The sequence below is a fragment of the Amphiura filiformis genome, chromosome 2 (assembly GCF_039555335.1).
Source record: "Amphiura filiformis chromosome 2, Afil_fr2py, whole genome shotgun sequence".
In the NCBI taxonomy this organism is placed as follows: domain Eukaryota; kingdom Metazoa; phylum Echinodermata; class Ophiuroidea; order Amphilepidida; family Amphiuridae; genus Amphiura; species Amphiura filiformis.
Window position 1 is genome coordinate 4,272,770 of NC_092629.1, and position 122,041 is coordinate 4,394,810.

At 36.8% G+C, this 122,041-nt stretch overlaps 3 protein-coding genes across 4 annotated transcripts; all 3 read right to left on the reverse strand.

Moving 5' to 3' along the window:
* Positions 1-25,839: 25,839 nt before the first annotated feature.
* LOC140137802 (retinol dehydrogenase 11-like) lies at positions 25,840-54,975 on the reverse strand. Its single transcript, XM_072159588.1, has 11 exons — positions 54,781-54,975; positions 48,228-48,311; positions 47,190-47,324; positions 46,680-46,871; positions 44,462-44,746; positions 42,762-42,975; positions 41,610-41,712; positions 39,520-39,577; positions 33,895-34,179; positions 29,593-29,806; positions 25,840-26,738 (listed from the first exon to the last, which is right to left on the reverse strand). The coding sequence occupies exons 2-11, from the start codon at positions 48,268-48,270 to the stop codon at positions 26,639-26,641; spliced, it is 1,629 nt and encodes a 542-aa protein (XP_072015689.1). The 5' UTR covers positions 48,271-48,311; positions 54,781-54,975; the 3' UTR covers positions 25,840-26,638.
* Positions 54,976-59,482: 4,507 nt separating this feature from the next.
* LOC140145790 (cholesterol 24-hydroxylase-like) lies at positions 59,483-84,139 on the reverse strand. The gene is made up of 13 exons (XM_072167469.1): positions 83,819-84,139; positions 82,683-82,766; positions 81,111-81,198; positions 79,932-80,092; positions 79,443-79,581; positions 78,625-78,735; positions 76,549-76,783; positions 69,121-69,193; positions 68,035-68,119; positions 67,043-67,153; positions 66,082-66,170; positions 64,556-64,622; positions 59,483-62,689 (listed from the first exon to the last, which is right to left on the reverse strand). Exons 1-13 carry the CDS (start codon positions 83,959-83,961, stop codon positions 62,549-62,551), a joined length of 1,527 nt encoding a protein of 508 aa, XP_072023570.1. The 5' UTR covers positions 83,962-84,139; the 3' UTR covers positions 59,483-62,548.
* A 22,900-nt stretch (positions 84,140-107,039) lies between these two features.
* On the reverse strand, positions 107,040-117,899 carry LOC140145789 (cholesterol 24-hydroxylase-like). Of its 2 annotated transcripts, none has more exons than XM_072167467.1 (14): positions 117,652-117,899; positions 117,273-117,427; positions 115,723-115,806; positions 115,479-115,566; positions 114,448-114,608; positions 113,294-113,432; positions 112,714-112,824; positions 112,099-112,333; positions 111,739-111,811; positions 109,330-109,414; positions 108,223-108,333; positions 107,720-107,808; positions 107,547-107,613; positions 107,040-107,321 (listed from the first exon to the last, which is right to left on the reverse strand). In XM_072167467.1, the coding sequence occupies exons 2-14, from the start codon at positions 117,413-117,415 to the stop codon at positions 107,181-107,183; spliced, it is 1,527 nt and encodes a 508-aa protein (XP_072023568.1). In that variant the 5' UTR covers positions 117,416-117,427; positions 117,652-117,899; the 3' UTR covers positions 107,040-107,180. The 2 variants fall into 2 exon arrangements, with proteins under 2 accessions (XP_072023568.1, XP_072023569.1); XM_072167468.1 differs by having other exon boundaries at positions 114,448-114,604; positions 115,475-115,566.
* Between the last annotated feature and the right edge of the window lie 4,142 nt (positions 117,900-122,041).

The following is a 122,041-nucleotide window of genomic DNA, read 5'->3' on the forward strand; positions in this document are numbered from 1 at the left end:
GCCGAATCTGATACTACCACTTGCCGTGTGAATATACTACCTGATCAATCACAGGAAGATCCTGAAGTCTTTGAGATTTCAATTAGCAGTCCAAGTACCGGCGAGCTTGGAGACATTATCAAAGCAACAGTGACTCTTTACGATTCTTCTTCTTCCCGTGAGTATTTTTGACAGAAAAGTCGACTGAAAAGTCTACAGTGAAAAGTTCAGTGAATAGATTCATCAGGTTTGTACTACTTGATGTCTACAAAGTTGTTTTAATTATTGCCATGAGTATTCCAAGTAAATAACAGAAGGTTAAAAATACTGGCAAACATGATTTTTCTGGTTCAAACATGTTTGCTTGACAACTCCATTAAATGAGTACTCACGACTTTAGCTTTCGCCATGTTTGAATTTATTACACATGCATCTATTTAATGACATTTTTAGCATATGTATTTTGAAATATCGTGTAACATTCATGACATTTGTCATACGAGTATTAAAAGTGTTTGTGACGTCGACGAGGAGTCATTCATCCCAACAATTTTTCATAATAAATTAACTTTGGATGCCTATCCCATTTGGTATAGTCTACCTGGACCTATATACAGTTACCATGGGGTACTAAAACACTTTAATTTCGCGGCAACTTTATTTCGCGAATCGCCAATAAGCCACATTTTCGCGGCAATTTAATTCGCGAATCAAAAAAAAAAAATTAGAAGCTTAAAATGCACTGTATTCCTTGTCAAAGTTTTCGAATTCATAACCTGAATTTTCTCTTGTTTTCGGGTAGAATTTTCATCTTACCTTTCCCAACAGAATGTTGCAATTTATTTAGAAACTAAATATGTCGGTTTTATTCTCGGAACTTAAATGCAAACTATGAAGAAAATTATTTTAATTTGCGAACTTTGACCAACACGTTTTACAATGCATTAATGGACTCAATGGAGGCTGCCATTTTGGATATATCCCACCATGCCCTTTGGAAACAAATTTTTTTTTAAACTTTATTTTTTCATCCTACAACACTAAACAATAATATATTTTTTTTTTTTTTTCTAGCCCGTGAGGGTCTTTATTAAAGTGACACAAAAAACAACAATATACAAACATGTATATTAACAAAAACACACACAAAAATTACATCAGCCAGCAATGATTTTTACATAATATATGACAAAAACTTTTCTAAAATGGTATTATCAATACATTGGTTCCCATTTCTTGACATGAACACCATATTTATCTTTACTGAAGGCAATATTTTTCTCAACTTTTTCCATAAAGTATAACCACACCTTGAAATCAGAGAAATTCAATTTTAATTCTTGAACTCTACACTTGTAAATGTATCTTTTTGCATAATGTATAATCATATTTATGAAAACCATATTTATATCATCTTTATAGCATCCAAGACAAATGTCAAAATATGTTAGCTGCACATTGATATTTACATCTTTCAGCCATTTCATAATATTGTCCCAAAACCTTGATACACTGTGACAATCCCACATTAAATGTCTCATTGTTTCCTTAGCTTTCTTACAAAATGAGCATCTGTCACTTTCAATTTTTCCAATTTTAAACAAGAATTCATTTGTTGGAAGAATCCTATGGATGAACCTAAATTGAAAATAGTGATCTTTAGTTTCAATTGTACACCTGTATGGCATTGAAAACACCTGCTTCCAATCAACATCCATCATGCCCCTCTCACAATTAAATTCAATCTCCCATTTATGCTTAGCTGTTGGGATGATTGTGCTTTGCTGACACAGCAATTGATATGCAAATGAGCAAACCTTTTTGGCAGCTCTGAGTTGGTTAATCAACTGTATCTCACGGTCTAGCATGCTAGTAGGGGTCAACTGATGTTTATAATGTTTGGAGACTGCATTAATTACACTGAAATACTTTAAAAAGTTACACTTAATATTGTACTTTGCTTGAAATTCTTCATATGTCATAAAATGATTTTCAAAAATTAAGTCTCCAACAAAGTTCACACCTATTTCACACCATGATTTATAATAAATTGTTTCTCTGTTTATCTTAACATGAGAATTATGCCATAAAATATCATCATTATTTTCAACACAAATATTTCTCAAATTAAACCATGACTTCATAACCTCACACAAAAAGGAGTTATGAATATTCTTATACTTAAAATCATTGACTGACCTTGGTTTACAATACCAAACCCATTCACCACCAACTTTGGAAAGTTCCTTGTAGAAAAGGCTTTTCCATTTTCCTTTATTATCATCATCTAAATATCTCTTTACCCATGTCACTTTTAAGGCATTACAAAAATGAGAAATATTTGTCATTTTTAAACCTCCATTTTCTTTGTTACAGTACATTACATCTCTCTTAACCTTATCTGGTTTACTATTCCAAATAAATTTGAAAATAATTTGCTCCACTTGTTTCATGTATTTTGAGGAGGGGGTAGGTAAAACAGAAAATAAATAAGTTAATTGTGAAAGAGCCAGTGATTTAACAATTGTAATTCTGCCTATTGGGGTCAGGTCCCTCTGCGACCAGATGTCTAAAACAGTTTTTAACTTCTTTAATTGAGGATCAAAATTTAGCTCAAACAGCTTAGTCTTATCCAAAGAGACATTTATCCCAAGAAATTTAACCGGGCCCTTTGACCACTGATAATTTTCCTCTGGAATTGGATTATCAACATTATCTTTTAAAGAGCCAATTTTGAGAAAAGTGGATTTATCGATATTTAACTTCAAACCAGAAACTGTACCAAAATTTTGTATGATATCAACTGCATTCAAAATTGATTCTCTGGATCCATCTAAAATAAGTGTGGTATCATCTGCAAATTGAGTGATTTTAACATGGTTATCATTAATTACAATACCTTTCACCTTTTTATTTTTACGAATAGAGATACCCATAAGTTCTGCACATAATATGAAAATATAACAACTTAAAGGGCAGCCTTGACGCACGCCGCGAGATAATTTTAAAAATTTGACATATAACCATTATTTACAACACAACTACTTATTTCTGTATAAAATACTTTGACCCATTTTTTCAGATCTCTTCCAAAACCAAATAATTCTAGACTCTTTTGCACAAAATTCCATTCAAGTTTGTCATATGCTTTTTCAAAGTCAATAAAGAAAAGGATACCCGGTACATTATACTCTTCTGTATACTCAATGATATCAAGTACTAGCCTAGCATTTTCACCAATATATCTATTTGGCAAAAAACCTGTTTGATCACATGATATAATAGAATGCAAATTCTTTTTCATTCGATTGGCAATCACTTTGGCAGCTATTTTGTAGTCAACATTCAAAAGGGAGATCGGCCTCCAGTTTTTTAAAAATTCTTCATCTTGCCCTTCTTTGGGAATCAATGTAATAACACCTCTACGTTGACTCACTGACAAACAACCTTGATTGAAGATTTAAAGATTTCACCAAAATAGGCCCAATTTGGTTCCAGAAAATTTTGAAGAATTCTACAGGATAGCCATCAGACCCTGGACTTTTGCCATTTGGCATAGATTTTACAACATTGAGACACTCACCAATTGTCATAATTCCCTCACATGAGTTGGCCTGTTCATTTGACACCTTGGGAATATCATTTAAAGTAATGCCTAGTTTATTGAGAATACTTTTACTATCCTGATTATCAATTGTACTTGTATAAAGTGCAGAGTAGAAATCAACTTCTTCATCCAGAATTGCAGCACTACCAGTAATAACATTACCATGCTTATCTTTTAACTTACAAACACTCTTCTTTGTGAAGTGCCGTTTTTCTAAATTTAAGAAGTATTTGAAATTCTTTTCACCTTCTTCGACCCACCTGGCTCTACTGCGTATCATGGCCCCTTTGGCCCTATAATTATACATAGATTCCAATTCCCTTTGTTTAACTTCAATAGATGCCAGTACATCTGGGTTAGAATTTTGTGCATACAACATTTCCAAATTTGTAATTTCATTCTCAAGAGATTTTTGCAAGTTATTTCGCTCTTTAGCTTTTTTAACAGAATATCTTATAGTATTACCTCTTACAACACATTTTATAGTCTCCCATAAAATACTAGGATCGGCTTCACTATTCTCCTTTACAATATTGTCAATGTCTGCTTTTACCATGTTTACATAATTAATATCATTCAATAACGAAACATTTAATTTCCAGTACCCTTTACCTGGCTTTTCATAATTGTCATTAAACACAGTAGAAATTAATGAGTGATCTGTTCGATAACCATGGGATATAGTACAATTCTCAACACATGCTTTTAGTGTCTTTGTAATTATGAAATAATCCAAACGACAAAGTATTGGTGGGTCACCATTAGATTTCCATGTAAAACATTTTGTATTTGGATTCATATCACGCCAAATATCAATAAGGCATCTTTTCTCCATAAATTTCAATACCTCCGATCTTGCCTTAAAATTTGTTTGCTTTCTACCACCTTTTTTGACAATAATATTTTTATCATTTCTAAGGTGTGAAAAAAATATTTAAAAACATTCAGAAGTTATTTTGACACAAATGATGCGAGGGAAAGGGAACTTAAGCAAATCAATTCTCCAGCAAAATACGTGAAAATTAAAGTTTCTTGGAATTTATATGATCCTTCATTGTCATGATAAACGAAGTTATGTTAATGATGTTACAAGGTAAATGACTAACAAATAATAATTTATGTTATACCATTACGATTTTATGGTTAAAAATAGTAATATTCAAGTTAAGGCTGCCAAATTCGGCACCAGTTTCAAGTGTATTTGTGACCCATCACATCGATACAGACCACTTCGCGGCTTGCTTCATTGGCAGATAACAATGAAAGAAGATGAAAAAATATAAATAAAATAAAAAGAATTCTGAGCTTGTTTTGCCTCATGAAACATTTTTACTGTATCTGATTTCAACAAGTAAGGTGTCATTTTCAAGCTAAAAAGCAGCAGTTTCTCCTAGTGTTTAAATCTCCATTTTCATTTCTGCCGCAAGGTGGTCTGTTTCGATGTGATGGGTCACATTTTCACAAATGTAATTTCGCGGCAATTTAATTTCGCGAATTGGAGGTGCTCGCGAAATTCGCGAAATTAAATTGCTCGCGAAATTAACTTGTTTTACAGAGATTAAATAAAAGGCACTAAATTTAATGCCCACGTGACCCATGGGCGCCGCCATACCAAGACAACCAAGTGATCAGTAGATGTGCTACAATGAGATCAAATATAATCAAAATTGCTGAAAATTTAATAGGCAACTTAATGATACATACGGGGATTCTGTATTTTTAGTATGTTTTCAAGAACTAAATTTTGAAAGTTTTGATCGACGGAAAAAAGTTACCGACGGAAACTCTTACAATAATACTACAAAGTTGCAAAAAAATTACAAATTTGCTAGAAAATTTGGACATGCGTTTCCAAAGGTCACTTTTCCAGACATCCTGTCTAGACGCTGTAATGTCAGCGCCCGGCATTAAATCACGTGGGCATTAAATTAAGTGCCTTATTTAAATGCATTAGACAACTGATATACGCCTTGGCACATTTTGAGTTTGTATTATTGTATTTTAATTTACAGCGTACAGACCTGGCGACATCGCTTATCTTACGCGAGAAGTTTCTTTTGTGTACGCTCACGCTGTTTGCGCTATTTTTGAGTTTGCTCACGCGGTACCTGACTTAGCGTCGATCCCCTGAGGCAACATGCCATGTTTCCGCGGTATGGGATAGTGCAACAAGAATATAACGTTTTACCAAGATGAACCACGTGTTTCCACGTTTTACCGAGATGGTGACGTGCGGGCTACGAACTCGTGTGGTGTTCTTTTTTCACATTTAGTCCATTATAAGCAAAATTCAAAATGGCTTTACGGAAATAGTTGTTATTGTTTTAATTTATAGAGAGCGAGTACTGTCTTGCTAGTGCATTGTACCCAGTCATGGAGTCAAGTTCTGCTGTAAACATAAAGATTTGCAGGAAAGGTGACGTCAGTCAGGAAGGAACTGTTGGTATGTATACGTATGCGACACATCTATGATATCCCTTTTTCTAACACATTCTCCTTTACTTTGACATCTCAAACATATAAAGAAAAACGACATCATCTAGAATTAAAAAAATCATCTACATTTAAAATATCCTTCCAGACGAGGCTTGCGTTTTACAATTATATTTGAAGACAATTAAAAAAATTGACGTTTTGTCCTCAGTTTTAACGACAACCAATGTAGATGCTAAAGCCCCGAATGATTATAGTATCGTCAATCAGCTTGTCAGCTTCGCACCTAATGAGCTCTGTAAGACTCAGGAAGTGGCAATTGTGGATGACAAGCTGCTAGAACCAGCAGAATGTTTCCAAGTATCGCTTTCTCAGCCATCAGGCGGCTTGCTATGCATACACAACAGTGCTACTGTCAATATCAAAGATGACGACTGTAAGTTTCATGTTTCTATGTTTATTTTCAATCATCATACTATTGTATCCGATCATACGCCATCATCAAATATTTTGATTGGTCAACTGCAATCCCATATGTTAATTAGTGGTTCTCTCATTAATCATGTTAAGGGCTCTGGTAACAACGTCTGCACAGTATTTTTTGTGGGATATGGGAGAGTACATCAGACATATCGATTTGTATTCTGAATACGAGGAATGTCCTTCTGATATCAAATAGTTTTGATTTTTTGAAATTGGCGATATAATACAAACTTTATGGCAAATTATTAAAAATTGGTAATTTGTTTAGATTTTCATATTTAACAGTCCTCGAAGTAAAATTTATAAATCTAATGATATGTACTTACAATGTATGTAGCTGGAAGGAAAAGTTGACGATCATTTGAACATTTTGAAATTTTGTATTGAAGACATTTCTTCCCCAAAAGACCTCAATTTTTTAGATGTTTTTGGAAAAAAATCTTCCCACCTAAATACACTTTAAGTAAATATCATTAGATTTATAAATTTTACTTTGAGGTCTGTTTTAACAAAAATATCAATTTTAATAATCCCAGTGGCGTGTTCAAAACCGGGAGTGGGCAACTTAGCTCCAAACTTTTGTCCACCAGTCTGGTGAATTTGTGAGTTTTGCGTCATTTTCCCCGGGTCATGTTCTGTCCATATTGGCAACGGTTAGTAGGCATATTGGTTACATGCTCACTTATGTATCTATAGTTAGCACACAAGGAATAGGTTACAAATTGCACAGTTAATATCATGAAATATTATCACTTTCAGATTGCTTCTCCCTCGACAACTGGTATTACAGTGCCCCAGAATCTGATGAGCCGTTTATCATCGGCGTTGTTAAGCGAGGCTTTTATGGAGATCCGTCAACCGTTGTTAGTAAGTGCTTTTTGTCATACTTGTAAACCTTAAATCAATCAAGATAATTTGGTTCGCTGTAATCCATTGTAGGCCTATAATATCCGTGTCTGTGCCATTATCTGACAACAGTGATTTATAGGGATGTTAGAGCGCGTACATGTAGCACGAGGCCAACGACGTGTTCACTGGAAAGACATTTCATTGGAAAAAAATGGCTAGTGGAATGTCACAAATAAAAGTCCTTTTTTCGTAAAAAGGTTAAGCATAAATGGAGGGCATAATTACCCTCTATTTTGGACATATGTTTTCATTGATCTTTAACAGTAAACGTTTGTCAATATGGGGGTTTCCCCCTATTGAGACAACTATTAACCCTTGTATTTTATCCGCAATATTAAGGAATTGGATAGCGACGTTTGCACAGTATTTTTCGTAGGACCTGAGAGCACATCACACATATCGAATTGCATTTTGAAATTTGCGATATGATACAAATTTTATGGTAAATTCTTAAAAATTGATATTTTTGATTTTAGTATTTAGTAAAAATAATATAGGTCAAAATCTTTAATTGATGGTCGGCTTTTAATCCCAGCTACATACACATACACTTTAAGTACATAATTTTATCATTAGATTACACAATTTACTTCGATGACTTTTATATTTCAAAAATATCCTTAAATTTTTAATCATTTGCAATAAAATGTGTATGATATCGTAAATTTTAAAGAATCATCATTATTTGATATCAAAAGGACATTGCATTCAAAAAATTCTAATTGCAATTCGGTCTGTCTGATGTGCTCTCAGGTCCCACAAAAAATACGTTATCCACAGTTGAACCGCATTCAATTATTTAGAATAATAGAAACCGGCTCCAGCCGGACGGAACCGCCAGTCGAGATTTGTTTTTATCCCAAACATGTAATCGTTCAAAAAAAGTCCAAACTCAATTTGCCTATACTTTTGTATATTTAGTGGCGGCACTACGGGAGGGGGGAATTCTTGCCTGCCCACACTTTTAAGGCAAAAACGGCAAAATTTCTAAACTTTGACCCCCCCCAAAAAATCATTTTGACCTCCTCAATTCCCCCTCCCCCTGAATAAATTCATGGTGCTGCCAGTGTGTACGCTATGACATAACAACGACATTACGTTGGGAATGCTTGTACTTGTTTGGGTATCAGTGGATAGTACTATATATTTGTACCAAACATTAAAACAATATAGAATATAGGTGGGGTTGCTCCCCTTCCCCTTCGTATATATTGTGTGTTACATAAATGGCTCCGTAGGTCGAGGTAACCACACTGAGGTGCAGTGGCGTAGCCAACTTGCACAGGTACCGACGACTTTTTGAAAGGGTATCCTAAAACATTTTCGTGAATCCGCCCCGCAGACCTGACTGCATTGAGCCGACTGCAATAAACAATATATAGTTTGCAATGTCCATGCTAAAGTGAGCCAAATTTTAGTAAATTCGAAATTAAACAGATCATCGATCAGATATTTTTCAATGGCACGTGGTGAAATGTACCGACGGGTCGCGATATACCAACAACCTACCAACGTGATGTAGATACTGGGCATGGGGCTGGGGGATTTAAGGAGCAAGGCTCACCTTTTGGCTACGCCACGGTTGAGGTAAGTAACGTTAAGGGCAAAAATATCATCATTAATTGTCCCATATTTTGGAAATTTGTTTTTGTATAATATCTTTAACCTTCTCCAAAGTCCAATTGAAATATAAATTAGCCATTGTAGAATATAATGGGAAACGTAATGGAGCGATTCCTACTTTTAATTTGATCTTTGATATATATCTGCTATGCGATCCTATAATTGCAGCTTTTCAGACCAATGAAGGTTCGGCAAAAGAGAATGAAGATTTCACTAGCGTAATGGTGTCTCTAGAGTTCCAAGCGGATAACAGAGTAATGTACGTGTCGTTAGATGTTAATCTGGACGGGGAGTATGAAACGCAGGAGCAGTTTACCGTGCGCATCAGTGCTGCAGATCCAAGCCGCATTTGCGAGCCATCAACCGCCACTGTAGTCATCGTGAGTTCTGACTGTAAGTTTGCCAACATTTGCTTTGTACGGGTATAGTTTATAACATGGTTAACGATGAATTATCAAATGAGTTTTAGCTCATCACTTATGTAACCTTAACAAATCATAAACCTAAATTTGATCATGTTGTGACAAATATTAACTGTCATGTGCAAAACCTAATTGTTATAAGTCGATGCCACATTTGCTACCAAAATCTCTACATTTATACCGGTAAAATTTGCCACTCCTTCTCTTTAGTCTTTGACAAAGACTAATGGCGTGTCTTTGGGCGGGCATACAATATCAGTGCACATAACATGGCACAATACATTCAGCTGAAAATAAGAATCATAATTTATGGTTTATGTTCAAACACATTACTACTCTGCACAAGCAGTTCTATATATATTTAGTTCCTACAAACGATACCAATAATTTGAAGGACTCAAAGAAACCGACAAGACGACTAGGGCTGCAGAAGCCATCTGGATACGCCAAAAAAACCATCTAAACAAGTTCGAGGGGCCTATTCGCCCAGTAATATCTTTGAGTAACAAACCACGCCCAAATGTGAGTTTAACTTCTTTTTGGAATTGTACAAAATTATGTTAACAGTTGAATCTAGCATTTCAAAAGAACTTATTGAAATATCTGAATGATAGTATTATCTTTTGATGTTTTGCCATCGTTTTGTTGATGCATGCTATCAGTAGTTTTGTTTTCGTGTTATTGTTATTTTCAGCGTTGCAGACAACGTGTGAAGGAGGTAGGTATGGGCATTATAATCATTTACCATAACCGACACAATTCAGTTGTCTTGAGCGTTACTCAACACTTAAACTCCACCTCGAACTCCACCTCGTGGGTGTAAGATAAGTACTAGCCCAGCAAACACAAAACGTTTCCGACATCATTCGCAAAAGGTTATAAAAGTTTGTCAGAAAACGTTTAAATGTCGGGTTATATAAAGGGTACATTAATGGTATAAAACGTTTTCTTAACATTAAAAAACATTTGTTGGTAATTTACTGCACAGCAAATACAAATGTTTTACATGTCGGGTTATATAGGGTATAAAAACGTTTTAATAACATTCCAAAAACATTTGTGAAAACTTGGTACAAATCATTCTAAACAGAATGTTACTTTGGGGTTGAAAAAATATTTCGCAAAAAATGTTTGCCCAAAATATTTACAATATCGTTTTTAAACTGTTTTCACGACCTTTATATAACCCGACATTTAAATGTTATTAAAACGTTTTGTAAAATACATTTTAAGAACATTTCTGTATTTGCTGGGTGCAAATATTTTAACATAATGTTTTTTAATGTTAAGAAAACATTTGGCCAAAAATGTTTGCAAAAATAGCTTACAATGACATTTCGAAAACATTCTTAAATATTGTTGTATTATATTTTCATACAAAACGTTTTAAAACGATTTCATGACCTTTAAACCCGACATTTTAATGTTATTAAAACGTTTTTGCCTAAACCAAAACCCAAAATATAACTTATTTAAAACGTTTTAAAAACGTTTTTGTGTTAGCTGGGAGATCATTAAAAGTTGATTTTTAGATGCGAATGGAGTTAATGTGTAAAGCTGTAATATTGTAATAAACTGTTATATAAACTGCAATAATTTGTAAAGAATTATCGAGGTAATATTTAGTTGTATATTAACTCCGTGAATTATTGTATTTATAGGAACATGTCCCAATAGCTACTGCTTGAACGGAGGATCATGTATAAATAGAGACAACTATTGTGAATGCCAGTAAGTACTACTATGGTATACAGGGTGTCCCAGAAAAAAATTACCGGGCGAATAAATTTGGACGTAAGTCGAGAAATAGCCATTAAAATCCAAAAATCTAAACATCATCATGTAGCCCATCTTATTCTGCATCCTATATGTCAATTTTACTGGAATCGGTTGACTGATTGCGAAGAAATGAGCGATTACATAACGCATGCGTCAATTCACTTCATTCCAAGTTTGAAAGAAAGACCATTCAACACAACGCGCACTATAGTGGTTAACTCAGTGGGCTTCATGTTTTGTTGAAATCCCTTTCGTTCTTTTTAAACAATATCATTTTCTTGCAAAACATTTAATTAGGTTTTGATCAAATTTGAAAACCTGCACGATACTGAAAATGAAAGCTTGCATGTAAGATGATGCTCGGTACTTGTAAATATCTTTTTTCGTTAATGTTGATATAAATGTTGCATAGAAAAGTATTGCATGAAAGAATTCCAGCTGGCTTAAAACATTTCTCACACACATTAAAGTTTTTGGAATATTTCGTAGAAATTGTAATGCAAAGTTTAAATCTTTTAAAACTTAATGTTGCATGGTAACAAAAATCACACGTAAACTGTAAGTGTAAGCACTTGATCATTGTCATTCGTGTCTCAAAATGTTCTTTGGAAAGTTAAAACATAACATATTTGCACAAGCTAAAGAATTAAAGTTGGAAAGCTTCCATATACAGGAAAAAGTTTTCTCGGACAAACTGTTATTCATCGGCAGTGAAAGTATGAATAACATAACACCGTCGGATTATAAAATAGATAATGTGGACTAAATTTAATGAGATACTCAAACTTTAGGAAGTGGTGAGCGAGTACGAAAAAAGCGCCTGTGATCAAACTTGGAATGAACTGCATTGATGCGCGCATTATGTAATCGTTAATTTCTTCGCAACCAGTCAACCGAATCAAACAACATGAAAATAGGCTATGCACTACATTTTAAATTGTTTGATTCTGATGTTTAATTCTCGACTTACGCTCAATTTTATTTACTCGGTAATTTTTTCTGGGACACCCTGTATGTACTTATTATACCCATGTAGCAAACCTTTCAATGAGACGGGCATACGTGAATGATGCTTGTTTCGTCTGTTGCAGATGAGTTTAGGAATCAACTCTGCGTAACCATATGGTCTATGGTGCAAATCGGCGCTGTGTGTGCTGCCATATAAATTTACATTACAGTCTTGAGGTTTAATGTTCGTTTTATCATATGCAACTTATGCACATATCAAATGCAACCGGCCCCTGGGTACCCGCGGACGGCCGGGTCATGTGCCGGGGATTTGGAGTTTAAAAGATCATGCCCCGGGTAAACACCTGGCCCGTCCCGGACCCTCCCGGACATAATATTTAGCCACTACCCGGCTCCCCGGGATAAATATCCGATACAAACTGATTCTTACCCTAGGTATTCCACGGCCCAAGTTCCCGGCCATGGGCATCAGATATAGGCCTAGGACCAGTTTTAATATCGCGGCGATCTTTTCATGCGGGTTTAAAATTCGGCAGGTATGTCTTCAATGGAGTGAGGTTTTTCGTCACCAAAAGCATAACCTATGACAGATCTCGTAGATACTGTAGTTCATCCGGTCGTTAAATTCTATGATGTGGGACACGAACACCTCAGCATAGCTGGATTTAGATGGTTTCGCTGACTTGGAACTTTTGCCAATACTTAATTTGTCTGATACGGCGTTTATTTTATAGGCTTAATGGTCTAACAGCATGCGCGTATTTTGGGGTGGCTTTAGGGGCGCGAGCCCTCCCCCCCGGGGGGGGGTAGTAGGGGGCTGCAAAAAGAACGGGCGGCAAAAAGAATTATTAAAGAAAAAAGGTCGTAAAAATTATGAAAAAGGATTAAAAAATTTGAATTAGAGGCTTTATCCTCTAAAATAACTGCGCATCGGTTATTTGCAGGACATTGTGAAAAATCTAAACATTTTGCCTTTTGAACCAAGGGATATTCCGAGGTCCAAAGCAAAATGTTTAGATTTTTCACAATGCCCGGTATTACCGATGCAAAGTTATTAACCTCATTCATAAACGTCACTTTCATCTCTTCACTTAACAAAATAACACACAACTTTCCTAAAAAATAAACAGTTTTTACGTTTTGCTTTTCCAAATATCGATCAGGCTAAAACAGGACTCGCAATAAAGAGAAGTGCGAATCACAATCTGTGCAAATATGGTAGCGCGCAATCCAAATACGGCTGCAAGCGCTCTCGCAATTTGTTCGACACACAATACGGCGGGCGCGGAGGTTAGTAATATTTACGCTGACGGTGCGGATCGCGTATATTAATGAGGTTATGAATTATACATAAATTCTTTCAGCTTTTGTGTCGCCAACGCCTATAATCATGCATTGTTCATGCTTTGTACAGTGGCAAGGGGATGGGACAAGAGGGTGTCCCTCTAATTTTGTTGTGCCACTACTATTATGCATGCTTGTTTGTTTGTTTTGAATATTTTCACTAGGCATGAATGGTCGAAAAATGCTGGGAATAAACCGAGAATATCGTATATTGAAAGGGGGCTACATGTATATCCCGATATGATTAAAAAACATAGATAGAAAAGAAACAAATCCATCTGTTCAGGATACGGGAGTGGCGAATGTTCGATCTTTGCATGTAGGCCTAATCATTTTAAGCACATAAAATTATAGGTTTATTTTTTATGTCAAACCAAAATGCAACTTCAATTATGAGGCTATTCATGAACGGTCCATACCATCCAACTTACCTTGTAACTTGTTTTTAAAATGAAATGTCCAACTATTGTGTGACAAAATTGATCAAACTTTTGGTGCACAAGTTATTAATTTCACGGTCAAGTGCATAGCATCCACCGGCCCATAATTGGGGGCATCCTTTCAGCAAATCAAGGCAATATTCACGGGCCATTTTACTGGTTGGAAATCTCCGGGTAAGTTACGACCCAATCCCGGCTCTCACCCGGGTAAAGTCCCGCCCAAATTCCCGGGCCGACGTCAATTCTTATACCAGTCCCGGCCAACACACGGCTCCCCGGGGCGAATTTTGAATCAAATCCCGGCTCACATGATGTCATGTCCCGGACCATCCCTGGGTACCCAGGGGCCGGGGTTGCAATTGACAGGTGCATTACTCTATGACAAAATTATTTGATCACGATGGAACTTTGCTAATCTATCCCTTTTCCTATATTTAAACGTGATTATGCGAAGAGAAACAAAAACGTTGAGTTCTTACCTGGGGCTCATTCCCACATTATACTGCATATTTATATTCTTAAGCAAAAACCATACTTAAAAAATCCGAGTAATGTAAATCGAATTCTAAAGTATATTGTTATTATTATTTTTTTATTATTATTATTATTATTATTATTATTATTATTATTATTATTATTATTATTATTAATATTGAACAAATCTGTTCTTGTTTTATTATCTAGATGTTTAGAAGGATTTGAAGGCCTTCGATGTGAGACACGAGTTACTACAGGTATGTTGACATCGTTTGCTAAAATGTTGAGGCGTCTAAGTGTGAGACTTTTAACAGAATATTTTATCACATGGCTTTCATTATCATTGAGGTATAGGACTTCTTTTTTATTTACATTTTAAAGAATTAATATATTACTAACAAGGAGGTTATAACGCCCTTGGCGGACACAATATCCAAACACCAGTAATATATAATAAAAAATCCCTTTAAAAGGGAAAGCCAGCCTCAATATAGAAGAGGTCTTGTAATTAGTTTGGGTCACCGTGAAAGACATTTTTAGGATCACGCTGAAATCCATGTTACATGACAGTCCACCAAACCATCAATGATGAGAACACACACACTGAAACAGCAAAAAACATTAACTCTATCCTATAACTCCTGTCAACTCTTTAATTCATTACTCCAAATTGTTCTGTCTTTTTGTATATTAATCCGCAATGTATAATTTATTATATAGTAGATAGTGGCAAGCACATTATAAAGGACCGATTGGCCCAGCATTTCTGAATTTGTTGATTGTTTGTCCGAAACTCCTGCAAAGCTATGGACATGGACTCTTACCTACTCCATTCTATAATAGACTGCATTGTATGTTTTCTCAGTCTTCAATCATTTTGTTTGATGTGATTTTATGAATCAAATAAATTTTCTATCATTTCATTTATAATTAATAACTAAATTAGTAAAATAGTAAATTATATGCGTATAACGACAACAGCAATCGCCTATTAGTGTATTGAATTTCCATTAAGTGTATTGAAAACAAAACCTGGGGTTTTAGCTGACAACAAATCGAATTTTCTTGTAATGGCAAGATTTGATAAAACACGGATCTATTTCTAAGGATTTGCTGTAATAAAGAAAAATAAAGAAAAACTAAAATAAAAAAAGGAAAAAAAGAAAGAAAAAAAGACGGAAAACAAAGAAAACAAACAATAAAGGGAAAAAAATTAAACTAAATATAAAAAGAGAGAACACGAAGAGAGTCTTAATAGAAGAATGTAAGAAAATATAAATGCAACACCAAAATATAAATGGAAAGTTTGTAAAATTAATGTGGCCATGATGAGGCTCGAACTCACCATCTTTCGATCTATATTCTATAGCGCTCGGGTACCAAAGTCCGATGCCTTACCAAGTGAGCTATGCTCGTGAGATTCGTAAAGCAGATAAAATAATACATTGTATCGGTAATTGATTTGCTCAAATTCGATAATGGTATGATATTGTGGAGGGCGTCTACATGAATTTCGCTTTTATCACAGTCACTTCTATATGCTTGTAGACAGGGTTTTACGGTAATTGCTTTGACTTCAATGTGGTCCAGTGCACATAAACGTTGAAAAAAAAACCCAGTGCACCCGGTCGAATTCGAACCGGCGACCTTCGTATTATTAGCACGACGCTCTAACCAACTGACCTAAAGAGGCACGTTGGAGAAGAACGGAAGATATAAATCTATAGGTATTAGGTTCGAATGATGTTCGTCGCATTCCTAGCGGAAGGCATCAGAACTGCATATTATTTATAACAAATACACGAAGTCACATAAGTATGAAAATTATTATACTTAGTTATCTGGGTTAATAAGATGAACAAATTTTAATCTTTCCCCCAGACGATGGTGGACTACATTATTCAATGTGGCAACAGCCAAAAGCGTAAACAAAACAGACCATATGACGGCAACACTGCCTGCACGATGGACGCAATTATTTTTCCCGGAGCCAAGATCCGTTCTTAGCTCTATTGGCCGGGTGGCCCCATTACAGAAAAAAAATGCACAAAATATATTTCCCAGTGCAATATACACATTTTCACATGAAAATAAATAATTTTAAATTCAAAGAAAAAGAAGAAGAACACATTTTTAATCATCGCCGGGGATGGGAATCGATCTCGGGACCCTTTGCGTGGGCGGCGAGATCCGCAACCACTACACCACGTAAACTCCTTGATACACGTAGGTGAAATTTTCAGTATATATCGTAACATATCGTGCGTTATTCATAAAAAAAATTTAAAAAAACAGTACTTACAATGAGGTTCACTGGCGAACCTCAACGGATTAAGACTGATAAAATAGTGCTTAATAACATACGTACAGTTTTGGAATAATTTGAGAAATTTTTGTGTTTACGTGTAAAACCAATGACAACGTCAAAATTGAGCCAATCTTGGTCGTCCCCCCCCCTGCTTTCCCCAGAGTAGGCCAGTGCACATAAACGTTGAAAAAAAAACCCAGTTCCGGCGACCTTCGTATTACTAGCACGACGCTCTAACCAACTGAGCTAAAGAGGCACGTTGGAGAAGAGCGGAAAATATAAATCTATTATAGGTATTAGGTTCGAATGACGTTCGTCGCATTCCTAGCGGCAGGCATCAGAACTGCATATTTATAAAAAATACACGAAGTCGCGTAAGTATGAAAATTATTATACTTAGTTCTCTCGGTTAATAGGATGAACAAATTTTAATCTTTTCCCAGAGTAGACCAGAGTATAAAATTGCTAATTAATATAGTTTTAGTACTATAAATAGAAAGGGGCATACGATGGGTCTTTTTATCTTTTCAGTTTCCGTAAGATACGAAAACGCAAGTGATTCAGTAAGTTTACTGTAATCTGACTTCATTGTTAACTTTGAAGTACCAATCAGCTTATTTCAATAGAGGCAGATGAGTCAGATGCCTATGTCAATAAAAGCACGAGAGACAAGACCGATGTTTTTAATGGTCTATCGCCCTCTCGTCTTTGCATTGCTAAATTGATCTATATTAATTTGACAAAATGCATGCCAATCCGAATGATAATGTGCACTTTTCTTCTGTAAAAACGTTGAAAATAAGCCCTTCACAATCACAAAAGGTCCGCTTATGAGCCTGTCGCGCCCCATTGCACTTGTGCAGGGCCACAGTGTCGCCCTTCCCTCGTATCAATGTCTATCTCCCTATTTTGCTTCCTCCTGCCACCCCCCCCATGATCAGGCTCCCCACTCCTCCCCGGTCCCTACTCTCTCCTCTCGATCTTTCTCTTTCTAGCCTTTCCGTCTCTCCCTCTCCTCTCTTTCTTCCTCACCTCCTCCCACTCTCACTTGTTCAGTCTCAAGTATCTCCCTCCCTCCCTCCCCCTCCCTTGCGAAATTTATCAGTATGATCCATGACTAAAAATAAGCTCTGCAAAATTCAACATTTAAAATAAACCCGAGTCATGCATATAGGCCAAACCAATTATCAGATTAGCTTGCCATTGGTACGACTGAATAGAATACATTATCTTTGCTCCAATGCAATTCTTTTGTATTGCATTTCAATATAAAACATGATTACCAAATCACCACTTGTACGCGCCTCATTGGGAGGTATTTGACTATTTTAGACGCTCGTTTCATCGCCAATATGAAAGACTTCTGCTTATAACTTGGCAAATGGTTAGTATATATTTCAATGCAAGACTATTTTTACGATCCACTTACGTCTTAGGCGTAAGTGCATATACACCAAATACAAGTCAATTGAAGCCGTATAATTTACCGCGAATTTAGGACCGTAAAATTTAGACTCTTCTTTTGTCTAGATTAGCACCCAACCGCACATCTCAAGGTTTTATGTAAAAATCAATATAACTTACCAAAACGAAAACTGAAATTCACGAGCTTCAAATTTTCAGTAACTAACAAAAGGCTAGAATAAAAGATTGGTCACACCTGGGGAACTACCACTTCAGAATAACAATTACTTACAAAAACTATTACGGATACGGAAACAGAAACTGAAATGATAAAACGACGGAATGTATGTTAACTTATTGATCTACTAATCTGAAGATAATAGGTTGATGCATCTGGGAGCTATTGTCATATCATTTAAACGAAGATCGATGTAATCATGGTTTTACTTACACACCACAAGATGAATAGGTATACTGGTTGAACTATTTATTCCATACATGCTCTTAATCAAAATCTCACTTCAGTCTACATAACATAAAATTTCTTTACACATACTTTTAGAAAATGATAGTTCCCCAAGTATCTGCATTACGACTCTGGCAGTGTGAGGTGAAGCCTCTTGAATATGAACTTAACATTGGTCCATTCTGTAACTGCCTATATCAAATTTGGAAACATTGTTAGTTGCAGCCTGTTTGCATGGGATCCTCCTTGCTCTTGGAAACTGTCTTCTAAATCTTCACTGCACTTCGCCATAGCTTCGTGAAAGCACGCTGAAGTGTCGAATACTGTGGAGCCATAATAATATCAGGTCTAACCTAACAGACACTGTCCACAGTCTATAACCATTCTACCACACCATCTACTTAGTAATCTTAATGCATCTCATTCTACTATTTAAATTACCGCTCTAGGTGTAAATACGCAGACTTCTTTCACCCCACCTAAATTATTCAAGTTAATAAGATATTACTTTCAACCAATAAATATTGATCAGAACATATACATCATGAATGAAGGCAAGGAAAAAAAATCGAGTTTTTCAACATATCATTCTCACAAGGTATTTGTAGTAAAATAGAGCTTTGAAAATGGTGCGATACGGATCCAGCGTTACGATGAAAAGTGTGAAAACACCTACTTTCCTTTAGAATCATGTAACTTCTGAACGGAATGCGCTATCTTTATGATCGAAAATTCTTTGAGAAGATTAAACTACTATAATCTGAAATATTTAAACAATTAACCCCAAACTGGTACAAAAAATAGTAAACAAATTCTGCAAAAATGAGAAGTCGTCGGTACAAATCATTTTGACACACCCTGTAAGTCTTCATTTGCATTTTAAACGCACATTTTTGGGAAAAAATGTCAACGAATTACATTTAGGCGGGAAAGCTTTCCGCATATAAATTCACTTTTATATTAATATACTTATTAAGATAAGTTTAACCAAACAAAAAAACATTTTGATCCAGAGTTCCGTGTTATAGCAATTTTGGTGAAAGTAAAGTAAACCATTATTTTATTAGAGTGACCTTTCTTTTGTCCAATGACAGGTCTGTCTGGTGGTGCCATTGCCGGTATTGTTGTTGGCGCCATTGTGGGGTTGACCGCTCTCGGTATCGTACTCTGTATCATCTGCCTTCTTCTACGACCTAGGCCAAGCTTCCCCCCTACACCTGTTGGTCTTCAGCCTGGTCTGCCTGCAACTGATTTTGGCAATAACTTCATGCTGACAGACGGCGTAACGGTGGGTGAAATTATTTTTTCGCCGTATAGGCAGTAATAGCTGGCTACGGCTAGAAACATGCTCATTATTACATGCACAACTATTCAACGTATTAAATATTAACAGTCTATTATAGTGTGTAATAGCTTGAATCCGTCTTAAATAACACCCAAATACGGACCCGAATGTTTCACGAAAAGAGATACACCAGAAAGCCTGAAGATGCAACCCTAACATGCGGCCTCATTCCACTAATACCTCCCCGGAGGTTTTAATTGTTAGTATTTTATTTTGTTGCCGGGATTTGTTCTTAAATAAGAGTATAGCGATACATTTATGAATGCCTTAGCATTTAGCCTCATGTACGTAGGCCAACAGTATGGCTACATGGAAGCACCCGAATTTGCACGCCACTATGATGCACTCATTGCACACCCGGGTTGCACACTCTAGCCATTACTAACTTGTGGGTATACATGAAGTCTTGAAAACGATTTTCATCATTCTTTTCTTTCAGAACCAATACGTCAACCAATCCCCCGACTTCCAGAATAATATCTTCTAGACTAATACAATCCGATGTGTGCAACGTCTTCGCAATTGGTCTATTCTAGCTAAAATACGTACACCCCCTATTTGGGAGTGGCATAAGTCCCCCTTAAAATCGTGAAAGCAATACTTGCCCTGTGAATCTTATTTATTAGCCTGAAATTACCGTGTTTAAGACAAAAAAGGTAAAATACCAAACTTGGAAGTACCAGTACCAACCTTAAATATCCTAGTTAAACCGGCACAAAATATGCAAGACCCTCTCCCCTCAATCTCCCGCACAGGGGGTGCAGATTTCAAACTGAAGTAACCACATTTGAAATAAACATTCCTTGAGTGGATAATTAAGCTCATATCTTCCATGGGGTGTATGTATTTTAAAAGGAATTCCCCATTGTCACCGTCGGGAATGTCAACGGTTTCGGCAGTTAGTTTAAAGATAAAAGTTGGAAAGAAATCGTCTGTACTCAATGGGCATCACATATTTAGTAATAGGTTATATAGTCTAGTACCCAGCTATAGTTTCAGATAATATACTTTTCTAACCTATTTTTAGTAATCCTTGAAGGCCCTAGTTAACCTAAAATTACTAAAGATGTGATGTACATTAGGTAATATTAACATTTTCTAAGGTTTTGATTTAAAACATCAACATACAATAATGTAATAATTGACAAGTTCATTGATCCGAGCTGCAAAAGTGCTCAAATCTAAAAAATCAACACTTGATTTATAAATAATCAATAATCATCAGGAACAATATCTGCATGCCAAATTGTATTCCCTTATTCTATTATTTTGTTACATTTATCTCAAAATGCTTATATATTAATATGCCATCCTTGTATCAAGTATAATAGAATAAAACCTAAGCCTAATCTGGTCATTGAAGGAACATAATACTACATAATTCGTCGTGAAGACCGACGCATCGAAGATTACTATAAACCATTCCTATATGAACTTGCTTAGTGCCTTTAGCGATTCTTTGAGTCAAATCGGCTGGTATTGTTATACTTCGATGTAGCATCGTCCTTTTTCAGAATTGTTAAAAGGACTGCGGGCTCGGAAAGTGTATAACTGATTTATTTTGTTAATATGCGGTATTCATAACGATATGAAGCATTTGTGAATGATTTTTGTGGCCAGTTTGTTTTGACGTTATTAGTTAGTGTTAGTGTCATTAAGGTTGTGCTGGGTGTATGTATGGGTGAGGTGTCTGTCTGTGTGTGAGTTTGCTAATATGGGTGATGTTTAAAGTAATGTAATTTTTAAGAAATAAAACCAGGGCTCTGGTGTGAACGTTTCGACAGTATATTTTGTGGGACATGAGAGAACATCAGACATATCGAAATGAAATCTGAATATGAATGAATACCAGATGTTCTCTCAAATACGCTGGCGAAGTTACGTAATAATCGGATTAACTACGATAGGTACAAACAATGTTTGATTATGTCGCGCTGCACTACTACGTTCATGTGGTACCTCTGCATTGAACCATAGATGTCAAAGAAATGCTAATCACTTGCACCTGTAAGATTAGTCTCTTTGAAAGGAGCGGTATTGTATTCAATCTATTATATGATTGACGACAGGTGACGAGTGAAACCTGCTTGTAGTGCAGCGCGGTATATTCAAAATTGTTTGTACCTATTGCTATGGTAGTTAATCCGATTAATTACGTAACTTCGCCAGCGTATACTGTCCAAACGTCCATTCTCCAGCCCTTAAGGGGAGACATTAGTTTCAAAAGTGATTTTCTAAAAGAAACACATCATTAGGTTTGAATTGTGATACCTAAATTAACGCAAATGTGTCATTTCTAAAAAGTGAACTAAAATTTTTGAAGTTTCTCTTCGTAGATTTTCAGATAAATATTCAACCTTCATGCAAAATGTTGTACTTTGAAATGCAATAACATATAAATGAAATATAACACACACGTTAATATAGGAGACAAATTATTTCGTGCAACTTATTTCGGTTGAAACAGATCTAAACGACCGATATAAAAAGCAAAATGAGGCAAAAATTAATCACATTTTGAAATTTCTCTTCGTAGATTTTCAGATAAATATTCAACCTTTATGCAAAATGTTGCATTTTGAATTAAAATATAGGAGAAGAATTATTTCGCGTAACTTATTTTGGTTGAACAGCTTTTGACCTAAATGTCCAATCAATTTAAGTCAAATGAAAAGAAAAACGAGGCTGGGCTATATGATTCCCATTTGAATTTAAAAAAGAAAACAAAATGGTCAAAATGGCAATTCTTTACTAAATGAAATTAATGCCACCCCTTAACATAACAAGACATATATGTAGTCATTTAAATGATGGGAAAATTAGTTTGTCTCAAAGCTTCCCATAAAACTACGTATTAGATATCTTTATATACTTATTTATCTATTATTTATTTAAAAAATCCCTTACAATGTTACCATTTGCCAGATATTTATGATGTAGTTAAAGGCCAGTGTACCAGATTTGATCAGAAACCCGTGTAAACACTAACAGTTACTTCTAATTTTGTGACAAATAATTTTAACAATGATAAAAAAACTTTCAACCACTCAGGAGCTTTGAGACAAACTGACTCGTATCTTAGCTTATTAAAGAGCTTGTAGAAAATACTTATGCTTGTTTGAGATAATAAACTGGGCACAGAAGGTATACGTGATATTGTTTGTCGTCTATTTATTTGTGTGAATCTGCGTATTTTTTTTGAAGGAAACTTTTGCCTCTTTCCAAAATTGCATTTATATAATTATTATTAACATGACCGATGTTTGTGCGATTGCACGAACAAGTATACGTATTCTTGGCAACACTGATTACTATTGATTAATTTATATTAATCATGTTAATGTATATTTCTACGCTGGGCTATTTTCACGAGCCTACTCCCGCTTAGGCTGGAGTACCTATACACCCAACGCAAGTCAATTGAAGCCGTACAATTTATCGCGAATTTACGACCGTAAAATTTAGACACTTTGTCTAGATTAGCATCAACCCTCTCATCTCACGTTTTTCATGTCAGAAATTAACATAACTCCCGAAACCGAAACAGAAGTTATCTTCGTTCAACTTTTCTGTAGTCAACAAAAGACTAGAATAAAAGGATTGTTCACACGTACCATGCTAACACTTCAAAATAACAATGAGATCCGAAACCGAAACCGGAAACCGAAACAGAAACAGAAAGTTTAAAGGACCCTAGGAACGACGAGCGTTAGGACCGACACAAACTGGCTGTGTAGGAGGCTAGTTTGGATGTGAACGGCATTATCACGTTCTACCGCATAATGCCGTAATCCGTATCCCGTATGGCGTGTGCAGTGAACGCCTCTTCGCAAGCTCTCTATTGGCTCTGAAAGAAAACGATGATAACAATCGTTTTTAAGACTTCATTATACACCAACAAGTTAGTAATGGCTAGAGTGTGCAAAGAGTGGCGTTCAAATTAATAAATAGATAATAATTTTCGGCAAAATACTTCGAGTTTGGCGGTTTGTCATAATCAACAGCTTCACGTAGCAATATTTTCCCCTGGTCAAAATTTACATACTAGAGAGATTCCCCACGTAATTTCGCTATAACGTCATTATATGAGGGCCCATTGCAAATTTGAGAAATTCTGCTAACCCTGACGGCTCAATGGATTTTGGCGACTTGAAGGGAAGGAAGGAAAGAATTCACCAGCGAAGTGGTTACATAACTCTTTGGTAACTGGATCACGCACCTTTTGGAATCGGTAGTGCATGCCATAGACTATAAGTTGCGATCATTTCGATCGTGGTGCAGAACTCAAAAGCGTGATCCATTTGACAAAGTGATCATCGGATTACTCGTAACACTTCGCTGGCGAATAAAGAGAGAAAACAAAGAAAGAAAATGTTTGCTCTGGGTGGGATTTGAACCCGAGACCCCTCGCATTCCAAGCACTATGTCGGCAACACATAGCCACCTGTCTTCCGCTAGCCTGGCCAACGAAAGCGTGCCTATATATCACTTAGGGTGATATGCTTCATCACATCACGTGGGATTCACGCACGCCCAGTAGTAGTTAGGGTGATTAATTTAGCCTATAATTGAGTTTAGATCGTGGTCAAGTAAAAAATTCTCCGAACATCTGGTTGTCACCGATATTTCTCCTAAATATAAAAGGAAATAACTATTTAAGGGGACGCGATCTTTTGTGCGTAATTATAGAGGGCCAGGAAATTCACTCTATCATTATAATAAAATATTTGAAGAAGTCAAAGAGCCCTAGGAATAAAAACTTTGGTGTAATTCACGCCAGACACAATTTCTTTTTATGACAAAAATTAATTGTTGTAATCGATCAAAAAACAAACGTTTTATACCAATTTTAAATTTAGCCTGAATCCGTAAATATGCCGGCCACCTCTCGCCCTTTTTTAGGTCAAGGCTGTTTTTACCATTATGCAGCAAACCATTCTTGAAGCTATTTCATATACATGTACAAAACACTCTAGAGAAAGAATGAATCGCTGGTTCGAGTCCCATCGAAGCCTGTGGAAACCTTTTTTTTCTTAAAAATTCATGATCGCATTCCGAAATGAGTCACTTGTCGGTCAATCGTGTATCGTATCCTTAAACATGACTACAACAAGTAAAAAATAGATATTTCTTGGAAAAACTTAACAAGAGCGAATGGAAATTATGGATTTTACTGTAGAAATAGTGAGCTTTACAATTAACTCCCCGGTCATTTTTTCTTACCCCCGGATGAACAATCTTAGGGGTGGTGGTACACCCTCGTAGTCCAGCTATATTTCAGTGTGATGATTCGGAATATAGAAATGCGGACATATTGCCAGGCTATGCGTGTGTGTGTTGTATTTAGAGAATAAATGTATTGTTTTTAGCCGCTGGATATAAATTTGACAGTACATATCCGCTGTTATTTAGTACCGTTTAATGCGTTAATTTAGGATCATGTTGCCTCAAATGTGCACGTATGATTCATAGCTTCGTCATGATAGTCATGTCGTCATAATAACTCAGCAATTTTCCCTGCACCATTTATTTAGGGGCTGTGCAATAATTATGACAGTTATGAGCCGGGGCGAGGGAGGGGATTTCAATCGGGGGTTAATGTTGTGTGATATTTATTGTTTATTTTTCTTTAGCGCTTGCGAATTACGAGAAATAGTCTTTTCTACAGAGGCTTTTGCCGCGATTAATTATTATTATCTTATACAATACTTTGATGCCATGAAAAAGAGTCTGTTCATGTAAATGACGTCACTTTCTCGAGCAAGCGAACTGGACTGTATAGCAGTAAGCGCTTTTCATTATAAATATATACATAGCAAAAACAAGATTATACAAGCGTACAAGAATTATATACTGGCTTAAAAAGTATAAATAACCAAAATGCCATACACTTAGTTTGTCACAAATTATTTGACTTTTTACTCATCCAATCCAACCAGCTTGACACTGATATCCCATAGTTGTTCGGCTGCTGCTGCATCCTTTGCAAGATATACAAGCATACAAGAATTATATACTGGCTTAAAAAGTATAAATAACCAAAGTGTGATCAAATGTATCGCATTTATATAAACCAAAAACAAAGTTAAAGGAAAAGCCATCGAATTGAACATAAAGGCATAGACATTATAGATTCCAAAATCAAGCATAGGCGTAGATCCCACAAATTTCCGTTTCAAGTATTTTGGTTTCTGACCAAATTAACCTCATATTTGACCATCTTAGCCCCAAAAGTCCCCATTTGTGCGTTCTTCTTTCACCATTTTAGCTTCAATATTGAAATATTATCTAGAGCTTCGCGCGCATTGTTACCATAAAGTTACCCTGTCGCCAAAAGGTGCTGGATTCATTATACTTCAAGATTTTTTGCAACCTCATCCCCCATGTCAAGAAGTAATCTCTGCCACTAAACACCAGTCAAATTTGGCAGACCTGGATACCAAAAAATTGTATCAATGTGAATGGTCTGTGATCAGTCACAAATAACAGATAAGCCTTTTTGACACTGAAGTCTTGTTTCAGATTAGAGGCAAAAATAATAGTAGCACAATCCTGCTATGTTGAGTTAATAACAGTATAGAGCTAAGGAATACAAATGTGAAGGAACACATTCCACCATAGAGTTGGTTTGTCACAAATTAGTTGAGTTTTTACTCATCCAATCCAACCATCTTGACACTGATATCCCATAGTTGTTCGGCTGCTGCTGCATCCTTTGCTTCTTCACTTGTTGTGGTTTCTCTGCAATCACTGCAATAAATAACAACATAACCAAATTTACATTGACCATGACGATATTCAAAAATAAATTATTGTCTAAATAGATCATCCATATAAATACTGGGACGTCATTGCACTTGACAATTTCGTCACCCGGGAATTTTGAATATCGCGTGTTTAGACACGGCTGCTTTTTTCCTTTTTATATCAATATGAGTTTGGTTAAAATAAAACCATGTGATTCGTGCTCGATTATAATTTTCCAAACATATAATGCATAATGTTGTAATTGCCGGAGACTTCCTTTAAGAAGCGCACATAATATAGGATCCCCAACTTATAAGTTCCCCCCTAAATACTTTTTAAAGTAAATCGAAAACTATTTGATAAATGCAAACGTGTAAAAAGTATGGATAGCCTTATTTGTTTTACACATTATGGACCAAATTATAGCGTCACACGTCATTGCGTTTAATAGTGTTAAAAGTTGCATCTGAGTCCATAGGAGTCAACTCTCAAACAATACTGTAGGCCAGGGATATTCATGTGTCGGTTAAAGAAAACTTAATATTTGGTATTCTTATTTTTTTAAAGAAAGCACGTGTTTAAAAACTTTTCTTTTTTAACGATATATGGCTGATTTGGCCGGGATATTTACTGCAACAAGAATAGACCACACAATGCCATCGCCATTGTGAAAAGACACATTTTGCCGCGTTTGCCCAATTTCCTTCGCGATCGAGCAATATGTTTACTAAATGAAAATATACCCGTGAAAGAAATTGCTCGTCGCATGAAAATTCAAGTGACAGGAGAATTGAAAAATCAACGTGTCACGTCTGTTCGTCAGGAGATGTCAATAGTAAATCTGGCTGAAACCAGCAACGGATCCGGACTTACATATGCGCCGACTTTGTAATGCACTTGTTAACAGTGTAGGGTGACATATTTCCTGCTGAATATCTTAGACGTTAAGACGTTAAGTTTTATTTTCATTACAAACTCATGAACATGCCGGACATACTGTATTGTTTGAAATTTGACTCCAGTGGACTCAGATGCAAATTTTACAACGGCCTCTTTTTTACATAAGGAACCATCGTGATCGAACGAATGATATGTGACACTACAAATTGGTCCAGATTTGTAAAATAAATTCATATATTAGGTTATTACAACTTTTTACAATTTTTACATTTCGTTAAATAATTTTCGATTTCTTTCAAAAGCATTAGGGGGGTTTATAAGCTGTGGACCCTATACAATCATCACAATACACGATCATTTCGTGGCTTAGCTCCCCAAGTTCACGTACGGGGAATTTCACGTTAGCTCGGTTATTTCACGAGAACAAACCGGGACTGCCCGGGCCTTCGAATTACATCGCCACACACTATTGCTAAAGAGTCGAATGCCTCATCGAATGCCTCACCAATTTGTGTTACTTTTTGTAAATCTGCCCCCCCTTTAAAATCAGTGGAACTTGCTGTACAAGAAATGTGATAAATTGATTGACTGGTTTTGTTCATTGATCAACTATCTTAGCGATCGACCAGCATATTGCATTTGTCCGCGTGAGAAAATTGCAATGACTCAAAGAATCACATGCTCTATGAGCAGTCCGTGAGAAAAGGCAGATTGATAAATGTAACCAATCTAAATTTTGCAACACATTTCCTGATCAGGAAATATCGAAGCATTGCGCATAGGCTTACTCAATTCACATATTCATAGCATAAAATCAATCAAGTATGATTTTTTAATAATTTTTTACAGATTAAAACTAAAATGCTAGAACAGTAATTTTATAGTAAAAACAATTAGTGATGACATTCATTAACGAAATTGTAAAATATCTGAGGAATTTATTGTTTTGATTGACAGATATACCCCACAGCAAATAATCAGCACCTCACAGCAGATATAATATAACATTATATGTGACACCATCAAGGGAAATGAGTCACATGTCGCTAATATTGATTTTGAGATATTGGCAAAGAAAGTGTTAAAATGCTTTTGTTTTATATTGTTTTCAGTGACTGATAAATTGATGCAACTTCGCAAAGAAAAGTCGTATCAATCATGGGGTTTTCAACTTCTGAAAGCTCAAATGTCCTCTTTAGAAATGTATGTAAAACTCATTTTTCGACCAGGGTCGACATTTGACTCATTCCCCTTGATCATGTCACATATGTTAAACAAATATCAACAAGATTCATGAAAATAAAAGAAAATAAAGTGTCCATCAAAGAAAATTACGTAAGGTTGCCGAATTCAACAGACATGCATTAGGGCCCAATTACAGATCAAGAAATGTATTACCAGATTTGCCACATTTCCTAATCTGTCAATTTGTCCGGACTGATAGCTGCCAGGTGACACATTTCATTATGTGTGTAATATACACCTAGGTTTCATTATCATTGAGGTATAGGACTTTTTATTTTTTTGGAGGAGAGCAGATAGGGCAACTACTTGATTATATTTCTACATGTTCATACTACATACTCTGAAAATTTTAGAAAATTCGCACGAGTCCGTTTTTTTAAAATCACATTTTGTTCCTAAAATGGGGGTTATAGCGCCCTCAACGGACACTCTCTCCATAGGGCTACATGTAAAGACCAGTTATAGACAAATGGCCCTAAAATAAAACGGACTCGTGCGAATTTCCTCAAATTTTGCATATGATGTAGACTTAACATCTGGAATGTAATGCAAGTGATGCCGTTGCTGCTCTCCTAAATTCATTTTTAAAATGTCCGCCCCAGACCAAGGTGTATACCATGTTGAAATGGACAAATACCTACAGAGCAGCTATTGCAGATAAGGCCTTCTTACACGTAGGCCTATATCATAATAAAGGCCTTCGCTTGCTCACCTATAGTACTGGCCAGATACCTCACTAAGACTCTCATCCACAGCACAGTATATACTCGTCTGTGCTCCCTGCACTGGAGTCTTCTCCCATATCCACAATGTTCGTTGGACTAGAGGCATCAGGAATGAAAAGATTGGGTATGCTGAAGACATGTTACGCCCTAGTTCTGTTTCCACTGCTCCTGGGTGGACTGCATATGATGTCACACCAGTACCTGAAAAAAAAACATGTGATAATCATTGAGCAAGTTTATACAAACGCGAATCTATTGCTGTTCTACATTTTGGTATATCACTATACGTACTCTAAAGACTTCACAAAAAGTAACGCATCTGTTTTTAATACGTTTATAGCATCAGAACTAATAATCGTACTCACAATATATATATGGTCGAATCCAACCAAAAGTGTCCACGGGCCAAAAATAAAAGTCCGAAATAAAAATGTCTCCACAATTTTTTCCTTTTGCCCATTGATTGATGACATAATTGGCCTTATAGGAACCAAAAGTGCCATTACTAATCTTGAAAAATAAATCCAGGACGTGTGATAGTAAATGTGATATCAAAACCCAATGTTACCTACGAATACCACTAGGATGCTTTCACTATCGCAATACTAATCAGCCTAAAACAATGGAATATTCCCATTAACGCTTATTTTCGTGTAATGTAGACCACAGGGTGTCAGGAAAATGCTAGCTCAACCAGGAAGTATTTGTTTTATTTTTATAACGCGATCAATATGATCTTAGTCAATTTATGCTAGTTTATTTTTGAAAATGAAGTTTAGGTCAGTTTCTGTATTTTATTTATCAAATGAGTATGAATCAATTTACACATTGTATAAGAACGAGTATGATATATGTTTTCAAGAATATTAGGAATTATACGCATACACCTAACGCTTTATACAATGAAAAGGTGAAGAAACCCGGGTATTCGTAGGTAACATGAGCGATTTAACAATATCTATATTGAGTTTATAGGTTGAAATTTTGCTATTATGGTAATGAATTAATAAAATGGTAGTTTTTAGATCTCTTTCAGATGGCACGTCCAAATGAATAAATGCTATTACCTTAGATCAAAAAATTTTTGATGCTTTTAGCAAGATTTTGACCACTTCATTTTGATATACAAGTAGTTAATCAGCAATTTTACATAATAAATAATTGTTGAATGAATCCGTATATGGGTAATAATAGTGTCCTGGGGTACCGCTTAAAGTTTTTGGCAATTAATTTCCATTGGTAGGGACACTTCATTACACATGTCATGTATTATGCTGTATTCGTAAGTAACATTTCAGTATTTGTAGGTAAGAATTAGACTTTTGGTGGATATCGCAATCAAAACTTCATTTTATAAAGCACTTTGAATGTATTATTTTCTTTATGTGCGTTTATTGATACTTTAGACCCTATCATGTATTAATAATGTCGGTTCACAGCGGTTGAAAGAGGATTGAAGTAAGAAACAAAGGCACTAAAGTGACTTTAATTTTGCTTAATTGCACACAAATCGCTTAAAACCGTTATTGCAGACTTGTGAAGTCCATCTTGGAGTCAGTTACGTCTTGTGGCCTTTTGTTTGAGGGCAACTACAATTAGCTTTATACCAGGGTCCATCAATGTGTTGTCTAGATCATGAGACAATGAGAACAGTCGTTTTTTCCATGGTATTCGTAGGTAACCTTAGCAAAAACGTCAAAAGTTACCTTCGAATAAATCAATTTGGACACAAATTACTCAGAAACCAGAAGGTCGGTAAACATTTAAAATGAAGCACACATGACAGTTGACAAATCCAAGTATTTATCCCCTTCCAATCTTCTTTGAATCTGATTTTTCTTTCAAATGAGCAGACCGTCGTCTATTTCACTACATATATTTCACCAATTAAGCCGTATTCAGTTTTGCATGGTGGGCATGTATGTGAATTCGCAACTTTCATTGACATATGACTTGATAGCAAACATACAGGCCTTCGTTATGTACCAATATGGGCATTGGCATGAATGGCGGTGTTTCACAATACTGTCATGATGTCAAAGTGTATTCGTAGGTAACATTCGGTTACCGAAATTTACCTACGAATACTTGCTTTTATTGTTGACATCTCAGAAATATTTAAACGCAGGTTATTGAAACTTGGTAGAAATAAAGAGTGTATTACCCTGCACCTATTGCTTAACTATTGTTTACTATTCTCTCACTTTGTGGAAATGGCACAGCTTTTAACATGTATTCGGAGGTAATGCATATTTTTTACCAAACCTACCTTTGTGCCATTTAGAATTTCTGGCAGCTGAACACAATAATAAAGATGTCCGAATGCAATGCATTTCAGTATTGGACATATCAAAGCTTGTATCAATTGCGCATTTATTAGTGATTTCCATTTTTAAAGATATATCTAGTGCTATGAAAAATTGTATTCGTAGGTAATGTAAAAATATACCACTCAAAAAAATTATCACAAAAAATTCATAATTATGTACAAATATGTGAAAAATTGAACAGGCAATCTTTGAATACACACCTTTCAGGAAATCAATTTAGATTCAATCCAATGACTTCTTTTCATAACTGATTTAGATGTTTTTAAAAATACTTAAGAAATATTTTGAAAAAATGAGTAAAAAAAGCTGGTTTTGGGGTCTCTGTGTCTAAGTTTTTCACAGAAGGGGGTCTTATTATATATGGCGCGAAGCGTATGATCAAGGCGAATAAACACAATACAAAAACGAATGCCAATTGATTAATACTTTTATGTTATGGCCCTGAACATGCCGTGTACACTTTTCGTTGGATTCGACCATATATTAACATAGAAGAAGGGTAGCTTATTTGTGATTTATACACTCCTATATCAAAGCTGCCAATGAGAAAAGAAAGCGGTTAGAAAAATATGCGGAGTGCATTGATTGTGTAAAATGGCACTTGATGATGCATTTATATTTGGTTCTATTTTCCAACATTTTAAGTGATAATTTTGTTATAAAGACAGCAAAAATCGCGTTTTCCCCTCATGTATGAAATAAGTTAATAATAAATGCGTACATCATTAGTTGCTCTAGAAAGTGTACAAAATAATGCACTTAAGATTGCAGGCTGTGTATTTGGGTTAGGACCAGTGTGCAAAAGTCAGCAAAAAGCAAATAGACCACAAGTCAGCATTACGTTTCACTACCTGAAAAGAATTAATCAAAAATTGAATTCTCTCCTGAGGTTGGTATCTGTCAATGAGTTGACCATATCACCAGGCTGTCATTATAGCTAGAGGCAGTTTATGGCACACATGGGTCAATGAGTTATATAAAAATGACCTTGTGTGGTATTGGGTTCCCAGGATGTGAGTTTTGCTTGGGGCAATTTGTGGTTAAATGTTGATCCCTCAATACAGGATTACCGTCGATTTGGTTGAAAAAGGAGGTGAGACATGATCAAATCTCTCCAGGTAAGAAAATGTAATGATCTCCTCATCAAATAACCTATCCGGCCTGAAAGTAACCTGTAGATATATGTTATGTCTTCATGTAACATTGGATTTGATGTATCGCTGTTCGGGTGCAGTGGTGTACCGGACAAAAATGTCAAAGGTGGGCAAAATGCAACCGAAATTACTTTACCGGGACAAATTTCGTAAATTTTGTGCTAGTATTTTTGGCGGGCTGAACAATCCTATTAGTTGTAGTAGAAATAGTTCATGGCATCCGCTGGGTGTGAAAATGACACGTCCAGTGGCAATGTGGTCCGTCTCGGGCGTGTGGACGGGTGTTATTTTACACACTACTCAGGGCAATGATTAGGGTAAATGATTTGCTATTGTATTTTTGGGCTATAAATGACCCTTCTGCTCGCCTGAATTCAACTTTGCCAACATTATTACCAATTAGGTGAAGCGGAGGTATGGTACGGGAAATAATCATGCGCGAAGTGTCATACTGGGTGAAGCCGAAGGCTGAAACCAGAGTGACACTGAGCGACGATATTTTCCGACTCTGAAATAATAACGAATTTATCATACCACTAAGTCACTCTAAATATTGAAATAATTAAGTTTTTGTATATTTTAATTATTGCAAAATTTGGAAAACATTACAAAATTAGATGACTATTCCGCGATTTACTCGTACTGCCTTTATAGGCGTACCTCGCCGTATACACATATCGTGCTTGCGAATTACGCTCTCACTGACTAGATATAAAGCGTAAATACGCACTCACTGATTAGATAAAAATATATCCGGTTAGCGGTGTTCTTTGAGGTTTCCCTTAGTGGCATGATAAAGGCCTACCTTTGAGTCTTTTGGCCAGCTCCTTAGTAAAATATATATTAGCAAGTTTACTTCTGCCATATGCTGATGCTGGCGAATATGACTTCTTGAAATGTACGTCTTCAAAATCAATACCACCTGCAGTCGAGGCATGGGCCGAGGATGATAGGTTGATGATGCGACTAGGAGCCGACTTTTTAATCAAGTCTAGGAGGAGCATAGTGAGGAGAAAGTGTCCGAAGTGATTGGTGCCCATCTGCATCTCAAACCCATCCTCCGTCTCCCATTGAGGACACATCATAATACCTAAGTAGATAGGGAAGAACAACAAAACAAAGATTTAGATTATACAATAATGATAAAGGGATATTTGACATACTCGATAACAATCAAGTAACTATGTACTTCAGCAATTCATTATCTATTCAGACATACTGCGTTTTTATTCATGTCCTGATGAAATCCCTTCAAGAGCCCTGAAGGACTACCGCAAGACCACTCAGGCTGCTGCTTAAACTTTGCTTCTCCAAGGGAGTTTCCCCCAAGCCAATGGAAGACTGCATCTGTCATCCCTATTCACAATAGAGATTCGAAGTCTAATACTGCCCAATCTCTCTACTATGCATCAGTAGCAAGGTCATGGAGACTGTTGTACAGAACTAACTGCAGAAGTACCTCATTGGAAAACAACTGATATCAGGTAGACAGTTTGGATTTAGGCCACACCACAGCACAGCTGACATCCTCACCATACTGCCCCAAGAGTGGTCCAACTCCTGCATAGAAGAAACGAAGTATGCCTGATTGTCCTGGACATCAAAGGATCATCAAGGCACACTGCTCACCTGGATTACAAGTTACCTGACAGATCGTTCCAATAGACTTGTCTTATCTGACCAGTCATCAAGCACTTCCTCCATCAATGCATTAGTTATACAGGGGTCAATATTGGGCCCACTTTTGTTCTGTCCTCATTGATGACCTGGGTGATGAGTGTGAAAGCCAACTCTATCTCTACGCAGATGATTCCACCTAGTTTTGTGAGATTATATCTAGAGACAACCATGAAGCTGTTACTGCTAGCCTGGACATTGACCTGAAGAAAAGAAGGATCTGGACAGACAGATGGAAGTTGACCTTCGAGACATCCAAATATAAGGCAATGACAATATCAAGAGAGAGGATTCCAACCATGCTAGATCTATCTTCTGTTTGGTACCAACAAACTGGCTGAGAAGGAGGAGCTGGAGATCTCGGGAGTCATAGTTGACAGCAAGCTGACCTGGATAAAGGTCTAAAGAATAAAGGTCTAACGTCTCTTCCAGAGCAGGACAGAAGCTGGGCGCTCTGAGGAGGGTTCCAAAATAACTTGATGTCAGAAGCAGAGCAACCGTTTGCAAGGCTCAAGTTCGTGATGGAATACGCTTTGGATGAGTGCCAATGGCCCCAGTTATTATACTCTATCCATATTCTTTAGGTTGTGCAAATATGTTATATTTTAACATTCCAAAGAACATTTGAGCCGAGAATGACAATGATCAAGTGCTTACAGTTTTACGTGTGATATTTGATACCATGCAAAAATTAATGTTTTGCATTACAATTTCTTCGAAATATTACAAAAAATTGATGTGTTTGAGAAATTTTTAAGGCAGCTGGAATTCTTTATACAATGATATTTATGAAACATTTATATCAACATTAACGAAAAAAAAAAAGATTACAAGTACCGAGCATCGTCTTACATATGTACATGCAAAGGTTTCATTTTCAATATCGTGCAGGTTTTCAAATTTGAACAAAACCTTATTAGATGTTTTGAAAGGAACAGATTGTTTAAAAAGAACGAAAAGGATTCCACCGAACAAAATATGAAGCCCATTGACAGTGTTAGCCACTAGTGCGCATTGTGTTGAATGATTTTTCTTTCAAACTTGGAATGAAGTGAATTGAGGCATGCGTTATGTAATCGCTCATTAAATCAGTGCCTCATTTCAAATATTAAGTTTTAGTTTTGGTTTTGGTTTTGGTCACGTGGTTTCCTATTGTCCTGCCTAACCACTTGAATCATAAGATATCGAACTCATTGTTTCTACCTTTTGTTTAAAACCGAACATTTGTGCCAGTCAGTTTCGGTTTTGGTTTCAGTTTCTTATAAGTGGTGTGAGTTATTATTTGATTTGAAGTTACCTACTCTAAGTATACAAAAGAAATGTTTAAATTTCGCAGTGCAATATTCACGAGGAGAGAAATCGAGCATGGTAATCTCCATTGAAAGACGTGGTTTACAAAACCGAATAAGCCTTGGCTAATTCACCTGTGAAAAATATAGACCATCGAAATATTTGCATTCGACATTACAAAAGGGCCACTATTGTAATTGTATAGGTGCTATAAACAAAATCGATTCATGTCCTTAATCCCATGTACCAGAATCGATGGAAGGCCATTATATGACCTCTAATAACCTAATGACTTTTACTGAAGCAATTTTTACTGCAAAAAGTAGAAGATAGAGGGGAAAAGAGATTGTGTGGTGTGTGTGTGTGTGTGGTGGTGGTGGGGGGTGGTTGGAGGGCAAGAGGGGTATGGGCCGGGAGAGAGAGAGAGAAGCAGATGAGAGAGAGCATTGGAAGTGAAAGAGAAGGGGGAGGAGAGCTCGAGATGAACATATCGAATGTAGGGGAGGAGGAGGGGGAAAGAGGTAATTTAGGGAAGAGGTGGTTATATAGGGAGGGGAGCCCCCTCTTAAAGAGGTATGGGTTGTGCTTCCCGTGGATAATAAACTTATTTATAATCAAATCATCTCCATGCATCGTTTATGTTTCATACAAACAAACAAATCCCCCCCACCCCGCCCCATCCTTCAATATACGCGCATGTATATGATTTCTAGGCCTACAACTCGTGAGTGTAATATGCCACTTACCTTCGACAGAGAGCATCAACTGTTGTCCGCGGGATAGATTTCCGATATCAATCATGATAATCATTATGTTAGCACAATAGGCTATTGTATACTTCTGGTTAATATACCCTATACTGTGTCCTCGCAGCATAATAGTGTTTAGACTACCCCGTAGTCCACTTGCCCATTGTGCATACTCTGGATATTGTATTTAAGCTTAAAACTCTGATTTAATTAATGTGTGCACAATTGATAAATTTTCACATCTGTTCTTTTCAGTCACCCTACCCCTCTGTTTGTTAGTTTCCCAAGTGGACTACTGACATTGGATTGCGGTCAGAGATGCTTAACACGGCTGTCTATGAGCTTCTATGGATGAGATTGTCGGAAATCTGGCCTACTAAAATTGGCCATGATGTAATGCATCTTTAAATGGATCTGGCTTGTGATTGGTCGCCCCGATCTCGTTATGGTTTAAATCCTCCGTGTACCTGTCATTACCATTAATAACTACATGGTACACAAGTATGTGGCCTACCACGCCTTTGTGTCGTGTAATTGCATGAACGCGTCAATAAGTGCATGAACGCGTCTTGTATTTGCTTGCGGTTAAATTTGATTGATAAACAAGTATGATTGACAGTGTGAGTGTTAGGGACTTTGCCCGTTCAAAATCCCGTTTAAAATTGAAAGTCCATAGTCTATTTTTAACATGGAATTTCGCCATTAATAAACTGGCAGATTCTAAAATCAGAATTGTTCAGTATTGAAGTGCCAATACAATTATGACATTATGATATGTTGCATTCAATAATATAAGCCTACGTACACTTTACTTTTACTGTCACAATAATTATAATTATATAAACTTTTTCATAACAATTTTATACTAGTATTTTGATGTAATTAATATCAGTATAATTTCGAGTTCAACTGAATGCTTTCATCTTGATTAACATTAAAAATAGACTATGGCATAGTCTAAATAGTGTTATGAATGCAGACCAGATCAGCTCTACTTTTTAATCCCTTGATTTTTGGTTTCTGAACAAAAGAGAAACCAAAACTAAATATTTGAAATGAGGGAGTGTATAAAATGCAAAATAAGATGGGCTACACGCTGATTTTTAGATTGTTGGATTCCTATGTCCATTTCTTGACTTACGTCCTAATGCATTCGCCCGGTATTTTTTCTGGGACACCCTGTATAAATGCAATGTTATGCTTTGGTGGCATTGATCGAACTATCTGGTATCGTAAGTATTGTTTGCGCGCACTCGTCTGGCTGAACATAAAGCTAATTTATTGTTCACTTTACCTAGTGTTAACCATAGAACTAAGTATTGATCCCGGGGGAGGGGGCACATCTAAACATGTTCCCCCGGAATTTTGACTTGATGGGTCTTTGGGAGCTGATGGCGTACCGGTAAAAGGGGGTCTTTTTGAGCTGCGAGCAAGTAAAATTGGGACTTTTGGAGCTGCAAACAATCAAAATCAAGGGTCTTTCTTGGCTTTCTGGTTGAAAAACGGAACTCTATTTTGATCAAATATAGGGGGTCTTTTTGAGCTGCGAAATCCATAAAGGGGGGTCTTTCCGGGGGAACATACCCGTATGTTCATTTGTGTTAAGTGCCACCCGGGCTACTGAACCACATTTTGTAGCACGAACTACGAAGAAGGGGAAGGTTGCGACCACCTTAATTTTCAATTATAAACGTCATACCATTATATTTGCTACTGATGTATAGCTATGAGTATTTTCTATCCAGTGATACCAAAATAAGTACAAACATTCTCCACATAATGCCGTGAGGGCGCCCATGGACATTTGGGAAATTTTGGCTATGTAAAAAATATCGGCTAAAAATTCTACAAAAATGCGATTTTTACAGAATTTTCTCCTAAATATAAAAGAAAATTATTATTTTCACCTATCTAACAAGTAAAAAGTCAGTAGGTCTTGAAATAATTTCACAAGAGTGAAATGAAAGTCACTGGGCCTCATCCCCCCCCATGGTAATATTTGTTGGCCGGTCACGTCCTCCCCCGGGTAAGGTGCTGGAGTAAAAATTGTATCACTAAAATGAGCGCAAAAAATGAATTAGCTTAGATCGTTTGGGCGTAAACACAAGCGTTTGTTTACGACGGATAAAAAATCTTAGGGGGTGCAACCCCCTCTTCGTAGTTCTAGGGTTAAAAGCGGACTGTAATACTTTTTACGACATTTTTCAGCGAAAACAGTACTAGGCCTAAGGCGATATCTACAACAAATCTGATTCCGATTTTGCGTTAGAGAGTAATGCATGATTTACTGTATTACACTGATCCATATGCCACTGAGTTGTTATTTCGTTCTGTTAACCACAACATAATACAAATTTGACGATATTTTTACTAATCGAATTAATCTGAAAGATTCAGTTTTGTAAGTAAAAGTAATGCAAGTTATACGTCCAGACAATTTGCTTTGGTTATGTGATGATGTCATTGAGGCATGCATGGAGTACTCACGTGAACAGGCTAGTAGAATTTGACATCATCCTTTAAAAGAGATATACATATTTACCTATGGCCTTTAATATTCATAACACGGACTACGAAGGGAGGGGGTGCGCCCCATTAGTTTCAATTTAACCGTTATATGTTATATTTAACCATTATACAGATGTGAAGTTATGGGTTTCTTCTATTCAGTCATACCAAAATAAGTCCCAAAAGTAAGTACAAGCATTCCTCACGTAATGTCGCTATGACATCATAATGTGAAGGCGCCATTGCAAATTTGGGAAATTCTGGCTATATAAAAAATATGGGCAAAAAAAAATTAAGAAGTTGTTTGGTCTGGGTGGAATTCGAACCCGAGACTCTTTTAATGCCAATTCAGCACTAGGTCGGCGACACATTGGCACTGGTCTTCCGATGGCCGGGCTATAACGAAAGCGTGCCAACGTATCACTTTGGGTCATTGCGTCATCACACCACATGCACCGCCCAGTACATATATCAAGTAGTATTTCGGAATGTTAGGGTAAATTCAGTCAAAGTTGAGTTTTGATAGTGGCCAAAATGATGAAAAACCTTAGGGGTGGTGGCATACCCCTCGTAGTTCGAGGGCTAAATAGCGAGCTATATTCAAGTGTGAGGATTCATAATATAGACAGATGCGGGTGACACACATCAGGTTATGTGTATGTGTGTTTTATGACTGTTTTGGTCGATAAGCTGCACATATTTTGTCAGTGATTTTATCGATATTGCGCCTTGCCATGGGCATGTTCCATTTCAGTGGTCGTTTTTGGCATAGGGCTGCTCTACTGTGGGGCTGCTATATATTCTTGTGACGCAACCCAGGGTTTCGCTGCCAAGAAATCATGGCGACTAAAGATACACCGATGATTCCCAAACAACGAAACTCCAAGTTACCCGTGGAAAAACTCATGATACACATCAACGAGAGACGAGTAAATCACACGAAGAATCAGATAAATACTTTGCATGAATATTTAATACACATAATAATAAAACTCGCGAGTGAACAAAACTGATACAGACATAATATTGCATACGTGTTGAGTTGGTAACACATGGGCGAGGACTACGACCTAATTACTGAACAAAGGCCTTATAGTGATACCAAATTAGGAAAGATAAAATAGTACCTAAAATAAAGAAATCGCCATAACAATATTGCGGAGTTGTGAACTTCCCTTCATGATAAATAAGAGGTAGAGACTCCAAGGAACAAAATAATAATATACACAAAGAGAATAATGTCTTTTACTCGAACAACTTTATTTTCCGAAGTTAAAAAGTTATTTTCCGAAATTATCTTCCCATTTTCTCATTATTACGGCCGTCCCATCTTACTTTCCTCAACTTCATGACCTTTGACACTCGGATAAACTCGATTCAGGCTACGTGCGCACATCACCATCATCGTCACAATATTTTGAATTTGACAGTACATCTACGTTGATAATAACATTACCGTTTAATTCTTTATTTAGGAGCATGTTGCCTGAAATGTGCATGTATGATTCATAGCTGCGTCATGATAGTCATGTCGTCTTTAATTTACATTTTTTCTTTGGCGCTTGTAAATTTCTACAGACTCCTTTGACGCAATCAGCGAATTATTATTATCTGATACAATACTTTGATGCCTTGTTCATGTAAATGACGTCATTCTCCCGAGCAAGCGTACTACTTTATAGTAGTAAGCGCTCTCCGTTATAAATACATAGCTAAAACAAGATATAGAAGCATACAAGAATTATATACAGGCTTAAAAAGTATAAATAACCTAAATAACCTACAGCAACCAAAAACAAAGTTAAGTTAAAGGAAAAGCCACCGAATTGAACATAAAGGCACATTATAGATTCCAAAACCAAGCATAGGCGTAGATCCCACAAATATTTAGGTTTCATGTATTTCGGTTTCTGACCAAATTCACCTCATTTTTCACCACTTTAGCCCCAAAGGTACCCATTTTGCGTTCTTCTTTCACCATTAAGCTTCAATATTGAAATATAATCTGGCGCTTCGCGCGCATTAGTACTATAAACTTATACTGTCTTATACATCATCCCCCATGTCAAAAAGAAATCTATGCCACTGAAAACAAATAAAATTTGGCAGACCTGGATACCAAAACATTTTATCAATGCGAATGGTCTGTCACAAATAACAGATAAGCCTTTTTTTATCACTGAAACAATAGAAGCACAATCCTGCTATGTTTAGTTAACATCAATATAGAGCTATGGAATACAAATGTGAAGGAGCACAATCCGCCCTGTTGCTGGCTTGTCACAAATTAATTGACTTTCTTATCATCTAATCCAACCATCTTGACACTGACGTCCCACAGTCTTTCGGCTGCTGCATCATCCTGTGCTGCTTTACTTGTTGCGGCTTCAGCACAATCACTGTAATAAATAAAATTACCAAATTTATGATGTTCTTTCGCCAATTAATTAACCCTAACACGCCCAGTTTTCCTAATCTGGCAATTTCCCCGGTCTAATAAGCAATAGCTGCCTGGTGCCAAATTTCGTGGAGCGATTACAAGACTTCCCTACCCCAACCCTAAACCCTAACCTAAGTCTAAACTTCGTAAAACAGGACTGACCTCAAATCTAGCAAGTTGTACCATATTCGGTAATTGTACATATGTGATGCGATCAAGCAAAATCAGTCGGAACTCGGCCATAATAATTTTTCAGTTTCCTATAGGATAGTAAACAGCATTTACAAAGCTGGATTTTGCAGAAAACCCCATTGAAATTGAACAAGCAGTTCCAAAGATATGAGCAATTTAAGAGTTTCAAAAACAATAGGAAACAAAAGGAAAACCTTTCTTTGTTTGGCTATATCTCAAAATCAATATTTCCGAGTTCCGACTGATTTGGCTTGATCGCATCACATATATCTGATTATGTGTGTTATATAGAATGAGATGGTCAAATACCTATATTAGAGCAATTTTAACTTTCAAGTTCCAAAAATCAAAACAGCAGATTCTGCTTCCTTTTTTTTTAAATGCAATCCATGATTGGAACAAACTTCCCGAAAATGTCAAATTGTGCAATATAAAATCAAGGTTTAAAAAAGATGCTAAAATTATCCTCTTAGACCACATGGGTATACAGTTTTTAATATTGTAATTTAGGTGTTTCATGTTTTAAATAGTTGTAATATATATATTTTCATTGTTATTTATAAGGACCCCTTTGGAAATAAGTCACGGACTTTAAGGGATATCCTTGGCATATTATCGTGTCAATTTTTATGTTTTAATTTGTATTTTATAATAATTATGTTTTTGTATATATGTTCTGTGCAATATGTTATTTGACTCTTACGATGATATGCTTAATAAACTCAAATCAAATCATGTAGAGCAGATACTACAGACATAGCCTTCTTGTAGGCCTACGTAGGCCTATAATCATAATGAAGGCCTTAGCTTGCTTACCTATAGTACTGGCCAGATACCTCCTTTAGATTCTCATCCACAGCACAGTATATACTCGTCTGCGCTCCCTGAAGTGGCGTCTTTTCCCATATCCACAATGTTCGTTGGACTAGAGGCATCAGGAATGAAAAGATTGGGTATGCTGAAGACACGTTACGCCCTAGTTCTGTTTCCACTGCTCCTGGGTGGACTGCGTATGATGTCACACCAGTACCTGAAAAAAAAAAGAATTCTTCAATTAGTAGATGGGCCAAATATTTGAGTGATTTATCATGAGCTATCATGAAAGGGCACATAGTGCTGTTACGTATCAGGAATATACCTCACATCATTGGCTATTCCTATTAAAAGCCACACATCCGCTTTGGAAGACATGGCATTGATCGTATACACAGGGAGTGTTAATTTTGAATGGAGCTGCTCATCCAGGTAACCCCATTTGAAATGCATTATATCAACGTGTGATAATCATTGAGCAAGTTTATACAAACGAGAATTTATTGCTGTTAAAGACTTCACAAATGTAACTCAACCGTTATACGTTTATACGATAGGTAGTTTATTTATGATTTATACACTCCTGTATCAAAGCAGCCAATCAGAAAAGCGGTCAGAAAAGTACGCATTGATTGTGCATAATGGCACTCCGTGTATCATACGCGCAGTGCTTTCATACGCGTTCGCGTCACTTAAGTTTGATTATTTTCAGTGGGAGCCCAGACTAACAAGTACCTAGACAATCGACATTGCTCCGCGTAGTGAAGTCAACACGGCAACAATTTTGGCAATGACGCAACCCGGACGCAAACAAGCAGACATGTTCGCGTCTACGGAACATGTTGCATTTGACGCGAGCGATAAATGGCACAGCAATCACACAAACTAGCGCGTCTTTCTCTCCAGACATTAACGCGTTATTTCTCGCGTCTAGTAACTCCGACCACCCGGCCAAAGTCACCTTGGATACGTGGCTTCACCTACTGCCATGGATAGTTTGTGGTCTAGGTGGTATGTCTATGGGTGGGGAGGGGTTGATGCATTTATATTTGGTTCTATTTTCCAACATTTTTAGTGATAATTTTTATATAAAAACAGCAAAAATGACGTTTTTTTCCTCATGTACGAAATAAGTAATAATGCGTATATCACTTGTTGCTTGAGAAACTGTACAAAAATGCACTCAGGATTGCAGGCTGTATTAGGTATAGGGAAGTGTGTAAAAGTCAGCAAAAAGCAAATATCCAGCAGGTCAGGCTCCTCATCAAACAACTTATCCTGTCTGAAAGTAACATGGTGATATATTTTATGTCTTCATGTTACTTTGGCTTTTATGAATCGGTGTTTGGGTGCTTGCTTTCAGTGGTGTACCGGACAAAAATTTCCAAGGTGGGCAAAATGCAACCGAAATTACTTTACCGAGACAATTTTATAAATTCTTTGCGAGTATTTTGGCAGTATGCACAATCCTATTAGTTGTAGTGGAAATATTTCATGACGTCCGCTGGTTATGAAAATAACACGTCTCGGGCGTGTGGACGGGTGTTATTTTAAACACTACTCAGGACAAAAATTAGGGTAAATGATAGGGTGAGGATTATAGTAATGTTTAGAGTTGCTGTTATATATATTTTTGGGCTACTGATAAATGATCAATTTTGTGTCATTCGGCGTGACCCTCAACTTTGCCAATATAGTCCTACCTTTAAGTCTTTTGGCCAGCTCCTTAGTAAAATATATATTAGCAAGTTTACTTCTGGCATATGCTATTGTTGGCTCATATGACTTCTTGTAATGTATGTCTTCAAAATCAATACCATCTTTAGCAAAGTTATGACCCAAGGATGATAGGTTGATGATGCGACTAGGAGCCGACTTCTTAATCAGGTCTAGGAGGAGCATAGTGAGGAGAAAGTGTCCGAAGTGATTGGTGCCCATCTGCATCTCAAAACCATCCTCTGTCTCCCATTGAGGACACATCATAATACCTAAGTAGATAGGGAAGAACAACAAAACAAAGATTTAGATTATACAATAACGATAAAGGGATATTTGACATACTTGATTGTCATGAATGCGATAAAAATCAAGTAATGCATTCAGACATACTGAATTTCGATTTATGACATGATGAAATCCCTGTAAGAGTCCTGAAGGACTGCAGGACAGATCTTGCAAGACCACTCAGCCTGCTGCTTGATTCTCCAAGGGAGTTTCCCCAAGCCAATGGAAGACTGCATCTGTCAATCTGTCATTCGCAAGAGATATTCGATGTCTAATACCGCCCATCTCTCTGCACTGTATCATCAGCAAGGTCATGGAGGCTGTTGTACAGAACCAACTTCAAAGTACCTCATTACCTCATTGGAAACCAACTGATTGCAGGTAGACAGAAGCAACGAAGTTTGATTGCCCTGGACATCATTGGAGCATTTGACAATGGCTGGCTTTTAATCGAAGCCCATGGCAAAAAGAGCATCCGGCACACTGCTCACCTGGATTAGAAGCTACCTGACAGATCGTTCCATTAAACTTGTCTTATCTGATCAGTCATCAAGTACTTCCTCCATCAATGCATCAGTTCCCCAGGGATCATTATTGGGACCAATTTTTGTTCTGTCTTCATTAATGACCTGGGTGATGTGTGTGAAACCCAACTCTACCTCTACGCAGATGATTCCACCTTGTTTTGTAAGATTATCTAGAGACAACCTGAACATTGACCTGAACAGTCACAGTCGGCAGCAAGCTGACCTGGACAAAGCACATTTCTAACGACACATACAGAGCAGGCCAGAAGCCTAAGGAGAGTTGCAAATAAATTTGATGTCAGAGGCAGAGCAACCGTTGACAAGGCTCAAGCTCGCAGTGTATGATAGAATACGCCTTGCATGAGTGTCAGTGCCACCACTTTAGACTCTATCAAGATGAAGGCTATTTGAATCATAGGCGTGAGTGAACTGGAAGGAAGCAATGCTGAACATTACATCTCTCCATCAAAGACGTCAAGTGGCTGCAGCAACCGTCCTCTACAACAGGCACTGCTACCAAAGCCATGTGTAGTCAGAAGAACTACATGCTCCAGCTTGTCCATGCCTTGCCATGCTCTCAGAGTACCAGTTTCTAGAACAATATCTACCGGCAGGACCTTAATCCACATTGCAGTTCACGTTGTGATAAGCCTACCAGATGGAGTAGCCGCAGACATCTGATAACGGCGTACCATTCTTCAAGAGCTGAGTACATTAGTATCTTATTTCTCGTGTGTGATGCTTTACTGTACCCCTTCACCCTTGATGTCCCTTAGCTGCTGCGAATAACTGATTGGCCCATGTGGTTGTCTTTTATAGAGCCTATGTGCCTATAGTTCTTGACCTGTGTCACGACCTGTGTCACTCTAGCATGGTATATTAAAGAAATTCACATTGCGCTATGACAAGAGATCGCATCCCGGGTCACTGTAGCCTAAAACGCCAATTTTAAAGAATTTTGAAAAGACTATGGCAGTGAAGCAGTTTTCAGTGCTATATAGCACTACTGCATGTGCAATAATTATCAGAAACATGGCATCTTAACCGGTGAATCGATATCATTCCTTTTTGTAGTTGTTGTTGTAGTCGTTGTTGTTGTTGGGGGATCACCACTTGGGGATCACCACTTGGTGAATCGATATCATTCCTTTTTGTAGTTGTTGTTGTAGTCGTTGTTGTTGTTGGGGGATCACCACTTCGGGGTAATATACATTATGTGCATGCACTCTCCCACGCTGTGGCGGGATGTGCCCCTCCAGCAACTGATGACCACTCCCAAACAATTGACTTCTATATACCAAGTACAAGGGTGGACAGATGTCTGACTCATCATTTACCTAGGCAAATTCATCTATTTTCAAACTTTATGATTACAAAAAAATTCATTTACCTGCATTATTGATTAAGATATCAAGTCTACTCTCTTCTTCCAAGATCTCTTTAGCAAACTGTCGTACCGACGCTAACGATGCAAGATCAAGTTTACGTATTATTATGTTCTCATTGCCAGTGCTCTCTTTCACATAATCAGCAGCTTTCTGAGCTTTGCCAACATCACGACAGGCAAGGATTACACGGGCACCTGAAAATAAATAAATACATCGGTTTATTCACGGCACACGCACTTGTAACAGTATTATATTTGCACCAGTTACGATAACCACCTAATACACTGCAACATAGTTACCTATAGCTGCATAGATGCAATGCACCATGCTAATCTCTAGCACCTAGTTCAACAGCAGTTCCTTTTCCTATTCCTGTTTTGCACCAGCAACGATAACCACTTAATGTAATGCTCCATGCTAACCTCTAGTAGCTGGTTCAATATAGCAGTTTCTTTTCGCTTCCTGTTTTTGCACCAGCAATGATAACCACCTATACAGTACATAATACTAACCTCTAGCAGCTAGGTCCCTTGCAGTTTCTTTTCCTATTCCTGTGTTAGCACCAGTAATGATAACCGTCTTTCCATCTAGCCTTGCCTGACTGGTGCACACTCCTCTTGCCAAATACAAACGTAGTAAAACATAACCTGTTATAAAGAATCAGGAATCATTTGCGAATGTGTTGACCAATCAGACGTTTGGACCTGTTAGCGTTAATAAGTACAACACTATCTTTAATGTTTTTAACATTTTCCAGTTTTATATTAGATAAAACTACTTTAAAAAGCAAAAAAAAAACATGGTGTACCCTTACCCTTATCTTAACCCTTAATTGGCTGGGGTGATAATCCAATTAGTCATTATACAGTAAGCCAAAGGTACCAATTATGTTCACCCCCTGTATATCCTAAACAAAGACATATATGTCATAATTGGAACCATCAGCCAATAGCTAGCTGCATCTTTTAGCTCGAATTTAAGACCTAATTTGTTGAAATTGTTCAAGAAATAAAGACACGACGATCCAAACACCCAACGTAGATGCCAATTCAAAAGTTGCAGTTTGCTCCATATTTGCACTATTGATTTGTACACAACGCGATCTCGAACAAGAGAACTAGCGCCGTGCTTCAATTGCTTAGCACATTAAATAAGGCGTCGTGCTGTCATTGATTAGAATACAAAAGTGCAACTGATTTCGTTTCTTTTTCAGATTACTGTTTCTTTAATTCTCAACCAATTTCCAATATCCCTGCTTGTTTTAATTTTGACATATTTGTCGTTGTTTAGGATGTACAGTGGTGAACATAACAGTACCTTAATTATTTGGCTTACTGTATATTGTTACATTTTGCCCGTCTCTCTTCAAAGCTACTCATTTTTGGATTATATTAAGCGCAAAATACAATTTTCAAACCTAATCCTGATTTGGCATTAATACTCTCAAAATATAGTTTTGATCATTTTGTAACCCAGCATCAGTAAATGAGGCGCATTGATGGAAATGTCAAAAGTAATATCACCTGTCAGCAAAACTGTTACATACTCACCCCCAATACAAATTGCCGATAGCGTAAAAAGGAAAGTAATCATTTTGTTATCAGCTGGATATAATGTCCCCTCGATAATGTTTCCTATGAATAAATAATAACGTTTGGGTGAGGATGACAAAAGAAATTGACTGCTTCTGCGAATTTATGCCTCAATGTTAGGCACGATGCATGTATTATAACACTCTGTTAGTGCAAATCGATGGAAACTAAGGCTTATTCACACGCCAATGTACCACATTATATGAAACCAAAACTTTTCTGTTCAAATGGAAGTCATTCCTTTGCGCACAATTTGAAAACGCAAGTAGCCGTATGTTTCAGAAAATGCAAACATTATCTTTTGTTATTCCCGATTCTCAATTGATACATTAAAAAGGACACACTTTCATCACGATAGGTAGGACAAAAATCAAAATTGTAGAAATTGGACTACACAAGACATGCGGATTTTCCTTTATTGTAGTACGCGGGGATTATCGTCTGTTAAAGGAGGATTTCGTGATCCTAGGATCCTCTTTTGATGACATTTTTCAGTAGATATCCACGAAAAAAGCTTATTTCCAAAATATCAGTTGATTCCGATTTTGCGTTTGCGAGTTATGCATGATTATGTGTATTACACTGCTCCATAGACAATGTGTTGTAATTTCGTTCTGGTATACCAGAACGAAATTCACATTTCACGATATCTTTGCTAAACGAATTAATCTGCAAGAAATTTTCTGTACATTAACATTATGTAGCCAGAGGTTTCCAGTGATATAAAAATCTCAACTTTTTTTGAGAAAAGTGGGGATGGTGCCGTGGATCACGAAATGCCCTTTTAAGGGAGGTCAAATATAAATGTTTATTTAAAGGGCTTGGGCGAGTTGATGGGATGTCATTTTCTTCGGCAGGGGGGAGGCCCTGATTTGGTAAAACGATCTAACTTGAAATTTGGACATTTTGAGATAAATCCATATCTTGGATAATGTGAGGGCGCTCTTTCCATTGGTGACATCCTCAAATCACCACCATGCTTCATTTTGAAGATAGCAGAACCTATCTTGACACTTTTTTGTCACTTTCCGTGTATTTAATATGGTAAAATGACCTATCTCAAAGTTAGATCATTTTCCCGCATTAGCTAAGACCCTCTAGAGAGCGCCAGAACACATAATGATAATACGGCAAAACAACCTATCTCAAGATAGATCATTTTACCAAATAAATGAGTCTCGCTATGTTTATTTTTGTTGCAAGGTAAAACAATGTAAAAGAATCTAACTCCCTAAAAATGGTTGTTATTTCAAAATTACTCAACCAAATTAGCCAAACTTTTGCAAAAAATAAGATTTTTATATTTTCTAAGATGTTAGATGCGTTTAATAATTTATTTTAGACAAAAAGAAAAACGTCAAGTGTTCAAACTTAAAAGCTCTTTTTCTCAAAACAGCGATTTTCAAGTTAGATCATTTTACCAAATCAGGGCCGGGGGGGTCATGAATATGTCGGTGACCAGAGTAAATTTTTTATGACCCCCCTCCCTATCGCAGGCAATTTTTGGGTCGAAAAAATGTACGACCCCAACACCCTTCCGCCTACACAGACTCGAGACAGATTATTCATTGCCGGAACAAAGGCGTTAAAAATTGATCGTTCTTTTAAAGAATGTGAGAAAAAAATTGCATTATATACCGAAAATTGTGCGCACATTTCGATTGTTACATTAAAAGATATGACTCAGAAAGAACTGGAACATTACATTAACTCAGGGCTAGTGTGGCGCAAGACTCTGGCTTCATTTGAACTTTAACCTCATATCAAGGATGCTTTGCACCAAGTTTAAGCCCAATTCAAACATGTGACACCATTATTCTGTCCTTTGCTCTTGAGTAACCACGGGTTGAATTTTCATGCTCCCCCAATATCAAGGATAATTGCACCAAGTTAGAGCCCATTAGGGACCATTATAACATTTAACCTCTTTTGACCTTTGACCTCGGGTAGACTCAGGTTGACTTTTTCATGTTCAACCCATATCAAGAATTATTTGCACCAAGTTTAAGGCCATTTTACATTTACCTTGACTTCGGATGATCTGAGGTTGACCATTTCATGTTCTTCTCATATCAAGGATGCTTTGCATTAAGTTTAGGCCCATTCATGCAAATGTTAGCATGTGACCTCATTTGAACTTTGACCTCGAGTATCCTCAGGACTTTTTCATACTCCCCTCATATCAAGGATGATTTGCACCAAATTTAACCTAATCAGGTCCATTTAAACATTTGACCTTTGACTACGGATGACATCAGGTTGATTTGATCAGGTTTACCTCAGGATTATTTGCACTAAGTTTAAGCCCAATCGGGCACATTTTCCTGTTTGGTCTAATACACACATAGTATAATGATAATTGAAAATTCTTAAGGGGGTACTACACCCATTGATTTTTTTTTTTTTTTTTTTTTGCATTTGTGAAGAAATTACAAAAAAAATTGGACAAAGTGGTATGCAAAATGAAGGGGCAAATCTTCTCGTTTTATTGGTGGCATCGGTATCAACGTAGCTTACATGCTTTTAAAAGTAGAAGCCAAAAGGTGGTACATCACTGATGATTTTAATTCACTTCATTTTGGAAAGCTTACTATCAACAGATTTCGTTAAAATTTTGGATATGTGCTAACACATTAGGGAAATAAAGTTGATATGTAAAATGGGAATAAGTGGTTCCTGATTTCTTTTATGACTTCATGAACTTGGTGCTCCACAACTATCAAAAAAGGAACTGGTTAAAATGCTTCTATTTTCAATGTTGAGCTATATTTTGTATTTTTAACTTGCGACATTATTTCACTACAACCATACTACAGCAATGTTGAAAAATTGTATTTCTTGTCACCTATACCACCATATTGGGTAGTTTTACGTAAGCTTAACTTTTGTGATTTTGGTAACTATTTTATATTTATTTGTGAAATCCATCTCAACTAGGCATTCTAAATTGTACTCACCATTTACATCCCAAGGAATATTAGTATATCCACCTTGCACTTCTCGATATATATCCAGATAAAGACAGAATATCAAAATTATGCCTCATTATGATATCACAGACTCAAAATTGATGCTTAAATTTGACCTGAACCAATTGACCTATAACCTGACATACGGTGACCTAATAGCCTTTTCTTCTCCTAACAACACATCATAGTATTAAATTGATTAATGACTATGCATCCATTGCGTAAGTGTTTATTTAATTTATTCAGTGTTATATATTTTGCATGCACCACTAGATTTTCTATAGAGAGTATAACAAAGGATTTAATGTATTCTATTCATGTACCCTACTTGAACATGTTGAATAGAATAAATTATGGTTTGTTATGAAACACGCATCTGAGTTACTAGGATAGAGTAAACAAAAATACATAGGGCTAAAATGACTTACTAAAATGGTTAAAAAGCACTTTGTATGTAGATATATTTTATAAGTTCAGGACATGAGGTGATGAACATATTTATGTACTTCATAAATTTGCAAGAAAAAAAAAGAAGAGGGGTACTGATGCAAATCAGGGTATTATTCCCCCTTAAGAACAATACATAACATTTGATGCAATATATTTAGGCCTACGTTTGTTTATACGTTAGGCTACAGAGGCTATGTCTCAAGCCCCCGCGCGCGTTGGTTTTTCTTAGCGTGTCCATGTCAGCTGTTACGGCAAATTTATTCTTTACCTAGTGTCTTTTTGCTATTTTTTTGCCGTATGAAGAAATTCCGAGTCATATTTTGAAAATCGTTTAGGCATCTACCTATACTGTCTGCCTGTCTGTCCGGCAATGCTTCGACGCATCGTTCCGATATTTCAGCCATAGATGGGTACCGGGCGTGCACTGTTTATCGGGTAGTTTTAAAGGTCATCGGAGTTCAAAGGTCAAAGGTCACAATTTAAACTTTGTCCGATGGGGCCCAAACGTGGTGTGTAGAATCCTTGATAAGAGGGGAATATACGCGCGAAATAAAATCGAGGTCAACCGAGGTCAAAGGTCATCTAGAGGCTAAATTAAAACTTTGCCCTGTTGGGCTTAAAGTTGATGGTTGGAATCCTTCGTATGAGGGAGCATGAAAAAAATACATTGAGGTCATTCGAGGTCAAAGGTCATTTCAAACTTCGCTCAATTTGGCTAAAAGTATTTTACATATCACGGGAGCATGGACAAAATCAAACCAATGTCACTCGAGGTCAAAGGTCATATGGGGTCAAATGTTAAAGTATGTACATTGGGCTTAAACATGGTAAACATAGTAAAAAGAATCATTGATAACAATGATCAGATGATCAAATAACGATGATGAACAATGTCATAAAGTCAAAAAGGGTCATCAGAGGTCAGGCAGTATCTCTATCATGCAGCTGGTGTCCTAATAGCTATAGGGACATTACAGCTACAGACGCACTACAGGCTCAGTCAAAAAGAAGTAAACTCATGTTGGAGGGACTGTAACTAGAGATCTGTAAGCAATCGGCACGTCGAAATATAAAAAAAATTGTTGCAATTGCTCACAGCAAACTAAAGTTATACTTATTTGAATACAACCACCCATTTTGGTAGCTGCACACGGCTGATTGTTTTCATCAATTTCAATTTCGACGAATCAGTGCGCTAACAGGATTTATTGTTGAAATGATATTTTTTGTTTTTTGTTAATATTCAACAAACATGATGAAGTCCATGACGGTACTATAGTTTGTAGGGATACCAATTCAAGTCTTTTGGCAGAAGCTTGATTTGGGAATGTTGGGTAAAGGGTCTTGAGCTGATCTTTGGGTCTTGCTGTAACGCATATATAACTCTAGCAATGTTCACTTGTGATCTAGCAGTTCGTGGTCTGTCTGAAGCTTCCGTTTGTCTGTTCCTTATAGTGTTCCCTGCACATTGAGCTTGATCACATTCTTATATACTGCTCCCTTACATGGAATCCGATTAACTGTGGGAAATTGAGACGAAAATGACGCCGAACTTCAGTGGGACTCTTAGTTTCATGATACTTCGTCGACAGAAACATGTGGTGCCATGTTGCCATCTGGCCCGTTTCATTATGATGTAGTGTAATGAGGTAAAATTCATATTGAAAAGAACCCTTTAACATAAGGGAATAATTGATGGGAACCTCACCTGCCACGTAACCTTATTTGCATTTGAATATCGCGCCTTAACAATCAATATAATAGGTACTTTGGAAGTGAAACCGTGTGCAGCTACAAAAATGGGTGGTTGTATTCAAATGAGTATAACTTGACTTTTCTGTAAGCAATTGCAACAGTTCTTTTTTATGTAGACGTGTCGAATTTGCTCTTTCCAATGATAATTTCATTTTTCGCAGATTCCTTACAGATCTCTAGTTACAGCCCCTCAAACATGAGTTTACTTCTTTTTGACTCAGCCTGTAGTACTAATAAAATATAAGCTTTGCGTGTCTGTCTGTCCGGCTATGCGTTTTACAGCGCTTCGACGCATCAATCCAATATTTCGGATATAGGTCGGTACCGGACGTTCCATTTTTATGGGGTAGTTTTGAAGGTCATCGGAGGTCAAAGGTCGTTGAGGGTTCTAATTTTAAACTTTGTCACATCGGGCTCAAACTTGGTGGATGGAATTCTTGATATGAGATAAGATAAGACTGAAATATAAAGCAGCAAGTGGATAAAATGATGTGTACTGGACAACTCTGGACAGCTTATAACATGTTTGTTTTATCAAGATCTTGGCTACTTGCTCATTTGAAATGCACTGTAATGTTTAACCAGAATTCTACCCAAATTATTTCAAAACTTTCTGATTGGGCTTAAACTTGATGGGTGGATAGATGAAATGAACTTGAGGTCATCTAGGGGCTAAATTAAAACTTCCCCGATTGGGCTTAAACTTGATGGAAGAAATTATTCGTTTGAGGGGACCATTAAACGTTAAAGTACGCCCAATTGGGCTTAAACATGGTATAATGAATTCTCAATATGACGGGAACAGGAAGATTTCACAACTCCTGTGACCACCGCAATTTCTTCCCAGCATTCATAGCTGAAAATGATTTCTGAATTTCAAATGGATGTATCAAATAAAACTGAGATCATCAAAGTCCAAAGGTCATGATTATACGTATTTACAGCCCATAACCAGAAGTAGACGAATGGCAATTTAAATGGCAAATAGCTGGGATGGTACTAGCCCATACGATTTTTATACCTAACAGTTTTTAACGATTATTATACCAAATTGTCATAAGATTCATATAGTTAGTAGACGTACTGGTTTTTTGGACCAAACAATATTAGAATGTTTTAGACTACATGAAGTTTTGATAATTAGCCCTTTTGGAAAGACCAACTGGGAATTAAACCAAATGGTATTAGACCAAATAGCAATAAACCACGTATTTGTGGTAGGTGGCATTTTTTCTATTACAGCGTGTATACCTGCATGCTATCTAGAGCCATTTGGTAATGTGGTTGCTCACATAGACATACTATATTATTATTAATCTTACGTATAAAACACTTACCTTAGCGCAAAATCGGCACAGGCGCGATAAAGTGCTTTTTTGCAGTAGAATAAATATAACAACAATGTCGCGTCAGGCTTTCAAATGATTCGCATGTAATAATGCCATGTCATGGTTAAGATAAACTTGGCAACGACTGACAATGTCGTACCGTAAGCTGCTGTTTGCTCGTACTCGCCTGGGTGAATATACATGTATAACGCTGATTCATTGTTTACTTAAGGGGTACTACACCCCTGGCCAATTTTGTGCCTAGTTTTGCATTTTTCTCAAATATTATACTGCATTGGTGACAAGTAAGATATGTATATTATAGGGGCAAGGACTACAATTACTGCACTGAAAATTCAGCAACTCAAGGCAAGTAGTTATTGATTTATTGATCAAATATTGGTTTTCCCTCATTTTAGACTGTAACTCCACAACTGTTGTCTGTGCTGAAATACAATTTCCAGTACAGTAGTTGTAGTCCTTGCCCCTATAATATACATATCTTACTTGTCACCAATGCGCTATAGTTTTTGAGAAAAACCCAAAAATAAGCTCAAAATTGGGCAGGGGTGTAGTACCCCCTTAACTAGTATTAAAAGCGGACTGTATGAAATGAATTGGTAGAAGTTACTTAATATCAATCGTGTTAGAAGTAATATCAATCGTGTTAAGATAACAGTTATATATTGATGTAAATTGCCAAGACTAACTGCATAATTATAAAACATTCAGATTGTCAATACTTGTTGCTTAACATTCCAATATAATTTTATTGATGCCTTGCCTGTTTACAAAATATTCTATAAAAGCGTTTGCTAAAAATATTTTACCATTACATTTTGTAGGAATATTAAGAAGATACATCATGTCCATTACTTCAAGATACATCAATATTACAATCAAATATTAAACAATAACGTACAATATTATGATACACTTTTCAAAAGAATCGTTACACTTGAAAAGGTCACCATGATTTAAAAACCAAAAACTATAAACTCGCTGAATGCAGCATTTCATCATTTTAATACGAATTTGTTGCCCTGCGATCTTGTTGAAAAGTAAACTGCATTTGACATGACTGAGAGTAGAGAATAAATGCATAAAAAAGCAAGAGCAGCACGTGATTGAAATAAATAGGTTCAATAAAAGTTATCACTGAGGGACGAAAATATATTTATAGCGTAATTATTAGTCTTAAGCTTTTATTTAGGGGCTACTGCAACTTTTGAAATCCGACCCTTATTTACCAATACAATTCTCGCTCATAACCTTTCTTAACGAGATCGCATAACAATATATGAGGTGTCAAAAGCAGCAACTTTTTTCATTTCCAAAGTACCTAATGACAGTGACGACTTATCCTGAACTTTATTACTCAAATTTATGCACAATTCGTCGGCTGTATTCCATAGTGGCGTATAGTGATTTTTGGTCATTTTTTAGAAATTTGGCACATATGTTATTAATGTTCTCTTTCAGTCTAATCAGTCATAATTAGCTAATTAATTCGTAATTAATTAATTAAATGTGGCGTATAGTTACAAAGTGACATTTTGTGTTTTCCATAGTGACGTATCGACCATACGCCACTTTGTATACACATTTTATAATTAAGAAATATCGGCAAAAATGAAAAACATTGTATGTCATAGTGGCGTACACCTCGCTACATGTCATAGTGACGTATCGTGACCTATATGCCACTATGGAATGAAGCCGACGAAAAGTAACGCCATAGGGATTACACGGCGATCGAGGTGGCGCAAGGTTAACATTAGGTTAGGGTATTGCGTTTTGCGTGTTTTCCATAGTCAGTCCAAGAGAACGCCAAATATGGATCAGGAGTATTATATAATAATACCCTGCTATGACAATAGCTGCACTAGGTTAATCGTATAATCTCCTTATGTGGTTAGCATGGCTGGGCAGGAAATCCACAAGGTCAGCCAATGTATGTACATGTATTCGGTACATGTGCCATATCTTTTACAATGGGTGATAAATTTCTGGTTTGTTTTATTTCAAAACGCAACAGTCGATATTCTAAAGCTTGGTCCAAATCCAAGAGAAGAACCAACTCTAGTAATTTATGTGGTTTCAAATTATATCGGGTGTTGCCTTTTTGATAGAAATGGTGTTTGTGGATGTGCACAGTTTCCCATTAGATCATAACATGCTGTTGTATATCCAAGGTCAAAGGTCTTTTAATCCATATTTGGCGTTGTTCTGGGACTGATAGTGACGTATAGTTTTGTACTTATTGTTTTCAGTTTGCCAACAATATTATGTATTTATTTACTTTGAAAAATATATAAAAAATAAAATCTAAATCCGAAATTTCACATCATTTACAAAATATGATGAATGTCTGATTTACACAACTCGATTTTAAATTGGTATTTCTTCAAACCCGATTTTCTCGAAAAGTTGTTTATTTACGGTGCCTCACTATACGCCACTATGGAATACAGCCGACGAATTTAAATTCCCATAGAATTTCTTTCACTGCGATCACATACTGATAATACCAATTTATAAGTACTTAAAGCCATAATATAACATTTTCAAACAAAATAGATCAGCATTTCTTTGCCATAAAATGTTAGCTTTTACTGTCAGATATATCCCCTTTTATATTTGAGCCGAACAACTACGGCAAAGCAAAGAAAAATGGAATTTACTACCAGCGCACATGTCGCCAATACATACCACTCCTTCGGTCGTGTTGTGGTACGACCCTTTGTTGTGTATATCACCGTCCCGCACGCCGTGTACGTACTGTGTGTTATGAACATCGTGTATGCGTTCGACTAAAAATTCCATCGTAATAATAAAGCGCCGGAAATTCAAAATCTACAGCACCTAGAGTCTTGATTTTTGCAGGGTATATTGGTTTAATAAAGTACAATTTAATCGTGTAAAAAAAGGAATTTTAAAATTCAGTGATGGCGTCGTCCTCAGCAAATGTTATAATATGGCTTTAAGTATTAAAAAGTATATTTAATTCCACGTGATCATTTTATTGAGTCAGACTCTTGTTAAAATATTTATAGTCTAAGAAAATTGACGTTTAACCTAGAACTAATTGCAACCAAAGGTTTTTAGCACAATGCATTTTGTTAATGTGCCCAAAATTACATACTAAAAGTCCAAAAATATCCGAGCTGCGGAAATATGTCTAATTTGCATAAACTCAATATGGCCGCCATTGTGACTGATTTTGACCATATCTCGAGATCTAAGGCTCGTAGAAGAAAAATTGTGGTCTCGACACCCATGTTTTCAAGGGCTACAAGTCCAAATATGACAATTAGAGTAACAAGGGATGTATGGTTTAGAACTAATTTGCATAAATTCAAAATGGCCGCCATTTTGAGGGATTTTTGCTATATCTTGTGATCTGGAGCTCGTTAAAGAAAAATTATCTGTCTAGTATCAATGTTTGTTAGGGCTGTGAATGCAAATATGACAGTATCAATCATTTGGGACATTAGGATACGGTCTTACTGGCAAAACCCAAAATGGCCGCAACATGGAAAAATGGAATTCCTAATAATTTTCCTCATTGAAGGGCGTGTAATTTAATCCTCACAGCAAATGGATTGACTTCGTGCAAAAATATCCTGTACCAGTCCTAAGAATTGGAATCTTTTTCTGCTTCAAGTTCAACTTCCGGCCGTGTGGAATTGTCACATGATATACCATGGCATATAAGACATGCTCTAGTGCACTCAGTGCCAGAGTTCTTGAAGCTGCATTGACGTGTTGAACAGTCTGTCTTGCATCCACATTTGACGACCTCCAACAGTTCTTGTGGTGCAAGTTTTTGGTCAGTGAGTTTTCCCATTTTGTACATTACAACCCCAGTCTTCTGGCGAAAAACCTGTTGACTGTTCCTTCCACTGAAGAAGCTGGTAGTACACACGAAGACAGTGGTGTTTTGCTGCTGACGATGTTGGTGGCAATGATTTAGCCTCTACTGGGATGGGCCTGGATGCAACCTGAGCACCAAATTCTCTGTATCTAAGTTCATCCAGAAGATCTATCAGAAGATCAGCATCCCCTTTGCATGGATTATCAAGCAACCAGCGTTCTCCAGTTTCTCACTGAGAAGGTTTATAAATTATTGCTTGTTAATTGCATTTGAAAGGAACTCTTCTTTCCTAGACTTTATTCCTAGAGCGCCTCCGTACCGTCGGAGATGTGTGGCATCCTTGATGGTAGGTTTGTCAGAGCATCTATCAAAAACAATTGTGGAGCTAGCATATCTCTTTGAGACATATATAGTCGACATACATCTGACATGCCTTGCTGTAAGTAAGTCCACGTGGCCGGTGCGTAAGTGCCCCACCATAGTATGTAGTGCACATTGTTACTCCTAGAAAGAGGCTCTTCGTGTTTGACCTCTTTCCAACGCGTGTCTTCTAAGTCTGCTTTCTTGGCTTCTAATGGAAGGCATGAAGACTCAAACAGGGCAGAAGGGAAGCTACATAGCTCATATTTGAAGATTTTCTGTTGTTCATCATCCGAGCGTCCCCTGCCAATATACCAGTCTCTGAAACATCAAATGTGGGTCAACTTGGAATAAATCATCCTGTACCTTGTGTTCTCATACCCTGGGTGACAGACTGGTTAGATTTCCTGAAAGTGAATTCTTCTACATCTTTGCCAACCATATAGTCTAGTATCTTTTGACCGATGACTCTACATTAACATTTTGAGTCTGCTGTATGACCACTTGCGATTCTCCGAAGAGAAGGTTCTTGACTGAATGGACTACGATTCCTTCGTCTTGTATTGCTGCTGTCTATGTATTGTTCACTAGTCTCAAATTTGATGCCGGTAAAAGACTGCATTGAACCTGCTCTATTATCAAGTCAGTAGACAATCCTGCCCAAAAGCGCAAGTGTCTAACTGCAGACTGATTCGTCATGTCTGCAGCTACTTCAGCTTGGGAGTGGCTTTCTTCATTAGCCATACTTCGGGCTTCGGCTTCAGCTGACAACTGATTATGAACTATGTTCATTAGTAAACTGTGGAACTTGTAGCTCTGGGACAGTTGAAGATTGGTGCTCTTCACTTGACAAATGTGTTGGATCTGGTTCTGATGGATGTTGATTTACTTCATTCAATTTTGTCATCACCTGGACATCATACATATCGTCAATAAGCATTGTGTTCAAAGCAGCACCAACAAGCAAATGTCCACTCACAGCACGTGATATTGCCTCGTAACATGTGGCCCACAGCATTAGCGGCATACACCAGTTCCAGAAGCTCATGAAGACCTGAACTATTCATCAGATGCCCTATAGATCCCAGATAGCTCATCTCTGTGTGAAAGCCACCAAGTCTGACAACTAGTTTGTGCAAACCGCTGTAACATGGCTCTCTTCTAATGATTGAAAGAGCTTTCCACCATAATGGCTGATCAAAGGTTACAACGGGAGTGACATTATAACGTTTGGCATGTGCACACACAAACACATGATGGGTCACTAGGATTTAAGTCAATCATTGATAAGAACGTCACAGAAGATTCTCCACGGTGGTTTCCTTCATTTACCATCTGCATCATTCCAGACCAGGAAGGATATGGGGATCGAAGGAGTAATGACGCCTTCCAAAGCACATCAAGATTAGGTATTGGGTCCAATATCCCCAGATTCTGAATATGCTGATAGGTAAGTGACATTAATGGAAGAGATGGTTTCCAATACCTAATGTTGATTCTTTCAGCATTTGCAATATCATCAGAAGTTACTGTTGTCCTTGGCACTGCCCTATAAATCCTGGAACCTGAGGGTTTGCAGCTATCATACCCATGCCATGAAAAGTGCCCGATCCATCAATGATGCAGATGTTGAGATCCACATTATCTGCAGCGTACTGAATAAACTGTCCAGATATGAAATATAATATATCGGTCCCCTGTGACACAGCTTCACTCCTCTCATATTTCTTCGCCTCGGCATATGAGCAGCAGTAGCCATGTGCATGAAGACTATCAATCAAAACCCGTGATGCAAAATGATGGTGAAGCTGGATTCCAAGACCAAGTTGAAGAGGCGCTATCATGACACTGGTCGTACTGCTTGTATTATAGCTTGTCCAATAGAACTATCAGGTCTATGTGCTTGCCAACAAACCCCAGATCTCGAGATTTGATGAAAAATGCATTAAAATGGCGGTTATTTTTAATTTATGCAAATTAAGGTTGAACCCAAAACTCTATGTTAATTATAATATGTGTATTCATAGCCCTTGAAAACATATGTGTAGACAGCAAAATTGTTCTTTTATGAGCCTCAGATCTCGAGATATGGTCAAAATTTCATCAATTGTCGGCCATTTTGAATTTATGCAAATTAGACATATTTCCGCAACTTGGATTTTTTGGACTTTAAGTATGTCATAAAGGGTACTTCAAAGAAATGCATCGTGAAGAAAAACCTTTGGTTGCAATTAGTTCTAGGTTAAGCCAAAAAATCCATTATCTTTCTTAGACTATTTAATCTTTTATGTGTGTTATGTACCATAATAAACGCACTCCAAATATGTTTGTACATATCGTTATGAATTCGGCAGACGGCCGAATCCAGATTCAGCTTTTGGTAAATTCATTTTACGCATGTATTATTTTTGAATTAGAGAACAAGGGAGCTATGCTTTACCTATAGAGGGCAGCATATCGATTTTTAACGGTTAATTTCGGTGACCGCACTGCGATGCACCGTTAGCTAACCCTGTATGTCGCCGTCTTTTGATTACTTATTATACAGTTATCATCTGATCTCCGTTAAAATATTGATATGCTGCCCTCTATTATGTACATCATTGATCCCTTGTTCTCTAATTTAAATGTTATGCATGCGTAAAATTAATTTACCAAAAGCCGAATCCGGATTCGGCCGTCTGCCGAATTCATAACGATATTAATATACGCTCACACGATATTTTCAGTGAATATGCTCAACTCAGTTGCAATCAACACAGAGAAAATGCATACAGGGTAGACTTCAAGAGCAACAAAGTAAATGTCGTATGAATATGGGGTTCATACGTTACAACTTGGGGAAAGGCGTAAATATGCAAATGGGTATTAAAATATAGAAGTTTTTTTAAAACTAGGCGCCGTGGGCTACAAAATTATTATTAGACATTATAGGCTGCCTTTTGGAAAATGTGTGATGGATTCTATAGCCAATGACACCCAACATTTAACATCCCCCGCTTAAGGATGGTAAACTTCTGTGCAGGAACCACAGAGAAGTCGAAAGTCGACATGAATCGAGTCAGAATAACACATGCCTGAAATGAAAGGTTTTGTATAATACTTTCCTAAAGAACTAGTTTGTGCATTTGAAACATGCTACTGTACGTAGCATATCTTGTTTGGCAGCGAGACAAAATGAAAGGTTTGGTATATAGTCCTTTCCTAAAGAGCTGTACTAGTTTTTGCATTTGAAACACGCTACTGTAGCATATATTGTTTGACAGCGAGACAATTGACACGATTCGAGGGAGAATAACGAATGCCTAAAATGAAAGAATTGGTATAATAGTCCTTTCCTAAAGAGCAGTCACTGTATTAGTTTGTGCATTTGAAACACGCCGCTATAATATTATGTTGTTTTATCTTGGCAGCAAGATCAATTTGCAGTTTTCTCTAAGTGTATATTCATTCGGCTTCTGTCCGGGGACGTCACCGTCGTTTGATGCAACCTTTCCCTTACTAGCTGCAGTTGTGTGTATTTGAACCATATCACTGTATCTATTGTTTGGCAGTGAGATATACTTTGCATTTTTCCTTAGGTTTCATCGTGATTTCACTGTGCAGGGTGAACTTCTGTCCAGGTACTAGGACGAAATCAAAAGTTGACACGAATCGAGCAAGAATTACACGGGCTTCGATCTGAAAATTGAAAAGGGTCATGTAGATTTATAATTAATAATCATTTTTACAACAAGAACGTAGTTATCTTTATACTTAGATTTCGTTGTAGTTGTATTCGTGTTAATCCCTCATACACAATACTTTTATTATCTTAATTAATTTTAATATAAATGGTGATACTATGTTCATACTTTTTCATACAAATCATTGGTAATAACTCATTGAATCAAAGAATGCCCTTTAGAATGCCCCATTTGGTGGAACATTTTGACAGCTGCACGCCCCAACGAAAGCCACTTTCTACTGGAACAACACATGGGCTACACAATATGATCAGGTGATCCGCTGATAGTACATGAAGGGGCTATATATCTAGGGCTTCGAACTATGGGTCGCGACCCTTTTGGGGTCACGGCTCCTTCCAATAGGTGTCGCGACTCAGTCTCAGCATCATCTTTGCACAGAGGAGGATAAAAACGTAACATATAAGCAGGGCTGTCAACCTTTTGGAATTGTGTTGCCGACTACTATTCAGTCGGAGGGCCATCATGCGCGTTAAAGGTCAAATTATTAACGTGCGCGACCTTTGCAAAAATGACCGTCGCACTCTTGGGTATGCTTTTTACCTTTCCCGCGAAAAAATTCAATTTGAAATGTATTGTATATGTGTAGCCAATCATCAATTTACAAATAAATTGGACTGAAAATATCTTCACATTTCTCTACTTTGTTTCCATTTTGTCTACTCTTGTCGTTAGAATTTATAATATTTGCGTTTTCTTTACCTTCAAAATTTGTTTTCGTTGCTAAGGACTTCTAACCCGGATATTTTCTGTCTTAACGCTTTAATCATTCTAATTTTTAGCCAGACAAGTAATTTCAACCTTTAGCTATCGAATATTGAACTTACAATTCAAAGCTTTAATAATGGTTAAAATTGGTTATCCAAATTCGGCCCATCGACGAAAATTAAGTAAACAACTTCATAACAATACCGCGTGAACTATGAACGAGTACACGCGCGCGACTTTCTTGCGCCCAAGCGCGCCATTCATCTGCGTTCAGTGAAATACGCGCGCGCAGTTTCACACTGGGTCGCATGAACCTTCTCAATGTTATTGTCGCAGGGCATACTGTTTACTGGTATTTTTCCGTCTTGTAAAATACCCTTTTCATCCCAGCAGGTTTTTGTCTTAACCAACCAAAAATCTTGATTTTTTTAATATGAGGATAATAACTTAATAAGCCATGTTTCTAATCATATGCAAATTCCTGATTTATGAACTCTCACCAGTTTTAAAATAAAGTAGTGTTTGTTACTTTTTTATCTGCCCATATCATATTCCTTGCAAAGTTACGGTAAGTTTATGTGAACATGTGTGGAATGTTGAAAGCCTTTCTTGTAGTTATTTATAAAATATATAGCTCTTAGGAGTTGTAGAGAGAAATTGGGAAGCGTTTAAAACTGCAACCCAAACCAAGCAAATTTGAAATTTCGTTGTGTGCGTATTCATAGCATACAGTTTAATAATAGCACGTCAAAGTTGAATGGCACTCCGACTGTATTGTTCATTATGACCCATGATCATTCAAGTCAGGACGCTTTAGAATCTAGAAGGGGGGTGGGGGCAGTTTATTTTGACGATGCGTGAGAGTTTGTGCGATTTGAAGTGACACTTATTACTTTGGCGTGACGTTTTACTACCTTGGCGTGAGAGCCCTGATATAAGTGACAAACAATGGCAGCCTTAGAGAATGGGATTAGAGTTCTAACACTACCACGTCGCATACTGATTTCATAGCATCAATGGAGACAATGTCATCATTGTCACACCTTTTTTGACCATAGCCTATATGACTCATGCATATCTACGGGGTACTCACCAGAGCGAATTGTTGTCCTATACAAGATCTCGGCCCCAAAGCAAATGGAAAGTATGTGTACTGCATTCTATAACACAAAATTATAGATTCGACATAAAAAAATATGGCAAACCAAAACTGTTGCAAAAAAACAAAAACGCGCGCTTAAATGTACCCGTGCATTTAACATATCAATCATGAAACACACTTTTTATACTAGGTAAGTAGTTCAGTAGTTCGTACAGATTGGTGGAACACATGTAATATATATGGATTGTGTGCTGTGCAATAGGTTTTTTGTAATATTTATAATGTATTTTAGTGAATATTGCCTGACATGCAATGTCAAAAGATAAAATAATAATAATAATTGCATCTGTAGGCAGGGTGATGTGTGTAAGTATGCGTAAAGGTTGCACTTTCAGTTATGCTGTCCTGAGGCAGGTATGCAAGCAGGAACGGAAATGAATTTTCTAATACGCATGCAAGAACCAACTTCCGGTTGTGGTGTTCATTTTTTAAAGGATATGGTACCAATATGATGAGGAATAGAGGTAAGACTGCACCAGAAAAGAAATGAATATGAGTAATTGAGCTCAGAATGCGGGGTCATGGCATAAACAATGTAGTCGGAATCCTAAAACGTAGTCAAAGATTTTTTATCGATAATGACAGGGCAAACGACTCTTGGTCAATTCAGAAAACGAAAACAAGTTCTACCATATCTTCTTGTTGGCAATGAGGATGGATGAACGTTTCTGGAAGATCGTACAAAAAAGGGGGAAATGAATTAAAAACATATACTGTTGAACTTTCAAACTTTGAATAAATCGACATATTACTTGAATTCTGTTGTTCAATTTTTATGTGATTTATATGTTTAAAACTTTTACATTTTTTTACTCTTTACCACATAATTTCCCTCATTCATCAGGCGCTGCCCTTTATCTGGGGCTAATTTATAGTTTAAGCTTGTTTCTCATTGGAGCAACATTGTTTCTTTATAAGCCTGCGGCGCAACCTTAAACAATATTGTCTTTGAGCAATATTGTCTTTGAGATAACGCCCCGTATAATATCCGCCCCCAGCCAGCCCATACCTCATTTCGATTTTTAACATACCAATATTCTGCTTTTTTAATATGGGGTCGCATATTACCTCAAATATTTATTCACTACGTTGACAATACGTACTTAAGTGAATTATGAGCAACAGAGGGCGCTATAACTGTACTTAAGTACGTGGTATTTTGACAACGGGGTATACCGTGCCCATACGTATGCTGTAATACAGAATACCCATATCAGCACGGCATTTACCGTGCCCATAACGTGTACATAATTATGTGTATATCTGGTGCATAGTTAGGGGCAGTGTTAGCAATATTATGTTAGGGTTGGAGTTAGAGTTAGGGATAGGGTTATGTTTAGGAATAGGGTTATTGTAATGTTTAGGGATAAGGTTAGGATTAGGGCTTAGGTTAGAGGTTCAGGGTGTAGTTCAGGTAAGGATTGATATTGAACATAACTAGAGTTAGGTTTACTTACGTGTCTTCATCAGACTTGAATCGACCAGGGTCAAAGTCATGCGCATTGTGGTAGTATTTCTCCATACGGGCCATTAAGAAACTGTTGAACTATAAATGGAGAAAAAAATAAACAAAGAATGGTGCTACCCAATACTACTATGGACTGTTAGCAAGTGAGAGCTCATACTTTTTTAATTAACATATTGAAATTAGGCTTTCCAAATCGATATATTTTCAAATAATCAAAAAACTGTCGAAATACACCGATTTGGAACTCCTAGTTTCAATATGTTAATGAGAAAAATATGATATTGTTCACTTTATTGATATCAATTTATTACAAGTTATCATTAATAAAATGCTGTAGAGTACCAGGATAGCGATTTATATGTTAGTAATTCCATAAGGAATGAATGAATGAATGCTTGAAAGGGACAACATCTTATGTTACGGCCCCCTATACGTAAGTTGTAAATAATTCCATTTTCCAAATATATCGGATGACCTTCCTTACTTTTAAAGCCATATTGTAACATTTTCTGAGGATGACGCCCTCAATATCACCACAGAAGATTTGGGACATTCTGATACTTGCCAATGAAGACCAGATTTTCAGGTTCTTATCCTGCATGTTTCTATTTTGGTGATGTTTAATTTTTTTTATTTAAAAAAAACTCATTCCTCAGACCCACCTAGCACAATTGATTCCTAGATTCCTCTTGTGTGGATTTTCCATTTTACTATTACATCCAGGTCATAACCTCAATGGCAGAGTTGTAACGAGTAACCAAACCTTCCGATCGAGTCGCTATGGGGGAAGGCTAGTATTATTTTCTCAACAGGAAAATTTCTCGGACAAATCAGTGGAGCATGGAAAAATATTTTCTGTACAAACTAGCTTTTAGCGGCGGCAGCTACGTAGAGAAAAACTAATGTAATATTATATCTTTTTAACTCCTAAAAGTCCCATAAAAGCTTACATTAACACTAGATCCAGCCTGCACCGTATAGCCTTCTACATCAATGTCACAGACGAGCTGCCGACTCATACCAACAACTGGAGGCCAAAGACGAAGAGTTTCTTTTAGAACCTGCCATGAAAAAATAAAACGTATTCAATATTACATCTATAGTTGAGGTTTTGTCCCATCCCAGCAAACACAAAAATGTTTTAAAACGTTTTAAACATGTTATATTTTATTTTGGGTTTTGGTTTTGATAAAAACGTTTTAATAATATTAAATGTCGGGTTATATAAAGGTCATGGGACGTTTTAAAATATTTTGTATGAAAACACACTACAACAAATATTTTTTAAATGTTCTCAAAATGTTATTGTAAAATATTTTTTGTCAACACTTAAATAACATTATGTTAGAATATTTGCAGTAGGTTATAAATGTTTTTGAATGATATGTATCATCGCTTAATCATAAAATCTTTCTCCTTCTTTTATCACCATTTAATCGCAAGATAATTTACTTGCCAGGGCACTCTGGAGGCAGTGAATGTGATATTTAATAGTCTCGCGCATAATGTGAGAAAAGCTTGGGTAATGGGTACATCAATATAGCTGTGCTGTCAGTAACAAAGAATAAGCATTATTGGCCACTCCTACCGATGGAGTACTATCTTTTGCCAAATTCAAAATGTACCATCGAGAATATATGTCGACAATATCTATTTAATGTATAGATATTGCAGATTACACTTGGTACATTGGGCAAGAAATGGTAACATAAAACTAACATTACAATAAGCTATTCCAGATGAAATACATAGAAGACATGCAAGACGTGACCTTACACATTCAGTGTGAATTTTAACTATGGTTAGTTAATACCCGAATGGGTAACTACATTTGAAATATGTACCCCCTGTTTCGGACATTAATGTCATGTATTCCATAGGATGCGTACGGATTTCAACTGGAATAGCTTAACGTACACTACATATTACCCGGGCATATTACCTGCATTGTGTACTCCAGCTTGTTGATGTCTTCATATGATATATATGTTTTATCTCCTATCACTGCGTCTATCTCAATCTGTAACCTTCAAATATGACAAATAACAGTATACATTTGAAAATTATTACTGAGACTGAAAATCACAGAGAAACACTGAAAATTATACAATAGATAATACCACTAAAAATAACACTGATAAGATGAGGTTCTTTATTCAATTAACTGTCCAATCACACTAAAATGGACTGAAGGAGTGGCCATTCCTTAATCGCACTATAATGACGCACATTATGCTCCTTTACAATGACACCACTTTTAAAACAATCCCTTTTTTCACGGCCAAGTTGTCTTGTGAATGTAGTGGGTCTCAAACAGAATGTGCTAAATTGACCATTATTCTGTGTGCTCAATCAACACTAGTCACTAACCTCAATAGCGGTTGGAAAAACCATACAAAGCCAGAACAGCCATCACCTCTTCCTCATGTTTCGCACCAGCCTGGATTCATCGTAGGACATTCAATGTGGCTGCCTGAATTGGCTACTCTGGCACGCACAACACGATCAAGCTGGTCCCACAAGTGTTCAATCGGGTTGAGGTCTGGGCTGATGGCAGCCCATTCAAGTCTCTCTACTCCCATATTCTGTAGGTAGTCGTTGACTACCCTGGCTCTGTGGGGGCGACCTCGTCATCTGGGAGGATTGCATTAGGATCCAGATTGTGAAGATAGGGAATTGCAGCTTAGTGCACAGAATAATGGTCAATTTGGCACATTCTGTTTGAGACTCCACTATAATCACAAACGTGTATTCAGCCGTGATAGTTTCAAATGTGGTGTCATTATAAAAGGGATGTAGCTATACATTGATATGCAACATGATATAAACATGTCACATATAATCTGAGATATAGATGCTTGAAAAATCTTTCCAAACTTTTGTTGAGAAGTTTATTATATTATTAACTAGTGCTTCAACACTGTCCCTATGACCTCTGACCCTTCAATACGGCGTCCATAGTTTAAACGAAAGAAACACTCAACCGTCAGGGGATTAAACATTAAATTCCTTGTGTTTACCCATTTACCTGTGTAATACTTCCGGGTGTCTTCCAAGAGCAATGACAGCAAATGACAAGGTGTTTGCTGTGGTTTCCATGCCTAAATAATTATAAATGGGGGAATCATTATAATTAAAGAAGAGGGAAAGGTCTAAAGCAGACATATACAGACTTGACATTTAATATGGAATATTTTTTGTAAAATTCCAAGACTGGTCTGGACGGAGCCTGCATAAACCGCACGGGGAAAATAGTAATTGGGGTGTGTCGGGAGATGGTGTAAAATTATTGTTTGATAGAAAATGTGCTTTCCATAAGTTTATATAAAGTGCTCATAATGTAGCAAATTTGCCTAAAATTTGAGCTTTGTGGGGGATACCATTTCGGACTTTATGCAACATTGTTATGTTATTATCAAATTTATAGTTCAAGTTCATGTTCAAGTTCAAGTTCAAGTTCAAGTTTTTTTTTAATATGAGAGGAGCTCAAATGTTATAAATCTATATATTATTTTCGATTAAAATACCGCCCAAGCCTGCTTTTATAAGCATCAAACAGATACGCGTGCATGGAACGAGGTAAGCTTTCTCTCAATCTTCCTACACAGGCCTATGCATGAAACGCCAGGTTTCATCATAGCTTGCAATTGAATTCAGTGACATTCGATTACATTGAATTTCATTGCATTCTATTGTGTTTAAATCGATTGTTATAGGAGACTGAATACAATTATATTTCGATCATATTGAATGCATTTTGTATTCGGAATGCATTTGACAACAAAAGTTAAGCATGGCGGCCTTCTGGTTATGGTTATAAAGGTTGGAGTTGTTAGCATTCATAATGCATTCTACTCATCATCATCAGTCGGCTGCGGACTACAAGCTTTCTCCAACTATTGCGATCTTGGGCAAGCAAAACAATTTTATTTGGCTGCAATAGCCCTTCAGTATCTCCCAGGAGGTGCTGGACATACTGTAAGTACAGTGTGCGCGGTCGTTCCGGTTTCCTCTTCCCATGTGGTGGAATATAAAGGGCATATTCTTTCACAGGCTCGTCGTCTTCAAGACGCACTCAGTATATGGCCGAGAAATTTGAGTTGATGAATCTTGACTCTGGCAACCAGTGGAGTAGTGTTGGTCAGATTGTAGATGGTTTCATTTGGAATCCGATCCACACGCTTGATGTTTAACATGACTCTGTAGCAAGATGTTGCAAAGGCATTGATTTTGTTTTCCATGTCCTTGGTGATTACCCATGACTCACACCCGTACAGAAAGACAGTAACACAAGTTGTCTCAAACAGCTTGATTTTTGTTTCGATTGGCAGGGAAGGGCTTCTCCAAAGGCGTTCCAGTTTCCAGAAAGCTGCCCAGGCTAGTGCTTTTCTTCTTTTTAGGTCTCCAGCACTAGAGCCCATCTTGGAACCCAAGTACTTAAAGTCTGTGACATGGTTGATGGTACTACCATAGACTTCAAGTACAGATTGGGCGTTACAGTTTGCAGTCATATATTCTGTCTTAGGTGCGCTGATGACAAGGCCTAGATCTGCTGCTGCAGTTGCAGTCCTAGTAAGCTGCGACTAAGCCCGGGCTGTGGAAGATTCCAACAGGGCAATATCATCAGCAAAATCCAGGTCATTCAGCATCCTAGCAGGATACCTGCTTTACCGACGTGGGTAGGTAACAATTCCAACGTCAATTCCAGAAGTTGATTTCTTCAGAAGGTAATCTACCAGGATAATGAACAGGAATGGTGCTAACACATCACCCTGAGGCACTCCAGTTGTTACTTGGAAAGGCTCCGAGATACTTCCATCTACCATAACGGCACTATTGGAGTCCTTGTAGAGCACCTGGATGGCATTTACCACAACCTTTGGTATTCCATAATGCCGCAGCACTGAAAATATGACGGACCTGTTGATGGAGTCGAAGGCTTTTTTGAAGTCCACAAAAGTGACTGTTAAGGGAAGTTGGTACTCCTTGAAGCCTTCCATGATCCTCCTCAAAATGTGTATTTTGCTGAGCACAGCTGCGACCTGATCTAAAGCCAGCCTGGTTGCTTCTCAGTAGAGGATCAATGTGAGGTCGGATCCTGTTCAAAAGGATCTTGTTGTACACTTTTGCGGCAATGGACATAAGCGAAATACCACGGTAGTTTGTCATGAGAGAGAGGTCGCCTTTCTTTGGTAGAGGAATGATGACATTTGTGACCCATTGACATGGCGGTGTCAGCGTTGAGAATACTTTCAAGCAGAATTTGATAATCATATCAATCATGCTATCCCCTCCTCCCTGAAGTGCTTCAGCAGTTATAGCAGAGTCCAATGCTGCTGCCTTGTTGGTCCTCATGGCTGCTATTGCTTTGACTACTTCTTCGCGAGTTGGGGGCTCAGTGATGATAGGAAGATCTTCAACAGCTGGTGCAGGAAGTTCTGAAGCTGCGGGGCCACTGTCGTTGTTAAGGAGTGAGCTAAAATATTCCTTCCATTCCTCAAGCAGTTCATGGTCACTGGTTGGGGCTGTGCCATCCCTCTTTTTGACTTTCACCCCTTTCCTTGAGTTCTTCCCAGAAAGCGAGTGTATGATTTTCCAGGTGGTGGTGTAATTCCCCATCTCGTCGGCCAGCTTCAGGTCTTCCATCTGCTTATTGAGGGTAGCAAGCTCGTCAGCTTTATAAGAGTTGTTAAGGCTGGTGTTCAAGTTCCTCCATCTTTCTCTAGCTTGACGAGACTTTGAAATGGAGTACCGCTTTTTGGCTGCATCCCTTTCAAGTTTAAGTCTGATGGTTGAATCTGATACCCAACTTGGCAGTCCGCATGGCTCTTGCTTTCCAATAACTTTCTCAGCAACTTCACGAACCGCTGTTTCAAAGGTCTCATATCTATCAGAGATGGGTGTGGCATCATCCATGCTCAAGACCTGGAATCTGTTTGATAGCTCCAGCTGAAATTCCTCCTTTGTATCAGGATCTTGCAACTTCTTCCAGTTGAATTTTGGTCTCTTGCAAGGTTTTCCTTTGCTTGTTCGCAGACTGGCAGCTAGACGGACGCTCACAATACGATGATCAGAGTCCACTTCTACTGAGTTGTATGCTCGACAGTTGCGGAGAGAATTTACCCACTTGCTGTTTATTAGAATGTGATCTAACTGTGCAGGGGTTGATCCAGCTGGATGGGTCCAAGTCCAGAGACGGTTCCTGGGTTGGGAGAATCTCATCTGGGCTGGTCTGAGATTGTACTCCTGGCAAGTGTTGACCAGGCGCTCACCATTGTCATTTGTTGAATCATGGTAGCAGTATGGACCAATGACCCAAGGATGGGAAAGATGACTATCTGCTCCTATTCTGGCATTAAAATCGCCGAGGATGAGATGGATGTTGTGCTTTTTCATACCATCCAGGTGGTCAGATAGTGATGAATAGAATTCCTCCTTGTCAGAAGATGTTGAGCACTCAGTGGGTGCATATACAACAGTGATGCTAAGCTGTGGGTTACCATGGAATGTTACCAATAGTATCCTCTCAGAAACAGCTTCAACACTCTTAAGACATCTGTGAATGTGCTTGGACATGACCAGACCCACTCCTTCATGTCTTTGCTTGGTAGCAGAACTGAATATTAAAACCCAGTTCCTATCGTCTGACCAAAGTTCATCAGTTGGGCTTGGAGTAATGAGACGATGTTCTTGAATTCCGGCAATGTCAATACCTGCATCAGCACAGCCCATAAATAGCTGATGGATTTTCCCTTGTTGATTAACAGTACGGACATTATAAGTAGATATTACAAGAGGTTTGAAGGAAGACAGGCGACAATAATCAGGGCCAACAGTTCGTGATGGTGTGCCGAGTTCCCGCTGGTCCGTCATGGAGTCAACAGAGATTGCCGCTCCTCTACCCTCGGTATTTTTGCTAAGATTTGCTTGTAGTTTTCGTAATCGCGGGTTTTACTGGGAATTATTTTAGTCCAGTCCCAGCAGCTTTACGGGTGATCAGCCCTGTTTCAGCTTCTTTTCTGGACACACAGCAGCCGAGATCTACCAATATGCAGTAGTTCGCCCCTGACCTGGAACATGTTGGCCAGTGTTGGAAGGTTGACCAATGATGACATGTTCAACACCAGCCTAATGACCGTTGAGAAGTAAATCTTCCTCTTCCGCTCTTTGGCCCATGATGAAAATGTGAAGCCATTGAGATAGGCTACTCCAATATGAAGAGAATCACTACCGTCCTTGACCCCTTAGAATACTCAGAAAAATGAAGATGGAGCTTGATGCTCATGGCATGAGACCTTGGAAATAAACTAGCCCTACCAGAAAAACAGCACCTGATCTTACCGCACTGTTCTCCAGCAGTTTAAGGACAAAGTCCGGCCGGAACATAACTCACAAGTGCTCTTGAAAGACCTGGTATTAAACCTAACCTAACAAATGCCATGAACACCAAGATATGAGTAACTAGAAGGAGAAAGAACGGAGCAATATCTCATCATGCTTGTGTCGCTGGCTGTACTGTCTACATCGTTACAGTAGCAAAAACATATGGCCAAGACATTTGAACATACGGCCGTTGAACCTGATGGTTTCCTCCGCCCTAAAGCTGGCATGTTCAGCAACTGAGCTAGGGAGGCAGAGGGCGCTCATTCCCTCACTCTGGTAAAATACCAGCCCGCACCTGGGAGCACCCAAAGGGAAATCCAACACCAGAAACGGCATGTTAAACACTGATTCTTTGCAACCAGGGTTGCAGGTGTTGGCAAAGGTAATTTTCAGCTCCCCGACACTGCAGCAGTGTCCATCTTTGCATTCTACTACAATGCTGCTAAATGCACTCCTAATGCAGCACGAATGCATTTAAGTTTGGTAAGGAATGATGGTGATGATGATGATGATGATGATGATGATGATGATGATGCAACCCATTCTCATTCTTAATTTGTACATATGATACAAATGGTCAAAGCAGTTAAAATGTATATATGATACAAATTAGACCATGCGCAAGAATGGATGCGCAGTAGTCAAGGATCATCATCATCATCATCATCAAATTATACGGCAGTAAATAGCACCCTCTGTTGATAAACATTCACTTTAGTAAGTACTTTTTAAGAGAGTTAATTAATATTTGAGTTAATAAGTAACACTATAAAATGTAAAAAGCAGAATTTTGTTAATTTAAAACTGAAATGAGGTATGGGGCTGGCTGGGGGTGGCTACGGGGCGTTAGCTCAAGGACAATATTGTTCAAGGTTGCGCCGCAGAACTCTATAAAGAAACAATGTTGCTCCCAATACAATAGCAATCAAGCTTAAACTGTAAATTAGCCACCGATAGAGGGCAGGGCCTGAAGAATGAGGGAAATTATGGGGTAAAAATTTAAAATAAGTAGAAAGTGTGAAATGGGTGACGGGCTGTCTCTAAGTATGGATATGGATGACGGGCTGTCGATAACAGAATCTAATTTCTGCTAGAGACAGCCCGTCACCCTTAAGGTTACCCTAACCCTAACCATAAACCTAACCCTAACCCTAACCCTAACCATAAACCTAACCCTAACCCTAACCCTAATCCCTTACCCCTATCCCTAATCCTAACCTAATCCTAACCCCTAATCCTAACCCTGACCCCTAACCCTAACCCTAACCCTAACCCTAACCCCCTAACCCTAACCCTTTAACCTAACCCTAACCCCTAACTTCCTAACCTAACCTAACTTCCTAACTAACCTAACCCTAACCTAACCCACTAATCCCCTTAACCCACTATTCCCTAACCTAACCCACTAATCCTAACCCCTAATCCACTATCCCTAACCCTAACCTTAATGTAACATTGACCAACAGTAACCTTAATGTATAAAATTGGCCAACAGCACCGTTAATGTAACACAGAGGGCGCTAATTACTGCCGTGCTAAATATACAAAATAAGCATCATCATCACTTCAGTGAAATGCGCAGAAGTCAGATTTTTCTTAAAATGTAATATATTTACATTTTAATCTTTCTATTGCGCATGCCTTAAAATGTATCATATAAACAAAATTAGGTGTTCACGATTTGTAACATATATACAATTTAGCTGGAGAATGTCTTGGATGATGATGATGATGATGATGATGATGATGATGATGATGATGATGATGATGATGATGCAAGTCATTCTCTAGCTAAATTGTATATATGTTACAAATCGTGAACACCTAATTTTGTTTATATGATACATTTTAAGGCATGCGCAATAGAAAGATTAAAATGTAAATATATTACATTTTAAGAAAAATTCGACTTCTGCGCATTTCACTGAAGTGATGATGACGCTTATTTTGTATAATTTAGCACGGCAGTAATTAGCGCCCTCTGCGTTACATTAATGTTGCTGTTGGCCAATTTTATACATTAAGGTTACTGTTGGTCAATGTTACATTAAGGTTAGGGTTAGGGATAGTGGATTAGGGTTAGGTTAGGTTAGTGGGTTAGGGTTAGGGTTAGGGGTCAGAGTTAGGGTTAGAGTTAGGAGTTAGGAGTTAGGTTAGGTTAGGATTAGGGTTAGGGTTAGGGTTAGGGTTAGGTTAGAGGTTAGGAGGTTAGGTTAGAAGTTAGGGTTAGAGTTAGGTTAGGGTTAGGGGTTAGTGGGTCAGGGGTTAGGATTAGGGTTAGGGGTTATAGGGTTAGGTTTAGGGTTAGGGTCCCAGTATCAACAAAAACATCAATATAGCAGGGCCGGTATGCCCGAAGGTTAGGGTTAGGGCTAGCGTAACCTTAAGGGTGACGGGCTGTCTCTACTTGGTGACGGGCTGTCGATAACAAAACAAACATATCCATACTTAGAGACAGCCCGTCACCCATTTCACACTTTCTACTTTAAAAAAAAAAAAATTACCCCATAATTTCCCTCATTCTTCGGGCCCTGCCCTCTATCGGTGGCTAATTTACAGTTTAAGCTTGTTTGCTATTGTATTTGGAGCAACATTGTTTCTTTGTAGGCCTGCGGCGCAACCTTGAACAATATTGTCTTTGAGATAACGCCCCGTAGCCACCCTCAGCTAGCCCCATACCTCACTTCAGTTTTTAACTTTACAAAATTCTGCTTTTTATAGTTTATAGTGTCACTTATTAACTCAAATATTTATTAACTCTCTTAAAAATACTTACTAAAGTGAATTTTGATCAACAGAGGGCGCTATTTACTGCCGTATAATTTGATGATGATCCTTGACTACTGCGCATCCATTCTTGCGCATGGTCTAATTTGTATCATATATATACATTTTAACTGCTTTGACCATTTGTATCATATGTACAAAATAAGAATGAGAATGGGTTGGATGATGATGATGATGATGATGATGATGATGATGATGATGATGATGATGACAACTAAGACGACGACGATGATGACAGTGATGATGATGATGATGCCTACGACACTACGCATTTATATATACATACCAGCGACGAAAAAGAGGGTAAACTCATCAATCATGACTTCCATCTTTTCCTTGTCGTCCCCATTGACTTCTTGTCCAGCTTTGATGATATAAGTCAACACGTCTTCTGGAACATCCTCACCACTGTTCATCTCATCTATACGTTTATTGATACATTGCCTTCCTGTCTCACGCAAACTCCTCACTGCTTTAATGACATCTTCTTTCGTTTTCTTTGCTTTTGATGAAAAGTCAATCTATTGAAAAAACAAAAGGGTGTTCACTTCGAATTTTCTAAATGCCAAATTTCTAAATACCAAAAACTATCACACTAATATGTACATATTTCCAGCTCTTTTTAAAACAGATTTAAACTCGTTTCTTTTTCTACTTATTCATCTTTTTCTGCTTTTCTGTATTTCTTATTCTATTTCTATAAACTGTATATTTGTGTGTAAATGGAGGGCGCTATTTACATATATTTTAAATTTAATCAGGCGGCGAGCGGCATGATGGGCGGAGAGAGAGAGACGGCAAAACTGCTCAGTCGTATGGTATTTTCCATACACTCGGTTAGTTTTGTCAGCGGGGTTCATTATAGAACCCCAACGGGGTTAGCTTATATTAATATTATTTATTAACATAGACCTACTCGTTTGTGATATTTTAAGCGTTTTAAAATTTCAAAATAATCCCATTCAATTACACGGTTTACAAATGTACTGAATTTAGAGAATTCGTGGCACTCACCACTTGAATTTAATTTAGCCAAGTATTATAAATTATTTCTAACATTTCTAGACAAAATGTTTTTGAATTATTTTTGCTATTTGTTACTCTTTTCTGATGTTTTAATGGTAGTGCCCAATATAATGGCAGTGTCCAATGACCCGTGTCTACCCTTTGTAAAGATGAAAACACGATTTAAGATAAATATCGCCATCAGGGTTCACTTTTCTTTAGTGTTATATGCTATCAAACAACCATGTAGGGTGTTAACCCTACATGGTTGTTTGATACATTTGATACACGCTTGATACATTTAATATTGGCCTTTTCTTTGAAAAACATATCACTGGTGCCTGATGGGAAGTACCCGTACGCCATTTCTCGTTTGCGCCCTGATGTATTGGGGCGCACTATACTCTCAATGAATAGGCAAAGTTCGCAAAACCAACGGCGTCGTTATTTGCCAACCATAATTAACTTGAGCAAGGGACCGAATATGAATTATTCATAACGGATCGATAACTGGCTTCATTTTCTAGCTAGCAAACCAGCGGGATTTTCCATTAGGTTTGCGTGCTTCTTAGAACAACCGCGAATTTAGTGGACATAGCCTGAAACGACCGCGAGGTAAAATCAATCGCATTTTCCCCGCTTATATAGACGAATCCAAATCCACGCATTCCTACACCTGACTAGCAGCCTTTAGTTGGGTAGCCGTCGGCTACAATGCACTCAAAATGTGAAATGATTCAGCCTTGGCGGAAATTTTAAACTGCATTTCATCACCCGTTTTACACCTTAATACATAATAATCGGATTAACTACACGCGGTATCTATGTATTGATGTACTTGCGAACAAAAGGACTATGTATGAATAGATGCGATGGGATTACCTGCGGAATTATCTCTATTATATATATTATTCTATTAACCCTCCTCGTCCTTGCATCTTCTCTAGGTGTTAGGCGGCTTTTATTTGCACAATTGGACGCTCAAAACACCAGGTTGGTGCTAGCGGCTACCCAAAGATGTCCGACCAAATCCTGACCATGGCTTGGCTCGTTGGATTCGTCTATAAAGCAGTAAAATATTATAACAATCCATGCGTTTAAAACTAATAATTAAATAGTCAACAGGGGCTTGTCACGGATAATTGAGCTTAGCATGCCTGAATTCCAACTGGGTGGTCGTTAATACTGGTATCAATCTAGAACTATTGGCTGCAAATGTGGTATCAGATTGGAGCTAACAAGATGCACAATATACACACGACCGTGTCAAGCAAATTGTCACAACATGAGTATGTTTACATTTATGTCGGGTTATGTGAGGAGTTATGTTTCCGTTGTGTTTATTATGTTTACCTACCAAATTGCCTATATCACCGCTTACGATCATTCCATGGAGTGCAGTCAACACCTGTGTATTAAAGGTAGAGTCCTCTTTCTCGATTATATCCAGTTCCATACCAAAGGCTACCTATTAAATTAATGTCGTAACGCTTAAATGTCAATGTTTGAACTAGTCCGATCATTCACTTTAAATTTATAGAGCATATCAAATTCTAAGCGCTCTTTAACCAAGAAGAAGGAGAAGAAGAAGAAGACGACGAAGAAAAACTAGATGGCACTGTTGCGTTTGAGCAAACACAAATATATATGCCTGCGATTCCCACCCTTACCCCATAACCATGACATGACCTTGGCCGTTTTTGGCACTCGATAGCGATCACATCCACCAAGTTTGGTGGTGATCTTATCCACCAAGTTTGATGGCAATCCAACAATCTATACTCGGATGACCTTGACATGACCTTGACCTTCATTGGCACTCGATGGTGATCTCATCCACCAAGTTTGATGATAATCCAACAAACTATACTTGGATGACCTTGGGGGCCCGCGACCTTCGACTTTTGGGGCCAGCAAATAATAAGAAAAAAAAAAGAATAATCTCAACATAATCCAGTTTTCATTGAAATGGATGAGTCTGACACATCAAAATTCAACATAAGATGCAAATAATTTGTAGATCAATTGTAAGTCATAAACTATACCATACATTCAGGACATTCCGAGCATATCGAAGAGGTGGTCTTTTCACTAACATCAAAATTGATGGGTACCAAAAATTTTGATACAGCCTGTATTTGGAGCTTTAATTATTATTATTAAGTATTATTGTACCTTTGAAATGGCATCCAGTGTACACCTATTGAAGTGCTCCGACATGGCTATCTCCGTTTTACCATCAGCCTTCTCCAATAACTTCTTCATGAAGAGTGAAGTACTCTTATTAAATGGCTCCATAAAATCCTTTAAAAACCTAATTCAAAAGGGAAAAGAAAATGAAGAATTCAGCGGAATAAATACATTCAACACAGAAAAGAAATATAGCAAAGTAAACAGATCATTCCATACCTGTTCCTATTTGAAAGATTTAGCCCAACTTAAGAATCTGATCCCCAATCCTGATATACACCATCTGATTAAATGAGTTAAATAAATAAATGTTGATATTTATAGCGCTTTATGCCGTAAATATCCTTTCTTTCATTCTTTTTTATTCCTTCTTCCTATCTTTCTTCCTTCTTTCCTTCACAACGCAAACAGCAATTATCCGCAAAAGGTCAGCAAGGCGAAGAAGTATACTAGTAATTTCTTTTGAATACTCACTTCCGATGGAATGCCGTATTTAAGATAACACGTCTTTTATGCCATTGTTCGTAATCCATCTCTGTAAGGAGGCCTCTCCCGGTAAATCGCTGTCCATAAATGTAGCAAAATGTTTTATAAAACGTCATTGGTTTTGGATGGCGTTTATCGAACACAACTTCCTTTAAAAGTAAAAGAAAACATGTATGGCAAAAACTTTCCACTGATCCTTGCTGGCAGCTACTTTCACAGATATCTTTGGCAATATTCCATTAACAAGTAAAATGCGAACTTGAAGTTTTAGAAGAAGATAAAATATGATGGATGGTTGATAAATTAAACTTTTTGATTAAACTTGCAGAAATACCATATGATGATTGCAGACACTTAAAAATCCAATCTATGTAACATTATTATGATTGACAAATGTGTTGATGGATTACTGGGTGATTTGAGGTTTACTTATCCGACAGACAGACAGACAGACAGACAGACAGACACACAGACACACAGACAGACAGACAGACAGACAGACAGACAGACAGACAGACAGAAATAGTGATGTCATATAGTCTGAACAAGTCCAGCCGATACAATAATTGAAACAACTGGTTTTTAAAGTTTTAATTGTACAATTCGAAGTAAAACTCACTTTGTTTTGCACACAGTTTCGGTAATCCAATGTGTTGCCTTTCTCAATGGTAAGTGCTAATCGATCCTTTGCCGGATGGTATGACGTCATCGGGAGATGATGACGCCCTCTTAATTAATGTTTATAAACGTGACTGAGTTGGGAAATGCAACCGATTGGATTGCCGAAACTGCAAAATTTGGTTACATATGCAGTTATCTCTACAGTAGAATTCACCACGACCTTTGCATGACTTAAACCACATTAAAAGCTATTAAACCAAGATAACACTCATTGAAAACAGCTCAACTATGTTAAATCAGATCTTTTCTGGTTAAATCCACACTACATATGTTTCTGTTTTACCTGTGCGATATTGCAATGAGCTGGTATTATAGTTGGGTGAACGATTATAAAGCAAACGCAATGTAATAATACTGTGTGTGCCTTTGTTTACCAAATGAGACAATACACCAAACACCAAAGTGCGAATATTTCCAAACCCCTTGAAGAAGAAGACGAAGAGGAAGGAGGTGGAGGAGGAGGAGCAGGAGGAAGAGCACACGTACCTTGACAGCTTTTGGATCCACAATCAGGACCATAGTAATGTGTAAAATATGTATTAAAAACACCGGAGGACTGCCAAGTTCTTTGTGCCTGCAAGATTGTATCAGGGAAAAAGTAATATTGACACTTAATTATGCTTCTAATTAATAAAAATGTACTTTTGAACATGTTAAGGATTAACAATATATTGTAATATGCAAAACACTTGGATATGAAATAGGGAGGTAAACATTTTACGTGTACTGTTCTGTGAAATAATTCTTTGATCGGAAGCCGTAAATCAGGGATCAGAGCTACTTATGACATATTATTAATTCTTTAATCAAATAACATTTCCCCTAGACATGTTTTAGTTAGTAGAATAAAATCAAGTTCAACCAAACTTGGGATCATGATGCAGTCATGTCTACAGTAGAATTCACCACGACATTTGCAGGACTTAAACCCCATTAAAAGCTATTAAACCAAGATAACATTCATTGAAAACAGCTCAACTATGTTAAATCAGATCTTCTCTGGTTAAATCCACACTACACATGTTTCTGTTTTACCTGTACGATATTGCAATGAGCTGGTATTATAGTTTCAGTTGGGTGAACGATTATAAATCAAACGCAAGGTAACAATACTCTGTGGGCCTTTGTTTACGAAATGAGACAATAGTGTGCATATTGTTAACCAGCATTCATGAAAATCAGAAACATAATGGTTGTAGACTTAACACGGTTTGGAAATAATTTCTTCATATTTTTTGGTGTTATCTGTCGTTTACATATCCTTCCTTAAACACCAAAGTGCGAATATTTCCAAACACCTAAATTAGCTAAAAATTTAGGACATGTTACAAAACTATATTTTCTAGAATTTCAGAGAGAACTTTAGATATTGGCCGGTTATTTTTCACACAGTGACGTTAATTAGGCAATGCCCTATTACCTATAACATACCCTAAAACACCAAAGTGCGAATATTTCCAAACACCTAAATTAGCTAAAAATTTAGGACATGTTACAAAACTATATTTTCTTGAATTTCAGAGATTAATTTAAATATTGCCCGGTTATTTTTCACACAGTGACGTTAACTAGGCAATGTCCATATACTTATAACATACACTGTTTGTAGAGGTCACGCGTCAATGGTGAGAGTACTGTGTATTATGTATAAAAATGGACAGTAACTGCAGTATATGCCGTTTTTCCCATGCTACCGTATCCCAATATCTGTGTCCCAATATCCGCCCACCTGCATGCTCGCTAGCATAATTAACCATAAAAGTAATTATAAATATAGATAAATAGCGCCCTCATTGTTCAGCTTGATTTAAAAACGACACAGTTTTACATTTAATACATCAAACAACCGTGCTATAGCCTGTTCACCTTTCTCGAGTCAGTGATTTAGATTTTTTTTTTTTATATCTCTGAATGTATAGTGAGTATATATTTTCAGAAAGGAAATAATGCACGGAATCCAAATAGCATAACAGATTTCTGCAATAATTAACCGTTTTTGAAAAAAATTTGATTTTACTTTACTGACCTGAGGAAGGTATAGCCATGGAGCCTACTTACATATCGTAGAGTACCAGATCGGTGGACCTGTCACTGTTTTCATCATAACCTTCGTCTAAATATTTTTTGTGTCCAAGATAAAAACTGAAATGAATTCGAACAAAAATTATTGAAAGAATAATGGGCAAGGATTATCATATCATCATGGCTTGGATGTCACGCTATATACCACTCAGTTATTTTACACGAACGGAGCGATTACGATACATTATTTCTGCGGTGTATAAAAAAAGTGTATAAAAACTTACATTCATTCGAAATAAAAATATTTACACTTTCCGTAGATATGCAAGTGTGACCATGGGGTCATTGTATATGTACGGTAACGTTTAGAATAGTACATGGTTTTGGATGAGAAAACGGACATTTTGAGAAACGGCCAAAATGGTGAGAATTTGATTTTCTCATTCTTTTGGATGAGAAAATAATAATGTTTATTTTGAGCTCAGCGGGGATTAGCAATTCTCACCAGTTTTAATAAGACAAATAATAATTGAAACACACACCAGGAACCTTGCTTCAAACATTTGAAAATCTTCTGCTGAGAAGTTCTTAATTAGGCCTATATACTAACTTATCTTGGTTTCTAAAAAGAAATATCTATGATATATAACCAAAGTCATACTTTTTGGTTTATAATATTCAAAACTATGAATATTAAAACATCATTTATAACATTCAAAACTATGAATATATTAATTTAAAAAAGACTATACCAATCTTATCTGTCTTTTTGTATGGTTTGTTGGCTCTCAAGAGAGCCGTTCATTCTGCGGTTCTAAAACCTTTTCCGTATCTTTTTTAGAAACCAGAGAGTCCTTTCTTGGACTCGAGTATGATATCAACAAGATATTTCGCCATTGTCTCATTCTTTCACTGTATGAGCATGTATGTAAAATACCTTCAATGGTTCCATTGTTTAGTAGTAAAAACAGCATTGCCCTAAAAAATCGAGAGGACATATTTACGGATTCAGGCTAAATTAAAAATCTTTTTAATTACCAAAAGTTGTAGCTTCGTAAATACTTTTGCAACTAAACTCTTTATATTATGATTATAATAATAGAGTGTACCCACGGCCCATTATAATTAAGCAGAAATGGCTTAATATAAGTAATTAACATCATAATACTCACCTGGGCATAGGTAATTGTGGTATATGAGAATATTTCCTATGTACGTAATATATGTACACCGTAATGAAACAGAAGGTTGTAAAGACAATAGCCAGTGTGAGCACCCCAACCCACAAAAGTATCGTCAAAACTAAACTTGCCATGGCAGACTCAAGACTGATGTCGATATTTGAAATGAAGGATGAAGAAATTTGAGCAGATTTAAAATGCCAGCTTGCATAGCGACATGCAAATAGAAGGTATTTCCAAGCTTATTTTACCATAGTGCTGCAAACCTGTCAAACTATTCCCATTATATATATGCGGTAAAATATACGCCAACGTGCGTGAGTTCTAGTAATATACACAACATGTAGCTTTATCACAATATCGCACAAATAATACAGGAAAGTAAAAGGTCATTGTCAAAGTTCATTGTGACAAAAGAAATAGCAATAATTATTTTCGCGGACGCTTAAATTTAAACCTGTTGTCAAAATACCCTCAGGATGCACACATATGGACTATAATCATTTCTATTTTACTGTTTGTATGAATTTATCAATGTTATCAAATTCTATCTAAATAAACTACTATCATGATCTGCTTGACATTCTATATTTTCAATTATTACAAAACCACCACGAAAAATGTAACGTCTTCAATAAAGTAGATTCTCTACATAACATGTAGAATAAATACCAATAAATATCGGGATAGTCGTGTATCAACTATTTAAATACCATCATGAATCAATACCATTATCAATATTACCCTAAGACAGAGAAATTGAAAACACTCGGACGCAAAATTTGCATGCATGTTGGCAATCAGACACGACAACCATTTATTGACTTTTGTTTAAGACCCGCAACAAGTACCTACAACAAACAAACAAACAAACAAACAAACAAATTCTCAGCCGTACTATAGCCAAATATATAATAGGAGATTCTCTAATCGAGCGAACTATACCCAACCCAAGACTCTAGCGAAACAACGACCAAAGGCGCAGAAAATCTCGGTTTAGCAAAACCAAATGTGATCCAAACTTGCACTCGGGTATGCCCCCACCCGAAGCTTAAAGGGACCATTGAAAGAAAAACATATTTGGTATCAAAATAAAGCTAATAACATATAGAATCCATTTCTAAAATGATAAATGCAATTGTCCTTTATTTTACCCCCAAATCAGCAAATAAAGACAAAGCGCCCAATGTCGCGTCGTTCCGCCCAATCCATAAGTGCAGAGACACGTGGCAACCCCTGTGACGTCAAAGTGGTTATCCTTTCCGCTGCATGGCAACACTGCATAGTCCAGACTTGGTCCTAAACCAACGCATGGACGTGTTTACAGCAATGAATTTTTATGTGCCTTTTAAGCTCTTTTAGGCCTAACAAGTATTATTAAAAAGGATATTATAATATAAATTACAAAGCTACAATGACTTCTATGATAGGCCTATATAGGCCTAGGCCTATAAATTCTAGCTAGGCCTACAAAAAAGGCCAACAACGGGGAAACATAAGTAAGTTAGGCCTAGGCCTTCATATTGACAAAGTCAAAGCTGTCCGTGCCAGCTGCTCGGCGTTTGCAAGAGAGTATCATTTGTTTTGATTGAGGCATTCTGATATAGCAACTCTTTATTTATATTTCCTCTGAAATATCTGGTGAGGATAGGAAAGAGAAAACAATGATGTTTCGGGTTAGCCCATTGACATGCGACTCAGTTTCTTTAGGCCTAATTAGCCTACCTCCCGGGCGTGCGGCCTAGGTTAGGCCGTATAAAATTAATATTTTGGTTCTCGTCCAGAGGCTTTTCATGAATTGATGAGGGAGGTGGGTTTTTTTTCAGTGTAAAATCAGCATTGTCTGCAGTTTTCGGTCTTTTCCAACAGTGCTTGAGGAAACGACGACGCACTTTTTTTTTTCAAATGTGAGAGTCTGAGGGATAAACCGCCTAGAGTAGGCCCTACCACAAAAAGACTTGGAAGTGGTCCTTGTTCTCTAATAAACTTATCTTATTTATAGGCCTAGGCCTATGTATGAAAAATTCATAAATCATTCCAAAGTCTAAAATAATTGAAAAATCTAAAAAAGAAATCTGACAAATCCCAGAAATTGAGGAGGGAGGGACGAGAACCAAAACATTAATTGTATACGGCGAGTTGGCGCGGTTGTTTCCTCGCCTTGCACCACTACTGAGGTCCCGGGTTCAACTTCAAGCCCCTGGCGCGCGGCCCAAAGACTCATGTGAACTTGGTTTATCTCGATCCCACAGGTTTTCTTCGGGATCTCCAGTTTCCTCCTGCTTCTCAAAAATCGGTGATTAGTTGTTTGGTTATCAAAAACTTCCTTCACCCAATGAAAATTGGGGAGCTGAAAAGATATATTGGTGGATGTTACAATCCAAGTGCGGCTAGATTTGCGCCAGGTTCGGCAGCATCCAGCCTAGATGATGCGATCTGATTGTGATAAGTACCATGGCAGCGAAATCAGCGCTTTGAACCCTACGAGATCTGGGAAAAGGCGTTATTATATAAAAGCCGAAATTTATTTTTATTTATTTTTAAAAGCTTATGAAAAATGATAAACAAATTTGAAGATAAAGAACCACGAGAGGAACATATATAGCCTAAAGGCCACTCCAAACAATCATATGAACAATATTTACTGTCAGCCTTTTATATAGTTTACGTTATGGAAATGCTTATAGGCCTAATCCAATCTCAACTTCCACTGATACTTGAAAGTGCAAAGTGTCCGAGCGTTTTATCAAAGGTAGGCCTACAGTTACAAAGTTTATGTTGATTGGGTAAATCTTGTAAAATACAGCGCGCCTGGCTGGATATTTCGTTTTTAGAAATGATTGACATCAATTTCGCATAGCCTAGGCCTACCCCGGTCCTAACCATCCATGAATTAAAATAAGTGTAGGCCTATAATATTTCCCATTTGATGTTTGTAGCATATAGGCTTTTTGAAGGCCTATGTATGTTTATAGGCGCTCCTCGTAATTTATTTCAAGAACAGCTTGCATGTCATGTTCTTCTGAACCAACTTCTTCATCTGCCGTTCAGCTAGTGAGCTACTGCCCCAGTGCCAACGGCTCAAATAATATTGGCAAGTCTCCCGTATAACACATGGTAGGCATATAGGGGAATAAATTTGCAAAATAAAAGGACCTAGGCCTACTTTGCATTGTTTGGGGTATGAAAATAAGCACTTTTGAAACTAGTCCCTCAGATTGGTATTCGGTTCATCGTCTCTTCATCATAGGCCTGAGTAGGGGCGCTAAAATAAAGTTCTTCATAGAACCATGAGAGGTTCAACCAGGGACTTATTTAGGCTTTTAGAATCAGCCAAGCACGATTATTATCACACAAACATGAAAACAATCACAACCACAATTTACTGTTAATTAAGTTATATTTATTACTTACTACATCTTCTTCATTCGGTATGAAACTTTATATTAAAACTAACAAGAGAACTAGGAGTAGAACAAACTCCATTATCCAGTAATAATTAGCGAGAATTGTACTCGCTCTAAACTAAGAAGTTGTGTTCAAATCTTGACGCACACGGAGAGTTTATGGAGAGATGTTAACCATCTGAGTGAATGCCACAGACTACAATTCATTCTCAGTTTGCGTCGTCCACAAAACCTTCGTTTACAAAAGACCATTGTGACGTTTAACGATAGTCTAATCGAAATGATACGAGAGAGTGATCTCACTCGAGGTGAATGACACCATAGTTTTGAATAAATAAATAAATTAAAATAGAAGGCACGGGCTATAAAATAATATATCGCCACAACAATACATAGGCCTATTATAATAATACCCATATCTGATATGGGAGGTGCTCGCGCCGGCACGTCATCTGCAATTTATGTGTTGCGACAAATCTTGGCGATATTCCCTCAACATCGTCACTATATCATAGGCCTTTTTAGGCCTACTCATAATTAGTTTTATATATGCCATGTAGGGCCTACATAAAGTCATCGGAATCATATCTTGGTCATGTTGACCGGGGGGTTGAATATATGAATAAGTAAAATAGGAAGCTGCATGCTTGATGATGATAAAAAAACCAATTGATCGTCCCTGCCTGCTTCCTTTCGCATGCATGGCATTGCAATTGAAGGAGTCTAAAATGTTTAATGCTATTTTCTTTATTATAAGGGGAAACTTCTTTTTTTTTTTTAATGTTTCAAAAGTTAATAATATTGTCAATAGTTTAGATTTGCTTCTGTCCAATAAGCATTTCAATTTAGAGGCTTTGTTTTAATCATCCTCTCAGAGAACCATCAAATAACAAGAGCCTCGATCCTATCATCCTCCTCTACAAATTACACAACTAGTAATAATGTCCGGGAATAATACATAGGCCTAAATGATCCATTTGCATTGTAAAAATAACTAATAAATGATAAATAAAAAGGCCCTCCACTTCCTCTTTTTGATAACATGTGGACAATCAACTAGAATTTTGTTTTTACTTGACCTTTAAATAATTATAAGTGGTTGTATTACCATGATTATTGCATCTGATATTTAGATCGCGATCGCTGTTGTCAAATTATCCCGGCAAAAATGTCAACGCAACACAAAACGCGTAACCACAATGACGTCATCAGGAAAGCGCCCAATTTTCTACTTTTGATAAATGACGCGCGATGTAGCGTCGGAAGGGGGTAAATCGAGTACGTTGTTTTCATTGTATTTTTATTTCTATAATAGTTAGTTCTTCAATTGTTTTAGATATTGAGTCTATATTTTATGGGCTTTATTTTGATACCAAATCATATTTTCTTTCAATGGTCCCTTTAAATTCTGAGCGTTTGACCCCGAACCCGTGGATCATTAAAACAAATATCATGGCTAAACCAAATGTGATCCAAACTTGCACTCGGGTATGCCCCCACCCGAAGCTTAAATTCTGAGCGTTTGACCCCGAACCCATGGATCATTAAATCAAAAATCATGGCTGGAAAACTCAACAATAAATTACGGTACTGGAGCATACAGATCCCACGCTCCCAAGTGGAATTCTTGAGACTCTTCAACAAGTGAGCGACCTGAAGTTCAATTAAAAGATCAAGTCTTAATGTTAGCATTCTATGACATGTACATATATCATAATAAATAAATACAGAAAAGATAATTCAAAACCCAGCATTATTTTCTTTTGCTTACTGTGTGAAGTCTTTGACCTTATAAAAGACTACTTTATTAACACTGTTTTTGATGACACCTGTGCCTACATGTAACAATACGATTGTCAATTCCTGTACATATTAAGAAATATATAGTTTTGATGACTTACTTTCCCTCTTGAACTATCATCCTAAAAAGGTTGATACAGAACAATTATATAAAAATTTATGTAGCAACATATTGAACACATGATCTAATTAAACAGTGTACATTGTATCTTTGAAGATCTGAGAAAGGGAAATTAATTGCAAGTCACATGCAATTTTAATGATCGGCGTCAACTCTTTATTCCTCCCTCCTTATCTACAGAGACCATAATTCTTGATTTTCTTTTTAAACTTGCAGACAGTTACATGCTTTAATTAGCTATTTACCACACTACCCTGTAGTAGATAAAATATATCTGTATTTATACAGGTCATTATCTCATTACTGTCACACATAATTATATTTTACTTCCTTCTCACATGCCCACACAGGGAGCGGTGGGTGGGAAAATTTTTGTTGTCGTGTCCAATACAAAACCAACAGTGAATAAACCACCACCTAATCACGCCCGAAACCCGCGAAGGCGACAAATCCCATTGCTTCCTGGGTCGAGCCAAACAATACAAATTTATCTGCATGACAATGATTGAACTCTGACCCGGTAAACAATAACATGGATTCGTCCATTTCTCAGCAAGGGTAAATTGAGTTTAACTTGTTGCACTGTGTTAAACTTTATTATCAAATTATATTTTAACTATATTATATAAAATTATATTTATAATATCATTATATTTGTATATATTTGTCAATATTTATATTGACATCTATATAGTTTGTCAATAAATAATGATGATGATAATAATAATAATAATGCAAATGATAATAATAATAATAATAATAATAATAATAATAATAATAATAATAATAATAATAATAAAATATCGCGAAAAATGTAACGCGTATAAAATGGTATATCTATTAGATTTATATATGTTTGCGTTGACTATTTGTATGCTATACAAATTCGACACTTTCAATCAATATGATTAGACTATGCTAAAAATAGTTATTATTTCAAAAGCCATAGCAGTTTCAAAAACGAGTGCGGAAAGGCTTTTTTTAGATTTTTTTTAAAATTTTTTGTAAAACTTTAATAATTTTGAGTTAAATGTAATTTTTGAGTGTATAAAAGTACACAGAAAACGAAACAAAACAAACCAAAAATAAAAACCCCAGGAAATAAAAAAGGGGCTGTGCCATAATTATGTGTACCACGTGGTAGTGAATTCTCAAAATGGTCTGCCAAAAATCGCTTGCCCCCCTCTTGGTCGTGCCAAAAAATCTTGCCCTCCCCCCTTTTGACGAGCAAAAAAATCTTTTCACCCCACCCCCCTTTTTACCTTTTACACATGCAAGATTTTGGGGAAGCCGAACTCTTAGGCCTATTATTTAATGCGAGCGCAGCGAGCAGGAAATTTTGCATAGGCCTATTTGAATGTGTTCCTAACCTTTTCCTACACCTCTTTAGGGTGTAATATAGAAACGGTGCCCAAAATATCTACTCCAAAAATCACTTGCCTAGCTCCCCCCACTTTCGACCTGCCAAAAATGCTTGTCCCCCCTTTTGGCCTGCCATAAAATCTTTGCCACCCCCCCCCCTTATAATTCACCATCCCGGGGGTACACACAATTATTGCACCACCCCTAAGAAAAACGAACGCTTTGCGATATAGCATTTTTAGCCAAACAACCGCGCGTGATATTGGTTGCGACAAAGTTTTAAACATAGAACATAATTATCTAGAAAGGAAATGAAGGACTAACATTTCTGAAGTTTAACACTAGAACTACTGAGCCATATTTTGTAACATGAACTACGAAGGGTTGTTGACCCCCCCCTAATTTTCAATTCCAAACGTCTTATACCGTTATATTTGGGTATCCTCTATCCAGTGATACCAAAATAAGTACAAACATTCCCCACATAGTGTCACTCTAGCGTCATAATGTGAGGGCGCCCATGCGAAATTCTGGCTATGTACAAAAGTATAGGCAAAATTGATTTTCGTCCAAAATTGTTACACAAATGCGATTTCCACCGGATTGTCTCCTAAATATAAAAGGAAATGACTATTTCAACCAATAATTTGGACCAACCATATCACATGACATGTCCATCTCATGCATAATGATCATGTTGTAAACTTACAATTGTGACCGTTCACGGCGAATGAGCCGTAAATTCCTTCCCGGTCAATTTTGTTTTATTTCGTGTTTAAAAATAAACATCATAAACTTAAAAATGGTATATCATTTGACTTCAAACGATATCCAGAAGCGGAGTTATGGTTTGTTAAACTTTGCTCCTTGAACAAAATTATAGCTTTTTACGTTTTTACATGTGTCTCCTTTTCCACATTGCTGGCAATAAATATCAAACAGTCATAATTGGTGGTCATTTCAAATCATCCCCATAAGTCAACGAGGTTTAAGAAAGTTCTCTCATTGTTAATTGTTGGTTATGCATACCTGTACAAATATACAATGCCTGGTAACCCACCACTTGAACAGGATTTAGCAAAAGCAAACAAAGACCAGAGCTATTAAAAGTTCTATAGCCATCTAAGGTATAAGCTTATTATCCACTTCAACAATAGGATTATTGATTAGTTTTTGACTATCAAAATGAGACAGATGTCGGGCCAGATTAAGTTACCGATGAATACGATCTTCGTACACATTTTACTCCGTAACTCAGAATACAATTTAGGGAATTTACGGCTCATTTGTGCTGCCGGGTCACAATTCATCTTCCATTTCGATCCAAAACGCTAACGTGTTTGTGCTAGTCTCACACCCTGCCACTGTCGAGTCTTCTAGTATTCATGGTAGTTCGAAAAAAACCACTGACAGGTAGATATTCTCAGGGTTTGTCTGGAAATTGGATAGTTTTGATTCATTTCCTAACCCGAAAAACGGCGAGGGGGCCGAATTCGGAAGCTGTTCACATTGAGATTTCACAACTTACTTTACCAGTCCTGTATTCACTATTTATAAATAGCAATATATAAATTCTTGATAGAGAGAAATGGAGGTTGCCATTTTGGCTAAGCGCCAGTACGTCTGGAGAGTTGACCTCTAGCACAGTAGGTGGTCTTCCTGTACTTTTCAATGGTAAGTCGGTTGACTTCAGCAACTAGTCGCTCAAAATTTGGGGTGTTGTACCGAATAAAAACCATTATAAAATGAATGGCGCTCGGTAAATTTTAAAATGCTTTCGGTAAATTTTCTCTAAAATCAGTTTCTCATAACATATGTAAGTTACAGAATCCCCCAATCTTCAGATTTTTGGCCCATATCATTTTTGTGAGAATTCATGAATACCGACATCTTGTTTTCCTATTCATTTGTATGGAGTGAATGCTTATCTAGATACTCTTTGGTGATACAATGTTGTGTAATGGCTGCGCCCATGTACCCCATGGTGATATATAAATAGCTATTTATAAATAGTGAATACAGGACTGTTTACTATATTGTCACGGAAATTTTACCAAACTACTCTTGTTTATCTTTATAAATAAGTAAAATATGTCATATTGCATTTTGGTGAATGGAATCCTTGGACAATTCTCTGTCGCCGCCGCGCTGGCTGGCTGACAGCTAAATTTTATTATTTCCATTTTCAATAACAAAATTTTCGAACGGTACCAAGGATGATACGATAGTCCCATTTAAGGTACCCTAACGAGTGGTCCTTAAGCTAAACGTACATTGGCTAAATATTTGGGTATGAGCATATGAAAAACAGCCCCGGTTTTGAATAAATAGCGTCCAAGTGTGTGAAAAAATCGGGCTCTTCAGCTCTGTACAAAGTATAGGGACTAAGATTCTAAAAACATAATAATTATTATGTTTGCAAGTGTGTGAAAATATTGGATCCAAAAAATAATAATGATGAAATTGGATGCTTTACGCCCAATATTTAATGGTCTCGCTGTGAGTTCTAAAATATTGGAGGAGACGTAGGGCCTACGCTCGTCCACTATTTTAAAACTCATAGCTCGACCAATAAATATGGGCTCAATGGATCCAATCTTATATCATAATCGGTCAAATAAAGCATAATATGCCGACATGCGGCAAATTTCAGACTAAAAAATCTCGCGTAGACACAGCCTATACGCGATCAGGAGCTAATTACGCGTTTCATGTTTCATTGCATTTGGCAATCCTTGATGAGAAGGGGTAGCAGTCCCCTCGAAACAAATGTGCAGAATATGAATAAAATTTAATGAAATGAACTAATGCATCTGCATCGTACTTTATTTATTGTCCTTTACTTTTAAAGTTGAACACTATCTAAAGAAAATGTAGGTTATTAACCTTGTATACATGTATTTTACATTGGGCTATTCCAGATAAAACATGCACCCCCCCTATAGAGGGCAACGGAAATCCAGATTTTTTGGTGGTCTTTGGGGCTCGGAATTCCAGCCTATTCTACTTATGCTGTTCCAAATTCCAGCCTATTTTGCCTAAGTTTGGTGCAAAATTTCCAGATTTTTCCACCATTTTGTTAGTCTGAAGGCATAGAGGGTTTTGGAATTCCAGGTTTATTGTGTTTATCCTTGGTTGGATTTCCAGACTTTTTGCCTCTGGTCAATAAAATAATCCATATTTTTGTCCATTGAGGTGCTGGAATTCCAGATGGTTTTGTTAGTAATTTGTCGGGATTTCCAGCCTTTTGTGCAAATAGATATCAGGAATTCCATTCTCTTCCAGGTTAATGCAATTTGTCATTATGTATGTGCATAATGTATGTTGGGGGCATTTTCTCTCCCCCCCCCCCCCACAATTTGGTGGTACTAGTAGTTATAATCATCATGATTGACAGCCCAAGTGACCATGACAACCAACATTCTTCAGTTCTTGTTGAGTAAGCCCTAATTATTAGTAGGAAAGAAAAAGAGGGTACACCAACTTGACGGAAAACAAGTCGCAGGGTGGCGAATCAGACCCCTCCCCTGCTCAGTTGACAGAGATGTTGTGACAAAATTTACAATTTGCATCTCCCTTTTGGCCTATTTTAGACCAAATTGCCGCGCTTTGCGCGCAATCTTGGTAAAGCCATTTGAGTGAGAAGATCTGCGACAAGCATGTTGCCTTGCCCACAGGACCATCAAAAGGTAAATCCGGCCATATACCAGGTATGATATACACATTTTAGGCTATTCCAGTTGAAAGACATACACCCTGTATGGAAGACATTACTTTAGTCTCTCACACAGGGGGTGTAGATTCCAAATGAAGTCACCCCCAAGAAAATGGTTGCCCAGAAAATAAGCCGTTTCTTTACTCAATTAATGAGAGTTTCATTGAGTAAGTGCACTATCTTAAGTTAATGAAAACAAGTTCACAGAAAGCAAGCACACTTCGCGAGGGGTTTATTTTGCGGATTTCGCGAATGGAGTTCCATCCACGAAATTAACACCTCGCGAATATGTATAATAATGTATTGCAAGTATAGGGCAAAACTAAGCATCGCGAAAATAACAATTGCAAAAATGTCTCTGTAACTCCAAATCGCGACAATAACTGTACGCGAAAATTACCACTTAAACAGTAATTTAATACGAGCAGAGAAACTCTCTGGACTGACCTTTCACAAGTTCAACAAAAGTCAATACTATTACGTAATTGTTTGTTCATGGGACATTGCACACACAGATAGTGCACACACACTTCATCCATGCAGTACAAAGTGTTATCTGTTTCCAAATTTACTGTGTGCTTTATTTTAGTAGATTTGGGTAGCTACCGTATTAATAAACTGAGGGAAAATATTATTCTGTGTATTAAAAACAAATCAACCCATCGTGGCTTGGGGTTTTAATAACAGGTTTAATTTCCGGAATTGATTGATTTTCAATGATGGATACAAATTTTAAGTTTAGCATCAGTTTTTGTTAATATTTTGTTAAGTTTTATAAAATGTTGCAAATTAAAAAAAAATTAATAGTATCAAAGGCTACGAAAAAACCCTTCTCTACGGGGCCAACCAACCCGGAATTTGTGTTTTGAGAATTAAAAAAAACCACATTTATTTTGCTTAAATCATAGAAAATATGTTGGTATTAAAAATTCTTCAGATTTTGGTGATATTTTAGCGTAATTTCAAGTTAGCCTCTCTCTAGAAATACAAGTACAAAAACACCCGACCCTATACTTGAAGTTGAAAGGTCCGCCCGTAGAATAGGGTGGGTTTTTCTTTTTTGTCGCCAAAAATACAATAAATAACATGACACCAAAACAGAAATTTTGACAATAATAGTTTTTTTCTTATCATTTTAATGTAAATTTTGACCAAAGTATCAGCAAATTATGATATAGCGAGATTACACATAAATATAAAATTTGAAAGAGGGACTCTAAATATACATTTAAAAATCCAAAAGCATAAATCAAGAAGTGCATATTACCGGTATTACTATTATTAAAAATGATTTATATTAAATGATGCTCCCCGTCTAAAAAAATCCGGACATTGAGTTTTTTTACATGTTTTGCATTTGGAAAATGTTCCATTACAAACCAATTGTCAGACGAATTTGTCTCTATGGATTGTCTGAGTTGATAACATCTGAGGATAGGCCTATATGAATCCAATATCGTACTAGCTAAAACTACTGTTCTTTGAATGGAACAAAATGCAGATGTTCAATCAAAATACATGTGAAGATGAGCTCATCTTCTCAGATGTTATGCAAAATATGGTAATATCAAATATCATCCATTTTATTGTTTTATTATTTTATTATTCACGGGATGTGATTAATTAGCATATTATAAATTTGATGAGGAATTTAAATATTTATATGCCATTGGGTTTTGTGTATAGGGGATGGAGGAAAAAACTTTGATTGATAATGTCATTAAAATATTAAGATACCCTGCATCTCGTTTCTACTACTCATTATAATTATCATTAAAGTTTTGCTTTTGTAAAGCCTACAATGTTCTTTATAGCACATCTAAAATTCTCCTGCATGCTGAGTGAACATAAAAAGGTTGAATAACACATGGAGATTAAAAAACGTAAGTAAACAAAATCAAACGAAACTGGTAATTTGCACAACCTAAACCACAGAGCAGTACATGTATTAAACAGAACAAGATCTTGTTCATGGTTGTTTGTTTAACCATGGATATTATGCTCTTCAAACACATTAAAGGTTCCATGACTTGGCAAACAAAGTTATTCACACTTGTGTTTATAATACATGCAGTCTTCACAGTCACTCCAGGCTGTTTTGGATCGGGGGGGTCTGCTTGATCAGCAAAAGAGATATTTCTCCCATCTTCTGGTATTACAGTAAAGCTATCATTTGCTGCATATTTTGCTCAAATTTGCACTTCTTACATGATTGTAATTGCCCAATACTATCTGAAATACCATGTAAAGGACTAAGCCTCCAAAGTAAAATTTAGAGGTTTTATAATAAAACTGCGATCCCCCAAAGATCCACAGTTAAGCGGCTAAGTCGGTTTTTATTTTTACCTCATTATTTTCGCTTAGTTAAAACTGAGACTAGTAAACCTGAGACTGTTGGTTTACTAGTCTCAGGTTAAAATGATCAGAAGACCCCCTCGAGTATTGATGCTCTTAAAAATGCCAAGGCTCCCGGTATTGATGGTTTTCCACCCGAATTTTTCAAAAACAGTCCAATTAATGAGTTGAGTGATATTTTGGTGAAGTTTTGCAACCTGATCTTGACCACTGGATCATTTCCACTCCAATGGGCATCCAGTCTTATTATTCCTATTTTTAAAAAGGGGAGTAAAACTGATCCAGCAAATTACCGTGGTATTTCTTTACTTCCTATAATGAGTAAAGTTTTTTCTAAAGTTTTGCTCGAAAGGTTAAACTTTTGGGCTGAGGCTGAAAATGTTTTCCATCAAGAACAGGCCGGCTTCCGTAAAGGTTTCAGAACCACAGATAATGTTTTTATATTGGATACAGTTATCAATAAATATCTTTCATGGAAGCGTGGAAGGGTCTATATAGGCTTTGTAGATTTTCGTAAAGCTTTTGATTTAATAAATCATGATGCTCTATTATTTAAGCTGAAACGATATGGTATTACTGGTAATGTTCTTAATGTTTTGAGTTCAATGTATATGCAATTAAATGCTTGTGTCAGAACATCTACAAGTATAACAAATGTTTTTTCTTGTAAGGCTGGAGTTCAGCAAGGTTCTTTGCTGTCACCATTTTTATTCAAACTTTTTATAAACGATTTGAGTACACGACTGAACTCTGACGACACTGAAAAAGTGCAGATAAATCAATGTTTTATCAGTCATCTACTATTTGCTGATGACTTAGCTCTTATAAGTGGCACTATCTTTGGTCTACAAAAACAACTTGATGTTCTAGCAGAATATTGTCATGAATGGGGCCTTTCAGTAAATATAGATAAAACTAAAATCATGGTATTTAAACGAGGTGGTGTTCTTAAACGTGCTGAGAAATGGTTTTATAAGGGAACAAGAATAGAAGTGGTCAATACCTTCAAGTACCTAGGTAATGTGTTTTCAAGTAATGGGAACTGGCTTAATGCACAGAAATCCACTGCATCGCAAGCTAACAAAGCTTTCTTTGGTCTCATAAAGATTTTGAAAAGCTATAGTCCTCTCCCTGTGGATGTTCTATTCAAGATTTTTGACACAAAAATAAGACCTATACTCCTTTTCGGTAGTGAACTTTGGGGAACATCTGAGTCCCAGATAATTGAAAGAGTACATATTAAGTTTTGTCGTTATGTTCTTGGTGTATCTAAATCATGTAAATCTATCCCACACTGTGCCATTCGTGGTGAACTTGGTAGAAATGCACTGTTGGTAAATTCACTTATTAACTGTATTAAGTATTGGTTTTACATTTTATCACTGGATAATAACAGGTTTTTAAGACAAAGCTATGAGTTTCAATACAAAAAGGCAGAGAATGGTAAAGAATGCTGGGCTATGAAGATCAAAAATATTCTGTACTCTTACGGTTTTGGTGAAATATGGATTGCTCAAGGTGTTGACAATGTAAATTATTTTATTGATGTTTTCAAACAGAGATGTAAAGATATTGATATACAAAATTGGCGAAATGCATTAAGTACATATTCATCACTTACTTTTTATACTCAAATCAAAGAAAATCTAGTGGTGGAAGACTATTTATTGTGGCTGGAGAAACCATTTCATAAAATACTTCTGACCAAAGCCAGATTGGGTGTTCTTGAGTTAGAATATGTTCGTGGAATATGGTTTAAGGTTCCTCGAAATTTACGTATTTGTAAAATCTGCCACACTGGTGAAATTGAAGATTTGTATCATTTTGTATTAAAATGTCCTGCTTATGCTAATGAAAGAAATCGCTTATTGCCAGAGTGTATTCCAAATTTCAATTATTTTATTACTCTATTTCAGTCTAGAAATCAACAAACTATAATTTCATTATCAAAATTTATTTTTAATGCTCATAAAATCAGGCAAACTCTTTTTCCCCCTGGTGATGGGTAAATATATTGTACTGTACTTTATTGTATTGTAAGGCCGAAGGCCTATATATACTGAGAAATAAAATCTCTCCATATGGAGAGAACTGAACTGAACTGAACTGACAGTAGACTATGCCATAGTCGAATTTTATTAAAAAATATGTTATTATTAGTCATGATGAACCCATTTCGTTGAATACAAAATCATACTGATGTTTATTAAAATTAAAGTATTTAATAGTAAAATGGTCATAAAGAGTTAAAAATATCAGATAATTAGTGACAATAAAAGTAACTGAATGCAACATTATCTTGCATAATTATAATGGCTCACTTTAATACTGAACAATTCTGATTTTGGAAGTACCAGTTTATTGATAGCGAACCCCGAAAATCCTGGAAGCTAACAGAGGGAGTGCGGTGACTGAAAAGATCAGATACAGATGTGAAAATCTATCACTGAGTTGCACACAAATCAATATAAATCAGAGTTTTATGCTTAAATGTAATGGCCAGAGTATGCAAAATGGGCAAGTGGACTACGGAGAAGTCTACCTTGACAGATAAAGTGTTACTAGGACCGTAGCAGTAATATTATGTAATCATAGTAAATGTTGACAAAAAAGAGAAACAAAATTAAAATTTTACCAAAATCGTACATTATGTCTTTTATAATCTCCAAAATAGGAAAGATAAATGGTCTATGGTAAAACCAAATTTATCGAACGTAATCAAAACAATAAAATTATTATTTGGCCAAAACAACAACAACAACTTTGTCCCTGCCCCTTTGAGGGATTCTGATTTTCGCCAGCAAAGAGCTGGCTATCTAATTCGGAGATCGTCTTTGTTTGCTAAAGAGATTACGGGGTACTAGCATTGGTTTGAATTACTTTGCGGAACTTTTTATGGTGAAAATATATATGTAAGACCTGTTATTCGATTTGTAAGAAAAAGAAAGTATGCTTTGCCGTTTCAACGAATGAAAACGAGTGAGAATTTCAAAAGTTATGGTTTGAAGGAAATATAACATTAAAAGTTATATGCCAGGCCTATAATAGTTTCCACAGCATATCAACGAAAGAAAATGATAGTATCCTTGTTATCAGGCGTTCTTAGATTTACATTTGCAGACCTCCTGGAGATCAACACAGCATGAGATGTGAGTGTATTGATAATATTGATTAAAACCTTTATGGACCTAAAAGTCAAAGTAAAAATATCCTATATCCTGTATGTATCGTTTTATGGATAAAAATGACTCAAAATGTCATTTATGAAATAATTGATATCTTAAACATCAGTTTTGTCTCTTCAACAGGAAAAATTCGATGTAATTTCAAGGCCTATTTTTGATATGGGTACAATTGATATACATGTAGGCCTATTGAACAATATCAGTCTTTATACATTTTATAATGTGCTATGTATAAATTGCGAATTAATATATAAATTAATATAAAATTAATGTGCATGTATAAGGCAAATAGGATGGCAGGTTTTAGCCAATTAACTCAGCTAAAAACTGCAGTGTATTTCTTTATATTAATAATGAGCTAAGGGTGGCCTAAAAGGCAGAAAAGACAAAAAGACAGAACAATTTGGAGTAATTAATTACAGAGTTGACAGGAAGTTATAGGAGTTAATGTTTGGTTTTTTCTGTGTGCATGTTCTTATCATTGATGGTTTGGAGCAGGCGGCGAATGGCATGATAGAGCCGGCAGCTTGTGAAACGGCCCGGCCGTATGGCATTTTCCAAATACTCGGTTAGTTTTGTGGGGTTCATTATCGAACCCCATGGTTTTAGCTTGTATTTATATTATTTATTAACATATAGGCCTATTTGTTTGTGAAATTTCAAGCGTTTTAAATTTTCAAAATAATCCCATTCAATTACACGGTTGACGATGAAAATGCAATGCGACCACCACCTGGTTTGGTGGACTGTCATCCCGGACTGTCATGGAACATGATGGATCATAAAAAGAGTGATCCTAAAAATGCCTTCCACCTAAACTAATTACAAGACCTCTTCTGCATTGAAGCTGGCTTCACCTTTTAAAGGGAATGTGTATCGGCTTATTTTTTTGCTTGCCTAAAAGTGGAAAAGTAAAGTTAACATCTTGGCAATACAATTTGCTTCCTCCTCTTAATGATAAATTTTGCATTGTAGAAAAAAATAAAATGAAAAAGTTCTCCCCTTTTTAAGTTTTTTTTCTGTCAGTGTCGTTTTTAGCTGTGGGCCTACTATGGAGTGCAGCCTGTAGTGTAGAGGTGTATCTTACTGACTTGCTTTTAATACTGACTTTCTAACCTTTTATAATTTTATAATATATAGTTACCCCTTTGGCTCTAAAATCATAATTGCAAGACTCTGAATTTGTAAAGCTATGTAGACCCTACCGAATACTGGCCACTCGTCCTTTATACCGTATTTAAATAAAAGTCTCCTCTCCATAAAGTACCACGGGGCAATTCGCAAAATAATACCATAACACATGTGATATGCTGAGGAAGCCTGATTACCTTTTTAAAATAGCTGAGTGGGAGGGTTTTCAATTTTTTTCATGTCAGTGAAATGATGCCATTTGCTCCCACATCTCATATGCACAGTTTATTCCTTACATACCCTGTGTCTTGAATAGCTATATAGCCCAACCCTGTGGTTAAGAGGCTAGGAAATAATTCCTAATATCTCAGTTTGTATGCCTTTATCTAATCTTGCCCCACATGACAACTTACTATTTAGCCCTTAAACCCAGCAAAGAGTCTGCTCAGTGTAGGAATTTTTAGCCTTTTTTTATAAATATGTTTGCAATTGGCTTATAGCCATCACATGCTGACAATGCACATAACTGATTGGTTAATCAAACTAGCAGGTCATGGTCAGGCCTAATCACAAAGTAAACATATCATCTGTAAATAAAACTATGCAGCAGGCGACTTACTTCAGAAAAGGTTCAATATAACTACATTGCATAAAACTAAGTCCATGATCTATAGTTAATTGGTCAAATGTTTATTGACTCTTGTAATAACCCATGTGTATAGTGTAGTAACCTGTATAATATTAGTGTTCATAAAAGCAGGACTATGAGACAAATATCCCTGACCCTGACAAAAACTAGCAAGAGCAAATGGCTGTGTAATTTGTTTACTTTAGTAATAAGGCAACTTGCATACATGTACAATTTTCATTTTATTTTATTTATTTTATTTATTTATTAGACTTTATACTTCGTAGTTTATAGCCAAATTTGTTTCCTGGAGGTGGCTTAATAAAAATTCCTTTAAAAAAGAATGGGGCGCCCAATGTGAGCTTGGTCGTGATGTATTGAATTTCATGGTGTTTAGATTTGGTATTATTATCTCATGAAACCCGGTGACACCTCATTATAGAAATCAGACCTGTTGATAGGTTGTGAGGGGATAGCCTTTTCCAGTCACGAATTGGGCCAGAAAGTTTTGCTACTTTGCAACGCAATAAAAACCCTAAATGCAAAATGAGATCCTGTAGTATAGGTGGCTTCGAGGTGGCTTAAAAATTAAATGCAAAATGAGGTTTAAAAAAATATTGTTTTTCAGAGTCAAGACACAGGTATCATTATTAAGCCTCATATCACTTATTTATTGTTGAATAAGTGCAGAGTAGGTTAGATATGAATATTAAATGTTAGACCAAAGTAGCTCAAAGTATATGTACTATACACCTGATCCGCGAACTTATCTTTTTTAAAGACAAATTCTTGTTTGTGTAAAAACTGAAGCATCATAATGTGTAAAAGAATATTTGAATATTAACTGTACATCATATATAGCGATTCGTGATACCCAATCATGCTTCAGTTTATGTGGTTTAGGAAGCAGAGAATTTATTTCAATTTTATATACGCCAAAATATTTTCTGAATAATAAAAATTTTATGTAAAGATTACTGTTTCGTCTTTATGGGAATTTAATCTTTTAATATCTGAAAGAACTTTGGGGACCCACGTGGACTACGAATCCAGACCGTCTTACAAGAAAAATGGTAGGCTAGGCTCCCTACCTTGCAGGGCACGTGCATGCACGAAATGAATTGTGTATGTATCATAGGCCCCTCGTATTGTTTGTATGCGCCTGAGAATTCAACAATATTAATAGGCCTAATGGTAGCTCTACACATGTTTTTAAGCAGATAAAATTCCAAAATATGGTACATGATGCAGTCATGTCTACAGTGGAATTCACCACGACCTTTGCAGGACTTAAACCCCATTAAAAGCTATTAAACCAAGATAACACTCATTGAAAACAGCTCAACTGATTAAATCATATCTTCTCTGGTTAAATACACACAACATATGTTTCTGCTTTACATGTACAATGGAGCAATGAGCTGGTATTATAGTTTCAGTTGGGTGAACGATTATAAAGCGAACGCTAGAGAACAATTCTGTGTGGGCTTTTGTTTACGAAATGAGACAATACTCTGCTTATTGTTAACCAGCGTTCTTGAAAATGAGAAGCATGGTGGTTTGCAGACTTAACACGGGTTGGAAATAATTTCTTCATATTTTTGGTGTTATCTGTCGTTTACATATCCTTCCTAAAACACCAAAGTACGAATATTTCCAAACATCTAAATTAGCTAAAAATTTAGGACATGTTACAAAACTATATTTTCTAGAATTGGCCGGTTATTTTTCACACACCGACGTTAACTAGGCAATTACCCATACTTCTAACGTACGCTATTTGTAGAGGTTACGCGTCAGTGGTAAGAACACTGAGTATTGTGTATAGGAAAATGGACAGTAACTGCAGTATGACGTTTTCTGTCTTTGCTTGTCACGTGGTATGTTGAAGTAATGAAGTACCGTAATTGAAGTTGTGATTATATGTTCAAATTTTCAAGATGGCCCCAACAAGTCAGTTGGCCGAGCGGTAAACAGGGTACAGGCGCTGGTAATATGTCGATACTGTATACATGATAGCGGTGCAGCGTGGGTTCGAGTCCCACCTCTGCCGAACTAAATTTCCTTTTTTTTTTAAATTTCATATTATGTTAGGGAAATGTGGCTGGGGGAATGTATGTATGACGAAGAGTGCTGTGGGTCGATAGGTTCATCCCCTGCAATGGTGATCCCCAGCCCGACTTGGGTCTTCACTCTTCATTTCTAGCTTGTCGCGAAGATTTTGTTTTATAGGCCTATTTGTTTAAAACAGCATCACACTCACTCCCACAGCCCACACCCCCACACACAACGCATGCGCATCACAGTATAGACATATGATATCCCTATTATCATTGATTAAATATTTTGAGCTCAAAATGTAGATATATACACTTTGAGCTCATCTTATAATAATAGCTACTAGGCGGTTACCCGTATTTCGCGGTTCTCGGCTGTCATAGTTATTGGCTTTTGCAGATCTCAAACCTGGGCTTCCTTGGCCAAAGTTACACCCACCGACCAAGTTTGAGCTCCATGAGCAATTTGCAATCTTTGTTTTTTGACCTATGACCTCTCAACCGTAGGTCTGACAAAAGGTCACAATGGAACTTTTGTTTGTTAGTCCAATTTCCACCTACCCACCAAGTATGAGCTCCAAAGGCAATTTGAAATTTTTACCTTTTTGACCTTTGACCTCTTAACCATAGGTCTGAAGAAAAGATCACTGTGGAAACTTTTCGGGAAACTTTTGTTTGTTAGTCCAAGGTCAACCCACCCACCAAGTTTGAGCGCCATAGGAGCAATTTGAAATTGTTACCTTTCTTGACCTATGACCTCTTAACCGTAGGTATGACGAAAAGGTCACCGTGGACACTTTTGTTTGTTAGTCCAAGGTCCACCCACCCACCAAGTTTGAGCGCCATAGGAGCAATTTGAAATTGTTACCTTTCTTGACCTATGACCTCCTAACCGTAGGTATGACGAAAAGGTCACCGTGGAAACTTTTGTTTGTTAGTCCAAGGTCCACCCACCCACCAAGTTTGAGCTCCATAGGAGCAATTTGAAATTGTTACCTTTCTTGACCTATGACCTCTTAACCGTTGGTCTGACGAAAAGGTCACCGTGGAAACTTTTGTTTGACAGTCCAAGGTCAACACAATGGCATGGCTAGATTTGCCATTTAAAGTATTTGAAATTTGACTTCAATTGAACTTGACCCCGTCCTTGACCTTTGACCTTAAAAAATATAAACTCGTTCTGTCTCATACCAAGCTGCACCCACCCACCAAGTTTGAGCCCTGTATGACCTACGGCGGCCTCACATTAGCAGTCACAGACAGACAGACAAACAGATCTACAGACAGAGAATAGCGTATTATTATATAGATAACAGGGCAAGGAAAGAACTAGGTCAATTTATTATTACTTGATTCATGTCGTATTTTATTCATAGGCTACATGTCGTATGAAACTTTAAAAAGTAACAGTCCCCAACGAATTTAGATATGAGCTCTTTGATGTCCACTCCCCAATCAGGGAATTCCCTTTTAACAGAGGAGCACCTGCGTAGTACAAGGTACTGCAGCAAGGTTGCACTCGTTCTGCTTGATGTGGCTTCATGTATTTATCATGCAGCCTATTATAAATATATCTATTTCATTCAATTACAGGTATGTATTTAATATAAAAACAACATTTGAGGCTTTAGGTATTTTAGTCTCAGCTCAAACCAAAGTAAGAAAGTTTGAATTCTTATGTACCGTAAAGTGGCGTAAACGTTCGCCTAATGGCGCACATGGCTCCTTTGCCTTGGGGTAAATTTCATGTACAAAGAGAGAGCTACCTCCTCTAAAAATCACAACAAGAATTAAGGGTGTGTGCATGCCCTTATTTGCTGGTGGGAATTTTGTGGGAGGGCGCTTTAAGTTTGTGTCTAAAATACCAGTTATATCAAGGGGCCCATAGCGCCATTAGGCGAACGTTCTACGGACTTCCATTGACAATACAACAATATTCGTGTTGTAAAGTAGGGTAAAAAGATCTAGGCCTCAAGAAAGAAAGAACAGGAATAAATAAAGAATAAGGACATAAAGAAAGAATTTTGCCCTAATTAATTTTTAGAAAGAGCTGAAGCAAGAAACTGAGTTTCACAATACAATCCTTTTATAGTTCGAAATGTGTGCTGCCGACAGAGTATGCATCCCTTTGTGTGGTTCAGTTCATGGACCTAAAGACCCGGTTTAACAAGAATGTTAAAATTATGTTACGCCAATCAAACATTTTTTAGGCCTAATATAGAAACTAGTAGGCCTACATACCACATATTGTTATTGAAAACCTGTAAGGAGAGCAGCAACCCTTCACAAACGAGAAGCTTAATAGTGGTTACCTAGGATACCAACACCAGTAGCGTGCGCAAAGGGGACAGGGGGATGTGCCCCCCCCCCCCCCTTTTGTCAAAAAGTTTGGGGAAATAATGCACCCAATCGGGGCCGGAAACTGGGGAATTAGTTATTAAATTTTAAAACAGTCAGAGAATCGAGACCCCTGAAATGAACCAGACTTTGAAAACCTGCGTACGTTACTGCCAGGCCCGTACGCAGGATTTTTTTTTTGGGGGTGCTGAAACTGCTGATTTTGAAAAAGTGGACTTTTTTCCAAAGGGGGGGCGATTTTGTGAAATGTGGACTTTTCCCCCCAAATTTGGACCTTTTTTGACCAAAAAACATAAAAACCTTAATTTTTTTCTTCGCTACGCTCGCAAATGCTTCCATTTTGGGACTTTTTGTATACTTTTGCAAATTTGGGGAGGTGCGATCGCACCCCCCCCTCCCCCCCCCCCTGCGTACGGGCCTGGTTACTGCCAAACACACGCCTTGGTGGTGGGCCTATATTAGGCCTATGCATGTAAAACATCATAGATGACTTGGAATAAATGCAGATAAAGCAAATATAATGTAACCTTTACAACAATAAATACCTATACACACGCCTAAAATAACTCTAAAAACCCTAACATGGAATTCAAGACTTTTTGGTAGTCAATTGAAAAATTCCAACTTATTTGTGTAATTTTAGATACCCTCTATAGAGGGCGATGGAATTCAGATTTGTTTGGTAAGTCAATTGAAAATTCCAACTTTTTTTGATAATTTTAAAAACCCTCTATACCCCTCCATGGAATTCCAGACTTTTTGCTAGTCAATTGAAAAATTCCAACATTTTATTTGGGTATCTTTAGAAACCCTCTATAGAGGGCAATGGAATTCCAGATTTTTTTGGTAAGTCAATTGAAAATTCCAACTTTTTTTTGACAATTTTAAAACCCTCTATACCCTCCATGGATTTCCAGATTTTACATGCACTAAACAGGGCCGGAAATCCAGGTTTCTTCCTCAAGTATGCTTTGGAATTCCAGACATTTTAGAAAAAAAAATTTTTGCCCTCTATAGGGGGGGTGCATGTTTTATCTGGAATAGCCCATTTTTCTAGGTTTCATCGCCACTTCGTTACGTTAAGTGTACTTTTGTCGGGGGCCAGGACGAACATATGATTTGCCTCATCAGTCATTTTGTGTAATAGTTTCCAAACGAACAATGTAGCGCAGCCCCATGTATTTGCGTATATAAAACATGTTACTACATCTAACTACATATATACATGTAGCATCTATATTTTGGCAGTCAGATATACTTTGCATCCCTCTTTAGGTTTCATCGTCCCTTCATTAATGAAGGTGAACTTCTGTCCGGGTACCAGGACGAACTCAAAAGTCGACACAAATCGAGCAAGAATTACACGGGCCTCGATCTGAAAACGAAACGCAAAATAATATACATTTTATAAAGATCCCACTTTTTTCCAAACAACACAATTAAAATTAAGCAAACTTATTGTAATAATGTCACTTTTTATTCCTTTAAAACATCACATAACTGGAGTATCCAATCAGCTTCATTTAACCCACTCATTTGCATGTACAACTACCCCTATTTACCAGGTAAATCTAACTGAAGAAATTGACGATGTACTCACCAGGGCAAATTGTTGTCCTATGCAAGATCTTGGTCCCAAAGCAAATGGAAAGTATGTGTATTGCATTCTGTAGTCCAAAATTTAAAATAATGTTGTTTTAATATCAATCACATTGTGAGTTATAGAGTGTAACACGCTATCAACATTTCAAGAATTAGGATAGGTTTACTTACGTGTCTTCATCAGACTTGAATCGATCAGGGTCAAAGTCATGCGCATTGTGGTAGTATTTCTCCATACGGGCCATTAAGAAACTCTGGAACTGCATTTGAAAACAATGGATAGCAAAATGGTGATATTATACTGTAGTAAACAGGGTAACAAAAATATATAATTCTTTTACGGGCGTCTTATGGCAGTTCGGGATGCTTATTCTATTTGAACACAGACTTAAAAAAACGTATTTTAAAACTGCCACAATTTCAGAATTATGAGCTAAACAAAATTTTAACTCGAACGTGCGTTTACCACACCATTGCAGTACCACGCAAAACATCGATTTCAATTTTCAAATAACGCGCCGATGCGCCTATTTGTAAGAAAGGAATGTGTCAACCTCAATCGAACAATAATTATGTTAAATAATGATCTAAATAAAATCAAACCTAGTTTAAAACATTAAAAGTTTGAGCTTAACGAAATTTAGAAGTACTTAATTCAATCTATCACCCCTTACTACAACATTGGATCCCGCTGGTATTTTATAGCCGTCTACATCTATATCACAGAAGAGCTGCCGAGTCATACCAGTAACTGGTGACCAGAGACGAAGAGTTTCTTTTAGAACCTGGAGATGATAAAAGCAACATAAAGCGTACCTATCATTACGCTAAAGTTAATGAGCGATGTCCGTCATTAGCCAATGAGGTAGAGCTCTTTCTTTGTGTGTTACATTAGAGCGCATCCCAGTACCAATAGCACTCACTGATTGAGTTTAAATTCAGCTCTAGTTAAGTTTTCTCCAGACCTAATTGAATTACATACAAATCCAAGCATAAAGAGATGTATGAAAAGGCAGATTTATAAATTATAGGAATTTAACGGAGCTTTTGTAATAAAGGCTCCTTCTGATTAATCAAAAGGAAAGTATGATTTATATTGTATCACCTTTGTCTCCTTGGGGTCTAGCAAAACTACAAGTGACGTATGAAAAAGCACCCTATTTGTATCGGCTCATGTGACGGCTTTTGCGTAATATAGGAATTGAACATTGAACATTGAACATATAGGCACCTTTTCATCAAGCAAAACAGCAAAGTGATTTTTAGTTCGCTACGCCCAAGCACAACGCCCAGGCACAACGCCTAGACGTTGATTTACAAGCCTCGGCAAACTTTACAGGTTGTCGCTGACCACTACGGTCCTACAAAGAAAGCATGATTTATATTAAATCATCTTGGTCTTTTGGGGCCCTGGCTGAGACAAAGGTTTGTATATGTTAAAACCAGTTTTGCCAGATAATAAAGCATCAACGTCAACTCCGAAAGACTAAGCAATGCCATGGGTAACGTCTAGGCGTTGTGCCTGGGCGTTGTGCTTGGGCGTAGCGAACTAAAAATCACTTTGCTGTTTTGCTTGATGAAAAGGTGCCTATATTACGCAAAAGCCGTCACATGAGCCGATACAAATAGGGTGCTTTTTCATACGTCACTTGTAGTTTTGCTAGACCCCAAGGAGACAATAACGGAAGCTGAACGTCTGCATTTAATTTATAATTAAACACTAAGAACTATTGCGCACTGGCCAACATATGACACAAAGGTTGCACAGCCCTACTCATTACCTGCATTGTGTACTCGAGTTTATTGATGTCTTCATAGGATATATAGGTTTTATCCCCAATCACTGCATCTATCTCAATCTGTAACCTTTAAATAGGATAGCATCAAACATTATTAGAGAAATAATATGATTTGAGGAATGGCATTTTTACAACCCTAACATAACAGTATGCTACAATGTTTGTGGCACCCTTTGAAAATGTCGTGAAAACATTTTATAGTCTATATATATGATATTTATACCTGTTCTGCTTTGTGGCAGTGGCGCACAGAAAACTTTTCTGGGTCACAGAAATTCCATTTGACACGCCTAAATAGGTCAAATGACACGCGTATATGGTAACCAAGAGCAGCGACTCATTATAATGAATCATTGCAATATCACCCAGTTACATTGACCCACGTATATTGAGTAAATGTACCTGTACATAATTTACATGAGTCAATTGACCCGGTGTAAAAACATAATGAGTCGGTTCTGATATTTGACCTGCTTGAAAAATAGCAAATGGGTCCTGTCCGAATTTGAAAGCGAGGCTAAATTTCCACAATTATGTTTTGCCTGCAGTCGGTGTGGGTGATTACGGATATCAAAGTCATAATTTTCTTCAGTAATTTTTTCACTTCTGGGTGTTCAATATAGATCAGCGAGGTAGAGCTTTGTGTTCAATACACAGCTGAACTACTTATATCAGTACACCTCCTGAAGTGGAACCCGAGTTAAGCTTACTGTAAGCTTACAATGATTCACCATAGTTTACCATGGCAATAGCTTCAGATGTCATTAAACATGCCTGTAACAGGGCCAACACGCAAAACAAAAATAACGGAGGATCACGTAATGTGAAAAAGTGGGAAATTTTGGCGGGAATGCTGACCCACATAAGAAAACTTATGAGTGAGTATTTATTTTTGTCCGCCTTGTGAGTCAAATGACACCCTTGAAATGAGTCAACCAACTCATTTAGTAGGTCAAATGTGTGTGTCGCGTGACCCAACCAAGGTGTGTCAAGCCGTGACACAATGATCCACTAAGTGTGTCACATGACTCACTGACCCACTAAATGAGTTGGTTGACTCACTTTAAGTGTGTCATTTGACTCACTCGACCCACTAAATGAGATGTTTGACTCACTTCACGCATGACATTTGACTCACACAAATCGTAAAGTGGTCACCAGGCGGACAAAATGAATACTCACGTAGGTGAGTTACATGACCCACATACGTAATGTGTGCGGCGGAAGCATTAAAATTTGGAGTGGGTCGGGGACGAGCATACCCAGCAAACACAAAACGTTTTCGACATCATTCGCAAAAGGTTATAAAAGGTTGTCAGAAAACGTATAAATGTCGGGTTATATAAAGGGTATATTAAGAATATAAAACGGTTTCATAACCTTAAAAAACATTTTTTTGATAATCTACTGCTCAGCAAACAAAAATGTTTTTCAGAAAACGTTTAAATGTCGGGTTATATAAAGGGTATAAAAACGTTTTAATAACATTCCAAAAACATTCTTGAAAACTTGATACAAAACATTCTAAACAGAATGTTATTTTGGGGGTTGAAAAATATTTTGCGAAAAATGTTTGCCCAAAATATTTTCAATAACGTTTTAAAAACGTTTTCATGACCTTTATATAACCCGACATTTAAATGTTATTAAAAGGTTTAGAAAAAACATTTTAAGAACATTTCTGTGTTTGCTGGGTTCAAATATTTTAACATAATGTTTGTTAAGTATTGACACAATATTTGGCAAAGATGTTTGCAAAAATAGTTTACAATAACATTTGTTGAAAACATTTAAAAATATTGTTGTAGTGTGTTTTCATACAAAACGTTTTAAAACGTTATGATGACCTTTATATAACCCGACATTTTAATGTTATTAAAACGTTTTTACCTAAACCAAAAGCCAAAATATAACTTATTTAAAACGTTTTTAAAACGTTTTTGTGTTTGCTGGGTAGTTTGGTCTTGTTTTTTGACAACTTTCAATTTCAGACTATTTTAGCTGTGTATTGTATTGTGGTTTTTTTCTTTTATGATTTTAGGAAGGACGCCGTTTGCCAAAATTTAAGAGGTGCGAGGTGTGTCCCGCCGCTTCCGCCGCCTATGGTGGTAAGCGAACTTTCCAATAATAATAATAATAATAATAATAATAATAATAATAATAATAATAATAATAATAATAATAATAATAATAATAATAATAATAATAACAATAATAATAATAATAATAATAATAATAATAATAATAATATTGTTACGAACACTAACATAAATGGCACTAACATAAATTTGCGCCATGTGTGCTTTTTTTGCGCTATGATTGCTTTATTGCGGATTTATGCACATTTTAAATGTTCATTATTATTATATATTGCAATTATAATAACTATACCTGTGCAATACTTCCGGGTGTCTTCCAAGAGCGATGACAGCAAATGACAAGGTGTTTGCTGTGGTTTCCATACCTGCAAATATGGCGAAAAGGAATACATTTAAAATAATTAGTTATAGTCGGTGATTATGGTGATGACGATGAGAGATGATGATGATGATGATGATGATGATGATGATGATGATGATGATGATGATGACGAAGAAGTTGGCGGTGGTGGTGGTGGTGGTTGTGGTGATGACGATGATGATGACGATGATGATGATGTGGATGATATGATGACTATGACGAGATTGACGACAAAGCAAAAACCACGATAATAATAATGAGACAATAATAATGATTTTCTTCTGTACAGACCAGCGAAAAAGAAGAGGGTAAACTCATCAATCATGACTTCCATCTTTTCCTTGTCGTCCCCATTGACTTCTTGTCCAGCTTTGATGATGTACGTCAACACGTCTTCTGGAACCTCCTCGCCACTGTTCATCTCATCTATACGTTTATTGATACATTGCCTTCCTATCTCACGCAAACTCCTCACTGCTTTGAGCACATCTTCTTTCTCTTTCCTTGCCTTCGATGAAAAGTCAAACTGTTGAAAACAAATAATAGGTAAGCAAGCCGTTTTATTAGCCACCGTCGTAGACGGATAAAAAAACGTAAATAAAACGCATGACTCATCTCATATAATACGGGCAGATCCGTGATTGGTTGAAAAATCTGTGAAAAATCTGTGATCCAAGATTTTCACAGAACAATGTCACCTAGCGATATGAGTTTCAACGCAAAAGAAAATCGGACAACGCCATTCCTGCCAGTAATTGAAGATACAGGTAAAGCCGTACACATGAGCATTGCTAGGTGATATGAATATCATGGATTTTAAATTCCCATTTTACAGTAAAAAGATCTCCAGGAGCCATTCCCCTTTGATTGCAACAATTAAGTCTAATTCAACCTTGTTTTGCTTACCAAACGGGTTGGGTCACCGCTAACAATCATTCCACGGAGTGCTACCAAAACTTGTTTATTGAAGCTAGAGTCCTCATTCTCGATAATATCTAGATCCATACCAAAAGCGACCTACGATTGAAACGCATTTAAGCACTTTAGTAATATCACTTCAATTTCAATGTTTTATTTTACGAACATAATAAAGTTCATATAAAATATAAATAAAATAAAAGCGCAGTTATTTATAGCGAGATACGCACAGGCACAACGCCTAGTTGATCCACAAGCCTTTGCACGCTTTACAGGTTGTCGCTGACCACTACGGCCCCACATTCCATAAACCATTAAACAACAATCCAGGGACTTTGCTGTCATTGACGTGACGCTTTACGTGTGCACATCGTTTAGTGAACGTTACTGCACATTTTAAAGCCACGAAGTGCGCAGTAACGACAGGTCTACCAACAAAGGCTTACAAACATTAAGGTCAATTAAAGGTCATTATTTATTGTATGATACACATCTATAGACAAGTTGGGGTTAAGGGACAGTATATGCCCCGGTTGATAAGCATGTTTTTTATGATCCTAGTGCCTACCTTTGAAATGACATCCAGTGTGCACCTATTAAAGTGCTCCGACATGGATATCTCCGTTTTACCATCAGCCTTCTCCAATAACTTCTTCATGAAGAGTGTGGTACTATTATTAAATGGATCCATCAAATCCTTTAAAAACCTAATTCGATCAATGAAAATGTAAAAGAAATGAAGTAAGGTAAAGAATATAACAAAATAAAATAGAAAGAACACAAATAACAGATATTCAAGATCATTCCATGTCTTTTCCTATTTAAATATTTATCTATGCAAACATCTAATCTCTATTGCAGAAAAATACAGCACAATATTTTTGAAAATAAAAGCAAACAAAACAAATAAAACACAGCTAAATCCATATCTTTTAGCTAGTTCTAACTGGCAATAAACGTCCATTTTTAATATTTTGGGCCAAAAACATGCAATTTTCCATGTTTTCGTACAATTATTGCACTTACAAAGTTCTTGAACTTGGCACAAGCCTAAGCATTCAAAATCTATATAATAGGCTTAAAGTCAGCTCATAACCTTTTGATAATTGGTTATGAAAAAGATTAGAAAATGTGTTTTCAAAATATAAGAATGTGCAACTTGAAATAATTAGTCTTTGTACAGGTCTTTGGTTTTGATCATCGCAGCATACGAAAACATTTTGGCCCTTATTTCCAAAACTTGACCAAAATATTAAAATTTGACTTTCATTGCCAGTTAGATGATTAGGATTTAGCTATGTTTCACTTAGTATAGTTCATTCTTCCTTTGATCCGCCTTAAACGTTTTTGAATACGAAATCCATGACTACTACAGACAAATCACAAACAGTCGGCAAAGTCTCAGCATCACCCGATAATGAAGGCCGGTCGTTCCATGAAGTGCGACAGACAAAACTACTACGCACACATATCGCGTATTTTCTACGGTTTTTCGCGTATAATTTTACGAAAGCAAGCAACGCTAGCGTGTTGTTAGATCGAACGATCGTCCCTCATGAATATGCGAGAATTTACAGTATACAAAACATGGGGACTCTGACTGTTGATACATTGTCACCACGTATAGTAGTTTGTCACAAAAACAGACTGGCCATCTAAATAACCATAAATAGCTAAAGGACACAAGCACCAAGAAGGTAGGAATGTATTTTTAATACTCACTTCCGGTGGAATGCAGTATTTAAGATAACACGGCGTTTATGCCATTGTTCGTAATCCATTTCTGTAAGGAGACCTCTCCCGGTAAATCGCTGTCCATACATGTAGCAAAATGTTTTGTAAAACGCCATTGGTTTTGGATGGCGTTTGTCAAAAACAACTTCCTTGATAAGTAAATGGGTAATAGAAAGAAGAAGAAGCAGATTACTGGCCGATTTGATGTTGGATAATTGGACAGGCAGACAAAAATAGTAATATAGTGATGACAATATGCACCCCATCCTCATTCTTATTATTACATAAATTATGTTCAATTCAGTAAAAGGGTTAAAATTAAAATATGGTTAATTTTAGTCTATGTTACATTAAGGTTACTAAAAGCTGTTACTGTTGGTTTCTTGCATTAATGGAACACACTTCAAATGTTTGGTCGTCTAACCCTACCCCTAACCCTAACTTTATCCCTAAAACCCTAACCCCTTACCCTAACCCTCAGGTGTTTTTGTTGATACTTGGGCTAAAAAAAAGGAATAGTAACTTTAATGGTTACTATTATTTACTTTTTACCCCATAACTTTCATCATTTTTCAGGCCCTGCCCTCTTTCGGGGGCTAATTTATATTTTAAGGTTTTTTGTATATCCATATTTCTCAGTTAGGGATTCTTTGTAGCCCTGCGGGGCAAACAGGTTGGATATCCACATTTCACGGTTAGTGGTTCACGTATCAACTCCCAGCTAACCCCATACCTCATCCCGTGAAATACTAGTTTCAATCTTCAAGGATGTATAATATTAACGTTTTATAGCTAAACCCCATATTTATAGTGCAGCTATTTTTTGAAAACCGCTCTAGTTACAAGCAACAGAGGGCGCTATTTATGCTGAATACCGTATTCAATTAAAAAATATTTAAATAAATTCATTTTTATATTTTTAAGAAGAAGAAATAAAAAAAGAAAAATGAAAGGAAAAGGAAGAAGAGGAAGCTGACGAATTAGTAAGAGTGGAAGGAAGAGAAAAAAATTACACCTACCTTAACAGCGTTTGGCTCCATAACTAAGATCAAGGTAATGTGTAAAGCATGAAGTAAAAACACGGGTGGACTACCAAGTTCCTTGTGCCTGCATTAAAATTATTATAATAATAAATATAACTTATATTAATAATTAACTACGACCTTTTATCATCATCATTATTATTATTATTTGTTAAAATAGAGCAGAAGCTAGCGCCGGCAGTAAATCGCATACCTATCAGCTGCGATACTGTTTACTTACATGTCATAAAGTACCATATCGGAAGACCTGTCACTGTTTTCGTCATAGCTTTCATCTAAATATTTCTTGTGTCCAAGATAAAAACTGAAATTAATTCGAGACAAAAAATTTAATGAGAAGATACCACTTCTGGATTAAACGAAAACATAAGATACTTTCAGAATATGACATAACAAAACATTTGATAACAAAGTAATTTTTAGTTAATTAATTATTAATGGGGTGGGTCATGAATACGTCGGTGACATGCGTCAATTTTTGTGACCCGCGGGTTGACTTTTTATGACCCTCCCTATCTTGGTTTGAAAATTATTATGACTCACCCTACTCGCCACCCCCCCACCCACCCCTGCCGCACACATCACACATGTAATCGCCTCAAAAAGAGGACGCCTTTTAGGACTGGCCGTCTGGATCCGTACTCAATTGACATACCAGGCATACCGAGGACGCTTTTTCGCCATTTTGTTTGTGTATTTGTGTGTGTATAAAATTTAACCTAGAAAATGTGGACGTTATATCTAACATACGATAGAAGACGTATTTCGCAAATGCATTAGATATGCAATTGCAGTCGTTTGCAGGCCTCCAAAAATCGGTCCCCTATTGCAGAGTGGTCTACGGCTTAAATGTGAAGGGCGAGAGTGTGTCCTCATTTGCTGGCAAATATCTACACAAAGACCCAAAACAAACTATTAAAAAAGTTATATGAAATGTCCCTTCTTGGAAAAAAGGTGCATTATTATCACCTTCATAACAAAACTGCCTAAGTCATTTGTACATCACAGAAATGTATTCCACAAGGTAATGAAGAATGCGGCTGGAAATTTGATTAATTATTGGTTTATTACCGTACTCATAAAATCAAAATTGCAAATGAGAAACATGTTAGAATGACTAATGAATAGCAGTTTTGTTAAGAGGGTAACTATGTATTTAGTGTTTGAAAATTGTGATTGCAATAATGTGATCGGTCCCAGCCTGTTGTGGTTCGAAACAAACATCTGGGCAACAACCTCTGATTACGTCATTTCTAATTGGCCACAAAAAAAACCCAATTTGCCATGGGTTTAATTGGCTCTCATTCAACCACTGGGCCTCAGTAGTTGATTGACAGCCATTCGTTGATATAGATCTAGCAGTTCTACAAAAGCACGCGTAGTTACAAGTTTGATTATTTATAACCCCTATTTTTAGATATTTTGGGGTAGCCCCTATTTGTGGTTTTAAAAAATCTGTATTGCCCACTCTTTCTGAAGAAAATTACAGCTCCCTCAGTTTAGGAAGGCAAAGAAAAGAATGTGTATATTTCCCTTCCTCATAAAGATATACTGACCTCGGCATAGGTAATTCATCACGATTTCATATCTTGGCTACCCATAATTTGTCACGATTTCGGAAATACATAGTACATCGATTTTGGAAGCTTTTGAACGTCAAATATAAAAAATATGATCTATCATATGATACTAAAAACTCATCAACAATGATAAAAATGATGATGTTACGGACCTTTAATACGAGTAATGTATATGATATAGGCTACTGACCTTGGCATAGGTAATTGTGGTATATGAGAATATTTCCTGTGTACATAATATATGTACACTGTTATGAAACAGAAGATAGCAAAGACAATAGCCAGTGCAATCAGAAGAACTCCAAGAATTATCGTAACAATAAAACTCGCCATGGTGTTGAATATCTGGAACGAAAGATGTATAAATTGAGCAGATTTTAAATGACAGCTTGTCTAGCGGTTACCTCAATCACATGGGCCGAGGAAGAGTTGATGAGAATTATTCATAACCGATCGATACCTTGCCGCACTTTGTAAAGAGCAGGCCAACAAATTCGTCATAGGTTTGCATGCTAATACAAAAACCGTGAATTTAGTATCATCCCCCACATACATGTACGTTAACCTACCTTGAGCAACGATGTAGTTTACACATCAGCAGGATTGACGATCTGTAATTTTATTGGAAAGCGAAATACAGGTAAAATAATACTTCATCAGAGTGCTACAAATGGGTAATTTATTACCATTAAATAGAACACATATTTAATATGCGGTGCGCCAGTGCAAGTAATATGGAACCAGCTACAAAACATGAATGTTGAAAAGCTTATTCTCAATCACACACACAAGCGCGCGTGCCAGGAAACTGTGCAGCTATGTAGTACAGTATAAATACAAATACTGATGTGTTTGCATTAAGGTTTTAGTGCCAAAGTTCATGGTGGCGGAACAAATACTAGGATAATTTCGCGGCCATTTAAATTTAAGTTTGCAATATCATTATCACTTTTATTATAATATTATCAATATTATCACATTCATATTTCTAACTAAAAAGTAAAGATGGCAAGTAGGCCTACATAGTACCTGTTCAGAAAGGAAATGATGCAACTATCACAACAAAAACAAAAAGCAATCTTAAAGAAAAACACCAACTTTGATTATCCATGCTATTTCTTCCACCACTGCAACTCTACCTTAAATTTCTAAATGGATGAAAACTCCATATCTAAAGTTCGAAATACACAAAACTAAACAATTTTATCAACTATTTAAGAAATAAAGGGTAATGCATTATCCTTTACACGAAAATAATGTGTCCGAGGCAGTAAAGTAGTGAGATTGGCTCTAAAAGTGTTGAAACTTTATAAACGTGATAAATTTATAAACGTTATGAATTTATAGTGAGATAGTCTGTTAAAGAACCTAGATCTCAATAGACGCGTTAAATTTATAGACGTGATAATTTCATATCACTCACTAATTAGCAATTCTACTATGACTGGCAGTCCACCTTAATTATTTTTCCTCATACACCTAGAGTTAATATCCCAAGAAAACCTTAATTTATATAAACTTCCCTTTGGGTGATAGTGGTCAGTGGAAAATATCCAGTTAAAAAGGATATACCCGATACAGGTAGGATTTTTCCATAGTCGTATACAGCATCTAATATCACATATAACTGGCTCTCTGTCTTCTATCTACAGGGTGTCCCAAAAAAAAGAGGCCCCTCATTGCGCCCTCTTTTTCTCCTATTTCTGAAAGGTTGATCAAATATATTTTGGTATGTAAAGAAACCTTGAATCATTAGCTTTAATAAACAAAAACAATTATATCAATCAGCTCACAACTTTTGAAGATATGCTCTTTTAAAGAAATGTACCCGTTTTTCACTCTGTCCACGGAGAAGGTTTAGCTACTTCAAAGATTGAAAAGGAGTACACATACCATGCATGAATATCAAACATTCCTCAATGATAACTTTATAAAATAACTTTATTTATGGAATGGGCTTTACCGGTGGGTTTATGGGCAATGGATTTTGTTAATAGTGTCATTAATTTGTGGGTAAAATGGATGCCGAATGGGACTTCTTTTGCTTTACTTGCAACTACTTATTTTTCTTGGCCTTTTTTTTTTATTATGTTTCTTACTTTGTTGTTTCTTGCTTTTTTTAATTTTCAACATAAGTCATTTCTCTTTTTAGGATAAAAGGTAGCCCTAAAAGGCTGTTTGGTTTGTCTTTGGTTCTTCTGAAGTGAGTTTACTGTGCTGCTCTGCCCTCTACCTGGTTGTCTCCTTGGCGAATACAGGTTTCAGCCCTGGTCCTCATTGCATCAATTGCGTTGCGTACCATCCTTGTGCGCCGGATACTTGGGAATGCATTCAGTAATACGTTTGCGAAGATGGATTTTGCCACAAAGGAAAAACTAAATCTAGTGGTGTGAGGTCTGGTGATCGTGCAGGCCATTTCATAGCATGAGCCATCCCAACCACTCTGTTTGCTATCCGTGGACAGAGTGCAAAACGGGTACTTTTATTCAAAAGGGCATATCTTCAAAAGTTGTGAGCCGATTGAAATATTTGTTTTGGTTTATTAAAGCTAACGACTCAAGGTTTCTTTACATACCAAAATTTATTTGTTCAACTTTTCAGAAATAGGAGAACAAGAGGGCGCAATGAGGGGCCTCTTTTTTTTGGGACACCCTGTATAATGCTATCTACTGAAGATAGCAATATATTCACAAATTTAACACAACATGGCTATCAGATATAATGCTATCTACTGAAGGTAGCAATATATTCACAACAAATTTAACACTTAATGGCTATCAGATATAATGCTATCTACTGAAGATAGCCATATATTCACACATTTAACACTTAATGGCTATCAGATATAATGCTATCTACTGAAAATAGCAATATATTCACAAATTTAACACCGTTTTTCTATCAGATATAATGCTATCTACTGAAAATAGCAATATATTCACAAATTTAACACAACGTGGCTATCAGATACAATGCCATCTACTGACGATAGCAATATAATCATTTATTTATTTATGGAATTGGCTAAATTTACCGTTGGGTTTATGGGTAGTGGATTTTGTTAATAGTGTCATTAATTTGTGGGTAAAATGGATGCCGAATGGGACTTCTTTTGCTTTACTTGAAACTACTTATATTTTCTTGGTTATTTATACCTTCTTGTTTTATTATGTTTCTTACTTTCTTACTTTGTTGTTTCTTGCTTTCTTTTTTTTATTTACAACATAAGTCATTCATCTTTTTAGGATAAAATGTAGCCCTAATATAAAAGGCAGTTTGGGTTGTCTTTGGTTCTTCTGAAGTGAGTTTACTGTGCTGCTCTGCCGTCTACCCGGTTGCCTCCTTTTTGGCGAATACAGGTTTCAGCCCTGGTCCTCATTACATCAATTGCGTTGCGTACCATCCTTGTGCGCCGGATACTTGCGAATGCATTCAGTAATACGTTTGCGAAGATCTAGGATTTTGCGACAAAGGAAAAAATCAAGTGGTGTGAGGTCTGGTGATCGTGCAGGCAACTCCACAGCATGAGCCATCCCAACCACTCTGTTTGCTATCCGTGGACAGAGTGAAAAATGGGTACTTTTATTCAAAAGGGCATAATTTATCTTCATAAGTTGTGAGCCGATTGAAATATTTGTTTTCGTTTATTAAAGCTAACGATCAAAGGTTTCTTTACATACCAAAATATATTAAATCAACTTGTCAAAAATAGGGCGCAAATAGAGGGGCCTCTTTTTTTGGACACCCTGTATAATGCTATCTACTGAAGATAGCAATATATTCACAAATTTAACACAACGTGGCTATCAGATACAATGCCATCTACTGACGATAGCAATATAATCATTTATTTATTTATGGAATTGGCTAAATTTACCGTTGGGTTTATGGGTAGTGGATTTTGTTAATAGTGTCATTAATTTGTGGGTAAAATGGATGCCGAATGGGACTTCTTTTGCTTTACTTGAAACTACTTATATTTTCTTGGTTATTTATACCTTCTTGTTTTATTATGTTTCTTACTTTCTTACTTTGTTGTTTCTTGCTTTCTTTTTTTATTTACAACATAAGTCATTCATCTTTTTAGGATAAAATGTAGCCCTAATATAAAAGGCAGTTTGGGTTGTCTTTGGTTCTTCTGAAGTGAGTTTACTGTGCTGCTCTGCCGTCTACCCGGTTGCCTCCTTTTTGGCGAATACAGGTTTCAGCCCTGGTCCTCATTACATCAATTGCGTTGCGTACCATCCTTGTGCGCCGGATACTTGCGAATGCATTCAGTAATACGTTTGCGAAGATCTAGGATTTTGCGACAAAGGAAAAAAATCAAGTGGTGTGAGGTCTGGTGATCGTGCAGGCAACTCCACAGCATGAGCCATCCCAACCACTCTGTTTGCTATCCGTGGACAGAGTGAAAAATGGGTACTTTTATTCAAAAGGGCATAATTTATCTTCATAAGTTGTGAGCCGATTGAAATATTTGTTTTCGTTTATTAAAGCTAACGATCAAAGGTTTCTTTACATACCAAAATATATTAAATCAACTTGTCAAAAATAGGGCGCAAATAGAGGGGCCTCTTTTTTTTGGACACCCTGTATAATGCTATCTACTGAAGATAGCAATATATTCACACATTTAACATAGTATATATCTAATAGATATAATGCTATCCACTGAAGATCACAATATATTCACAAATTTTTTAATTTGTATTAAAATACAACATGGCTATCAGACATAATGCTATCCACTGAAGATAGCAATATATTCACAAATTTAACATAACATGGCTATCACTCAGATATAATGCTATCTACTGACGATAGCAATATAATCACAAATTTAACACAACATGGCTATCAGATATGATGCTATCTACTGAAGATAGCAATATATTCACAAATTTAACATAACATGGCTATCAGATATAATGCTATCTACTGAAAATAGCAACATATTCA

Coding starts and splice junctions, on each gene's coding strand:
- LOC140145789 (XM_072167467.1), bottom strand. CDS start 117,415: ATGGCGAGTTTTATTGTTACGATAATTCTTGGAGTTCTTCTGATTGCA. Junction 112,334..112,713: donor GCGGTGACCCAACCCGTTTG/GTAAGCAAAACA, acceptor TGTTTTCAACAG/TTTGACTTTTCATCGAAGGC. Junction 111,812..112,098: donor TACCCTCTTCTTTTTCGCTG/GTCTGTACAGAA, acceptor CCATATTTGCAG/GTATGGAAACCACAGCAAAC.
- LOC140137802 (XM_072159588.1), bottom strand. CDS start 48,270: ATGATTACTTTCCTTTTTACGCTATCGGCAATTTGTATTGGGG. Junction 44,747..46,679: donor TATCTTAATCAATAATGCAG/GTAAATGAATTT, acceptor CTATCTACTTAG/GTATTATGATGTGTCCTCAA. Junction 39,578..41,609: donor TTGGATTAGATGATAAGAAA/GTCAATTAATTT, acceptor TTTTTTATATAG/CCAGAATTTCCCAAATTTGC.
- LOC140145790 (XM_072167469.1), bottom strand. CDS start 83,961: ATGGCAAGTTTAGTTTTGACGATACTTTTGTGGGTTGGGGTGCTCACA. Junction 82,767..83,818: donor CCACAATTACCTATGCCCAG/GTGAGTATTATG, acceptor AATTCATTTCAG/TTTTTATCTTGGACACAAAA. Junction 79,582..79,931: donor AATACGGCATTCCATCGGAA/GTGAGTATTCAA, acceptor CTTTTGAATTAG/GTTTTTAAAGGATTTTATGG.